The 106,927-nt window shown below is 41.7% G+C and overlaps 5 protein-coding genes across 9 annotated transcripts in view; 1 reads left to right on the plus strand and 4 right to left on the minus strand.

The window, feature by feature from the left end:
• Window positions 1-3,638: 3,638 nt before the first annotated feature.
• LOC117282559 lies at window positions 3,639-50,127 on the minus strand. The gene is made up of 2 exons (XM_033752710.1): window positions 49,874-50,127; window positions 3,639-4,734 (listed from the first exon to the last, which is right to left on the minus strand). Exons 1-2 carry the CDS (start codon window positions 49,937-49,939, stop codon window positions 3,994-3,996), a joined length of 807 nt encoding a protein of 268 aa, XP_033608601.1. The 5' UTR covers window positions 49,940-50,127; the 3' UTR covers window positions 3,639-3,993.
• On the minus strand, window positions 19,271-24,759 carry LOC111867506. Its single transcript, XM_023857450.1, has 2 exons — window positions 24,652-24,759; window positions 19,271-20,672 (listed from the first exon to the last, which is right to left on the minus strand). The coding sequence occupies exons 1-2, from the start codon at window positions 24,715-24,717 to the stop codon at window positions 19,914-19,916; spliced, it is 825 nt and encodes a 274-aa protein (XP_023713218.1). The 5' UTR covers window positions 24,718-24,759; the 3' UTR covers window positions 19,271-19,913.
• On the plus strand, window positions 33,027-43,622 carry LOC111867505. Its single transcript, XM_023857448.2, has 5 exons — window positions 33,027-33,133; window positions 36,854-36,888; window positions 37,697-37,856; window positions 40,671-41,013; window positions 42,658-43,622. Exons 1-5 carry the CDS (start codon window positions 33,098-33,100, stop codon window positions 43,428-43,430), a joined length of 1,347 nt encoding a protein of 448 aa, XP_023713216.1. The 5' UTR covers window positions 33,027-33,097; the 3' UTR covers window positions 43,431-43,622.
• A 3,146-nt stretch (window positions 50,128-53,273) lies between the features above and the next one.
• Window positions 53,274-77,523, minus strand: LOC111867501 (T-cell immunomodulatory protein). Of its 4 annotated transcripts, none has more exons than XM_023857440.2 (14): window positions 76,358-77,523; window positions 75,444-75,577; window positions 66,410-66,503; window positions 65,824-65,983; window positions 65,507-65,697; window positions 64,313-64,525; window positions 63,174-63,449; window positions 61,144-61,336; window positions 59,409-59,558; window positions 58,701-58,842; window positions 55,770-55,917; window positions 54,651-54,758; window positions 53,838-53,981; window positions 53,274-53,517 (listed from the first exon to the last, which is right to left on the minus strand). In XM_023857440.2, the coding sequence occupies exons 1-14, from the start codon at window positions 76,368-76,370 to the stop codon at window positions 53,369-53,371; spliced, it is 2,115 nt and encodes a 704-aa protein (XP_023713208.1). In that variant the 5' UTR covers window positions 76,371-77,523; the 3' UTR covers window positions 53,274-53,368. The 4 variants fall into 4 exon arrangements, with proteins under 4 accessions (XP_023713208.1, XP_023713210.1, XP_023713211.1 ...); XM_023857442.2 differs by lacking the exon at window positions 76,358-77,523 and adding an exon at window positions 76,215-76,351; XM_023857443.2 differs by lacking the exon at window positions 76,358-77,523 and adding an exon at window positions 76,082-76,208.
• Window positions 77,524-80,489: 2,966 nt separating this feature from the next.
• LOC111867508 (microsomal triglyceride transfer protein large subunit) overlaps window positions 80,490-106,927 on the minus strand; it is a 46,289-nt gene continuing 19,851 nt past the window's right edge. For both annotated transcript variants that reach the window (XM_023857453.2, XM_023857452.2), the window contains 14 exons: window positions 106,277-106,473; window positions 103,875-104,078; window positions 103,131-103,280; window positions 101,886-102,051; window positions 98,795-98,940; window positions 96,556-96,716; window positions 94,733-94,893; window positions 93,112-93,227; window positions 91,036-91,410; window positions 88,545-88,826; window positions 85,866-86,075; window positions 85,015-85,169; window positions 84,653-84,820; window positions 80,490-80,784 (listed from right to left, as the gene is read on the minus strand). In XM_023857453.2, the coding sequence (XP_023713221.2) occupies window positions 80,640-80,784; window positions 84,653-84,820; window positions 85,015-85,169; window positions 85,866-86,075; window positions 88,545-88,826; window positions 91,036-91,410; window positions 93,112-93,227; window positions 94,733-94,893; window positions 96,556-96,716; window positions 98,795-98,940; window positions 101,886-102,051; window positions 103,131-103,280; window positions 103,875-104,078; window positions 106,277-106,473 (2,636 nt within the window). In that variant the 3' untranslated portion in view covers window positions 80,490-80,639. The remainder of the gene's footprint in view (window positions 80,785-84,652; window positions 84,821-85,014; window positions 85,170-85,865; window positions 86,076-88,544; window positions 88,827-91,035; window positions 91,411-93,111; window positions 93,228-94,732; window positions 94,894-96,555; window positions 96,717-98,794; window positions 98,941-101,885; window positions 102,052-103,130; window positions 103,281-103,874; window positions 104,079-106,276; window positions 106,474-106,927) is intronic.

The raw sequence follows: 106,927 nt of genomic DNA on the forward strand, positions 1-106,927 counted from the left end.
TATAGAAGATTTTAAGAGAGGCCCATAGTGTAGCAATTAATGAATCTGAAAATATTATAAAAATAGTAATGTTAAATTCTGTTATAATTAAATGATTTAACATTGACGATATAGTATAGAGTATATGTTATTACTTACTGTGTAATGCTGCCTCGTCATTAAGAAGAATTGTCCATATTGCATGGAAAGCAAACAACGAATGATTTGGTGAAGTAAGGCTTAAGTTCAATGTAAGGGCGGAAGGGGGGGGAGATGGAAATAAGGTGTAGGCGGAAATGATGGTAAGGGCGGAGGGGAGAGGGTGTAACTGTATATTACGTTTTGTGTGTAACAATTATAATATGACTTTTATTGTTCCTTGCATCCTGTTGTGTACTAACAAACAACTAACTTTAACAATTATAATATGATGTATAGGATTAAACATTTCAGTGAAAATATCATTCGGTTATGGGTTTTGTTTACTGATTTCGTATATATGAAACTTTTCATAAGTATCTAAGGTTCGGCAGTTAAATCGTAGATTTTTGTTGATATGTATTTGCCTGATGATGACCGATAGTGGCCGAAACATCTAGCAAAGCCACAGCTGAACGCTGACTTTGATGTTCTGTGTTGTGACGGTTCATTAAAGAGCTGTATATTGTGGCACAGCAAGATGCATGAAATTAAGACAATACGATTATTATTCATGGATTTTATTAACAACTAATATTTATCATTATAAGTGAATACATCTTTATATGTTTATAAATAACGGCATTTTATACTGCTAAAAAACAGTATTCCAATATCAATATACTGGCCACTGTTATAATACTATCAGGATAACTGAGGTTAATGTAAAAATTCAAATATGTGATCGTGGCTTAATGAACGGAAAAATTGTTATAAGGAATGATGAATGTGCGGTATATCCATACTACCTTTTGTGGTGACGGAACAAAATAAACAAAGCTCATATTTTATATGACAGACGGACTATAACGTAACCCGCGACAATGCTTGTTCTTTGAGAACATCCAGATGTTCTAGCCTTGAAAGATTCAAGAGAGAATTATTTTACGACTGGCACTTTACCTCCAATCAGTCCGTCTTGGCAACAAGTCTCCTGAGAATCACAACCTGCATGTTCTTTACAACTGAAAACTTGCGGTCATAGGCCTTATGTAACATTCTCACTGACGAGAGGCTGGGTTTGTCGTTTACAATTGCTGCTGGCACTCGCAAGCGCAGTCATTCTAAGGTCCGCGCCCCGCGGGACTCACGACCACATTTTACCGGCCCACATTCCACACTCCCCCCACTTTGAGGACCAGGTCACCGTGTTTATATCCCCCCAGGAACAGGCTGGCCCCCAGGCACTGGATTCCCTATTCCTCGCCTCTTACGACTCGCAGGTGTTGAGCCCATTTCATTAGTTATTAAGTATAATTTTTGTAAGATTGAATGTTTATGTTAAAACGCCAGACGGCTGGCCGGAAGGCAAGGAGACAGCCGCGGCTGACTCTTCGCATTCCTTGGCAGTCGATCGAATTGTCTTTAGAAAAGACTGTTTAAGCATCAGTGGAAAGACCCGGTCAGGTTTCGCTTAGCGCGACAAGGCATGTCCGGCAAGATGCGGACCTCAGCGATTTCGGACGCGCAGCTTTCGCAACTTGGGAAAAAGTTGAATCTTGGAATTGGAAAAACAGGCCATTTCAGGCACTCTGTTTCTAGCAGTTGCCAGAAACGAACGAGAAAAGCAAAGTGTGCCTGTGGAAAATCTTGGGATGGCGCCAGTGTTTTTCATGTGCATCATGTTTAGCGCGTGTGAGTACTTGCCCGTGGTCGGGTCACTGATGGCTTATTAGAACTTCTGGTTTAAATGATTTTGGTGGGTTAATGTGTTTTTAGAATTTAGAGGTGTATAAGTGTTTTAATTTGATTATATATTCCATTTTTGTTGTTGTTTGGAGAACTCGTGTTTTTGTGACCCTCCTAGTGAAGCATGTTTTCCACAACGTAGGTTAAGTGATATCCACGGACGTCCGATAGGGGGTGAGTACAGTCACTGCCCCCTATCCGGGCACAACACAGGGCTACACAAACTAATCATTGAGCGTTCAAGGGTTAATTCATTTAACAGAAGTGACTGTTCCTGCTGCACTATTCATATGATAAATTCAAATGAATCACCTGATTCGACGAGTCCTTCCTTCCCTAACTTATTAAACGAACCAAGATCTTTCGGCCATTGGGTCATTTTCAGTGGCGTCCAAACAACTCTAAAATAGATCTTTACAATCTGAACATTTATTTAATAGTAACTATTTAAAATGAAGTCAGAGAAGCCATTTCTTAAAATAATGTCAGCACTAATATCAAAATAGAACAAGGATCAGTCAGTTTTCGTGTAGTATTCACATCTCCCGTACGTGGTTTTCTGGTGACTTTAACCGTGTCCTGCGGCACTGTCCTTTAGTGCGAGGCCTTCCTTCCACGTTTATTAAACTTTCTTTCAATAATCATTTTCACGCTCCTCAAGATGACGTAAGGAACGCAAAATGTTGGTCAGTAAAATCATTTGTTGACTACAATACTCACTGAATTAGATGGTGCTTCTGAGTTCAACACTGGGTTCAATATGAGTTCTATAATTTAAGAGAGTTCGGTGGCCTTCACAAGGGTTCTCTGAATATGTTCAACGAGTTCTTCTTTTGTGCCCTCCTGGCTAGATTTCTAATTATTATCGCCTATCTCTGTTAGAAACCCCCGGCCTTCTTTGGTACCGCTGCAGTGGACGTGCACTCCAAATCCCCACTGTTAATCATTTCAACATGGCGGCCATCCTGCAAGTGGGGAATCGATGCAAGATGTTTAAAAATTATATCAAATATCGGCAGTAAGGCTTATTGTCATGTTAGGAATTCGGTTCAGTACGGATAGAGCGTGAAATCTCTTAGCCACAACAGACACCACCCTCCTATATGATCACGTTAACAATTTAAAGGTTATATTACCGTGACACAAGTGAGAAGCAACGAAATCAACAGAGCGACCCAGTCTCGTGTGACTACATCGGTGACACTGTCTCTCCAGCATTATATCCAACCATATATACCGCAGAATGCAGCGCTCCCATTCAACACGACTGCATTTCATAGCCTATCGCGAACCACTTTGTTATCTGTCATGTTTCTTATCAACTTGAGCATCAGAAGAACTGTACAGGTGTTGCTGGATTTATGTTACCACCTCCAGGAATTTCTTATCCTGTCCGTAATGAAGGAGCAAACTGCATAATTAGGACCTTCATAACTTGTACTATTCTCCAAGTATAATTAGAATGATCAAGTCAAGGAGGATGAGGAGGGCAGGGCATATAGCACGAATGGGGGAGACGAGGAACGCATATACGATATTAGTGGGAAAACCAGAAGGAAAGAGACCACTGGGAAGACCAAGACGTGTTTGGGTGGACATTATTAAAATGTATCTTAGAGAAATAGGATGGGATGGTATGAATGGAATTGATCTGGCTCAGGATAGGGACCAGAAGAAGGCTCTCGTGAAACGGAAATAAACCTACGGGAAAATTCTTGAGTAGCTGCAGAATTGGCCGTTCCTCAAGAAGGTCTCAGCTCCATGAGGCGGATAGGGAGATGTCTCCTAAAACGTCACACACGGAACCACTGCGGACTGACAACTGTATCACGTCAACATATATTTCATACGGAAGGAAAAATGTTATAAATTGAAATCAACGTCGTATCTAAGCAAATGAAAATATAGGGACGTTTCGGAAACAAAACTGTACGCATTAGTGTACACAGGTCATGACATTCTAAGACAATACAGAGGAGAATTTGCAGCTCTAAATGATCAAAGTAAGAGAACGTACCTCAAAATTGTTTATTGCAAATTGTGTGGAGAAAAACAGAAATTATGCTAGTGCGTCTACAGAACTATGAACTACTGTTGCTAAGTGGGGATCCTTCTCCTTAATAGCCGTTAACAACTTCCAACTGCACAGACCTTTAAAGTGGCATTGAAAAGCTTGTCCACAGGGCATTCCCTTTCCACAACATTATACTTATTTGAACCGACGCGAACACACTCGTAGAATTTCCTGCAACCGTCGGCTGCAAATACGCCTTCTTCCTTACACGCTCTCTTACACTTCGATGTTTTGGTATCGAACTTTTGTCCCCCACTGCATTTGACAACTGCCGTTGGCTGGTCGCGTACACAGATGCCATAGATGGAAGGATCCTTGGGATAGACGACATACTCGATTGGACGCGCGTATGAACACTTGATGGTCGCACAGTCGGCCGAGACCTTCTTGCGAACGCAGGTGTGGTTCGCGTGCAGGTACACATAGCTGGCGGGACAAGTGTAGGTAGTGGCTTTCAGGCTGGCGTCACACGAGTGGAACGTACTGCAGTCGTCAGGATCGGGAAAGTACCCCTCTCCGGTGCACTGGAATTCCTGTGGGCATTCTTTGCCCTTCGTGGAGTTACATACACCACTGTTACAGTAAGGCTGTGCTGGATTTTGTGCGGCGCAGTTGTAGGACCCTAATGAAAGGTATTTTCCTTCGGAGAGATAGAAGCAAATCGGTGCTCTGTTGCAACTGTAGCAGACGGGCCCAGTTGCAGTGCAATGCTCATCAGTTCGGGCAGAATCGGCGAGAGCAGAAACCAAGGGCACAAGAGCACTGGGGAAATCTTCTGCGACCTCAGCGTGCACCTGAATCCACAATAAGAATAAATCCTTTCAATGTGCAATGCACGTCTCACTACAAACAGGAAGAGAGGGTGTGCATTTATAAACGCCTCGCAACAATCAAAACATCTTCCTTCGTTTTATTCATTTGAGGAAGTATCTGCCGAAACGTCTTTCAAATAAACATATACATATAGATTAAAGATAAATGATATATATGCTGTGATACAGTGTATTCTAGAAGGCGGTTACAGACGTTTCGGAGTAACATATTAATATCATCTTCGGGGTTCAAGGATAAGAGAAGTAACCAGTAAACAGAGCGAGCTGGGCAAAAAGGAAACTTGAGATCTGTGAAAGAAAGCTACTGTTGCGAAATATACTGCTCAGAAATGAAGTGACACTGTTCTTAAAAGTTACCATTGTACAATACTGTTCATGGAGGAAATGCCGTAGAAAATTTTGTATCTAGCAAATGATCGACTTAGCACACAAATTTCTTCAGATATCGCGTGAATAGTAACACTGATCAGACACAGCTGCATCTGTAACATCTCGATTTTACTGACACAACAGTGTTACATTTCATAAGTACTCTTCTATTTCTGTAGCATATTTTGCAACGCTATCAGCACCTAGCGACCACCTCTGTGGTCCAGTGGTCAGAGTTCCTTCTTACAGACCCAGAGGTCTGGGTTCGATTCCCTTCGCTGCCAGATTTTCTGAGAAGTAGTGGATTTGGAACGGGGTCCACTGAGCCTCGTGAGGATAACTGAGAAGCTATTTCAAAGAAACAGCGGTTCCGGTCTAGAAAACGGAGATTAACAGCCTTGGGGATCCGTTGCGCTCACCACGCGACACCCTCTACCCGCGAAAGTTGGCACTAACTTCGTACCGATAAGCGGCCGTCACTCGGTCCGTATACAGGGTGGGCCAGACTCAATTAGGCAGTTTTGATCATTAATAACTAACCAATCCAACAATACACGGGATAATGGGAAAGTACCTTTTGTTGTCGATAGATGGCAGCATCATACGGTATGCTGTGAATGAGGTCAATACTTTGCCTACTTAGTGCACATCGAGGAATCTTCATGGCCGGTAGACGGTTGTCTATCGAGCAGCGTGTAAAATGTGTGCGCCTTTTCTCAGTTACTAACAATGTATCAGAAGTCCAGCGCAGGATGTTGGAAGAGTCTGGACCGCCAGCAGTCCACAGGGACACAATCGTCCGAATAAACAAGCAGTTTGATGAAACTGCCAGTGCTTTGAATCCCAAGCATCCTGGTCAGCCGAGAACTGTCCGAACTGCTGACACACAAGCTCGAGTTGCTGCAGAACTGGCATCATCTCCTCAGAAATCGAAGTCTACCCGCCGTTTGTCGGTCCTACTGGACATTTCGAGGACAAGTTTGCGGAGAGTTTTGAGTGACATGAAGCTGACGCGATACCATCCACGTCTTATTCATGTTCATGTTCTTAACGAGGACGACTTCGACAGGCGACTTGAGTTCGCCGAGTTGATGCTGACCAAGTTTCAGGAGAACCCTGACCTTATCCGGAATATTTTCTGAACTGATGAGGCCAAATTTCACACATCAGGATCGGTCAACAGACACAACTGCGTGTTTTGGCGCCCAGAGAACCCCAGTGCCACAATTGAATACGATTTCTAGACCCGGGAGTGATGGTGTGGGGCGGCGTGACGTTCGAAGGACTGATTGGTCCGTTCTTCCTTGAAGGTTGCGTCACGGGGGAAACCTACCTAAAGTTGCTGAAGGAAAGTGTCATCCCAGAACTCCAGAGGAGACAGAACTTTGATGAACTGTGGTGGCAGCAAGATGGGGCCCCACCACACTTCACAAATATTGTTCGGGCGTTCTTGCATCAAGTGTTTCCTCAACGCTGGATTGGCCGTCGAGGGCCTGTGGAGTGGCCAGCCCGAGCACCCGACATCACCCCACCAGACTTTTTCCTTTGGGGTTACCTCAAAGACAAGGTGTACGCTAATCCCATTGACAGTGTGAAATATCTGCGTGAGGTGATTGTTCAGGAGTTCAATAAAGTTCGGTGAATATGTGTAGAAAGGCGTGTGAAAATGTTGCTTTGCGTCTGCAAGCCTGTGTTGACTTAGGTGGTGCCCAGGTTGACCAGCATCTTGAAAATCGATGACTTGTGTGTGTGCGATTCCATTTTTGTAACCATTGCAATTGTTAACATTTATCAATAAAAATAACATCTAATCAAAAACTGCCTAATTGAGTCTGGCCCACCATGTAGTTCTTTGCGGACCAGAGGCTACGGAGTTTATCAGCACCTAGAGAAGTATATTGTCGAGAGACGGCATAACTGATATGTGATTAATTGGAAAGGAATAGAAACAAAGGCGTCGTGGCCAATTCCAGGTATTATCCCAGGGTTTTCATGAAAGAACAGTGGAAAACCCCTAAAAAAACACTGAAGGTAGATTGCGTTTCGACCGAGACAAGAACACAGCACCCCATCATTACACCTTCAAAATATTAACGTTAAACCAACCTGCCGTACGGTATCTAAAATGAATTCAGAGGCTGTGTCAACATCACGTAATGATCTACATCTTATGTAATCATCAGCAAGTTGCGATATTTATGTCTTCAAAATATAACGGGGAAACATACACACGGCACTGGAGATCTCCTTGAACACACAGTTCGTTTGTTCAGGAACGTCGCCAACTCAAAGGGTAAAGCTATCCGTGCAAAAGGCCGTGGAGGCCCATAGCGTTGTGAGACTCTGAGGCTCCCACATTTTCGAGACAATCGGCTCACGCATGGCGGTGAGGTTGTCAGCCTTACGAGTCGTCTGACCTTTATCCCCGAGGATTATTTCTGGTACTCATTTCTATTAGAGGCTGAGTAGACCCCATGGCCATAGTGCAGCTGGAAGGATTAGGTCAACTGAAAAATCAAAAAACCTCACCGGGAGTCGAACCCGTCAACTTCCGGCTTGTACCACAGTGCCTCAACGAACAACTTACAGTATACCCTTACTCAAAGCGTAGAGATATTTTAAACAGCACAAGAACATTGTTCATGAGCGTTGCTAATCAAGTAAAAACATGTCCTAGTTACTATACGCTGCGCATTCTGCCCATTTGCACACAAATATATATGACTAACATTCATCGTATCTGTAACTAACATTTCAGTCAGACTACGTGAAACAGTCTCTTCCTGCCAAACAAATCGGTGTGCTGAAATGAACCAGTTTCTCCCGGAAACCCGTCAGAAAGCTGACACAATGTAACAGGCTACCTGACTGGACTGCCACTGATATGAAGAGTGGCTGGGTCAGTGGAACTGACTGACTGAGTGGACAGCCAATGGTATCAAGAAGGGATGGCTCAGTGGAACAGATTTACTCGATGACTGGATTGCCACTGACATGATCAGCGGCTGGCTCACTGGCAGACACTGACTAACTGGACTGCCACTGATATGAAGAGTGGCTGACTCAGGGGGAGACACTGACTGAATGGACTGCCGCTGATATGAAGAGTGACTGGCACAGTGGAACAGACTGCTTGATATGAACAGCGGCTGTCTCAGAGGAAGAGACTAGCTGGACTGCCACTGATATGAAGAGTGGCTGGGTCACTGGAACAGGCTGCCTGATTGGACTGTCACTGATATGAAGAGTGGCTGGGTCAATGTAACAGACTGCTGACTGAACTGCAATGGTATGAAGAATGGCTGTGTCAGTGGAACAGGCTGCCTGATTGGACTTCCACAAATATATGACTAATATTCATCGTATCTGTAACTAACATTTCAGTCAGACTGCATGAAACAGTCTCTTTCTGCCAAAAAAAACGGTGTGCTGAAATGAACCAGTTTCTCCAGGAAACCCGTCAGAAACTGACATAATGTAACAGGCTGCCTGACTGGACTGCCACTGATATGAAGAGTGGTTGGATCAGTGGAAGAGACTGACTGATTGACTGATTGACTGACTGACTGACTGACTGACTGACTGACTGACTGACTGACTGGACTGCCATTGATATGAAGAGTGGCTGGGTCAATGTAACAGACTGCTGACTGAATTGCACTGGTATGAAGAGTGCCTGGGTCAGTGGAACAGGCTGCCTAAGTGGACTACAACTGGTATGAGGAATGGCTGGCTCAGTGGAACAGACTGATTGGACTGTCACTGGTATGAAGGGTGGCTGGGTCAGGCCGAGCTCTCCTATCGGATGATATTAATAAAGAGTTAAATATTGTATTACCGCCACAGAAGCGATGAGCAGTGACACCACCAGGAAGATGAAGCCTCGTTCCTTGTGTGCCTCCATTGCTGCTACTGAACCTCCAGCACTCCGGCCAGCCTTATATACTGTTCAGAGTGCAGCTTGAAATCCCGTCGTGACCCAGTCTCTTATCTGTTGGGTTTCTTATAAATCTGAAGGACGATTTACTGCTTCCCTCCGAGTAGTTCAAATATACCATTACACCACCACTCAACCACGTTGCTATGGTAACATCAGGAAATAATTTCCTTAATTAATTCTGTCATAAAAATCCCTAATTTGGAGACAAGTTTTAAATCGTGGAATACATTTTCATACTGAATTTCCATTCAAATCGTCACGATCCTCGCTTCATTATTTTCTTTTTTGTGTACTGTATTGTGAAAAGCCGGTCAAGGTAGCCGAGCGATCTAAGACATGTACTGTCTTCGCTCGCTAGGAAGCGGGGATCGTGGGATCGAATCCCATAAAAGGCTTGAATGCTTGACCTGTGCTTAGGCAGAGACCTTGCGACGAGCTGATCACCCTTCAAAGGAGTCCTACCGTCTGTAAAAACGATCAACGAAACTGAGAAATCAGCCCTGTGCTCCAAAGTTGGAGCGAAGAGGAAGAAAAAAAAATTTTTAAAAGAAACCAATTTTCATTTGAGATTCAGAGCTTGTTCTCATTTAAATAACGCCATTATTCGATATGTTTATAAATTTGCATGTCTTGCATACAGACCAGGCTCCATGTGTTCCTTGTCACAACGGCTCAGCGCGTCCTCAGGTTGCGGATGGGGAAGACGTCCTCCATGTATGGAGGGACGTTTCGAATATATTGAATAAGAAGTCGCGACAAGGGGGATCCTCCACCTTGGGGTTTAGGTGTGGTGCTAACACCCCTCACCATTAGAAATAAGGTTGTTACGAAAATTTGCAAGCAGCCTCGGATCTGGACGGATCCTCTCGATAAACGACCAAAGCTAAAGAAAATGGACACGAGAATCGGAACTTGGACTGTTAGAGAAGTATGTATAGGGCAGGATCGCTCAGGGCAGTGGCGGAAGAAATCTTAAAATATACGCTAGATTTGGCGGAAGTACAGGTTAGATGGGACGGAGGTGGCATTGAACCAGCAGGCAAATATACATTCTTCGTGTAAGAGAATCATATCAGCAGTTAAGAGGGTAGAGTTCTTTAGTGATAGGATATCATATATACGTGGTAATACTAAAAGGTTGCAGGTGTGATATCATCATTATGAATGTTCGGCCGCAACAGAAGATAAAATTGATGACATGAAGGTAGGTTCTATGAAGAACTGGAACGTTTGTTAGATCAATTCCCGAAGTACCCTATGAAAATTTTGTTAGGAGATTTCAATGCCAAAGTAGGAAGGGAAGACAGTTTCAAACCAACGATTTGGAATGAGAGTTTGCATGAAATTAGTAATGCTAATGGAGTTAGAGTAGTAAACTTTGCCACATCAAAAAAAAAATCTTACTGTCAAAAGTACAATGTTCCCACATCGTAACATCCATAAATTTACTTGGACATCTCCTGATGGAAAGATACACAATCAAATCGACCATATTTTGATGGATAGGAGACGGCATTCAAGTACACTTGAAGTTCGATCATTCAGGGTAGCAGATTGTGATACTGACCACTACCTGGTGGTGGCAAGGTTAGGGAAAGACTGGCAGTGAGCAAACAAACAACGCACAGAGTTCATATGGAGAGGTTCAATCTCAAGAAATTAAATGAGGTAGAGGGTAAAGAGCAGTATCATACTGAAATCTCAAATAGGTTTACGGCTTTGGAAAACTTGGGACACTGAGGTGGATGTTAACAACGCTCGGGAAACTATAAGAGAGAATACCAAAATTTCTGCCAAGGAGTCTAGGTTATTATGAATTCAAGAAGCATAAGCCATGGTTCGATAAAAGATGCTCAGTATTATTAGAGCAAGGAAAACAAGACAAATTGCAATGGTTACGGGATCCAAGTGAAATAAATGGGGGTAAGCTGAACAATATAAAACGTGAATCCAGAAAATAGTTCAGGAAAGAAAGAGGGAATATCTTAAAGACAAAGCTGATGAGCTTGCAATGAACAGTAAGAACAAGGGCGTTAGAGACCTGAATAGGGGTATAAATAAATTACTTTTTAAGAGGGGTTACCAACCTAGAAATAACTTTGTGAAAGACGAGAATGGTGATCTGCTTGCAGATTCCCACAACATTTTAAATAGGTAGAAGATCTACTTCTCTCAGTTATTGAATGTACATAGGGTCAGTGATGTTAAGCAGATAGAAATATCTACAGTTGAGCCATTAGTACCTGAACCTAGTCCTTTCGAGTTTGGAATTGCTATTGAAAAATTGAAAAGTTATAACTCACCAAGCAGTGATCAAATTACGGCAGAACTTATTCAAGCAGGAGGCGAAATATTACGTTCTAAGATCCATAAGCTAATTACTTCTATTTGGCATATGGAAAAACTGCCTGATCAGTGGAAGGAGTCTATTGTTGTACCGGTTCATAAGAAGGGTGAAAAAACTGAATATAGTAACTATCGGGGGATGCCACTGCTATCAACTTCATACAAAATTTTATCCAATATTCTTCTCTCAAGGTTAAGTCTATACATAAATACAATTATGGGGGATCATGAGCGTGGGTTTAGACGTAACTGATCAGACCTTTTGCATTCGTCAGATACTGGAGATAAAATGGGAGTACCATGAGAGAGTACATCAGCTATTCGTAGATATCAAGAAAGCGTATGATTCAGTTAAAAGGGAAGTATTGTACAATGTTCTGATAGAGTTTATACAGTGACCCCATGAGGAAACCAACCCGCAATCTTCCAGCTTGTACCATAGTGCCTCGACCAACTAAACTACCGGCTGCTCCAAACTTCATACCGATAAGAGTTTTGAATCCACACAGACGTTCCAAATGGCTGTATTTACAGTTACTGTGTGACTTTATTAAAAAAGAAACAACCTGACCTGCAGAAATACTTCTGCCGCACTACGTCCACTGGATATAAGAAGATTAAGTAAATTATTTATTTAACAATTCTTCTTGAACTGCGGAGCTCTGAAGTGACGAATGACCAGTGGTAAGGGGGCATTCGTGCCCTAGTTTAGAGAACTGTCCAAGCATTTACCTAAGGATATTAGCATCAGCTTCGCTACTAATATTAAAATCTGCTAGCCTGTGTGGCCCGCGGGCTGAACTAGATTTCCTCCGGGTTATAGCTAACAATTTGGGGAAAGCTGACCAGGTTTTCATTCAATCTCTTCTCAGAATGTTTTGTTACAGTTCGTCTATATGTTACAGTTCTCTTTAATACTTGAATAAATAGCGCAGGCTCTACACTAACACATATGCGTTTATTGGCACATCTTGAGCGCAAGACGCAGAGAATTTATCGGAGCGAAAATTGTTTCTAATAAAATTTGTAGATAAAATTGAAAATATCTTTTATGCCCGATGTTTTTTTTTCCCCATTTAGGTCTCACGGATTTGGAGACAATTTCGGGAAAAAAACGTTGAACACTCCAGAATTAATACTGTCATGTGTTTCGTGTATAACGCGACAAATAACTTCACGCATTATTGTGTATAGCGAATTCAATTTCACATTCGCTCTTACAATCACACAATTCACAGATTCACAATTACTGCTATCTGCAGTATTACAATTACTACACTGCAAATGCTGGTTGGCTGAATCTTTGACTCGTAACTTGTAACTGTACCTCGTAACTTGAGAACTAACTTCGGCGGCTGATACGCTTTAGACTCACTGCGGCGGCTGTGTATTTCCCTTATATAGTCGCAGCGCTTGCCTGTTACGTATTCGGTACCGCTGTTGCCTCACGCCGTGTTACGTCAGTGCGCGCTGCGTGCCTCGTCACAGTAGGAAGCGGTGCCACGTAACCCATCGGGTGCTACGTCACCGTGGCCAGAGCTGCCACGTCACTGCTGAAGAGGGAGGGGTTGTCCTCCATTGCGCAACATGTCACAATACGCTATGCGTACATGTCCTAACTTGTTTGTTGTTCCATACGGTGTCTCTACTCGTGCCACAGAGTTCAGACGTACACTACGCGCCCACTGGTTGTCATGCTTTTTCTCGTTCCGCTGCGTATGGAGGACGGCAGTGCGAACAGCGCTCTCTGAAAACTAACAACTGTAACCGTTCCACTGCCGTACTGACTATTTAAATATAATTTATTTTATTAATTTGAAATTTAATTGTTGAATGTAAGGACATGAACAAGTGCAGTGAGACTTACGTCAATTCTTGTATTTAAGAGCTAGCGTCTTCCCACGCTTACAGCAAAAGCAGAGAGATACCCGTTGTGGATTTATTAGGGGAAAGTTACGTAAAGAATGGCTAAAGAAGTCTTTGTGAGTTCCTTAGTTGACAATTTTCTACAAGCTATATATTTTAGCAGGGTGATGGGTTTACAACCCAAGCCACGCTACACATTCGTCACTTTTTTGACAGGAGTTCGTTAAGACAGAATTTCTTCACCCCTTTGTAAGAGTTAAAGTGATTGGAGGAATGTCTAATTAGAATACCTCTAAATTTTAAACTGACCAATCACGGAAATTTGAGTGTGTGACAGAACAAGGACGCTGGTGAAAGCCAGGAATTGAATGTCCGAGGAAGCGTCAGTCGGAAATCAGGACTCGAAAGGAGCAGACGTGAAGTCACATACCGGGCTATCTAGATCAGAAGTAACTTTGTAGTAACAAGCTGTAATGATAAAGTGTAATAATCTGCTGTGAAGTGTGAAACCACGGTTAGAAGTATAATAATAATATTAAAACAGGACGATCTCAATTTAGAAGGTAGCAAACCGTCCGACAGTAACAAGTGTTTGATAAATTGTAAAATGAAAGTGTCGCAATTGATCAAGAGTAATAATAATAACTCTGAAATTCAAGTGTGGTGGTGTTNCCTGAGAAACTTAATCCTATCAACCCTGAGAAGTTTAATCCTAACCCTGAGAAAATAAATTAAGAAGAAATAAAAAGGTAGGTGGCGTCATCAACAAGAAGGAGAGGGTGAGGAGGAGCCGTTGAAGAAGAGGCGCTTCCGACGAAGACGTCGCAACGAGTCCAAAGAGTGCGGTTACACAAAGTTGCTTTAAAAAGCAGGGAAAATGAAAAGCATATTAGCGGGCATCGAATTCAACATCTATGGAATAGACTATGTTACACACGGAAAATTCCAGTTACAGCCTTAAGAAAAGATTCACGCGGTAGCGTAGTTGGTTGAGGCACTATGCTACAGTCCAGAAGGTCACGGGTTTGAATCCCGATCAGGTGAACTTTCTCAATTTACGTAATCCTTCCAGCCGCATTATGCTTCGGGGTCGACTCAGCCTCTAACAGAAATGAGTACCAGGAATCTTCCTCGGGGGTAAAGGGCGGCCGGTGCGCAAGACTGAAAACCTCACCGCCATCTATCAGCCGATTGTCTAGAAAAAATGTGGGAGACTCGACGTCTAACAATTTTATGGACCTTCACGGCCTGTTAACAACGATAGCTTTACCTTTTTTTACCTTACGAAAACTAAGCTTAGGTGTTGTTATTTGTCAACATACTTGTGACATGGCCCTTGAGCGCCGCATCACGACAGAATCTCTGAAACGGCCATGGACTACTTGTACATTACATAAACCACGCTTTGTTATTCATCGATATCCATAAAAATCTAAAATTACTGGACAGAAATTAGTGAAAGTCGTCCAAATTTTTAATGGTTTGTCCAACCGCTCGGACACGGACACTGCCTAATAAAGCATATAGAGACAGAATGGTCAATTACAGGGTTCCAAACTGTCTCTTGCTTTTATGGAAGCAAATACTGTCCCTCAGCGTCCATGATAACGTGTGGCGGAGCAGAGGTACGTCTGTATGTATTCTTAATCCCGGCACTAGACCGAGATGAGTGGTCAAATTCACGCCCCGGCCGCTATATTCACGGGGAGAAACATCTGTAGACACCGTCCAACAAGCTGAATGGACGCCAGAGACGGCACAGAAGCTGTGGAGTAGAGAAAAATCTTCTGCCCCTGCCAGGAATCAAATCCTGGTCGCCCACACCGCATCCTAGTCCCTTTGTCTCAGTACGACGCACGTAACTGGAGAGTTGTAGCGCGTGAGCCCGTTCAAAGTCAAGGGACGTGTTCCTCTGAAACGTAGGCTGACTTTCGATGGGCTACATAGTGTTATATAGCAAGAGAGAACGCTTCATGACCAGCGCTGTGAGAACCTCAAATCCTACATAAGAAAGTATCTCTTTGAGCTCTTAGAAACGAGTATCCATTCGTAAAACCGTGCCGCCGTACGAGCAACAGCTGGATCCATGGCCTCGTGCGAGTGTCGCTGAATATCCTACTTCAGATTTATAAGAAACCAAACAGATAAGAGACTGTGTCATGACGGGATTTCAAATGCAATCTCTTGCAAGTGCAACGCTGCACTCTGAGCAGTAATATAAGGCTAGACGGAATGCTGGAGGTTCAGTAGCAGCAATGGAGGCACACAAGGAACGGAACGAGGTTTCATCTCCCTGGTGGTGTCACTGCTCATCGCTTCTGTGGCGGTAATACAATATTTAACTCTTTAATATTATCAGATAGGAGACCTCGGCCTGACCCAGCCACTCTTCATACCAGTGGCAGTCCAATCAGTCTGTTCCACTGGGCCAGTCATTCTTCATACCAGCTGCAGTCCACTCAGGCAGCCTGTTCCACTGAGCCAACCACTCTTCATAACAGTTGCAGTCCAGTCAGCCTGTTCCACTGAGCCAGCCACTCTTCATACCAGTTGCAGTCCAGTCAGGCAGCCTGTTACATTGATCCAACCACTCTTTATAACAGTTGCAGTCCATTCAGGCAGCCTGTTATACTGACCCAGCCACTCTTCATACAAGTTGCAGTCCAGTCGGGCAGCCTGTTACACTGACCCAACCACACTTCATAACAGTTGCAGTCCAGTCATCCTGCTCCACTGAGCCAGCCACTCCTCATACCAGTTGCAGTCCATTCAGGCAGCCTGTTATACTGACCCAGCCACTTTTCACACCAGTGGCAGTCCAGTCAGGTAGCCTGTTACGCCGACTCAGCACCCTCGTGAGCTCTTTTTTTTTTTATTTCTAGTGGGGTGGGACTAAGTCCCTTGTACTGCGGCCACTTCTGGCCTATTGTACCAGCCCCAGATGATAGGTGAGGGTGATTGTGGAGCAATTGGTGCAATAAAGATTGGCAGGGGAAACCGAAATACTCGGAGAAAACCTGCCCCAGCGCCACTTTGTCCACCACAAATCCCACTTGACCAGAGCCGGGATCGAACCCGGGCCGCCGCGGTGGGAAGCCAGCAACTAACCGCTTAAGCTATGGCGTGGCCAATCGTGAGCTTAATAAATGCTTACTGACATTACTTCGTGATGCTATTCTCGCAATCAAACAGATGTCGATTTTTCCCTTTTGATTTCCTCAGACAATGATGTAAATATTTATGACTCCCAGTAATCACTATCCTTACCACTCCAACCTTACTCCTTTCTATCATCTTCCCTGCACCGACATTGCTTTTTATTGTGAGACTGATCATTTTGTGTACTAAAATTTGACGAGATGTGAGCTGAGCCCCACATAAATTCACTGTTAAACATGTCCATTAAAGCTGAACAGATGTTTCGGAGGAATATGTCGCCCCCATTTTCAGAGTAGAAAAACACGCCAAGCAAGACACTAGCCCGTAGCAGGTAACAAGTATCCCTGTAAATGTCAATGTATGTGGTGGGCATGACTCCTCTAACCACATAAATACGGTATTTCTCTAAGCCAGTTGTTTGCCTTCCTCTGTTGTCTTTTCCATGATCACAATTTCGGTTGTAGTGACATATGCATACATATTAAGGAAACGGTGTGAAGTTACAGACTGGATAAGCGGCCTCCGTAGTCTAGAGGTAACGTTCCCACCTCATGACTCGTAGTACGCGGGTTCAAACCCGGCGGAGGTCGTCGAATTTTTAAGGGCGGAAAAATTCAGGGAACAAGTCCTCCGGGAGGGACTTTAAGCCGTGGATCCCGTGTCGTAGCTTTACGGCACGTAAAAGAACCTCATATCTCCAAAGGAGGTCACTAACCCAAATTAACGGACGTTTCCCGCCCAACAGCAGTCTCTAATACCTCTGGTAGATGGGGGAAGCATTATAGATACCTCTCAGCTAGTAGAGCCGGTCTCGCTGGCTGGGCGGGACTGATGGTAAGCACCAGTACCGGTAGGATATAGAGACTGGTAGAAATCATAGAGGGAAGCACAATGGACCAATATAGGTCTAAGTGCATGGGGAAACCCACCCTCTCCAATAACTAACTAACTAACTAACTAACTATAGACTGGATATGTTTGGGTAAGCACAGGGCGTGTGTGGCTCCTGTGAAAACTGTAATAAATGGCAGTGTCTAATTTATGCAGGTGGAATCAGGGTGACATAGCGGCCTAACAGCTACATCTGCTGGAGTGAAAGGCATACCACTCTTTAGCTGCAGAGTGGTACTGCCATTGTGTCTGCGTGGATAATATTGCAATACCAGAAATTAGTTCACAGAATTACTGGGTTTTTGGACTTTTTCCGTCGTCCGGAATTCTGAGAAATAGAAAACACGACGTTTCGGAAACTGGATCTGTTTCCGTTTTCAGGTGATGAAGAAAGAAACCTATTTAGTTGGGCCCCTTAGAAAGAGCTAATCTCAATCAATCTCAAGCCAGTGACTGAGATTAGCTCTTCCTAAGGGGCCCAACTGTGTAGGTGTCTTCCTTCCTCACCTGAAGATGGAAACAGATCAATTTTCCGAAAAGTCGTATTTTCTATTTCCTAGAATTCTGGACGATGGAAAAAGGCCAAAAACCCAGTTATCATCATGTGTCTTATCCACCATCGTCAGAGCTCTTTAGAATCTACGGAAATTAGTTGTTTACATTTCTGTGTTTAGGAGACTCAGGCTGTGTTCTTCTGTCCCAGATGTAACTCGTCTATTGTGAATCATAATTTTTTCTTCTTAATGTATTATTCAACATGTTTCCGTTGGAAGTATAACGGGATATTATAGACCTACCGGTAGTTAACACGCGCAAACACACGCTAGTCTTGTACTCCCAGCGGCAACTGTGAAGGTTGCTACTTTTCATGCAAATGCACGCTCTGATGTCCCTTATCATTAGAAGTGATGGTGATACGAGGCCGGTAAACACAGGCAAACAGGTAAAGTTGTTGCGATTCACAGAGTGACTATATCACGTTTGGCCACTGTCTATAAAAGTGAACGTATCAAATTTCGTGACATCTTCATTCATTCATCAACGGCTGAAGAGCCTTTTGTTGGGACCCGGTAGCTTTTTCAGTTTCTTAATCCAATTAACACTTTGTAGGACTCCTTCAACAGGGATAAGCCCGTCACAAGGCCGCTACCTACACACGGAACAACACATATACAGAATAAACGCAGAGAGACATTTTTGTCTGGACTGTGATTCGAAACCATGACCCCAATGTTCGAGCGGGCGAAGACAGTTCATGCGTCAGACGGCGCGGCCACCGTGATTTGCTTCTTGGCATATAGTCCGCCTGAAACATCTCTGAAAGTAGGCCATACTTTCGGTATGAACGTTAAGGAAAGTCCTCTGTGTTCCAGATGATCTCCAGTAGGTCCACTCTGGTTCCTGCCGTTATGGTGTAAGAGAACGCCTGATCATGCAGCACCTTCACAGATGTTACGAACACTCCCTCATTTCCCTCATTTAGTGGCGATTTTGAAGTATAATAATGTTCATTAATATATTTATGGCTTCTTTAAAGATTTGTCAGTAGCTCCAAGTGTTTTGCGTGGGATAGTAGGATGATTAGTGAATAATTAATTAGAAATAGTGTGTAAAGAAGCGATCGTGGCCTATTTCGAAATCCTGCGCCACCATTAGCCTGGTGAAACTGAAGAAGACAGCGAAATCGTCAGCATAGTTGATGTTCCTGTCGGGAGTCAAACCGAGCACATCATGAATACAATTCTGGCCGGTTACCTCTTAAAAAAATTTCCTCGATCACGAAACTGGGTAAGTATACCAAGCTTACGGGGGGAAAGACAGGACACAGGTCGCCATGCATTGTTGTTTGCATTCGTGGGTTATCTTATGACGCTGTCAGTAGCCAGACTACACAGTGTCAAAAAAATATGCACTCAACAGCATCCAAACATTTCAACAAGTTTTATTAACATCAGCCAGTCACTTCATAACCCATACATATATGTCGTGTGTAATAACTCAGAATACCTTCCCCAAATTTCAAGATCCCCTCATTGATACATATGCAATACACATCATTACATTTCTATATGAGACCACATGATTTTATATTATGCCTATACGTTCATGAAGCACGCAAAATTACAAGCGCCTCTCAAACAGTTCAATTTTTACTGCCTAAGTATCAAAATCAGGAAATTTTAGGTTACGGAGATCGTGTATTTCATTAGTTTCCATTCTTGGCCACCGAAACATGGCGACCGTGCGAATATTCTGTAAGTAAAGGTAACCGGCCCGGGGATCGGTTGGAAGTCAGTACTTCTGGGATCTGTGATGGAAAATGGTTAAAAGAATATTATCCTCTGTTGGAACTTTACGAGTCTATCGTCTTTTTGTGATCGCATGCTGAGTGTTACATATCTTTGCTCTTTATATTCCTTGACTTTTCATCTTATAGTACATGTAGGGGAACAACAGATGGCAGGAGTTTCACATCTGCTTAAACAGTTCTATTGTTTTCAGGGTAGTTCTCCAATTTTTATTTGGACAGGTAAGGTTGGAAGTGAAACTGTGGAAATATTAGGCCTTATTACGTTTCTGAAACAATTACACAGCGTTCTTTGTCAGAATCGAACTTACTGCCAACAGGACACTCCCTATCGACAAGTTGATATTTGTTGGAACTGATGGAAATACATTCGCGGTATTTCCTACTGTCGCCTTTAACTGGAAACAGGCCTTCCTTCTTGCAGATAAACGTACACTTGGACGTTTTGATGTCGAACTCCTCTCCTTCGGCGCATTTAAGTACTATGGTTGGACTGTCACGAACGCAGAGGCCATAAACGTTAGGATCCTTGGGATAAATAACGTACTGAAATTGGGTCTTGTATGTGCATTTGATGACAGCGCAATCAGAGCTGGCCCTTCGGCGGATACAAGACACCTTCTCATGGCTGTAGACGAAGTTTTCAGAGCAAGTGAAAGTTGTGCTTGTCGACCCAATACAGAAGTGGAACTTCTGGCAATCGTTCGGGTCAGGAAAATATCCGTCATCAGTACACAGGAATTCGGATTCGGGAGCATCGGGTGAGCATTCCGAGCTAGCGGAGGCGCTGCATGCTCCGTCTGTACAGTACGGCTTGCTGGGATCCGCGTCGGCGCAATTGTAAGGGCCAGCATTCAGGAAATCTCCGTCGGCAAGAGGGACGCAAAACGGCGCGCTGCTGCAGTTGTAGCAGGTGTTTCCCGTCTCAGAGCATGTTCCGGGCTCCACGGCGGCAGGAACGGTCACAGTGATTTCTGTGGAAGCCGGTGTTACAGCATCGTCCAAAACTGTTTCACACAGCTACAAAAAAATAGCAGTAGAAAAATTATAACTGTAAATCATGTAAAAGATTGGAGAGTCTATGTGTTTATAACGTCTCGTCGTACTTTCTGCACTTTTTCGTTCAGTTACGGAAACAACGTCTGACACGTGATGAAATTCGACAAGTACGTAAGTTATTCACGGTAAGGCAAAGGTATCCCTGTAACGGGCCGTGAAGGCCCATAGGATTGTGAGATGTTGGGGCTCCCACATTTTCTAGACACTCCGTTAACAGATGGAGGTGAGGTTGTCAGCCTTACTCACCGGCCGCCCTTTATCCCCAAGAGGATTCCTGGTACTCATTTCTGTTAGAGACTGAGTCGACCCCAGGGTCATAGTGCAGCTGAGAGGATTATGGTAAAAAAAAAGGTAAAAAAGTAAAGCTATCCCACTACCGGGCCATGAAGGCCCATAGGGTTGTGAGACGTTAAGGGTCCCACACTATCCAGACAATCGGCTCAAAGATGGCCTTACGCGCCGGCCGCGCTTTACTCCCCAGGAAAATTATTTAATTAATTCCTAGTACTCATTTCTGTTAGAGGCTGAGTGAACCCCAGGGCCTAAGGCGTGCACTCTCTTCGCCCGCTCGGAAGCCGGGATCGTGGGCTCGAATCCCACTCAGGGCATGGATGTTTGTGTGCGTTTTTCTGTGTTTGTCTACAGGTAGAGGCCCTGCGATGAGCTGATCACTCGCCCAAGGAGTCCTACCGTATGTGTAAGATCTAGTAAACCGAAGTGGTAGGCCTAGGCCCAAATTGGGGCTGTAGCGCCACAGAAAAAAAAAACCCAGGGCCTAGTGCGACTGGAAGGGTTAGGTATGAGTACCAGAAATTAATTAAATAATTTTCCTGGGGAATAAAGCGCGGCCGGCGCGTAAGGCTGACAAACTAACCGCCGTCTTTGAGCCGAGTGTCTAGATAATGTGGGACCCTCAACGTCTTACAATCCTATGGGCCTTCACGGCCTGGTACAGGGATAGCTTTACTGGGAGGATTAGGTAAATTAAAATAATCCACCTCATCGGGATTCGATCTCGCGACCTTCCTACTTTTAGCAAAGTGTCTCAACCAACTACGCTACCCCATGCACCCAGTTCTTCACAGTGCTCTAACTAATTAAGTAAGTAACTAACTCCACAGAGCTGGGTCCTTGAGAAGCCGCTACTCTCTCAACTATTTTAGAACTTCCCCAATATTTTATGGAACCCAAAGGTTTATCACTGTGTTCACAAGAGCCCTCAATTGGTCCCAGTCATTCACAGTACCCTAAAAAATAATCTGAAAATGTCAACACTCTGGAGCCCAAAGTTAATTTAAACATTTACAAAATTAAGTTCATACCGCATAGCAGTCAGTTAATGCTCTTTAGGGAAATAATCCTCGTTTGTTCTGACAATCACACGAAATGTATAGATACAGTGTGGAGTGTGATTTGAGATTCTTCCGGCGACTTCTGAGATGTGACGCCGCGTAGTCTGGTAGAGGAATATTCTGCCTGCGTCTAGCGTTTCTGGATGCCAAGACAGAACTGAAGCATAATTATTGTAAGTGTGCCACTGAGGAGACAGAAATGTAATGTGAGGGTAATCAAATGGATCTTAAAGAAAATGTTGTAAACTGTATGGCACTATGTCAGGACACAGTCCATTGTAGGAAACTTAGAACTCTGTCAATCAGTGAACTTTCCACATCAGGAGGACACTCAGTCAGGCTGCAAGCTACGTTGCCTTCCCATCCGTGTATCATATTCGAATCACATGTTTTCACTAATATTACATGTAATAACGTTGATAATTAAATTTTAATTTTAAAATCTGTCTACAGTTATATAGGGATAATCTAAACAAATTTTTGCAGTGAATGCATCCACTAGGCTACTCAGAAATATAAATAAATATCTGCTTAAGACTTAACTTGCCCTGTTATGTTGGCCGCGTCACAGCTCAAGCGATTAGCCTCTGGCTTCCCAACGCGGCGGCCCGGGTTCGATACTGGATCTGGTCAAGTGGGATTTGTGGTGGACAAAGTGGCACGGGAGCAGGTTTTCTCCTAGTACTTCGGTTTCCCCTGCCAATCTTCATTCCACCAATTGCTCCACAATCACCCTCACCTATCATCTTGGGCTGGTACAATAGGCCAGAAGTGGCCGCAGTACAAGGGACTTAGTCCCACCCCACTAGCGATAAAAAAAACCCTGTTATATTACGCATGTCCTAAGTCCTTTAACACACCGATAAAATCCTGTCAATGTAACTTAGTCTGATCCATTTGAACAGTGTCTCACAATGAAGACGATGTGTCTGTTGGGTGTGCCGTGAGTTTATACAGGCTTTCAGAATGGACAGATTTTCATTAAGTTTTGCACCGCCAATACCAACCACATTGATTAAATATACTTTTAGAAAATGCACCCTGAGTTTACAACACGAACTAACCGAGGTTTCATACACTCGCTGCTGGTACTACGAGGGGGAGACATTCCTTCTGAGCTTTCAAGCAGCTATACAGTCAACAGAATTAATTTATATTTAATTTAGAGGCTATACTTTCAAACCCGCATACTGCAGCATATACCTGCTTACATATATACACACAGTAGTAAAGGAAAGCTGATACGTGGAACACAGTTACGTGCACAAATAACACACAGATGGAGGCAGAACTTTCCTCCCAAATATTAATATTTACCAGACTGCGCGGTGTTACATCGCATCCATATTCACCGTCACGAAAACATCAAATCTCATGCATGGTACTACAACAACAATGACAATACAATAACAAGTTAGGAAATATAGGAATAGCATAAAATTTTCGCTTATTTTCTCATGTGTTGCCTCCGGATACTCAATTCGTGAATTCTTCGTTTTGATGTAAGACTTGAGGTTTTCGTGGCGGTGACTAGAAAGAATATTGTCTGCTGGGATGTGACGCCGTGTAGATCTTGTGTAAACCGACGTTTCGGAGAAAGGTCGTTTTACACAAGGTCCACACGGCGTCACATCCAAGAAGACGGCATTCTTCTACCTTTTAATGTTCTCGTGATTTTTTTTCTGTGGCGCTACAGCCCCAATTTGGGCCTAGGCCTACCTCCATGAAACACTCCGTTTCACTTCGGTTTACTAGATCTTACACATTCGGTAGGACTCCTTGGGCGGGTGATCAGCTCGTCGCAAGGCCTCTACCTGTAGACAAACACAGAAAAACGCACACAAATATCCATGCCCTGAGTGGGATTCGAACCCACGATCCCGGCTTCCGAGCGAGCGAAGACAGTGCATGCCTTAGACCGCTCGGCTACCGTGACCGGCTAATGTTCTCCTGATAGGAGCAGAAAATGGAGGACAGCCAGTATGCAGTTTGGTCAAAATCAAGAAACAGGTTCTAGAGCTAAGAGAAAACACAGCATAGAATTTTTTTCTTTCGGTGACCTCGAAATTCGAAACACTTATAGAAGAAGAGTATGAGCCATAAATATGTTGTCATCCTAGCGTACAGCTACGATAAACATTAGCGAGTTGCGTCCGAGATGCAAGCAGAAACGCGCGTAGGTTTACAACTGAAATGTCCAATACTAAACAACGTCACCCTCTGGGATGTGAATGCGTAGCAGTTTCCAGGAGTTTCGAAAGAACTTATCGCCTCCATCTTAAGCGCTGAAGAGGCCAAGACAGCAAGCAGCGAGCATAGTACTCACAGCGACAGCCACTCTGCTTACTTGCAAGGCTTTCTCTTCGACGCTGAAGATGGTTCCTCCGTAACATCGGTTATATTATATCAGACAACAACCGTCAATGCCCGTAAATATTTTTAAGATCTTGACCAAAAATTGAAAAGTGTGAACAAATTTCAACAAAACTCCACAACATCAAGAGACAATGAAAATCCACTTAGTGGTTCTCAAGTTGTTTACGGACGGACAGACAGACAATCATGGTAGAGTCAAACAAATTTCTTACCGCCTGAGAAGCGAAGATAAGTAAAATCGCCTGGGCAACAAAACATCCAGTCCTGCGCGCCTCCATTTCTACAGTCCCTGTTCAAACCCACTACTCAGCTTTATATCGTCTTCAGCACGACACCAATTGCGCAATTATATTAGTGGTTTCAGTGTGACACTTTCTGTTGTCTTATGTATTTGTATCCTATCATGTTTGAAAAAGGATTTTTGGCTGCAGTGGCATGGCGCCATGGTTAGAATTCTTATTTACGAGTATGCTGGATTGAATATCAACATATTCTCGTTCCCAAGACCGTGGCCCCATAATTGCTCGACTTGTTTACATGACAGGCGTTGGATTCGAGGTGAAATACTGCAGATAAGTCGCATAACACCCGTTGACAATTCAAAGGTAAGTTTCGTTATTTACTAATCTTCCTTACTGTTAATTAACCTCGGTACTCGAATATTCCTTTCCAGTCCTGCATGTAACTGAACGACGCGGCGAGGCAGGCGTTTAAAGCCACCTCCCACGAATAATAAGTACAAATAGTCAATCTTAAACCGTCTCCTTTATATAGCAAACATATTCACATTAAAACATCAATATTCACAGGATAGACATGATACACAGAAACAAAACACTACTTCCTCGATCGTAACGTACTAAACAACTTACGTGCAATTCACTATGTTAACTCAAATTCATAGCGTTCACCTCGCCAGTGCATTATATACAAACTAAAAAAATATTCCGTGGCCTGTAGTCCGCAAGGGAACTGAGCGGCCGCCGCCTGTGGGCGAAGTTAGTGCCAACTTTAGCGGATAGAGGATGTGACGTGGTCAGCGTAACTGATCCCCACGGCCATTAACCTTGATTTTCTAGACCGCAGCCGCTATTTCCTTGAAACAGCTACTTAATTATCCTCAAGAGGCTGAGTGGACCCAGTTCCTGACCCACTCCTCACAAAATCTGGTAGAGCCGGGAATCGAACCCGGGACCTCTGGATCTGTAGCCAGGAACTCTGACCACTAGACCTTAGAGGCGGTCACAATGACAGGCAAACTCGTTTGAATTGTCCTTATGCTGTGTGTGATTTTCCTGTAATCTCATTACCAATATGAGCCTTGGGCTACTTCACAAATCCTCATCCATACACCTGATTGCTAGGCTGACGCTAAGTTATCGGTTCGCGCATTCATCTTTCCACTGTTCGGAACGCAGAATCCTCTGTTTTAGGGACATGCCATGGGGGGTTGTATACAGCGTTCAGTTCCAACAGTGGAATATCCGACAGACATCAACCGTAGGGTGGCTCTCATATGAACAGCACCAGAGTTCATTTCACTTCCTCGTGCTATAAGACCCTTCGTCCACAGCCGCAATACAAGTGCAACTCGGCTATAACTCAACCAAAATGAAATTAAACTAAATTCGAAAGCAATCTCGGCTTCGTCCACCAATGCAGCTCTTTTCCAACAGTTTAACTTCCAATGTCGAGTGGTCCAGGTGAAAGTGTTGTGCTGGCATATAGGTATATAAAAATGTTCACATAAAGAAACGCATATGCTGGACTCATCCTTACATAACTAAGAAGGCCGCGCCATAGCTCAAGCGGTTAATCGCTGGCTTCCCACCGCGGCGGCCCGAGTTCGTTCCCGGGTATGGTCAAGTGGGATTTGTGGTGGACAAAGTGGCGCTGGGGCGGGTTTTCTCCGAGTATTTCGGTTTCCCCTGTGAATCTTCATTCCACCAATTGCTTCACAATCACCATCACCTATCATCTGGGGCTGGTACAATAGGCCAGAAGTGGCGGCAGTACCAGGGACTTAGTCCCACCCCACCAGCAATAAAAAATAATATATATATATACAAACTCGCTCGAGCCTTTCTTTGCTGTCCGTGTCACGTCCATTGTCTCTTCAGTTGTGTCATATGCATGGCCCGTGCCTAGTACGTGTTGAGCATATTCTGACGTGTGTGGTATATTCGTTCTTATTCGATCCTTGCCCAACGTATCTTAAAGGACAGTCGTTACATTTTACCTGGTACATCTCGCATTTCTTGTATATGCCCGTTGTTTGTATCTTTGGTTTTAAATGGCTCCTTATGGTGTTTATTTTAAATGCTATCCCAAAATTAGTGTTCCTAAATGATTTTGTAACCATTCGTGTTTCGGGTCCATAATGTGTAAAGGTGGTACAAATTTTTTCTTGTTATGCTTCGTGGGTTTTGGGGGCTGGTATGTTGATTTAGTAGTGATACGTCCTCTGGCGGCCCATACCCGAAATGTTGATTTCCCCTAAACGGCTTGACTGATTCTGATTAAGCCGTAATCACCTAAAAATGGACTCAAATAACAGTCTGCAGACCGAAACACCTAAACATATGGACCACTTCAGGCCAGCAGGAGAGACTGATTCGTCTAGCACGTAGGAGAAATTATGTGCACTGGTAAGAAGTAAAGCTATCCCTGTAACAGGCCGTGGAGGCACATAGTGTTCTGAAACGTCGAGGTACCCACATGTTCTAGACAATCGGCTCACAGATGGCGGCAAATTTGTCAGCCTTAACCCCCCGACCGCCATTTACCCCCAGGAAGATTCCTAACACTCATTTATGTTAAATGCTGAGTCGACCCTGGGATGGCAGTTCGGCTGGAAGTATTAGATCAATTGAAAAATCCAGTGACTTCATCGGGAATCGAGCCCGCGACCTTCCGGCTTGTAGCATAGCGACTCAACCAACTACGCTACCGCGTGCCTCACCCCATTATGTGCATTAATCTTTTTGAAATACTGAACCCTAGTACATTTAGAAGTGAGTTCTGCTGCAAGATTCAGTGATACAGGAAATCACTTTACTCGCAGAGGTTTCGGCACTTCCCCGGGATGTGGCAGCTATCCTTATCAACATCCAAATACATATACATATACATATGTACGTCAGTAGCCTGTCCCCACCAACCGGTTCTTCTTGTCTACCGCACTTCCTAGTGCTATTGACCTCAAGTTTCCTGGATTCACTGGCCGTCCCCCCCCTCCCTTAGCACACAACACCATATATGGCCTTAATCGCTCTCCACTGCTCCTATTGGTCCGCTCTCCCTAACCCCCCCCTGCCTAATTCGTATATAAGCAGCGCCTTTCACTTCCTATCACTACAGCTACTGTTCTCTGCATTCCAAGCCATTCAACTGCTCTGAAGATGAAGGCGATACGTTCCTCCGAAACGTCGGCCAAAACGAAGAATACACGGCGCCAAAACCCAGAAGACCGCTTTTTTCATCCAAATACATAGTTGCTAATATTTCAAAGAAGCGACAGCACTCAAATTATGAAATTCTGGGTTTTCTCGTGTAATTAAGAAAACAACGAATGATATTTGAATCGTATTCAGAAACTCTCCCTCAATGTTTGCTTTAACAGCCGTACATACTGACAAGTTGATGTACAGTTGTCCCTGTGCTTTCTTTACTTCGGCACTGGATGGAGCTAAGTGGTCACCTTCACGCTCAAGCCATGTGACCCCCGGGGAAATCGACCCTTACACCCATTGGATAGGAGGTTGGGTGGATCTCAGAGCCGATATGGACTGTATGGAGAGGAAAGAGATCTTACCCATAGCGGGAGTCGAACTCCGCCCGTCCTTCCCGTAGCTCTTCGCTTTACCGACTGAGCTACCCAGACTTCTCGGATACTGACAAGATTTTAGAATAAGTTTTGTTATGTTTTGTGTGTTTTCTATTAGGCCCACGATTGGAAACGAGAAACAGACAAGAAAATGTAATCTCTACCACCAACGCAACGCCTTCGGTTCGAGTCATTTGAGGTTTGTAACGGACAAAGTGGCACTAATGCAGGTTTTCTCCGAGTACGTCGGTTTCCCCTGCACAATTTTCATTCCGTCATCTGCTCGACATTCATTAACCAAGTTACTGTCCGACGCTACGCAGTCACGTTACTGACAGAATCGTCAGATAACCAACTTACAACTAAATGGAACACTACATGAGATTGTAGTTGCACAGTCAGCGCTCACGTTTCGCATGCTGGCGTGTCCTGGCCCGGACACAGACTGTCCGCTGTGTGGCGTCCGTACTTGCACTTTCCGTCAGTCCATTCATGCAAATCCGTTTTTGGCGCTTTAAATTAAGCCATGACCGCGTTCTTCCACGTCTTTCTCAATCGTCCAAACTTTCGGCGCCATATGGTCAGAGCAACCGACAGCGTCGCTAAATAAGAATGATACTTCAAAAACATTTAGTCTCCAATTTCTAATATTTTCTGATCCGTTTCTTTTTTATTATTATTATTATAGCCATGCCTTGTTTTATTGTGCTTCGCAGATTTTGTGTTCTTTACAAATTGCAGGTTTGTGGCAACCCTGCGTCGAGCAAGTCCATCGAGTGTCATTTCCCCAAAAGCATGTGCTCACTTCGTGTCTGTGTCACATTTTTGTAATTCTCACAATTTCAAACTTTTTCATTATTCTGCAAGCCTGAAGGTCGCGGGTTCAAGTCCCGATGAGGTAATTGCATTATTTTCAGTTTAACTAATCCTTCCAGCCACACTATGGTCCTGGGGTCGACTCAGCCTCTAACAGAAATGAGTACCAGAAATATTCTGGGGAGTAAAGCGCGGCCGGCGCGTAAAGCTGACAACCTTACCGCCATCTTGGAGCCGACTGTCTACAAAATGTGGGACCCTCAACGTATCACAACCCTATGGGCCTTCACGGCCTGTTACAGGGATAACTTTACTTTACTTACTATTGTATTTGTTATGGTGATCTGCGATCAGTGATCTTTGATATTACTATTGTAACTGTTTTATGGCGCCACGAACAGCGCCCATATAAGACGAAGAACTTAATCGATAAATATTGTGGGCGTTCTGACTGCTCCACCGACCGGCCGTTGCCCCCTCTGTCTCGGTCCTGCTTCTTTGGCCTCCCTATTCCCTGAGATGCAATAATATTAAAAATTAGGCCAATTAATAGCCCTACAATGGCCACCACCCTAATCAGTCAGCAGCCATCAACATCGAGGCAAGACACTCCATCAGCAAAAAGATTACGACTCTGTGAAAGCTCAGATGATGGTTAACATTTTTTAGCAATAAATTATTCTTAATTAAGGTATGCACATTATTTTTAGACATAATGCTATTGCACACTTAATAGACTACAGTATGGTGTAAAAATAACTTTCATATGCACTGGGGAACCAAAAAATTCGTGTGATCTGGAACCGAACCTGCAATATCTTCGAAGTATTTAATTACACAATTGACCGTGACGCATTTAAAAGTAGCCCTGCTGTCCCAAAATTTGCGTGAAATAAAACCAACAATTTACAGCACTATACATATGTGTGTGTATGTGTGTGTGTGTGTGTGTGTGTGTGTGTGTGTGTGTTCGGTATGGTTCTCACAATAAATAGAGACTCTTTCCCCAAACAACATTTACCGGTTGGGCTTTGTAGCGGAGACGTACGTGTTTCCTGTGAGGTACGAACTGAATTTTTAAGCCTTATTTAAATTCAACTGAGCGACTGGTGGCTTCTCAAGGACTCGGCCCCATAGTTAGAGTCGTTTAACTAATCAAAAAGAAACCCGAAATGTAGAACTTGATACCGAACCGTCTGCGAATCTGAAACACACCCTTATTTACAAAACTAACTCAAAACGAGTCAATAATATTGTGGCGCGCCGCGAGAAAGCCGGAATGTGTTATGAGATCAGGGTTGATTTCCTAGGCAACGACCAGCGTTCCCGCTACAAAGCCTAGGAATCGGAACGCATCCATTGCTATACAACGGCTAGCAATATCCAAGCAACGAGTTGCCTGAAGCAGCTTTTGCATAGCAGAGGGCGAAGTTAATCCTTCAACAAGGTATTCCCTACTGAGTCCGAGTGCACGTTATAAGAGTCAAACGTCGGCCAGAGACAAGTTCAGTTTGTATTTGACCCTAGAAGAGTAAAGCTGTTATTTGGGAAGAGAACAGAAGAGTTCTCATCCGACTAGAGAAGAAGAGTTCTCATCCGACTAGAGAAGAAGAGTTCTTATCCGACTAGAGCAGGAGAGTTCTCATCCGACTAGAGCAGGAGAGTTCTCATCCGACTAGAGCAGAAGAGTTCTTATCCGACTAGAGCAGAAGAGTTCTTATCCGACTAGAACAGAAGAGTTCTCATCCGACTAAAGCAGAAGAGTTGTCATCCGACTAGAACAGAAGACACTTCACCGAGAATAGCGGTGCGAGAGAGCTGTAACATTGAAAAGGAAAAGTCTGACGATATTATAAGTTGAGAATAACTGTAAGTGTGAGTGTAGAAACGACTGTCCAATAAAGTTATTCGTTCAAATCCTTAAACCCACACAATTTCTTGTCGCGTTGCCTAGCAAACATGCAACAATATTATATAAATTTTTAATTTTAAAACTGGGAGCTCTAAAGAACCAGAGTTTGCAAAACAGTGTTATGAAATGAGGAAAACTTACAGAGGGAAAGAGAAGTGTTCCCATTGTGTTCCCGCAGATGTTCTGAATGTGAGGAGAACAAATAGAGACTATACATTTGCAACTGTTTGAACAAGTGTTATGAGAATGCAAGTCAAGTGCAGTGCATGATATCAGACTTACCAGTTCGTGTGTGTCAGTGGGGAATTAGACTGTAACATTATTACACATTCTGCCTACCCAATTCTTACGCAAGAAATTAGAAGTACATTTCCAGTGCACGGCAATTTCCAGAAGAAAAAGATATGAGTTTAAAATAAGGAGGTATGCACAGAACCTTACTAATTTTATGCGCTCATTTCTATCCGATTTTAAACAAATATTTCCAAGTATCCATTTGACCACTTTAAGCTTGTACAGTTCATGGTTTTCGTGTAAGCTAAATCTGTGTGCCAATATGGCAACACAGTGGCCCGCTGTACCACAGTACTCGGTTTTTGCAGGTAGAACAGTAAACTCTCGCTAATCCCTTTACAGTTAATTCAGATGTCGGAAGTCTGGATCGAAATATGAAAAAAGAAAAATTCTCAGCACAGTTGAGTAAAAAAAAAAGTAAAAAAAAAAAGTAAAGCTATCCCTGTAACAGGCCGTGAAGGCCCATAGGGTTTTGAGACGTTGAGGGTCCAACATTGTCTAGATAATCGGATCAAAGATGGCGGTAATGTTGTCGGCCTTACGCGCCGGCCGCGCTTTACTTCCCACGAAAATTATTTAATTAATTCCTGGTACTCATTTCTGTTAGAGACTGAGTCGACCCTAGGGCCATAGTGCCTCAACCAACTACGCTATCGCGTGCCCAGTGCACAGTTGAGTACATACTATAAAAGAAATAGGGATTTAGGAGCAAGAGGACTTTCAGACTCTGTTCAGGGCAGCCGGAAAGACTGAAAACACGCAAGAAAATATCCAAAACTGGCTTGAGCTCCGTGAAGGTCACTATGGATTTCAGCTTTGACAGAGGAAGGAATTACTGCACTGATTTTGTTTATTCTCTTCAGCACTACTATCTACATGATTAAATTGTCCGTTTAAGTGATATTTGTTTCAAGTTCTTTCTTGCCTTTCAGAGTTATCTTTTGCTTCGTCTATCAGTACCGTCGCTTAATCAAGACGATCCCCCCCACCCCAGTAATACTGAGTAGGAAGATTTTTTTTTTCTTGGCACTACAGCCCCAGTGGGCCTAGGCCTACCTCCATGAACTTCTCCGTTCACATCGGTTTTTCTAGATCTTACACATTCAGTAGGACTCCTTGGGCGGGTGATCAGCTCGTCACAAGGCCTCTACCTGTACACAAACACAGAAAAACGCACACACAAACATCCATGCCCTGAGTAGGATTCGAACCCACGATCCCGGCTTCCGAGCGAGCGAAGACAGAGCATGCCTCAGACCGCTCGGCTACCGTGACCGACTAGGAATGATTTACTGTAACTAATTCCACCAACAGCGATCTCCTATCGTCAGGTATAATTTTCATGAAAAACGATTGTATAGAAAACTTCTTGAAACTTGTTGTTTAGGCATTGAATCTTACGACTGGTTTACAGGGACTCGACAGGGAGTCCCCACTGCTACGTGCGAACCATTCCCTCCACTTTTCGCTTCAGGTTACGAAGCTAAAGATATGATAAAGAGACTCGTTCCTGCTCAGTGACAAACAACATTCACGTGAGTGTGGCACACACGTCAGTACCTCTCGTTCTAGAAATCGTTATCAGGTCACAGACTTCTGTTGCTTCACCTGAAAGGAGCTAAAGCCATAACCCAGCATATCTTTGTTCTATTTTTCCTATTTGCGTTGCTGTGTTTGATCAATTGGTAGGAAGAAAATAATGCTTATAAGAGAGTGCAAACACGAAAGTATTATAAATGATTAGCAGACGTAAACACCCTGTCACAGTGACATACAACTCCAGCACTTCGCGCCGAAGAGTCCTTCAGAAATGTTACTTCAGTCAGTACTCACTCTTTCCGTGCTGGTAAGATCCTTCTTTGTTTTCGCATTACGAAAATCACGAATCCGTACAAAACGTAGATTATAAAACCTAAGGGCAGATGTGAATGTAACATTAAAATGGATCTAAAAGAAACAGGATGGATGTGTGCAGACTGAGTTGGTCTGGCTTGTGACGGAGCCTAACCGCGGACACTTTTGAAGCCGGTGGTTAACTTTCGTACGATCACAGTGGCCGCGAGGTCTAAGGCATGAATTGTCTTCGATCACTCGAAATCTGGGATCGTGGGATCGAATCTCACTCGAGGTATTGATGTCCGTCTGCATTTATTCTGTGTTTATTTGTCCTGTGTGCAGGTAGAGATCTTGTGACTGGCTGATCACCCGTCAGAGGAGTCCTACCGGCTGTGATGAGAATTAAGAAACTGAAAAGTTGCCAAGGCCCAACAAAGGGCTGTAGGGCCATAGATAAATAGATAGTCAACATTCGAGATATTTCTTCAGCACGTCACGTGCTATTAGCTCTGCTCCGTAAAATTAGTAGGAGTCGGAGGTCAGTCGGTATAGAGGCAGGCTGAGGGCTCGAGGGCCCAGGTTCGATTCCAGGCAGTGCAAGATCTCTTCTCGTGTGTCTAGACTGACTCTGGGGTTCTACCAGCCTCCTAGCCAATGGGAACCGCAGACTCTTTCCCCGGGAGTAAAGCTGTAAGAACGTGAATGTGACACACAACTCCATCTAGTGCCGTGGTCAAGAAAGGCGGAGATACTTATACCTCCACTCCCACATATGTCTTCATGGCATAGTGATTAACTATTTAAGCACAGGGACCGTAGAATTAGTTAAGCAAGGTGGAGACTGCAGCAGTCAGTCACCTTGTCACGGTGAGTCAGGCGTGGGCTGACAGCCATGGAGGCCTGAGCCTCTTATCAGCTGACACAATACTCTGCAGGCTGTAGAGAGAGAAAGAGAAGAGAAAGAAAGTGAAAAGGTAGTGAGAGTGGGGGGACAAGAAACTGTATCTCCAGTTCTGAAGGTTCCCAGGCAGTGCTCGCTCGTCCTTCTGGTAGAGGGACTATACATGATCAGGATTATTTTTATATGACGTTGGAAGGAATGTATTATAGTGAAATTCTGATGTTACCATTGGGAGGGCTGCATTTGAAATATGGAGCGCAAAGTGGAATTTGGGTACGAACTCAGAATTTGCACTAGGACCGAGAAAATGCACGGAAAATCTTGATCGATTTGGCCGGCCGCAGAACCTTCCGGATGCAAACTGAATTCTAGCCAGCAATCCGACATTAAATGAGGGACACGCTGTAGCGTAGTTGGTTGAGGGGCTATGCTACAAGTCGGAAGGTCGCGGGTTCAAGTCCCGATGAGGTAATTGGATTTTTCTCAATTGACCTAATCCTTCCAGCCGCACTATGGCCCTTGGGTTCACTCAGTCTCTAACAGAAACGAGTACTTACTTACTTACTTATGGAGCTGAGCCCTTCTGAAGGAGCTGCAAATTCTGCAGCTACTCAAGAATTTCCCAGCATTTTATGGAACCCGAAGGTTCATTACCGTGTTCACAAGAGCCCTTAACTGGTCCCTATCCTGAGCCAGATCAATCCAATCAATACCATCCCATCAACTAAAATTATTAGTACCAGGAATTAATTATATAATTTCCTTGCGGAGTAAAGCGCGGCCGGTGCGTAAGGCTGACAACCTTACCGCCATCTTTGAGCCGATTGTCTAGACAATGTGGGACCCTCAACGTCTCACAATCCTATGGGCCTTCACGGCCTGGTACAGGGATAGCTTTACTTTATTTTTACTTATTTAGTTCGACATTAAATATGCGAAACCAAACATTAGTCCCTATTTGGCTGTTGCTTTATTTGGAGTCTGTAGCCTTTTTCATGATACATATAAAACTTCAGTTCCTACCTCACTGGGACTTAGTGTGTCTCCAACGCAAAGATCAGTACTTACGTATTAGTGGATGACCCAAGAAACTTCAAAATTTATCCATGCGTTATTTAACGAACAGTGCCTATAATGCATGGCTATAGTTGCTGGGCCTCTTGTGTGTGTAATTTTTTTACTGTCTTTAATGTTCGTCTTAACTCTCACAGATGGTTTATGCTGTGTTTGGTGTATATCCTGTCTTACGTTTGTGCTGGTGTCCGAAGATAGGGACTAGCTCTATCGGTACGACCAAACTGAGCAAGTTACACCCGAAAACTGAGATATAATGTAGTTTCCGAAACGTTGTGTGTTTTGAATAAAAAACACGACGATGGATAATGCCCAACAACACAATAATTGCGGTAACATACCATCGTCATAAACTTTTAGATCGTACCCAAAATCTAATTTGCCTGCAATAACAATGGCACCAAATTAAAATTTTAGTTTTGTTTTTAAAAAATAGATTATAAAAATCCTTCTATAGAATTTGCATTTTGTCCTTACAAATAAACTTCTGCGGTTGGCAGCGCTGATGTGGCTTGTATCATCCGTCTATATATATATATATACGTATATATATACGTACAAATATTTTCTTTGCATATTGCCTATACCATAAAGCTGCCAGATCTAACTTCACAGATACTCATCATCACCATGTTTGCAGCTCCCAAGAGACGAAAACAAATTCTGTATACCTACTCTGTAGGCATGTTTATGGTGTAAAAAAAGGTGTATGCCTTCCTCTTATGGTCCATTAGTTACCACCATCAAAAGTGGCCTCCGTATTCTAGAGGTAACGTTCCCACCTCGTGACTCGTGGTATGCGGGTTCAAATACCCGGGCGGAGGTCGTCGAAATTTTAAGGGCGGAAAAATTCAGGGAACAAGTCCTCCGGGAGGGACTTTAAGCTGTGTGTCCCGTGTCGTAACTTTACGGCACGTAAAATAACCTCATATCCCCAAAGGGGATCACTGAGCCAAATTCCAGGACGTTTCCCGCCCAACAGCAGTCTCTAAGGCGTCTGATAGATGGGGGAAGCATTACAGACACCGCTAAGCAAGTGGCCGAACTCGCTTGCTCGGCGGAACTGATGGTACGCACCATTTATCGGTAGGGTAAAGAGACTGGTAGAATATCATAGAGGGAAGCACAATAGATCAAACTGGTCGCGGTGCATGGGGAAACCCACCCTCTCTAAATAACTAACTAACTACCACCATCAAATTGGGTGCTAAAGATTCATGTCCTTTATCACAGAAATTCCTTTAAGACAAAATGAAGAAATTATCGGAGCATCGGAAGGGTCCCAGTCATTACAGGACAAAGTAAAACAGTGGGCCACAAGCGAGACCCTTCTTCCTCTGGCACGAGCACTACTCTGCATGCTAATCGAAACAACATGTAGACCAGGCATCCCCGAGACATTTATAACTAACAATATCTTTGAGAGATTCATGATTTAATCCAACGTAATGCTCTGTGCCCAGTAAACAATTCCTACCCTACGCTACTCTACGAGATCAGGAACTGACGGATAATGGATTTGGAATAAAGAGTTCGTTACTTAATTTAAAGGTACTATACCGGCAAATGCCTGGAGAGATTAACGAAAACCGCGAAAAGTTTCAGTCAGGATCGAGATTCGAATCGAGTATCTCTCAAGCAGAAGTAAAAAGCATTACTGCTTCAGCCATATTGGCCACACTCAAAGTAAATAATTTGCTTAAAAATTCGTTAAGCCTGCTCATTGTTGATAGTGGATTCTTATTTCATTTTCAGGTGCAACTATCAAGTTTGGGATCAGTTCTTGAAAGGTAATTTTTAACATATTTAATTAATTTTATTATTCATACACTACTGTATATACTACGTACAGTATTGTATTGTATTGTATTGTATTGTATTTATACAATGGGCCAAAACATGTAATAGAACCCCAAATATTCACTTAATTCACTCATTTCTTTCTATTTTAACATGAGGCATAAACAGATCATATATCTACTCAAGATTAATTTCAGGTGTGGAGGCGGGGTCGAATACCTCCACCGTGACCCTGCAAGTCGTAGAAGGCGACGAAAAGGGAAGTCTCAAATCTGAGACAGTAAAATACGATCGCGAGTCCCAAGGGACTCGGACCCGAGAAAGACTGCGCTGGCAAGGGCCAGCAGCAATTGTAAACGACAGATCCGTCCTCTCGTCAGAGAAAGGGGCCCAAATCAACAAGCCCGCAACTGTCTGACAGTAATAAAAATCTGGTCGTAAGCCCCAGATAAGCTCTTCATTTCAAGACAGACTGGCCGACGGATCGTCAGTCGTTAAGATAAGACTCGACTGGACTCGACAAAATCTAACTGTAAAAAAAATATATTCATTCTAACTTGACATTTTAATAATGATGTACCTCATATATTCAGGAATCTCTGTTATGACAATTTTAATAGTATCGTCTTATTCACTCACAAGTGCCCAAATGTTATCTTCCCCTGGGACTTTCCGACTAGTACGTTATATGCATTGCCTTCCTCTCCTTGCGTTAATAATCTCTGAAGAGATATGTTTTGCGTAATGACTGATTTCGCAAGCACAAATACAGTCAATCTGAACATGGGGTGTCCACAGTGGCTGCAGGGGCCCCGGCGTGTTTCCGCATCCGGAAGACTGCACGCAGTTCCTAATCTGCGCAGAGAGTCATGGGGACGTTTTTGTAGCAGAAACAGTTCCTTGCCCAACACACTACGGCTTCTCGGCGTCTGAGGGAACATGCGTCCCCAGCAAACAGGTAACGTATCAACTTGCTCTGCAAGCGGCCTCCATAGTCTAGGGGTAACGTTCCCACCTCATGACTCAAGGTACGCGGGTTCAAACCCGGCGGAGGTCGTGGAATTTTTAAGGGCGGAAAAATTCAGGGAACAAGTCCTCCGGGTCCCGTGTCGTAAATTTACGGCACGTAAAAGATCCTCATGTCTCTAGGAGACCTCTGAGCGAAATTAGGCAACAATTTCCAGCCCAAGTAGTTTCCAACGCCTCTGGTAGACGGGGGAAAATATCAGGTACCGACGGCCGACCTCGTTGGCTGAACGGTGCTGATAGCACGCACCAGTACCGGTAGGGTATGGGGACAGTAGAAATAAAAGGGGGACGCAGAATGGACCAATAACTGGTCTAAGTGCATGGGGAAACCCACCCCCTCTAATAATAATAATAACTTGCTCTCCATCTTCAGCAAAATACGCTTAACGCGCCCAGCGTCCTTCGTCAGAAAACTCTTAGCAAACTACACCCGTCCTTCTCGTCTGTTCCTAAATTACGTTACACTGTCTAGTTATTGAGTGTCATTAAATAACTTAAAAAACATTTATGATTCAGATACAGATATTCATGTTACAGTCACTAACTGCTGTCAGTGGGGGCACGCGGTAGCGTAGTTCGTTGAGGCACTATGCTACAAAGCTGGAACATCGCCGGTTCGATTCCCGATGAAGTCATTGTGTTTTTCAGTTGACCTAATCTTTCCAGCAACGCTATTGCCCTGGGGTCGACTCAGCCTCAAATAGAAATGAGTACCAGGAATCTTTCTGGGTGTAAAGACCGCCATCTGTGGGCCGACTCTCTAGAAAATGTGGGAGCCTCGACGTCTCACAACCCTATGGGCCTCCACGGCCTGTTACAGGGATAGCTTTACCTTTAACTGCAGTTAGTAGCTCACACCACGTACCATCCAATGGCCTAATTTGAGGTGGCCTGAAAGTGAGACGACTTCTACTAGCCCCAAGGACTCAGTCCATTACTCGGTCCCATTGTGCGCCCGTTTTCATTAGGATACTTTAGCACAGCCTTCTCCTCTGTGCCTGAACCTGAACCTGTTTGATACTGGCCCTTTATATATCTAGGGGCACCAGCCATACACAGCCGAAGATCTTCATTCTATGCCCAGCCAAAACTGGGCACTGACGGAATTCCTCCTCCTCCTGTCCAAAACTCTTGCATGCAGCGTTATCCGAGACGCGCAGAGCATGTAGGAGCCGTCTCAACGTACCAGGGAGATTCAGTAAAGATGTCACAAGTGGATATAAAACGTAAAATGATAAATTTGATTTGATTTGATGATATTCAAACCTGAGAAAAGCATTTATTTCTCGACATACCCTCCACCAACATTGATACATTTGCCCATCGCGTTACCAGTGCGTCGAAACCCGCAGGACAGTAGTCTCTTGACTGTTGTCTCAGCCAATCCCGCACCTCCTTTTCAACATTTTCGTCATCAGAGAAACACTTGCCAGCCAGTCGTGAACCGCTCTACACGACAAACACTTCGCACCGTAAACAGGAAACATTCTGTTATTAGTATCCCTCGCATTGAGTCCCTTTGACCACATGAAACGCACAACAGAACGTTGCCCTTCGGTAGTACACTCCTCAAACATGTCATCATTTTGACTGCTAAAACCAGCCTCTGAACATACGCATGAGCGTCTCCTACATATACCGTCATGAAGCTGGACTGTGCTGCTACCTAGTGACAACGTACAACACCTAATACGTCCATTAGAGCTGTTTTACTTCCATTTTTTGATCAATTTACTGACTCTCACTAGTACACTGGCCAGCTAATAACCCTGTTGCGTGCCTCCGCTGTTATCCGACCAATGCCAGTAGTTTTCCAGACAAATTTTCCGAAGGCCCTTTAGTGACGAGCTTCAGCTCTTTCATACCTGGTGTGGCAGCTCAGTATTCTGAGGGTTTCCTGTTCAGCTACTTTTTAACCTGAGCCTCCCAGCGCATGGTGGGACAGGATTTCCTGGTTCGGTACCGAGAAACAGATTTCTCGATTCCTTCTAAGACGAGTTGTCTGCATCCTTCCTACCGTGAATCCCACTGTGGACAGGGACACAGGAGAGGGTTACCTTACTGTCCCGCTGAAGGGAGCGAGAAAACTTCCAAGTTAGGATATATCCCTTCTCCAGGCAGAGATGGAACTCGGGGCCTCTTGAATACGATAGTACAGTCAATAAGCTATATACAAATTTAAGTTCGGTCCAACAAAGTCTAGTTCTTCGGAACCCTAAAATATACGAGTTTAATGTTGAGTATCCTCAACAGCTCCAGATAAGTCAGTTACTTTGGAAGTACTGAACGCCATCTCAGACAGACTGCACACACACTACATTCACGATTACTATAGAGTGGATATAAACAGGATTAAAGTACGGCATACAATAGGGAAGCCCAGTTCACCCTTAGTGGACACATGTAACACACCATTTAACGCAAATAACCACTGTCAGAACGACACTAAAACACTAAAACTGTATTGCTGTACACCGTAGAGCTCGATGCGAGGGACAGTACAGCAACACAAGGCGCTTCAAACTGGCGAAAGTCGCAACACTGCTTTCAGTATGAATGATACTGGATTGTAACGGCGTGAAGATGGAGGCGTTCCGAAACATCGATGAACATCCACCAAACGACGCGGCATCATGTCCCAGAAGGCAGACGTATGCAATACTGTTCTGCAGTACTCCGAAGACATCCAAGAGAAATGCGGACGGACAAGCACGACCTCCCTAACACCTGTGTATGTGCACAGTGCAGGACATCACGCCCGGCAGCCGGGAGCAGGGAGATCCGCGCCGCTGGACAGGGCGCCTGCACAAAGTCGGGCCCATACTGTGACGGCTGCGACCGGCTGGTAGTATGCGCCAACTTGGGGGAACGTGGTCTGACGACCCTCACCAACATCAGCTGCTCGGACATAGACCCCGACATGAGCTGCAGCAAAGCCTCCTGCACCACGCAGCCAACGACGGACCAGCCCTGCGCAGGCGCAGACAAGGCAGGCGCGTTCCACTGCCTACAGCCCGGGTACTTCCCAGATCCTACGGACTGCAAGCAGTTCCACATTTGCAACAGTGACCTCAGTCACTACAAGGGTAAGTAGCCCCTACATTCAGTAGGGTGACTATAGTCTTCTTAAAACGTTTAAGTTAGTTGGTTATTGGAGAGGGTGGGTTTCCCCATGCACTTAGACCAGTATTGGTCCATTGTGCTTCCCTTTATGATATTCTACCAGTCTCTATATCCTACCGATAATGGTGCGTACCATTAGTCCCGACCGAGCCAGCGAGTTCTCAACTGGCTTGGCGGTATCTATAATGCTTCCCCCATCTATCAGAGGCCTTAGAGACTGCTGTTGGGCGGGAAACGTCCTTGAATTTGGCTCAGTGACCTCCTTTGGAGATATGAGGTTCTTTTACGTGCCGTAAAGCTACGACACGGGACCCACGGCTTAAAGTCCCTCCCGGAGGACTTGTTCCCTGAATTTTTCCGCCCTTAAAAATTCGACGACCTCCGCCGGGTATTTGAACCCGCGTACCACGAGTCATGAGGTGGGAACGTTACCTCTAGACTACGGAGGCCGCTTAAAACGTTTAACGATACTCTCTCAACTACATGAGTTATATATAAAGAGGAAATGAGGGTCTCGTGGCGGTGACTCCGGGATGTGACGTCATGTTTGGTTATTTAATGACGCTCTCAGTATCCAGGCTATATAGCGTCGCATGGTAAGATGACCGACGGAAGGGATTTGAAATGATACGGCCGTGGCCCTATCGACGTATTATCTCGGCATTTGCCTGGAGGGACTGGGGAAGACCACAAAAGATCTCAATCAAAATAGCCGGTGTCTCGGCAGATAATAGAATCGAGTACCTCCTGCCTACAAGCCTAGAGCATCACCTGCAAGCAGTCTGTTCGGTGACGCCGTGCAAACTTGCCGGTCACTACTGTAAAATTGCTAAGAATGGATTGAGCAGGCTGCAGAACGAAACGGACATTGAGAGATGAAGGTTTGGTTGGGAAGGCTGGGGCTTGCGATTGGAATGGATCAAACAAGCGTGGCTAAAGTAATCCAGAAGGCATAAGAGATGTGGGGAGGTCCAGACTGAGTTGGAGAGAAAATATAGAGAATGATTTCTAGGGGCTGAAATTGAAGAGGTGGAGGCAAAATGTATTATTTTTTTATTGCTAGTGGGTTGGGACTAAGTCCCTCGTACTGCGGCCACTTCTGGCCTATTGTACCAGCCCCAGATGATAGGTGAGGGTGATTGTGGAGCAATTGGTGGAATGAAGATTGGCAGGGGAAACCGAAGTACTAGGAGAAAACCTGCCCTAGCGCCACTTTGTCCACCACAAATCCCACTTCACCAGACCAGGGATCTAACCCGGGCCGCTGCGGTGGGAAGCCAGCGACTAACCGCTTGAGCTATGGCGCTGAGGTAAAAGTTAAATAATGAATAATGGGTATTTGTTGCGAAGCAGGCCAAAGTTCTTACAGAAGCTAATGCCAAGGTATGAGTAATATGGGCAATGATGTATTTCACGCGGGTAGTCGCGCTGTGGTTTCCTCTGCCATTTCTCATCCCACCGACTGCTCCACACTCATCCAACACCACGGCCGAATTAAGTAATCCTGAAAGCAAAACTAGCATGGAGGGAGCTGAATTGAGATCACTATTTATCAAGCCACACCCCTCTCCTTTAAGTTCTTATTAATTTAATTCCGAAATTTTCAGGGGACTGTGATGAAAAATTCGACGCCACTCTAGGAACATGCACGACCTTCGATCCAGACGACAAAACCGCCCAGACGGTCACCAATACAGCTTCAGGAAGTGAGACTGCACCCAACACACCCTCCACGCAATCCTGCGAGACCCTCAAAAACCCATGCACGGGAACGAATACGATGCCTGTGAAATTACCGAGCAACCCTTCATATTACGTGATCTGCATCCCAGTGGCCACAAAGAACCGGAAGGAACCCTACATCTACCAGATATCTGTCGCAAAGTGCCCAGAAGGCCTAGTTTTTAACGACGAGACGGTTTCTTGCGAACTGTCGTGTTCCAGAAAGCGCGGCAGATTCCAGGACCCCGATAATTGCCACTCCTACATCGAGTGTTCAGCCAGTGGTGCAAAAAAGACGTCCTGCTTGGATAATTTGGCGTTCGACCCGATCAGGAAGTCCTGTGTACCAGAGTCGTTGGTGCCGGGATGCCAGAGGACAAGGGCCATAGAGGAAAGTACCACGACACTCCAGGCTACCACGACACCCCAAGCCACCTTAACGTCTACATCCACCACTGCGAAGCCCATTCCAAGCGAGGAATTCCGGTGCCAAGCCACTGGCGCCTTTCCTGATGAATCAGACTGCAGGAGGTTCATCACCTGTTCGCTTGTATCTCGCAGCGACGGAGTTTATTTCCGCATGCGCAGAAAGCAATGTCCCTTCTTCACTTACTTCAATCCGAGAGGGTTCTGTCAGTTAGGGTTCTGCTGGAACTAGCCGCAACAGGTAAAAAGCAGGCTCCAGACAAAATTTAACTACAGAGAACTGCCAAGACTAACTGTGGAACGCACACAATTCTGTGGCGAACTTAGATTTACCTTATTTTAATTTCACCTAAACTCCTAGTTTTACATTTATTTTATATATGTAATATATAAGAAAAAATAAAGATTAAAACATGTAAAACTATGTTGCCTATTGCTGTTTAGGGCAAAGAGACTTCATTTCCAACATTAAGGGAAGAATATAAACTGAGGGCGTTTAAGGGAAGGCAGGAACTGACATGGGACTGGAGAACATTGTTACTTAATGAGAAGTCTTTAAATGTGTTCTCCTTGCCAGATGAACACATCAAGGAATATGAGGTGTACGAAATGCAAGCTACATACAGCATGAACTGGATAGATGAGAAATGCATACAAAGTTATGGTAAAAGAACCTGAAGGAAAGAGTGTGCTTGGAAGACTTGGATGTACCTGTATATGGGAGGATAATAATACAACGCAACTTACAGAAATGGAATGGGAAGGTAAGGTAAAGCTGTCCCTGTAACAGGCCGTGGAGACCCATACGGTTTGTCAGACTTACGCTCGGGCTGCCATTAACCCCAGGAAGATTCGGGGTACTCATTTCTGTTAGAAGCTGAGTAGCCCCCAGGGCCACAGTTGCGGTTGGAAGGATTAGGTCAATTGAAAAATCTAATGACCTTATCGGGAATCGAACCGGCGATCTTCTGGCTTGTAGCATAGTGCCTCAATCAACTACGCTACAGCGCAGGAAGGTACGAACTGGATGGACTGACTTACGCAGGGACAAATAGTGGGTTGTTGTGATCATGGTAATGAAACTTCGTGTTATCCAAAATGCTGGGAAATTCCGCAGTCCTGATAATTTCACTGCACGCTGACGGAGCACTTGATACAAGGTAGAGGGCCAAAGTATGTTAAGGAGAACTGAATGAATCAAGACATTAAACAAGAACTTCTGAGCTGTGACTATGTACAGTGAGGCAGAGAGTTACAAACCCTTCGGAAGAACGTGACGCCTCCAAATTTGGGTTGTAATAAAGAGAAATTGAGGCAGCAGTTTCTATACCGAACTGCATGGTTGCGTCATATCCGAGACGCAAACCACCTTTACGCTCCACGCCGCTAGAGGTTATCGCAGCGGTAACTCAACTTGTATTCGGTAGGTACTGAGCTCAAATCCCGGCCGGGACACCTGCTGCCGTGAGTTAGGTTTCCCTTTTTTTCCCCTCAGTCCCTCCAGGCGAGTGCTGGGATAGTACTTCAATTACGCCACGACCGTTTTCTTCCAAATCCTTTTCACCAGTCATTCCATCCGATGTTATATAGTCTAGATACTGAAAAAAGTCGTTAAATAACCTATGGAAAAAAATTAAATTGTCACAGACTGTCAATTTGTCACACCCAAACGTCAATTTGCAATCGAACAAATAACAACACAAACATAAGCGATAATATTGTAGCGTGAATGGCGGGGCTTTGTTAGGTAACGGAACGGTAAACACATGCGATACACCCTCGCAACAATGGAACAACGAGGTTACGCAAACCGTTTCTAGGCAACGGCTCAGTAAACAGATTTCCGCGCAGGCTCAATGATGTCACACTGCAATAGTACTATCACGTGACTGTTTTCTGTGTTGTCCGTGCGGCGCTTATATAATGAACATCTGTTTAAGGCCAAGGCGACGGCGGTCAGGCATACGACCGTTCAAGTGACTGGACTACCGTGGTTGCGAATACTACTAGAAATAGGGCATAATCTGCTGTACTGAGCCTGGATTTACAGAGGCCTTGTATATATTGTACGTAGAAATATCAATTAAGATTAAATTTGTAAATATATGTAAATACTGACAATGGACTTACTAATACGGACTATGACTGACAAATGACAGACTCGATCTCTCGTCAGAGAGGGCACCCCAAATGGACAGGACAGTAACTTTCATGTAAGGAAAAAAACAAAAAGAAAAAATCTGGTCATGAGCCCCAGCCGGGGCTCGACACCAAGACAGACAGACTGACTGACCGTCAGTCGCAATGTGACTTGGACTTGGCTAAGACGAATTGATTGGCAGTAAACCGCCAGTCGTAAAGTAACTTTGACTTTTGTTAAGTCAGTTCACCCGTGTGGAGGCGGGGTCGAATACCTCCACCATGACCCTGCGAGTCGTAGGAGGCGAAGAAAAGGGAAGTCTCAAATCTGAGACAGTAAAATGTGGTCGCGAGTCCCAAGGGACTCGGACCCGAGAAAGACTGAGCTGACAAGGACCAGCAACATATACAAAATACAGACCTGTCCTCTCTTCAGAGAGGGGGCCCCAGATAAACAAGACCGTAACTGTCAAACAGTAATAAAAATCTAGTCATGAGCCCCACATGAGGCTCGACACCAAGGCTTACTGACTGTCTGACCGTCAGTCACAATGTGACTTTGACTTTGACTTTGGTTAAGTCAAGTTGTGTGAAAAGTTCAGGAGAGCTCAAGACAACTGAGAGACTACTGTAGAATGCTTACAAGAGAAGTGAATAGAAAAACTGACGTGTGTGCTACAATTAGAGCAATCTTGAGAGTGTAAGAACTAATTGTAGTTACAACTAGTGAATATCCTATAAACCGATTCACCAATCCAAACCCGAGTCTTAGTCACTAATACATGTGACAATACTGACGATGTATTCAATGTATTTGAATCATACTTCTGCAAACAAATCTCTGTGCAACACGTACTCAATCTGTCTGCAACGTCTATTTGTGTAAACTAATAACGGGCTAGATTTCCAATTAATTCTCTGTTTGCGTACGCAAATACATTCTGTATAAACATATCTTATGCAGTGATTTGTTCAGAACCGATAATTATGTCACGAATTTAGCAGCAATAATAAATCTCCGCGTAAATAAAATATTGACAGAAGCTTAAGATCTATCCGAGGCGTATTGCACGGCCTAACATAAACAGGAATGAAAACAGTTCATGAGGTAGCGTAGTTGGTTGAGGGGCTATGCTACAAGCCGGAAGGTGGCAGGTTCAAATCCCGATAAAGTCATTGAATTTTTTTTTTTTCAATTGACCTAATCCTTCCAGCCGCATTACGGCCCTGGGGTCGACTCAGCCTCTAACAGAAATGAGTACCAGGAATAAATTAAATAATTTTCTTGGGGAGTAAAGGGCAGCCGGTGCGTAAGGCTGAGAACCTTACCGCCATCTTTGAGCCGATTGTCTAGATAATGTGGGACCCTCAACGTCACACAGCCCAATGGGCCTTCATGGCCTGTTACAGGGATAGCTTTTTTTTTGCTGAGTCAGATTCATTTGCATTAGTTATTGTATAAAAACATGTTACAATACACTTGTTCTTCCATGGCAACAAAGTGTGGAACCGGAATTTATTTAATACTGCGGTAATTTTTTTTCCTGTAGCGAAAATAAAGTGTAATAACTTCCATAAGCATCTCATTAAGCCAATTATATGACTCATTTTGCGTTCGGTTCTCAATCCTACAAATACAGAAAACATACATACATGTTCCTTAGGCGTCCCTTACTCTTGTCATGTCCTACATGGAAATTTACAGTGGATACAATTAAGTGTCACGGAACTATCAACATAACAAATACGTATATAGTACCAAGCAATGAGAAACATTTCTTCTTATACGGGGTATTTCTTTTTCAACTCGTCAAAAAAATCAGGAATTTATTGGCCTTAATGAGTTCTATACAATATTTTATCATGTACTAATGCTTGTAAAATAAGCCACCTATGAAAAATTATAAGAAAATGTAAAGCTATCCCTGTAACAGGCCATGGAGGCCCATAGGATTGTGAGACATCGAGCCTCCCACATTTTCTAGACAATCAGCTCACAGATGGCGGTGAGATTGCCAGCCTTACGCGCAGGTCTCCCTTTACCCCCAAGAAGATTCCTGGTACGCATTTCTGTTAGAGGCTGAGTCAACCCCAGGGCCATGGTGCGGCTGGGAGGATTAGGTCAATTGAAAAAATCCACTTCATTGGGACTCGAACCCGCGACCTTCCGGCTTGTAGCATTGTGACTCAACAAACAATAAAAAATAAAAAATAAATCCTTATCATATACCGGTAATGAAGCGATGGCCGGTACGCATTACCTTACATCAGACTTGCGGAAAAGTGTTTTGAGCATAAAATACTTCATTATTCTATACCACTCTTTTTTTGTCGAAATATTTTTAGCACCATATTCAGCGAATTACGCTCAAGGCTCACGCAGAAGCGCATGTAGGTGCCCATGTGAAGCAGTCATTTATGTATGACTTTAAACCGAAACAGGAATATGCACACAAATTTTGGAGGAAGTTCCCAATATCGCGTTTCATTGAAATCCGCTCAGCGGTTAATAGGCGCCTTTTTTTTTTGGCAAATTTTCGTTGCAAAGGCACCAAAAAAAATCCTCACCATCAACGACGCAGACCCACTCGTTTGGCACACCCACGCTCTTGCGTTTTAATGGTAATAAGGGTTGTAAAATGGGCCAAATGTCTCCGTTTACAATTCTAACAGTCAGCTGTAACTACGCCCAATGTGAAAACAAAGGTAAAAAAACAAAGCAGCACATGAAGAAAGCAGNCACATCACTTCGAAAACAAGTGCATGAATATCTACGACATTAAAAGAAAATGGCTACCATTTAAAACAATGTTTCATTCACGCTATTCACAAATATAATTATCAAGTTCAACTAATGTACATATTTCTAAACAAGGCGCGTGGAATGCGTTAATACGCTGTCACAGCTGTAAAACTGAAAGTAAAATTGTCCCTGTGCTTAACTAATTAAACACTACGCCGTGAAGACGTATGGGGGAGTGGATGTATAGGTCCACTATTCTTGACCTCGGTACTACATGGAGGTGAGTAGTCAGCTTCACGCCCAGGCCGTTTTACCCCTAAGGAAAGAGCCCGTGGTACCCAATGGAGAGGAGGCTCGCGGGGCCAAGAACCAATCTAGACGATGTGGAGGAGAAAAATCTTGCCACTATAGAGACTCGAACTCCGACCCCTCTACCGTCCAGCCCGTTGCCAGTCGCCATACCGCCTGTGTCATCCCGACTCTCCGTAGCTATAAAACGTAAATAAAACACTAGCTCGGTCTTATTCCAGCATTAACTGGTTTCATGTCAACGCCACTTCACACCGACAACAATCACATGCCGAAAAAAAATCGGTATGGGAACTACCATCGTCTCCTCAGTCGTCTAACATTTCTTCATCTATTTAGTTGAAAGTCCGTAACTTTTTTCCTTACCAACGTTGGCTAGTAAATAATTCTGTTTTTGCTTGAAATGCTCTCTTCTCGTTCAGATATCGGCGACAGAGAGCAGCATCGACGTGCAAGGCGTGTGCTACCATCTCATGGCAGTATTTCAAATTATCGGCGTCCAATATTAATTGAAACAAACATGGAATACAAAATAAACAAACATAATTCAACCCGGCACACATAAAATTCATCAAAACAAATTCTATAAAAGCGTGTAAAACTACCAAATTTGAATACATTAAATGGTCATTATGTTGACTACAGTATTAATAATCGTATATACGACAGCTTTATTTCATATATCCCTTACGAATGTAAGAGATATATAAATTATCGTATTAATTCCTGTCAAGCACAACAATTCACCAAATAACTCACTCACACTTTATTGTGTACAACTGCGTTTTACTGGTCTACAATTGTTGTGTTTGACAGGAATTAATACGATAATTTTTATACAACATGTAACACACATCAGGACGCATTCCTTTAAAGAACGTAAGATATGTTCGGGTAAAATCTTATTCGGATATGCCTTCGTTAATAAAGTTAGTACATGTAAGGCCTACAAACGGGTTTACTAATGAAAAAAGAAGTTTGTGAATCGGTCAAATGCATGTGTTTTCACTTATAATCTTGGGTTGTAACAGTCAACCCATGGGACATATTTTAGAAAAACGCACAACTGGTAGTTGTGCATATTAACTAGCTATACATTACATGCTTCGCAACATTCCAGAGAAGAAAACCATAACCTCTTTCTTTACAACCACAACTATTTAACTATTCAAATATGGGTACCGGTAGAGAGTAACCCGAACATCTCCCACCCCTTCCCCCTCGGCTTCTTGGAAAAATCAAAATTGGGGAGGGGGGGGGAAGTACTAGTATATAACAATTATTAATGTCAAAAATTAAACTGCGATGTTCTTAAACACTGTTTTTGATGTCATCTATGTTTCAAAGTTTAACGTTTGTTTGCATATCTCCTGGGTTCCCTCACCCAGCATCCCCTTGGGGGAAAATACCCTGGCGGCATCGATAATTCTGAGGTAAATATCCCTTCAACGAGAAACAAGGAAAACACTGAAATGGTGTCCTACCTTCATACTGTGCAAAAATGATGCAGTGGCTGGATCGCACTGGACAATACCGGGAAGCGGCGTCATGCTGACATAATGTTGCACTGATAATCACTTGAAAAACGATCTTTTCGTTGATATATCAAGTCACATTCCAAGTATGAGTAATTAGGCACACTATCCCACACCTTACTCACTTATGAAATTAGAAATATCCGGCATTAAGTGAAGTTTCCCCTAAACTTTTCACAACTCCATATTTCATTCCATTTACTCGAGCGCACTATACGTAATTACGTCACGATCGGTCACGATGGTCATGATACTCATGCGGACAAATGAGAGAGAGCAGCATCAAACAATAGGCATCTACTGCCATCTTGTGGTGAGCACAAAATAACTTCACTCATCTTTAACGCGGGGACAATCGGAACATCGGAAGCTGTAGTAATACACAAAAGGCCGCGCCACAACTCAAGCGGTTAGTCGCTGACTTCCCACCGCGGCGACCTGGGTTCGATCCCGGGTCTGGTCAAGTGAGATTTTTGGTGGACAAACTGGCGCTAGGGCGGGTTTTCTCCGAGTACTTCGGTTTCCTCCTGCCAATCTTCATTCCACCAAATTCTCAATCATCATAATCACCCAGTGGCAGGTACAATAGGCCAATCAGTGGCTGCCATACCAAGTGGACCCAGTGGACAAGATATCAAAGAAATATCATGCTTTACATATTGGCAATGGAAACTTTTTTCCCATCTTTTTATGAATAAATATTGTCATATATTTTGTTTCCCAAATGTCAAATTACAAATAGTGCAACAGGGTCCAACGATTTGGAACAGATATCAGTATTCAGAAATACTATAAGAATATTACATACCAAATTCAAGCTGTGTTCTTTTTCAGCATCTCCAGTCTTTCTTCTGTTCTGTGTTTGGAGTGCTTGATAAAATCAAAATGTAAATGATCAGTTTGTCTAAACTGTGGTATATTGGTGTCTGGCTAAGTAGAACTAAACACATTTTTATATGTTTTTGAATAGATATTCTGTAATTAACGAAATGTATAAATCCTTCCAGCCGCACTGGTTTACTCAGCCACTAACAGAAATGAGTACCAGGAATTAATTAAATAATTTTCTTGGGGAGTAAAGCGCGGCCAGCGTGTAAGGCTGACAACCTTACCGCCATCTTTGAGCCGATTGTCTAGATGATGTGGGACCCTCAATGTCTCACAACCCTATGGGCCTTCATGGCCTGGTACAGGGATAGCTTTACTTTTTACTTTTTTTTTTACATGAAAATCTTGAGATGGTACGCCATAATTATTCCTGTAAGAACTTGTGATAACATTTCCATGCCAGAGGAACTCTTGACTGATCACAGCATATAACTGGTCCAGTGGCATTACATATCTATTCTTGTTTTCATCATTATTACAGTTGCTGTAAAAGAAAACGCCTATTTGTGATCTACAAAATTATAATTCTTGATGCAAGATCTGTAATCTCACACTCAAGAGGACTGCCATCAAGATACAATATTTCACGTTCATGAGACTTCATGAAACATCTAGAAACCTCCAAAAACCTCAAGAATTAATCCTCTTTACTGCTACACTCAGTATTACAGATTTTCAAGAACTGTCATGCTGATTTTCTAAATAAATAGAACTTAGAAAAGTGATCTCTGTGTCTAAGACCCAATGCTGAAAGTGATGACAGTTGAATACTCTGCACAATATCGCTGTCTGTTCACAGATGTGCAGTATGTTCAGCAAGAAACAGCCATTAAACATCAGTCGGACTGTATCATGGTAGGCTTGGCATTGCCTGCCTCACCAACTGAAGTTTCACTGCAAGAAAGAAGTAAATACTAAATAATACAGAGAGTATGATTTTTTTGGGTTTCACAAGTAGTTACCAATATTCTGAAGGAACCCACTGCCTCCATCTTCACAGTAGAAGTGAACATGCTGAGGAACTGGCCCAGTTATATGGACAGGTTACAAGGAAGGTGGCCACTCAGATCCAAAGGACATAAGGGAGTGGAACCAAATCCTAACAGCAGTTAGGAAAACAGCACTTTTAAGGGCACATTTTTTCTATCAAAGATAGGAAATGGAATTGTGGGAAAAGATGACTCTTTCTGAGGCTTCTTATGGTCTTTCATAACAAGCTTGTTTTTACAGCGATGAGTTGTTAGCCCCACTCCAAACACCCAAGTTGGAGGACCACCTCTTGTCACCTATCTGTGGCTGCTTATTCAATATATTCACAGCTACCCTCCATACCTGGAGGGCGTCTCCTCCACCCGCAACCTGAGAATGCCCCATGTCATGGTGACAAGGGAATTTCTTGAGTAGCTGCACAATTGGCAGCTTCTCAAGAAGGGCTCAGCTCCACAAGTGAGTAAGCATAAAGAAAAACACACAAACTTTAATTGATGCTAGTAAGGTCAGTCTAGAAGTAAATACAAAGAAAACTAAATATATGTTGCTGTCTCATCAACAAAATGCTGGGCAAAATCATGACATTAAAGATAGGTAACATATCTTTTGACAATGTGGCACAGTTCAGATATTTGGGAATGACTATTACAAATCAAAACCTGATTCAAGAGGAAATTAAGAGGAGATTGAACTGAGGTAATGCTTGCTATCATTCAATCCAGAACCTTTTGTCTTCTTGTCTGCCATCTAAAAACATAAAAATTAGAATATACAAAACTATAATTTTGCCAGTGGTTCTGTATGGGTGTGAAACTTGGTATCTGACTTTAAGGGATGAAGATAGACTGAGGGAGTTTGAGAACAAGGTGCTGAGGAGAATATTTCAACTGAAGAGAGATGAAGTGACAGGAAGTTGGAGAAAACTGTATAATGAGGAACTTCATAACTTGTACTCTTCTCCAAGTATAAGTAGAATGATCAAGTCAAGAAGGATGAGATGGGCAGAGCATCTAGCATGAATGGGGGAGAGGGGGAATACATATATTATATTGGTGGGAAAGCCACAAGGAAGGAGACTACTGGGAAGATCAGATGTAAGTGGGTGGACAATATTAAAATGGATCTTAGAGAAATGGAATGGGATAGTATCAATTGGATTGATCTGGTTCAGGATAGGGACCAGTGGAGGGCTCTTGTGAACATGGTAATGAACCTTGGGGTTCCATAAAATGCTGTGAAATTCTTGAGTGGCTGCACAATTGGTAGCTTCTCAAGAAGGGCTCAGCTCCGTGACTGTTGACCCTTTCCAGAGGCAGAAATTGTTTACAGTATGACAAGTGAAACGGTGAGAAAAAACAGCCTTTTAGAAAGCCCCCACTTGTTTTCCTCACAGTATGGAAACTGAACACTGAGAACTGGGAAAAGGCAGTCTTTTTAGGATTCCAATGGATGGAAATGTGACATGAGAAACTGATCCTTTCTTTGGAGGCCTGGCTACAAGAGTTCAGATTTTATTCTGAATGCTGAGGCAATTCGTTTTCTTCATTTAGTGTGACATTTCAGCGGCTAACTACTAGGACTGCGTACTGATGTGGAATCAATTTCCTGGCTCTGTTCAGCTGCTTCTTCTTCCTCCTCTGTTCCTGGCAGCACAAGTCTGTCATCTAGGTAGAGCACACTGTCACAGTACACACAAACTGGAGCTTCAACCAAACCTGTGAACAAGTATGATCTCAGTCAACAGAAAGGGATGCTGCCTTCCATTCCCACTACATGTCCCCTCATCCAGAAAGTTAGGACCCTAAGCCTAAGCTGCACTCCTGATTCTAGGTTATGCATATCATCCTCCGTTTTCACAAATAAATTCACCTTTACATCTTTACATGAAGCACAAAATGCTTTCTTTTAGTTATCCCTTAAATCTCATAAGAATCATATCAAACCTGTATCAGAGGCCATAAAAAGAGTGAAAAGAGTTACACAGGAATTTCACAATCTTGATAATACTCAGACAAATGTATAGTCCAGAATTTACCTGAGTTTGTGTGGGCAACAGAATGGCACAAACGACATATCCAGTATGGGATATGTGAACACTGGAGAAGTGACAGGCAGCACCGGGGTAATGAGTGACCAGCTGGACACTGCAATTCGATGGGGTTATCTATCCTGTCACACTGTGGAACAGCAAGTCAAGGAAACACACAGCACACTCCTTTATTATTAACTAAAAACAATTGGTACAGCCTAGTTTATAAACACATTATCCCTGGCACTATGGGACTCATGCCCAGATTTTAATTGGCTTCTCACCACAGAGCCCCAGGTTTGATCCAAAGAATCTTCAAGCAAAACTTGTCATGAAATGGCACTGGATCAGATTTCTCTCTTCTTTTTGGCCTTCCTCTGCTGATCATCAGTCCACCATTGCTCCATACCCATCTATCACCAGTCCTCAAGGTATGCAATAGCTCTGACCAGGCATCACATTATCATATCTTTTAGTTTTGTTCTTCATCTCTAACCCAATACTTGCCTAGTTAGACAGCCAAAACAGTAGTTAACTGTTAGTCTTAAGATGGAGTGCACGGCAAGCTAAACCACAGGCATGCACACTACAGAAACATGCAGCCAGTAAAGGCTACCACAACACTACCACAAGCACAGATCATATGGCAGTATTTCAGAGTAAAATCATGAAGTGGGTCAACATAATGAATAAATGGCATAGTCAAATTTAATGATGAGCTTGAACAGAAATGTAGCAATGAGAATTAGAAAAGAAATCATATACATGCAAGAAATAAAATATGCTGGCTGCAGAAATCAGATATAAAAAAAAGGATATCTTTATCACAGATTGAGCAGTGCTCAGAGCCCAGCTGGTGCTGAAATTTCCTGGCACGATGGACAATGTCCCTCACTGCAGCCTGTGTTGGGCCATCAGCATTCATTTCTGTTAAACACAAAAAAAAACTGTATTTCAGACATCTGCTTCATGCCATAAATCCTACAATAGGATTTCACACCCCTCTAGAATTTTAAGTTTTTATGGACAAAATTTCTTATGTCTTCTTAGAATTGAAATTATTCAAATGCAGCCACGCCATACACATATGACGCCCTTGCTAATGTGGTGGCCAGACCCATTCCTTTGTGGAGACAGATCTATTATTTTTCTAGAAAGTTGTCTTAACACAGACATATACAAGAGAGAAAGAATATTTTTAAGTTGCTATACAGATCATCAGTCCTTAAATGTGGCTGGATGTTTACTAGTACCTCTAGATATGATCTGTTGAGCCTTTCTGGCCTCTGCTTATCTAGGCTAGGGCATAGAGTCCATTTTTGAGATAAGAAAAAAGTAAATCTATGCCCGTAACAGACCGTGGAGGCCCATAGGGTTGTGAAAAGTCAGGGCTCCCACATTTTCTAGACAATCGGCTAACAGACAGAGGTGAGGTCATCAGCCTCACATGCCAGCCAGCTGCCCTTTACCCCAAGGAAAATTCCTGGTACACATTTCTGTTAGAAACTGTGTCAACTCCAGGGTCATAGTGTGGCTGTAAGGATTAAGTAAATTGAAAAATCAAATGACCTCATTGGGAATTGAACCCATGATCCCCTGCTTTGTAGCATAGTGCCTCAACTAACTACGCTACTGCGTGCCCCTTGAGGTGGTAACACCCAAAGTGTGCTCATAAGATTGAATGTCAGCAGACGAGACCTGCAGCTGAGTGCTCTGTGTACATCTACACACACATATTTTTCATTAAAAATTTTTGCACCTGACCACTGACCAGACATAACTGGGTGCAAAATGAAATACAGGAACATGAACATAGAGAAAGAATGGACTCATAAAGATCAAGCATTACCTCCACTCCCTCTCGTCAGTATTCCTTCATGTCATGGGGCTTAAGTAACAATTTTATAATTACTTTTAGGTTTAAGTAATGTTACCCACCGGCATCAATTTTCTGCAACCAGGACAGCAGCAAATATAGGCTCTGTTGTTCCTCAGCTGTGAGAGACTCGTGCTTCATCAGTTCAGACGCCCGTGCATACACATGGCGGTTCAGAATGAGACGCTCCATTTGCTTTAGCTCCTCCTTCTGGCACAGCAATAAACCATTTGGTTAAGAAAGGAATACAGGAGGAGCTTCATAATGGGCAGAGCATGTAGCATGCATAGGAGAGAGAGAGAGAGAGAGAGAGAAAGAATTATAATCATACATACAGTTTAGGTAGAACCCGGATGTAAGTGACCACCTGGAAGGCCTAGGCATAGCTAGAAGGTTACTATTGAAGTGGATTTTAAAGAAACAGCATGTGAGGGTGTGGACTGGATTCATCTGGCACAGGATAGGGGCCAGTAACAGGCTCTTGTGAACATGGTAACAACGTTCAGGTTTCATAGAATGGTTGGAATTTGTTGAGCAGCTCAGCAAATATTGGCTTCTCAATGACTAAACTCCACAAAGTTAGTTTGTTACTTTGTCAGTTAGATAGGCACAGACATCAGAGAAACGCCCATTTGAGCCAACATTACAATGCTTCAACTAATAACAGCATCTAAAAGTGTAACTGTTCTGAATACTGTCCATAGTCTTGAGTTTTTTTTTAAACGAGACAAAAATAATGAAAAACAAAGAAAGAAGCAAGTGTTAAAAATGATTGGGAATGTATTAATCATCACATAGTCCTCATTTCATAAGCTGGATCTGTCCCCATCATCAGAAATAATGGGGACAGTCAAGACCAGCTCTTTCTAATGGACCAAACTGAGTAGCAACTTCTCCTCCCTTATACCTGATAACAGAAAGAGATTCAGTTTCCGAAACACTGTTTGAAGAAACCCAAGATGGTGGAAAACATCCAAAATCATAGTCATAACTACTGTGAAAAACACCATTAGCAGGACTTGACTTGATTTAACTGTTCTGATGGTTGCTGTCTTCTTCCTGCTGCCTATCAAAGACGTAAGAGAACACCAAAGGATACAAAATTTACTCCATACTCTTTATCAGTGTGTACAGCAGCCACAGCTGCCACAGTTACAGCAGAGTTCTTGGATGCAATATGAATCCTCATTCCAAATCTATTTTAATTACATTAGTAAACTTGAATTAGTTAACCAGACAGTTATTCTTTCTTTACAGTTATAGCTGCTACATACTGTGATAATTACAAAGCAGCAACCATATCTTGAAAAAAGTATAGGCAGCCTGCTTATTAATAATAAATCAAAATATTCAAAATAAAATACATAACAGAGAAGTACTGTGTTGGTATCACTGTATGTGGACACCTAAAAAGCTTGTCAGCTTCATCAAAATTCATATCCCTGATTCACATTGACTTTGGCGAGGTAAAGATACAGTTGTTAGTGTGTTTAATTAAGCACCACATCATGATGATGTACAGGAGGGTTAGCAATATAGATCCCTGCATTTTTAATGTCAACAGCAGATGGAGGTAAATGGTCAACTACATGACACTGCCACTTTGCCCCTGGCTAAAGAGACTCCAGTACTCACTGAATATTAGGCTGAATGGGCCTCAGACACAGTCTTGTACACTGTGGTGAAGAGAAAATCCTCTGCCCCTGCTGGGAATTGAACACAGATTCCCTGGTCATCCAGGCCTAGTCATTATACCAATTGAGATATCCTGGTTCTCAAACGTCTTCACTGTGTGGTATTTGATTAAGCACAGGGAAAACTGCACCTTAGATGATTACAGTTCATCAGGTACAAAACAAATCACTAACTTAGACCCATCCATTCAAACACACACCATCTGAAGGGACATTTCATCTCTTGGGTGAACCAATCCCAGGAATGCAGCTTGAAGCTTCAGCATAATGATAAGGACTGGTTTAGCTTTTATCAAATTTGTAACAGACTAAACAAAATGAAGTACCATCTTCTGGGATGTGAAGCCATGCAGTCTGGTAGAAGTGTGCTGACATTTCATAGCAATGTAATGACTCCATCTTCATGGTTGAAGAGTAAGCCAAGTATGTAACCAACAAGTAGCAGGCAGCAAGCAAAACAAGATGGAGACCAAAATGTTCCTTTAAAATGTTGGTGAACTTACACCAGATTGCATGACGTCACATCCCATAAGCTAGTACTCTTCCTAGTCACTGCTCAAATGCAACACAATGTACTTTTGCTGTTTCAAATTATTGGTATTAAATAACAAAAGACAGACAGAATTACTGGGTTTTTGGACTCCTTGCATCGTCCAGTATTCTAGAGAATAGAAAACACATTTCGGAAACTGGGTTTGTTTCTATCCTCAGGTGAAAGGGGGGGGAGAAGATACCCACTCAGTTGGGCCCCTTAGAAAGAGCTAATCTCAGTCACTGGACAAACCTTCGGAATCTAAAACAAACAAAAGACAGCTTTATCAAGTGCATGTAACATAAAATAACTGTTTGGATGAGTGGGTTTACAAAAACATTGACATCTGTGGTTATGTGCACCTGGGCATAAATGATTATTGAGGAACTGCAGAAGGTGTTGGAGGTGTTGCATGGAGTAAATATGCCACAATATTCATTCATTCATTCATTCATTCATTCATTCACATTCCATAAAATCCTTACATGGTTTAAACAACCAACAGATATAGAAATCGTCAAGTAGTATGAACTCATCTTGCTTATAAATCAAGCAGTTGTCAATATGTTTGCAATATAAAACAAGTTTAAAATATAATATAATAATTATATAATATATATATTATATATATAATAACATAATTATATAATAATATAATATAAAATATAAAACCTCTAAGAGGATAACTGATCTATGGGCCAAGATTCATACTCAGACACTCTTGAATTTAAAGCAAGAATTGTATCCAATAAAAGATGTTCACTCACCAGAGCTGTTTGCTTCTCCAGGTCTTCCTCTGGATCATCCTGAACCAAAGCAAACCTGTGGAGCCAGAGATGGATCTTCAACTGGTATGTAGTCAAGTCATCCAACTGGTCACTCAGTTTCCTGACAGGGCTCCCCTGCAATCTATCCATAATCCTGGTTATTCTCTCTTTCATAGTTACAACACAAGTCTGTATTTGACTATGTCTGTCTTGGCTACTATAGTGCAAGTAGTTAGCTTCACTGTTCTCAGGGGGCAACACTACTCACAATGTGTGCTGTTACATAAGATGTGTACTAAGATACATATGATGCTTTGAACACTTTTATGTCTGAGTTTATACACCTCTACACAGTGAAACAATTTATCTTAATATTAACTTTACAGAGTTACAAGAAGGATCCAACATAGAACACTAATTACACAAAATACAGACTTTCACAAACTCAAACCTTTGGAAATATTTCAAGTTTTCATGTAATTTTATGTATATATCAACCTGACAATGATCAGTCAGTCACTGGCCCATTTTGTGGTAACTAAACAGAGCCCATGCAGCAGTACACCATTATCATTTATGGTTTACATAAGCAGAATTCAACATTATCAAAATGTCATAAAACAATAAATTCAGTAAGAGTTACTTGACATATGAAAAGTAGTAATTGTAAACTGGTATGCTGTTTGAGCATGACCACCTGAAACTAACCTGATCAGTTCCAAACAGTCCCAATACCCTCTGAGACTCTGGGATGGATTTGTGAGCAATACGGTGTAGGGGTCTATCAGACCACAGAGCTTGAAGAATGTTAGCTGAGCTGGATCCCGCTGGATCACGTGATTGACCAGTGTACAGAAACTGCAACATTTGATAAGTTCCTTTGTGTTTCAGAAGAACCAGCAATATAACCAGTGCAATCATGATCTCTCTGAATATCAGACAAACTTGTTATGTTATGGCATTACCAGACAGAACTGTTCCACAGTTCTTAGATAAAGTTAAATTTATCTGTTTATTTAATAAATATACCATGGAGACATATGGAGGAGTGAAGATATAGTCCCATAAATACATAACCTCACACCATATGGATGTGAATCTACTGGCAACAAAGCAGTGAGGTACATTACTCTGATGGAAGTTACATGAAACTGCTGTCTCTACAATGGTTCAAGGACAGAACAAGATATATTAAGATTGTGGTCTTCAGGGTGTGATGACATGCAGTCTGACAGTCACCAAGGCGGCCTCCATAGTCTAGGGGTAACGTTCCCACCTCATGACTCAAGGTATGCGGGTTCAAACCCGGCGGAGGTCGTGGAATTTTTAAGGGCGGAAAAATTCAGGGAACAAGTCCTCCAGGAGGGACTTTAAGCCGTGGGTCCCATGTCGTAGATTTACGGCATGTAAAAGATCCTCGTGTCTCTAGGAGACCTCTGAGCAAAATTAGGCAAAGTTTCCCACCCAAGTACTTTCCAATGCCTCTGGTAGATGGGGAAGTATCGGGAACCACTGCCAACTTCACTGGCTGAACGGGGCTGATATCGAGCACCAGTACCGGCAGGGTATGACGACTGGTAGAATATCAAAGGGGGACGTACAATAGACTATTAGTCGCGGTGCATGGGGAAACCCACCCTCTCCAATAATAATAATAACAATAATAACAGTCACCAACATTTTGGAGGAACGCCTTGCACCACTACTACCCTGAACATGGGGGCAGCAAGTTCCTATCATACTGCACAGTGTCACATCCCAGCAGAGAGTAATTTTAATATTCAACTTTGTGAGAACCTTTGATTTCATATAGTAAAAAAGGTAAAGTTGTCCCTATATTTAATTAGTTAGACACTATGCCATGACGATATATGGCAGACTGGAAGAATAGCTCCAACTTTCTTTAGCTCAGTACTAGACAGAGGTGAGTTGTCAGCTTCATGCCCCTGCTGCTTTACCTATGGGGAAAGAGAACCCAGTACCCATTGTATAGGGGACTGGGTGGGCCTCAGAGTCATTCTGGACGCTGTGAAAAAGAGAAAAAACTTGCACTGCTGGGAATCGAACCCAGGAAGTCCAGCCTGTAGCCCACTGCTATACCAACTGAGCTATCTCACATCCAGAGTATGACATACCTTATAAAAGATAAGAAGGTACACTTGTACCTTAATTAAGCACCATGCCATGAAATCATATGGGACATAAGAGGTATAACTCTGCCAGTCTTAAGCTAGGCACTATACAGTGGTGAATGATCACCTTCACAGCCTGGCTACTTTACCTAAAAGCAAACATCTCTTGGTACCAATTCAGTAAGAGGCTAGCCAGGCTCAAAGTGTGCTCTGGATGTTGTGGAGAAAAGAAAGATCTCTTACTCCTGCCAGGAATCAACCCAAATAACTCAACTGTCCATTAGGAACCAAACTGATCTATCCTGACATACCTTGTAACCAGGCAAAAGATTGCCTTATTGGCAGAGGCTGTGATCCCATAGTAGGCTGACTTTGGAATCTTGATGGGGCTGAGAACCTTTGCCTCCAAGCTGAGATTCACGCCCGTCTTGACCACACGAAGTATGTTGAAGCTGCCACTATGTGTCAGAACTAGAAGGCTGTGCTGATCCAGCAAGACAACCCCTATACCAACAAAAGCATTCATCACTACCGCATAAGGCCACTACTATGACAGTCAATAAAATCACAAAAACTATGTCAGTCTTTGTTGCAGACGATCGCACCTTACAGAAATATATGACGTTAGAAACATTAAGAGACTGACTTGCTGATCTCTTACCTTCACATTTACAGCATTAAACCAACGTGAAAAGGTAAAATATATCTTTTACCCCACTAAAGCATAGCAGTTGCTATATGTACCTACCATCTGCTTCAATATTAAAATACCTGAAATGTGCCCCCAGTGTATTTATGTGTTCCATTCTCACATTACACAGCAATTATTTCTCTGAAGGGCAATAATGGGCTGGTCTTTAGACATAATGTCTTTACTGTCAGGCATGACCTCAACTTTTATATATTATTTAAATAAATTTCAGTCTTTAAAGAGTGAAAGCCTTTAATACTTTAGTGCAAGACCTACTTTCATATGTTACATCTTGTTTTCAGAGACAATGTCCTGGAGCAGGTTCATACTAGTATAAAATTATAACATCTGATGTGGAGGAGTATATCCCACACATATCTTGTGAGATATCGAGATTCTCACAGGAGTGAATATCAAGATTGCTGCCTTCTTGGGTGTGGGGTTGTCTAATTTGATACAAAGTTGCCAACATTTTTGAGGAATTTGCTGCTCCAGTCTTCAGGGCAAAGGAATGAGTCAATTCATACAGTATATAAGGATGAGCCAACAGGAACCTGGGTTATGGACAAATGGACAGTATCCCATATTTTTATTTTGTTTTCTTCTTATGATCTTTTTTCCCCTCTGAAAACACAGCCTTCCTTCATGGCCATTAGTTCTCACTGGTTCCCTTGGAGCACTGGTCTCTGCCCTCCTGCCCCTCTATAACTGACACTCTTCCCTGCTAGGCTCACTGTTTACCCTGAAGATGGAGGCAGAACAGTCATTTGAAACGTTAGTACATACCTAATAAACTGCATGGCAACACATCCCACAAAACTACATTCTTAAACTCACAATTATCACAAATACCTGTATCACAAGAAACCAGTAGCACACAAAGGGACTTACCAAACACTCTTGCTGAGTGCTTCAGTGGTTTTCCCCAGCCACCAGGCAAATACTGTGATGGCTCCTTCCACATCCTTTCCAATTTATTATTCATATCATCCAATCAATCAACACAATAGAATTTGAGGCACTGACAGCATCTATAAATAATCTACAGGTAAACAAGATGGAATATGTACATATTGTCACGTGTTGGGTATTATTTGTCGCATGACATGCCCAACATGTGACAACTGGTGTCAGAAGTGGGATCAATTGGATCAGTTCGGATTAATCGGATCGAATTTAAAGATTGGACTTACACACGCAATTAAGAATTATTGTTACTTCCTATGCAATGGTCTGTTCTAGCGTTTCCATGGAAGTAACTCTTCTGGATTCCAAATATGTGACAATATAATGTAACATCCCAGTTGCATTCAGGTATTCAGTCAGTGAAATGAATGAATCAGATAGCTTCAACTTCACTCACACAGTGACCCCAGTGTGCGCTCACTGACTGAACAGGAGGCAGAGCAAGATGCTGTCAAAAGACAAGTTTAGATCTTTGTGCAAAGTGTCCAGTATTTTTGTGTGACTTTAAACAAAATTGAATTTTGTTGACTGATTCTAGTGAACTCTCCACTATATAAAATGTCACATAAATCCATCCGGTGCGAGATAAACTGTTTCATGTGGTCAGACAGACAGACCAACAGACATGACACAGCTAAGGTGCCTTTCATAATTCTTGCAAATGTACCTAATAAACAGACTTACCAGTAACAGAGAGATTGCCCACCATGTAAGGCCAAGTTGCCACAACTGTCCCATCCATATCAAGAGCAACAGCAACAACAAATCCCCCCTTTATGGCTACAACGGTCACTGGAGAATTCTCTATAACGTTGCAAGGCAGTGTGAGCAGCTTGGTGACTTGTATGCGGTCACTGTGCGGCCACACTTCTGTTGAGGACATACACTGCAGTTTGTCCTGCACCTTGGAGAGTGAGAGCATCTTGACAATTCCCCTCACATCCCCCGCACACAGCCAACCTGGGTATTAATACAAAATTTTCAGTAACACCATAAAGCACAGTCCTTCTTGAAAAGCTCTCCTGCTTCTCTGGATCTCAAAGGTCCATTAGTACATGAGATTTTAGGTCCACACAGCAGTGACTGTTATGATAGCATCTTCTGGGATATGCTGCTGTGCAATTTGTCACAAGGTATCAGCATTTCAAAGGAATCTGCTGCTACATTTTCAGAGTAGAGTAATCCAAGCACCAAAATAAAATGGTATAGACACAGGGAGCGAAAGGATGGGACCAAGGCACTGAGGGAGAAAACACGAGTAAGGAGAGCAGTCTAAAGAATACTGGCCACTGAAGGATCTTTTCCAAGGGTAGAACAAATGGAAGAAACAACAGCTCTAAGTCAAGCAATCTGAATTGTAGAGAAGCCAGAATAAGGAACAATACTATGTACAAGGGTCATCCAGAAAGCAGAGACCATTTGCACATAGCACTCGCACAAGCCAATGAATCGCACCATTTTTTCCCATCATCTGTATATTCAGGACTTGGATCCAAGTGATTTTCACTCGTTCACACACTTGAAGCACTTTTTGGCCTGCATACACATGGGTAATGATGAAAAAGTGATGACTGTTCAACAGACTGGTGGTAGATTTCTACAATGCAGGCATACAGAAACTCATCACATGATAAGATAAGTGTCTGGATCTTCATGTGGATTATATAGAAAAATAATTTAAGTTCTCTAGTAATAACAAAAAATAATTCTTTAATTGTATTCATTTATTTTCTTTTATCGCCAAACAGTCTTCACTTTCAGGATGACCAACATAGTACAAACTACTAACAGTGTCATTAAATAAGAATATAAGCTGGATGTACCTGTCTGATCGTCAATGACTCTCCAGTGAAGGGTTGTAATGTTGTACATTTTGGTTTCAAACTGCAGCAAAATCTTGGGCTGCAGTTCACATTTCCTGCTTCTCACAGTGACTGCATTAATTTGCCATACAACAATGACTCCATTGAGCAGACCAACCATCAGATAACTGTATGTCCTGTCACCATCACTCATAATGTTACCCCATGTGATAGCTGGAGACAAAACCAGGCCAACTCATAACAATATAAAGAGAAACAAAAGCAAAAGGCATGCAATGTACATGAAAATTCCAAAAGCAAAGAAATGACTGAAATAATTAGGCCACATGAACACTAAGAAGGGCACTAGATTTAAAATGTAAAGTAAAGAGACCCCTGAGATGACCCAGAAGCTCATAGTTTAGCCAGGTACTGTATTGACAAGAGAGGAAAGAACTGGTAAAAAATAAAAAATGAAGGATTGTGGAAAGAGGAGAATGCAGACTTCTTATCCATCAACCCATATAAAAGGGAAAAGATGCAAGAAGAGAAGAGACAAAGCACTAAACACTGCTTGGATTCAATTCCCAATAACAAAGGACATTATGAACTTCCCCTTCAGCATAAGTGAAAATTTGGCCACTTCTACCTTCCATACCCTTTCCAATCCATTACTCATCAATCATCGTACCATTCAGCACATTAAAATCTCAGCACCAACAGCATCGTTACATAAAAACATAGGGTAAAGCTGTCCTTATACCTAATCAAACGCCATGCCATGAAGACATATGGGGAGTGAAGGCGGTTGGGTGGGGCACAGAACCAGTCTGGATAACCATGGGGGAAGAACCCCTGGTACACATGTATGGAAGGCTAGGTTCTGGGCCCACAGCCAGTCTGAGAACCAAGGTAAAGAGAAAACTCCCTTGCTCCTGCTAAGAATCAAACATTGGTCTTCCAGCCCATAGCCAGGCCTTGTATTGATAAAATGTGCATAAACGAAGGACCTACAGATATGCAGAAGCCCTTTCTTTTATAATATATTCAAACCCTGCCATGAATATGTGAGGGTTTTCCAAAGAAACCTGTTTGATCAGTTGTATTCACTATTAATGCCATGAATTGGTTTCATTTGAAAAATAATTATATAACTGTTACATAGTTACATGTACTCAGTGTCTTGAAAATGAGACAATATAACATGCAATTCACCTGTAGCTTTTAATTTCTCTGCCCGTGACTGCAGAATGGATATATCTCCATTAATATCACCATCATCCCCCCAATTCTCAGAGCAATGCTTGCTCCAGAGAGATGAGATGTCCACCATGGTCGACCACTGCTTTGACTGAGGCATATGCACCAGCACACAGCCATAGTTTGTTAAGGAAGCCAGCAGGCACCTGCAAACAGATCACAGAAATTTCTGGGGGACAACTACCCACAAATCTGCATGCAAAAGAAATACAGGCTAAGTAGAAAGACAGGTGTTGTTTGGTTATGAATCAGCAGAGATGAAGCCATTATACCTCCCATACTGCAGCATGCCAGCAGGGGACCAGGCTACCTGAGTGATGTATGGTGCAACTGACTTTGTTGTGGTGAGGTTCGGAGCAAGGCATGTGTCGAGAATAAGCCTGTATGCATCCTGCTGGTCCAGTTTCCAGATCAAACTGTTATAATCAATGCCTGAAACACACACGAAAACACACCTAAGATTTCAATCTAACTGATTCTGTTCTCCAGCTGCCAACCTCATGTAAATTAGAACAATTATCAACTTATAATTTTTGGAGATAGAAGTAGTTAAAGCAAACTAACTCCATGGTGAGTCTTTCTCAGAAAACTGATAATTGCTTAACTCACAAACAGATTTCCTTCTTTTAAATAAAGAAACCAAATGTTATCACACGAGCCAATAATTGACCCTGAACCCAGATCTCTGAAGATACATTTAAAATATGGAAAATATTATATGGATATAGGGTGAAAGGGGACCAGAAAGAGCCCTGACAGTACCAACAGGATTAAGGAGAACAATGTATAAAAATAGTGGCCCTTAATTTTATTCCCAGAACTTGAAACATAACCGTGCCCTCACAAGTGGAACCACACCTGTTTCTGATGTTGGAAAATAATCACATGGCTTAACCCAGCTGCGACGTAATTCCAATACTTGCTGAGCACCATCAGGATCTGGCACCAACTCCTGTAACAAAACATATGCCTTTCAGGGGGGGGTTTCCTGGGTGTACTGGGCACAACTTCATGCCTCACACACCTCAGCACTTGATGAAGCTAAGCAGTTAGCTTCATGTTCCCTCCCATTCAGTACCAGACTGTGTATAATTCATCTGTGTCACTGAACAGTAAGTCTTCAATGCACCTAGCTGGATTTGAACTGCAGTCATCCAATATACAACCAGCCACTTTTTTTTCTAGGCTCATGGTGGAGGCTTTGAGCAGCTGATAGTTGTTCACATGGTCATGAAACCCCATGAATGAGATTTCAAGGAAAATTTAGCCCATTATACCACTGGTTCTCATTAGTTCTCGCCTTCCTCTCCTACGTCACTGACTATTTACCTCTATTCAGCTTGCTCTTCTACCCCGAAAGCTGAGACGGCACATTTCTCCCAAATGTTGGTATGTAGTTCCCAAATTACATGGCATCACAATAGCCAGAAGCCTGTAATCTTGAGACATTCACTGTTCTTATCAACCCCACAGATCTATCCTCATGTTCACAACAGACCTACTGGCCTAATCTAGCATCTGCCTGGAGGGTGGAACAAAAACCATGAAAATCCTTACTCAAGTCAGTCATTGTTCCAGCCATGATTCGAACCAGCAACTCCTGAACACAATCCAAAGGTATTTTTTTCTTTACATTCGTTATTTAATGATGCTTTCAGTATCAAGACTACTTAGCGTCAAATGATGGGATGACTGATGAATGAAGAACTGAAGAAAATTTGGCAGAAAGCAGTCACAGACTAATCACAGTATTATCCCAGAATTTGCCTGAAGGGACTGAAGACAGACAACCTGACTTAGGATAGTCAGTGTCCCAGGCAAGATTCAAACCAACCATCTACCAGATAGAAGTCTAGAGGGTTTTTGTTTTTGCTAGTGGGGTAGGACTATGTCCCTCGTACTACGGCCACTTCTGGCCTATTGTACCAGCCCCAGATGATAGGTGAGGGTGACTGTGGAGCAATTGGTGGAATGACGATTGGCAGGGGAAACCGAAGTACTCGGAGAAAACCTGCCCCAGTGCCACTTAGTCCACCACAAATCCCACTTGACCAGACCCAGGATCAAACCTGGGCCACTGCGGTGGAAAGCCAACGACTAACCATTTGAGCTATGGTGTGGCCCTTTCTAGAGGGTTACTGCTATACCGACCTGTTCAGTGTGAAAAGCATTACTGCTTGAGACAACTTGCTCAGTAGTAGAGGTGACAGCAGCTGGAGCCTGACTCACACCTTGAACATGGTGACAGTTTGTCTCTAGAATTTATTTCAGTTTATGTGATTCATGATTTATCTTGGCTCTCACTATCCATGTATCACAGCATATCCCACCTACTACAGGAACAGGCGTCTGCTATCAGCAATTATTGGCATGGGCTCGTGTCATCATTACAAAGTTATTTTATTCAATTTTCAACATACTTCCAGTATTGCCTGTAGCGAATTCAAGCATACATACATGGTCTTTTCGTTCCAGATAGTTACCTATGTAAGGTATGATATACCCCCATTCTGCATAGTTATGACTTACAAATATATCATATTATGACAAGGAATTCCAATTTTATTTTTGTGACGTAATTTTCAATCAAGAATCATTGTCTGTTATTTATTTTCCAGTATATAACTTCAAAGATACATGCCATCACTGTGTTTCTAACTGTTGACTTACAAACAATATTTCATACCTATTTTTACAGATGTATAAGATTTTTGTACCAAACTCCACATTTCTTCAATAGTTTATAAGTTACTCCCACAAAACAAAAGGCTAAAAAAAAGTTTGCCTGACCACTATGTTATTTTATGTTCTACAGAAAATTACCTCAACAAAAATATTTTTTTTATCCGTCACCATTCATAACTTCAGAACCCACTCCCTCCTATTAAGCGGCATTGGTGTTGCTTCTATCCGAAACTTCATGCGCCCACCTTGCTGTTATTATTAATTATAAGAAATTACAAAGGCTAAGGTTCTGAACAAATTTCATAAAAAGTAGTTAACAGATTCAAACACTGCAAGCGAACACACAAGCAAACGTGCAGACACCATGGTGACCTCATGTGCTTCCTTCCTTCCCTTGTGAAGGCCGCGCCATAGCTCAAGCGGTTAGTCACTGGCTTCCCACCGCGGCAGGCCGGGTTCAAACCAGGGTCTGGTCAAGTGGGATTTGTGGTGGACAAAGTGGCACTGGGGTAGGTTTTCTCAGAGTACTTTGGCTTCCCTTGCCAATCTTCATTCCACCAAATTCTACATCATAATCACCTGGGGCAGTTACAATAGGCCAATCAGTGGCCACCGTACCAAGTGGACCCAGCTGGACTCAACCCCCCCCCATGCTTTCTTCTTTTCAGAAAGAAAAGTAAGCAAGAGGAGCCTTATTCTGGGTTCAAAATGAATGTTACAGATCTCCTAACATCCTGACACAGGTTCAAGTATACATTTAATTCAATGAATGGCTGAAAGTAATTCTCTCTTCCCTTCTGACGTAGACATAAGTGTGGCCATTTTCCTTTTCCAATTCCCATTCTTTCAAAAAATTGGGGGGAGGGGACACAGCTGGTTCCACCCACTGTTGAGATCCACAGATATTTACATGTAAAATGACTTCTTCCTTCAAATAATTTAATTTTATTTACACACATATATTTATACATTTTCTTACATTAGATTACAATTTATAAAGTATTTACAAATTACAATTTTGTAGTGTAGATAATACACAAAAGAGCAGATGATACAACTATACATTAAAGCCAATTAAAATGAAGTTGTCCCTATGCTTATTTAAGCACTATGACACGAAGACGGATGCAGAAGTACGGGTAAAACGCCAAACATTTTTAGCCTTGGCACTAGATGCAGGTGAATGGTCAGGCCCCAACTACTTCATCCCCACGGAAAGAGCTCCTGGTACAAACTACATATGAGGCTGGTTCTGGCAGTTCGGATGCTGTGAAGAAAAATCAATTTGCCCCTGTTGGGAAACAAACCATGATTCCTTAGGCATCCGGCCATTAGCCTGGTCATTATATTGCATGAGCCATCCCACCTCTTTCAATCAATTTCAATGCATATATTCATACTGACTAACAAAACTTAGATTAAATGGATACCTGCATTTACTGTGAGGGGGCATGCGGTAGCATAGTGGTTGAGGTGCTACATGGGTTCAAATCCCGATGAGGTCACTGGATTTTTTTCAGTTGACCTAATCCTTCCAGCCGCACTAGGCCCTGGGGTTTACTCATCCTCTAACAGAAATGAGTACCAGGAATTAAATAATAATTTTCCTGGGGAGTAAAGCATGGCCAGCGTGTAAGGCTGACAACCTTAGCGCCATCTTTGAACCAATGTCTAGATAATGTGGGACCCTCAACATCTCACAACCGTATGTGCCTTCACGGCCTGGTACAGGGATAGCTTTACTTCTTACTTTACTTTTACCTGCATTTACTGTTTAAAATAAACAAAGACTGTTTGTAAGGAAACAAGTTAAATTGGAGACAATATGTATCAATAATTACTGTTTCCTGTTCATATAGTTTTTATCTGTACTTATACACAGCTAATTCCAATTCTAAAACTGGCCAATAACATACAGTATCCACTGTGCTTCAGAGGGTTAAAAAAGTATACATGTTTGTAAGGTGGAACTAAAGATGGAGATAAATAATCTTCTGTTTGACAGGAAAAATAACTTCTGCATATGATTACTGGGAGTGATTAACCTGTCAATACTCTCACTAGATAAGTAAGGGGTACATCCAGCACATTTTGCAGCCAGTACACATAACATACACACAGGCAAACAAGTGATGACTACCAGCAAACCCATCAAAAGTCTAAGTCATACATCTACTGGTGCAGTGTACATTTCAATCTTGAGGCTAATACTGAGCATTAAGGTACCAGTAAACAGTTGAAATACTTGAAATCTGATGTTAGATTAGCAATTTGAGGTTTTCCTAGTGGAAAATACTAAGATGACTGTCTTCTGGGATTTGACGCCATATAGCTCAGTGGGCCACTATCAATGTTTTCGCAAAACCTGCTTTCCCCAGATACAGATGAGGCAGCACATTCAACTGAATGTCACCTCCAACTTCAAGGTCAAAGAATAAGACAGGCAAGAAAAAAGCATGAAGCAGCTTGCAAGCAGACCTTTTTTTTTATTGCTAGTGGGGTGGGACTAAGTCCCTTGTACTGTGGCCACTTCTGGCCTATTGTACCAGCCCCAGATGACAGGTGAGAGTGATTGTGGAGCAATTGGTGGAATGAAGATTGGCAGGGGAAACTGAAGTACTTGGAGAAAACCTGCCCCAGCACCACTTTGACCACCACAGATCCCACTTGACCAGACCCGGGAATGAACCCGGGCTGTCGCGTTGGGAAGCCAGCAATTAAGCGCTTGCGCTATGGCGCAGTCCCAAGCAGACCTTTGCTTCAGGCTGGTTTCTTTCCTGACTTATTCTCTGACAACAAGGATGAAGGCTATGTGCTCCTCTGCAACTTCAGTTGACTTTCAACAGATTACATAGCATTATATCCCAGAAGACGGACTCTTGTCTGTTTCAGTGTGGAATGTTAAGGTGTTTTCTCAAATATGGCGTTTTGGAAAATGATTAGATAATCGAATTAATCATTTAATTCTTTATTTACTGATTAATTTGTTTTTACGATATGTAATATTCCTTTATTATAACTTCTAAGAATCAGAACGTGAGAGGCTGAAATGTGCTGTGGTGCATCTGATCATTCATTATGAGACTACAATGGGGCAAGTTAGTTGCAGCTGACAGCAAGGAATAGCCATGAGTCGACACTCATGGCTAGAAGGCCGTGAATTGCAGCCATGAGTTGAGAGTTAGTTGCGAGATGGTAGAAAGCCAGCAATGACTTGAGCAGAAGAAGACACTGTTGGGATCCATTACCAGCCAATAGCTGGTGAAGAGACAGAAGACTTAGAATGTATTCCTCTGAAATGTCACTTGAATTTCAATGGACTACAAGACGTTATATCTCAGAAGAGATCATTCTTCATAACCACTTCTGTGAGAACCTGAAATCCTACATATTATTAATGACATTTCAACGGTATAGAAAACGGATGGTGTCATGTCAGGCTGTAAGATTCACACATGAAACTTAAAACTTAAGAACAAAATCAAGGTTTAAAAATGTGTCCTAATTAGTAAAATTAATATCCACATGATATGAGACTTTCCATGCAGAAAATTTCCCAGAAAATGACATATCAGCTACCTGATGGGACATACGGGACACAACCACAGAAATTGCACATCACATAGCATCAAAATGGAACCGGTGGGCTTCCTGCAATTTCTCAATGCGATCCTCTCGCTTTTCCTTCCAGTAAAGAGCACCGATGATTGCAATAATGAGGCCACATGTTCCAGTAAGGGCTACAGCACTCATCAAAATCATCTTGCTGGGTGTGATAAACAGCTGAGCACGCCACTTGCTTGTCTGGTCTAGAGGAGACGGGATTACTACCATCTGAGAGTTTGGTATTATCTGTGTCCATGGTTTTGACCTCCCGGCTATGCCCACAGTTAGTGTATCAACAAATTTAGGTGTACGTCCAAGGCCAAATATTGTGTAGGGCAGGCCAAGAGAGAAGTGGGCAGACTGTGGTAATTGAGTTGTAAGTGCCAAGCGTGGGTATCCTTCCTGTGTTGTCGTCCTGCAAGAAATACCTGGACCCGGTAAGTTCCCCCCTCGATCTGTACCTGTAAGAACCATGACTTTCAGAAAATTGGCATCATAATCCAAAGTGTTTCTGAATGCCTGAACTGTGTCTGGACCATATAAGATCACATCCAAAACCCCATCCTGATATAAGTCGTAAAATGCAGCCATTGTTGTGTCATTATTCATCGATGCAAGAGAATCCCCATGAATGGTGTATGTTCTACTCAAACTTCCAGACAAACTCTCAACATTCTCCAACAGGAACACTTTGGAATGTGAATTCTTCATCAATGTAGCCAGAATGTCAGGATAGCCATCCATGTTGAAATCTCCCCCTCGGAGAGTAACTGTGTCTGTGTAGGGATGGCCACTGCACCTGTAGAAACCCCACACCTGACCTGTGCCATCCCTCAAGTCTGGGTTAAGATTGTGCCACTTCCCATTCACATAAGCGAACAATGTGCTGTTTCGGCATGGGAGACAGTCCTTGAAGCCATCAAAACAGACTGGAAGAAGATGGTACATCTCTCCAGTCAGCTCTAAGTCCAGAAAAAGAGACTGCCCAATCTGTTCTGTGGTGAGTCCAACAGGCAGTTCTATGGTTCCGTTAAGAGCCAATTCCCCATTCTTGTTAGCTAACCACAGTTCAAAACCAACTTTTGTTGACAGCAAGAGATCTGAAGTAAAATCTCTGTTCAGGTCCAAAAATGCATGTGAATGTGGTACTCTCAGGGGATCCTTTGAACGCTCAGCCGGCATCATGGGGACTAGCTGGGGTGGTATGCTTCTATTTGCATTGAACACCACAAATGTTCTGTTTCCTTCAACATTTTCACCAAATAAGTCCACTACCATGTCATGATTGTAATCAAGTACTAATGGTTGATTTTTCATTTTATACATGGCTGTCACATTACTGCAGTTGATGTGGTTCACCCCTCCCCACGAGATGAAAATGTGTGTGGGGCTGTGTGGGTCTGTTTTGTTCAAGGCTGTCACCAGAAGATCCAGATGTGCATCACCATCAAAGTTCCCAGGAACAACACTCGTTATGTGCATGTCAGAATACATGCAACTTAGGCCATGACCAGCCTGAAACAATGGTTCCTGCTCTCTTGCCAACATAATTTCCATGGTATTTTTCTTTTTTCCACGAATAACAAACAAATCTGTCAGTTCATCAGAATTGAAGTCTCCAAAGGCAGCTGGCCTCACACCTGTGACCAAGCCAAACACACTGCTTGTAATGTTGCCTCCAGCCACCAGAGGAACAGTTTGCAGCAGAAAAATAAGCCACATGCAACAAACTGCTTTCTCAAATGTTCCTTTGAAGAAAGTCAACCTAGTCTTACAATACTCTTGCATTCCTTTCCATCTCTTATCAGCACCAGCCTGTCAATAGAAAGGAAAATCCAATTACTTCCAGTCTTGGTGATATTTCAGGCTAAAAATGTTCCTCCATGCAGTCTAACACCTCAGAACCAGAAGCAGGTGTTTGCTTTGTTCCAAATTCTACCTGCCTTCACTTTATAAAGAAATTGCCTACCAGAAAGGACACAAACCTCATCAAGACACGATTGCTGATGGGATCAGAACCCCTGCCATCCAGCTCACAACCATGACAAGAAACTTTTGAGGCTAATGGGTCACATTCCAAACTATCTTGCAGTTCCAGATGAATGAGATATATGGAACTGAATTGTTGTTACATTAAAAATTGATAAGTGGACAACTTAAGTGAGTCACCTATATCTATATAATCACCTAGGATCAGGGTTTGTCAATAGGACCAATAATAAAACTTACTTATCTCTAATTTCAGAAGTTATTATGTTTGCAGATGACACAAGTATTCTTTGCACAGCTAAAGACTACTATAATTTAAAAATAAAATTGGACGTTGTTTTTAATCACATGTTTACGTGGTTTCAAAATAATCAATTAGTGTTAAATCTGGATAAAACAAAAATGATAATATTCACCCCAACAGCAGCCATGTGCTGCCCTCTACATACACATTGTTTTTTAACAGAAAGCTGAAAGAAGTAGAAATAATAAAATTTCTCAATTTTCAGCTGGACAATCATCTGACTTGTAAGGAACATATCGCTTTTTGCTTCACAGGTTGAGCACAGTTTGTTTTCTAATGCGAAAATTATCCTATATATTAAATATAAACAGTCTTAAAGCTGTATATTATGCATATTATCGTTCATTGGTGAAATATGGAATAATATACTGGGGAAATACATCAGACAGTCATAAAGTCTCTGTTAGGCAAAAGAAAATAACAATAAGAATAAAGATGGGAGTGGGCCCAACTCATACTTGTAGAGATTTATTTAAAAAGCTTGACATACTGCCAATTCCATGTGTATATTTGCTTTCATTGTTGACATTTGTTGTTAATAATCTGGGTAAGTTTCAAACCAATAACTCTGTTTATGTCATTGGTACCAGGAGGAATGACCACCTTTATATACCTTCAACACATTTATCATCCTATCAAAGAGGGGGTGTATTTTTCAGGCGTCAAGCTATTTAACACTCTGCCGTCAAATATCACAGTTTTGAAAAATGATAAAAAGCAATTTAGGTTTGTTTTATGAAATTATTTGCAAAGTCATGTATTTTACTCTACTGATGAATTTGTCGATCATGAATGGGACTCAGAAGTTAATAAAGGGTCTGTGTGTGTGAATTATATATTGTTGAGACTTGCTTGTTGCAAGTGTAGTGTGTATGAAGTCTGTTTTTGTTATGAATTTTAATATTTTATAATTGTAACTGTTTTAATGATACGGCTTGCCAGTGTGTGTGGAATGGCAGGTGTGAATTTGACTGTGGTTTTTCCATGACCCATGTGTGTTGCCCTGACAACTTCAGCTATCTGTGAGAGGCCTGATTATATTTTTTATTGGACAAAGGACGAATGATGTGTAGTCATCATGAATTTGTAATATGTGACATGTTTTATATCCAGCCCTACGGGGAGATGATTGGATCCATGAAGTGAAAATAAATGTAAATGTAAACAGACCAAATTAAATAGGTGCCTCTTCAAGTTTTCTCCCGAGGACAAAAACAGATTCGTTTCTGAAATATTGTGTTGTTTGCTACACCAGATGAAGGACAAGTCCAAAAACCCAGTTATGTTAAAACTGAAGTGACTCCTTACCATAACATGTAACCCCTTCTCAGTGATAACTGATATTTTATCATCATCAGACCACAAAGCTGCAAATGACGCAGCTACAGCAGGCGATAGTGCCAAAGTGTGGATCTCTTCCAACTCCATTACACGACTCTCATCTGGGGAAAATCCATTATTTATTGATAAAAATGCTACATAACAAACTGATAGAATAAGCATGTCATTTTGGCAGTATGCAGATGATAAAAAATTCTGTTACACATATTGTGGTAAAAGATAACACAATATTACTAAAACGAAAGCAACAACGAAAATCATTTTAATATCGTACATGCAGACAACAGTATCAATGCTAACTTGCAGTTACGGCACTTGAAAAATCGTTAAATGAAGGATTACTTATGTGCCACTAAAATTAGGTGTCCTTTTTTGTTACGTAACTTAGGAAAGTTTGCGGCGGCCTGTACCCGTAAATAAGGCGTGAATTCTGAAGAAGGTAAGATGAATCTTGATGATTATAATGGCTTATGTTACGTCTAACAGCTCCAAAAAAATTCAGCGAAAACAGGAAGACATGATACATGCAGTGATAGAAGTTTATTTCCAGATCACCCTCTCCCAAGATCAACGAATTTACATCGCTGCTCCGGAGATGTCATTACCTCTATTAATGATTACTAGCTGAATCCATATTCGTTAACACTTCCCATTCATTTGAAATCATACATAAAGGAACACCAAAATGAAACAGATATCTGACATTCGAAAAAGAACTCTTTCAAGCCCTGTAATTACCTGACTGCACTTATATGAAGTAATTGCAATGATAATGAGTCAGCTAAGATGCAACGTATACATCTTATGCATAAAAAACGCCAAAGTACTGCCACCGAAATAACCGACCTAAGCCTTACGCCTCTATTAAACATCAAACAAACCTGTCCGGTTCATGCGCAGTGCTGACGTGCTGACGGTGCTGACCGTGTTGACCACAATAACGCCAAAGAATTTACCCAAGACACTTTCTTCTCACTCCAAGACCTCTGATCACAGATTCTCCCAAGGCAACTAAAATCAGCTCAAAAATGAGACGAAAGGACAAGATTTTGTAAGAAAATTCAGGGGATTCGATGTGTTCCTCCCCCAGCAAATTTATATTATAGCAAAAATATGCAATGAATGAGATATGACTAGCAACAGCAATTGTTCCAGAGCGTTGTTATTTTGATAAAGTTGTGGCGATTTTTTCTTACGTAACCTTCCAATGTGTTAGGCTGGACCGGCTGGACGGACAACAAGGAAAATGGCAACCGCAACACAACCGCTATTTCCGAGAAATGCCATCAGCCAGCGTTGAACACATGTAAGTGTATGGAACAGCGCAAATTGAGGAAACGGCAACGCAACTGGCGGAAAGACTGAGAAACTCAATTTCCAGGCAACGGAGCATGCCAGTCTTCACACGATTGAGTTACCGCATAGATTCCTAGAAATCAACTGTACTGTAACGCGCTGCAGTGTTACAATTGTTTGTTGTGATGGCAGGAAAAGTGGAAGAAGTTAATTTGTTATTGTGCAGTTAATTGAGCAAGAGCCTGGCATATAAGATAAATGCCAGGCAGGTAAAAGTAGATTTGGCCTGGGGAAAAAATTTTTCCAAGAGATGAAGGAATCTGGTATGTGTATATATGTAATATACATATTTGTATATTACATATATACTGTAACCAGAACTAATAATAGGCTTAAAATACAGAACATGTATGCTAAAACAATGCAAAGAACTACTACAGTATGACCTGTGCTTTGTGATAAAAGTCGGCAGTTTGGTTAGTCCTCATCCTTTACAATCATCAGCAGAATTCAGTTAATATAACTCCACTGAGACGGACTTGTACCTGCTGGTGCTAAGGAGTAATCAGCCAGCTGGTTTCGCAGGCGCTGTGCCCTCAACAGTCTCTGCCTTCCATCATCATCATTTTGATTATAATAAACAATGTAAACAAAAAACGGCTAGCAGTGGTATTGTATTTGTTTAGAGGTCTGCAGAATTTATATATCAATAAAAAGATAAACTTTCCTTTCCACAGAGTAATCAGTAGTTTTTCTTCAACTGACACACTCACTGACTCGTGGAGCTGAGCCCTTCTTGAGAAGCCACAAATTTTGCAGCTACTCAAGAGCTTCCCAGCATTTTATGGAACCCAAAGGTTTATTACTGTGCTCACAAGAGCTCTCCACTGATTCCTATCCTGAGCCAGATCAATCCAATCCATACTGTCACATCATATCTCTCTAAGATCCATTTTAATATTGTCCACCCACCTAAATATTTGTCTGATAATTTCCCTATCCAGAATGAACTAAAACAAGGAGATGCTGTATCACCACTCGTTTTCAACTTTGCTTTAGTATATTATCCTCAGCACCCTGTTCTTGAATACCCTCAGTCTATGTTCCTCTCTTAATATGAGAGACCAAGTTTCACACTCACACAAAACCACAGCAAAATTATAGTTTTGTATATTCTGTTACATGTTTTGGCAGTAGATGAGATGACAATGTTCTGGACTTAATGGCAGCAACCATTACCTGAATTCAGTCTCATCTTAAATTCCTCCTGCTTCAAATTTTGATTTGTAGGATCTGTGGTTCTCAGTGTTGGTTATGAAGAGCACTGTGTTCCATGATATAACACTGTAGTCCATTCAAAGTCACCCAACCTTTTGGAGGAACATATCACCTCCATCTTCAGTGTTGAAAAAGCCCAGCAAAGTACAAAGTACCAGCATGAATCACGTGACAAGCAGAGTGCTTTCAGTGGACTACATAGCATTATGTCCCAGAAGGACAAATTTTGATTTCTGTCATTCCCAAATATTTGAACTGTGCCACATTCGCAAAGGATCTGTTAGTTATCTTCATGTTATGATTTTCCCCGCATTCTAGTGACACTACAACTATATGTTCTTAGGTTTCTCTACATTTACTTCTAGACCAACCTCTTTAGTAGTGTCAATTAAAGAGTTTCTGTGTTCTTCTTTATGGTATCTATGTTACTTCCCAACACATTCACACCACCAGCTAGACCAGAAGCTGATGTGTCCCATTTAATTTCAGTCCAACCTGGTTTTCCTGGACCTTCCTAATAGCATATTCTAAAGCAAAGTTGAAAAACAATGGCAATAACTCATGTCCTTATTTTAGACCATTTTGGATAGGAAAATTACCAGACAGATGTTTACCTACACGGACTTTACCATACATTTCATTTAAACACGTTTTAATCAACATAATTAGTTTCATGGGTACCCCAAACTCTTAAGAGACTATTGCACAGTACTCTCCTCATAACTGAATCATAAGCTTTCTTGAATTCTATGAATAGCTGATGTACTGTCTCTCTGTACTCCTATTTTTTCCCCAGTATCTGATGAATGCAAAAAGTCTGACTGGTAACTGATCTGTTAGGTCTAAATCCTCACTGATGATCCCAAATAATTTCATCTATCTGTGGACTTTGAAGGAAGAAAATTGCATAAAATGTATAAATTTGGCGACTGCAATATTTCTCGATGGAGCCATATACATCTGTAGCTTTAACCCGTGGTCCCTATACTCACCAGAAAGATGCTATTTTCTTCTGTTGTTTTGATGAGTTAATAAATGTGGTTCCTCTTGAAAAAAAAATCTTTCATTATGAACTCATGAGGGGAAGCCTAGTATGCTAGTCCCAGTCTGTGTTGATAAACATGGTAGAGTGGTTGACTGATAATAGATTTTGATGGTGTGAGGTTTACTTTTCTTTTTTTCTTTTATTTTTCCTTTTTTTTTTTAATTTGTGTTAGGTTAGTTTTTTCAATTATCTATATTTTAGTCGTAATGCAATTAATATTTATTTTCTTTTAGTTGGTATTTTTTGTCTCCTGTATCGTGCTGCTTAAATTACTTGGAGTGGCTGCAGTAGCTCACCAATTGTCTCCTAGTTACCCCATTCTTCAATTGTGCCAAATTGCCATTATTAAGTCTATCTAAAAGACTGTTTTCGTCTCACCTGTAAACTGTGATTTCTAAACAAATATGCTGCTTTTTCTGCAAAGTAGAACTGAACTGATTCCTTAAATGAGCTTCAGCCTTCAAAGGATGGAGTGAAACATATCAAGACTGTAGTTCTGAATCACTGGCGCTCTCAGGATTGTTTCCCATGGTTGTGGGGCAGCCAGAAAATTTGCTCATAAACTTATGTTTAAACCATTTAAGACGTTTTGCTAAACACTCTAGAATATTCACAATAGAGGAAGTAATTAAAGAAAATAATATTTTCCATTTTTGGTATCAATATTTGACATATATCCATATATTTCAACATAGGGTTTTACCAAAATGTCAGCAAGGAAAGAGGGTAGATGCCTAGAATGCTCTTGTCCCCCCCGCTGGCACCGATGTTTTGAACGTTGTTGCTGATCAATATATGGTTTATGCAACAATTTCAATAGGTGTGATTGTATAGCAAAAAGAAATGAACCTTTGGGTTCCATAAGATGCTTGGAAATTCTTGAGTAGCTGCAGAATTGGCGGCTCCTCAAGAAGGGCTCAGCTCCATGAGAAAGTAAGAGTAAGTGATTGCATAGCATGAATGATGGAAAGATGATTGGATAATGAATTGGAGAGGCTGTGGAAGGAAGCAGTGTGGCTGAATTTGAGGTACTAACCCAACATCTGCTTGGAGACACTGGAAAGTCATGAAACCTCTGTCATAAAACGAGTAGTCTGTCTAGAGACCAAGATCCAAATATGGCACTTACTGAATCTGAAGGAGTCAACCAAAACGTTCAATTTCATTCTTTTTGCAATGGAGAGAACATAATTTAAATGAATTACAGTGACAGGTTCCAAAAGAATTCCCAACAGAACTGAACATGCATAAATATTTTGTGAAGTCACTTTTTTAAAATGATATTTCAATAGACTCCACATTGCATTTGAGCATATACAGTTATATTCAGGGCAAAAGGGGAGTCACCATCAAGGTTTCATGGACAGATTGTTAAATTTGTAATAATAATAATATCTGTAAATAAGGAATGTATTATGTACAAAAGATACATGTAGATAAATTACTGCAGGACACGCATCATATTAATTAATATTCACAAATGTTGACTGCTGCTTTTCCCCATTTATGACGAGTCACATTCAGTGTTAGTGGTTCACATCACATTATTCCTTGAATATGACATTGCACATTTCATTACTCTTCCTGTTGAGAGCATAGGTCTTGCCAGGGACCTTCATCACTTTGTACTTTGCCTTGCGTAACCTATGTTTGCTGCCAGGGATCCGCTCAACCTTGTACACATTATGTCTGAAACATTATCATACAGTCATTTTTTACACTATCACCATGATACATGGTATTGCTTATTCAGCTGATTAAGGAAGTTCTTTTATAAAATCCTAAGGAATATCCATATTTCTGTTGGAAGCCTTCCAATGCCCAGTTCACAAATTTGCCACCATATTATTGCATATTGAGTGTCATATCTTTGATTTTTACATTCACTGACACCTTGAAACAGGCATCTGCAAGTCAGAGACAGTTTTCTCAATGATAAAGCTACATAATTAATGATGTGCATTTTCCACACAGCGAAAGGGTAATATGAACACAAATCCACTTTCACAATGAAGGCTGGCAACTAAACCATAATGGCATACCATAGTCATTATGTCTGTAGTAAAGCAAATACCATTATGAACATTTAATTAAAAGTTTTAATTTGCTAAATTTAATTACTGAGTCATTAACCTTTAAATTACAGACTTTTAAATTGTCGAGAGCCTGCTGCGGCCAGAATTTAATTAGCCCTAAGTCTTTAAAGTTGCAGCCTTTCAGAAAAACTACATATTTTCCGTTTTTTTGCAATGTAGAAATACGAACTAAAAATAGCCTGAAAAACAATAATTTCTTTTACATATACACAAAAGAGCATTTTTTACAATTGAAAATATACTGTGATTATTTTGTCATGAACTGCAAAATATCTTTATTATATACAGGATGTCCCAGGAGGAATGTGCCAGACTTTGGGAGGGTGTTCCTTATGTTAAAGTATGTCAATATAACCCAAAACACCTATGTCCAAAGTTGAACGGTTACGGAGATAATGGCCAGAGAAGTGTGAAACTTTGATAGGTGTTACACACTTGTTGATTACCAAATACATATTAAAACTGGCAGGAATATGTGGTTTCTGTAATGTTAATAATGTACGTAACATCACACTAACTTGTGAATGACATGAAGCCACTAAATTGAACTATAAAAAAATTCGCACACCATGTCATAGTTGTCCTTAGGGTTCCAAGCACTATACAGGACACATGAATGGCAAGCACTGACGTAACATGGCTGACTGCACATTCTGGTATAAGCCGACTACATAACTGTACTAAAATACAGTACCTGCTTTATAGTAACTGTTCAAAGTGTCCTCCGCCAGCTGCAATGCAGTTTTCGGCACACATCATGAGGGATTGGGTAGCAGAAGCATTGTTGCCTGGATGGTGATGTATGTGTTCTGCCGCTGCAAAAATACGATCCCGCAGTGCTTCTCGTGAATCGACCTTAGTTTCATAGACTAACGTCTTCATGTGGCCCCAGAGGTAATAATCTAGAGGCATAAGATCTGGCGACCTCGGTGGCCATGCAACGGGCCCACCATGACCTAACCAATGGTTAGGGAAGGATTCATCCAAGTAGTGTCTCATGTGCTGAGTGTAATTTTGGGGGAGCCCCGTCATGTTGGAAGTACATTTGGCTCCTTTTCATTAACAGGATGTCTTCCAACAAACATGGTAACTCATTCCTCAGGAAGGCTTCATACGTGGTTTCAGTTAAATTGTTGTGAAACACAAAAGGTCCGATCAACCTGTTCCCATGCACACCACACCATACATTCACAGAAAATCTCTTTTGAAATTTTGTTTCCATTATCTCATGTGGATTATTATGGGACCACGTATGCACATTTCGTAAATTATTTACACCGTCCCGAGTAAAAGACAGCTCATCACTGAATAAAATGACGCTTAACAATTCGGGATGAGCTTTTATCCAGTGGCACAAATCCATACGCTGAGCATGGTCGCCTGGTTCCAGATGTTGTACCCTTTGATCATGGTAAGGATACTGCTCTTCATCATGTAAAGTTCACCACACCTGCATACATGATACGCCAATGTGAGAGGCCATTCTACGAGTGGACAGACGTGAACTTCTCTGAACCATCTCAAGAATATTCTCTCGTGTGTTTATCATTCGTACATCCTCCCTTTCAGAGCGTACAGAAACACTCATAATAGAACCAGTATCACACAGTGTCTGGTGAATTCGCGTAAATACACTTCAAAATGGAATCCTTCAATTGGGAAAACGCCTGTGGTATTCTTCAACAGCAGCACGTGCATTGCCACCACAAAATCCATACACGAAATGCATATCACAATATTCCATGTGTGAAAACACAAAAGGCATTTCAGCAACTCTGCACAACTAACCTACCAACCATTCACAACGCGGCCGCAATGTACCTTGAAGGAAACACATAAGCTTACAGCTAGTGTGGGCCGTCATCACCACACTCAAGGACAAACATCGATAAGACTTCTCAGCTGACAGGTACAGTCCGTGGACCCACCAGAAGACCACACTTTTCTTGGGTCATTATCTCCATAACCGTTCAACTTTGGACATAGGTGTTTTGGGTTATATCAGCACACTTTAACATAAGGAACACCCTCCCGAAGTCTGGCACATTCCTCCTGGGACACCCTGTATATTATGAAATTCCAAAGGACTTACCCGTAGTTTTTCTCGAAACTTCAAACATTTTGATTTTGTAAAAAATAATCACACTATATACAATAATGGCCGCGCCATAGCTCAAGCGGTTAGCCGTTGGCTTCCCGCTGTGGCGGCCCTGGTTCGATTCCGGGTCTGGTCAAGTGGGATTTGTGGTGGACAAAGTGGCGCTGGGGCAGGTTTTCTCAGAGTACTTCAGTTTCCCCTGCCAATCTTCATTCCACCAACTGCTCCACAATCACCCTCACCTATCATCTGGGGCTGGTACAATAGGCCAGAAGTGGCCGCAGTACAAGGGACTTTGTCCCACTTCACTAGCAATAAAAAAATATATATACAGTAAGCCTTTGTTCAGACTGTAAGCAAGTATAAACTGCGTCACTTCACAGTTTATGATAACTCCATTCAGTGATCACACTCTGACATTCGTGCACCACTGGTCAAAGCAGTCCTCGACACACAGACCCAACATCACACTTTTTACAATAGAAGAGGGTGCTCCTGGTTTTCTTATTTAGCAAACACAAACGTTTTTGTTTCCCTTTGGATGGCCAGTGTTGTGAATGTTTCACCTCTAGTCGACTCAGATGGGACCCAGATGAACTTGGCCTCCCCCAAGAAATGCCACTGGCCGTGATATTCACCTCATGCGACTGTACAATCAAATCTTGCACTAGGATTTCATGGAATTTTTTGTGTGTCATTTTTCGACAGTAAATAGGCATTGAGAATAGTCATGTCCAGAAGGTGGATAAACAATTTCTTTGTCGATTTCCATATCCTCCAGGCAATTCCATAACTATTTATCATCCTATCAGCACAAAGCCCATATGTGCATTGTTGTCTTCAATGGCTTTATACCTCTACCAAGACACAAAATAAGAATGTATTATAAATAAATAATTGACAGTCAGACATTGACTTTCTGACTGATAATTCGCTACTGAAAACAAATCCTTGAAAACGACCCACTTCCTTGCAAGCTCAAGTAGCACTAATCAGCATGCTCAAATGAATATTTACTTCTCAGTTCTGAAAACAAATCTGTGCTCTATTTGGCTGACCTGGTCATAAACAGTCATATCTAAATGTAAATAATATTGAAACCAGTACCGTGATAAACAGTTTCATTGTTCAGAGCTAAGGAATGAACCACTGACTTGACCTCGCATGGGTTTGTTGTTGTTTCAACCCCAGGATGAAACTGCCAGCACTCCCAAAGGGTGCAGGTGTACTGTGTAATGCATTAGATGAATCTCGTTGTGTTAATTGTTAGATATATCTAACATTCATAAGTTAAAGGTTAATAACCATTAAAGGCCAGTCAGCCTTAAACCAATAAGCAGTCATGTGTTAATGCTATACTCACTTAATGACTGAGTCTGGAGATCTTAACTGAAGGCAGAGGGCAACACTGTTGTAGAAATCAATGTCTGACACAAGATTCAGTTTCGCCTCTGTTGCAAGGGTGAACTCCACTTGGCTCCTCACGAATGATGAGTCAACCTTCATGACACCCTGTATCATGATGCCAGCACTAGCAACAAACATAAGCACCATATTACTTTATAATGTGCATTTCTCTACACAACTTTCATCTTGCTTCAATGTTTTCCTATCACTGACACATGTGGGTTAGTCCTCATGTTGCAATGGTCCACCCAAGCAATTGTAATGAGTAAAGATTGTAATTTCAGCAAATTCACAGCTTCCAGAAACAAATAAACGTACTTTTTCTCAACAAGTGAATGTGCATTTCTGTTCCACAAGCTGAGCTGAATTTGTCCAGACAAATCAAATGACACAACACCCATCAAGTTCAGTTCAGCAACGAATCCAGACTGGAGGGGAAGGTACTGTAGATGGTCCTGCAGCAATGCCAGCGTCTGAAACACAAGCATCCAGTTTAACCCTGCAAACTCTGAAGTTTCTAAATAATATGAGGAGTGGTCAGAAAGTAAGTTTAAAAGGCCTATATTCTCCCAGCCAAAGGACCTACTCTTACTGAGCCTATATCAGAAGTATTTGTTTATTCCTGGCAAAACTGAATGTCAATTTCCCTATCATTTACCACTTTTTGGATGTATGAATTAGTTAAGCATGCCTACTTGACTGATACTGAACTGAATGAAAATGACATGCCTTCTACCAAAAGAAAATAGAAAAAAAAACTCATCCCACCATATGGTGTCTCAATTTTTGCAGAGAGTATGTTGAAAATTAGTGGGATGTCAGTAGAATTATCCTGAAATTGTTATGTCTTGGATTGTAACTAAAAAACTGTCAATTACATGCTCTTTAAATTAGTTTCTGACCAACGATCATATATGTAAATTCGGTTCCTACCTCAAAGGAAACACACTCCCCATCCAATACAAAGATGAGGCAGTTAATTGTGTTAAGGAAAATAATTGCTCCTTATCGTGAGACTCGCACAAAACACATAAATCCAATCTGTGGGCAAAATAGAGACTTCTATCATTTTAAAGTGGGTTATACATCTACCAACCACTGTGCTTTAAGGGGTTTACCTGTGGGTTTTATCTACTGTGATACAATTACTATATTGATCCTTTATTTACCTGGAAGGCTGGTGTTTTCTCTGATCCAGTTCCTGACCAGACATGTCCCATGAGTTCACCCTGTCCACTGAAGAATACAAATGGCCGCATTTGAACTCCCAGCGCTGTTATCTCCATGCCAGCAGTGGCAGATTCTTCTGGTTCTTCTGAATCAACTGGCTCCTCATCAGATGAGACGAATGAACTCAGACCTCCAGCAAAGAGACCCAGCTGGAATTAGCAGATGTTAATTCACTGACTATCTGAATACCATGGAGGAATGGCATAACACAAAATTAATGAGCTTGCAACGAAGAGTAAGAACAAGAACATTAGAGACTTGTATAGAGGAATATAAGACTTCAAGAGGGATCACCAACCTAGAAGTAACTTAGTGAAGGACGAGAATAGTGATCTCTTTGCAGATTCCTACATTCTGAATAGGAGGAAGAACTACTTTTCTAAGTTATTGAATGTACATAGGGTCATTGATGTTAGGCGGACAGAAATGACAGCTGAACCATTAGTATCTGATCCTAGCCCTTTTGAGTTTGAAACTGCTATTGCAAAATTGAAAATATATAAATTGCCAGGTAGTGATCAAATTCTGGCAGAGCTTATTCAAGCAGGAGGTGAAGTATTATGTTCTCAGATCCATAAGCTAATTAACTGTGTTTCGAATAAGGAAAAAAATTCCTGATCAGTGGAAGGAGTCTATTATTGTATCAATCCACAAGAAGGGTGTTAAACTGACTGTCATTATTATCGGGGGATATCACTGTCATCCACTTCATACAAAATTTTATCCAATATTCTTCTCTCAAGGTTAAGTCCATACATAGATGAAACTATTGGGGATCATCAGTGTGGGTTTCGACGTAACAGATCAACTACAGACAGATCCCTGGCATTCGTCAGATACTGAGGGTACAATGAGACAGTACATCAGCTATTCCTAGACTTCAAGAAAGTCTATGATTCAGTTGAGAGGCAGTATTGTACAATATTCTGGCAGAATTTGGGATACCCATGAAACTAGTTAGGCTGATTAAAATGCGTTTAAACAAAATGTATGGTAAAGTCCGTATAGGTAAACATTTGTCTGGTATGAAGAAAGCAGTCTTCTGGGATTTGGCACCGTGTATATGTGGTGTTAACCGACGTTTCGGAGGAACGTATCATCTTCAGGGTAGAAGAAAAAATATATAAGAAATCTGCAAGCAAAGAGACCGTGAGAACCGGTAAAAGCAGTCTGCTTCTGAAGATGGAGGCGATACGTTCCTCCGAAACGTCGGTTAACACCACATATACACAGTGCCAAATCCCAGAAGACTGCTTTCTTCATAGTCACCGCCGTGAAAGCCTTAAATCTTACATTTGTCTGGTAATTTTCCTATCCAAGATGGTCTAAAAGAAGGAGATGCTCTATCACCACTGCTTTTCAACTTTGCTTTAGAATATGCCATTAGGAAAGTTCAGAAAAAACCAAGTGTGACTGAAATTAAATGGGACACATCAGCTGTTGGTCTATGCTGATGTGAATCTACTATGTGATAATATCGATACCATAAAGATAAACATAAACTTTAATTGATGCTAGTAAGGAGGTTGGTCTAGAAGTAAACACAGAGAAAACTAAGTATATGTTGCTGTCTCATCACCAAAATGTAGGGAAAAATCATGATATAAAGATAGGTAACAGATGTTTTGAAAATATTTGGGAATGACTATAACAAATCAAAACCTGATTCAGGAGGAAATTAAGATAAGACTGAACTTGGGTAATTCTTGCTACCATTCAGCCCAGAGCCTTTCGTCTTCCCATCTGTTGTCTAAAAACATAAAAATTAGAATATGCAAAACTATAATTTTGCCTGTAGTTCTGTATGGGTGTGCAACTTAGAGAGGAACATAGATTGGGGGTGTTTGAGAACAAGAACAATATTTGGACCAAAGAGAGATGAAGTGACAGGAGGTTGGAGAAAACTACATAATGAAGTGCTTCATAACTTGTACTCTTCTCCAAGTATAATTAAAATGATCAAGTCAAGGAGTATGAGGTGGGCAGGGCATGTAGCACGAATGGGAGAGATGAGGAATGCATATAGGATGTTGATGGGAAAGCCAGATGGAAAGAGAGCACTGGGAAGACCAAGATGTAGGTGGGTGGACAATATTAAATTGGATCTTAGAGAGATAGGATGGGATGATATGGACTGGATTGATCTGGCTCCAGGATAGGGACCAGTGGTGGGCTCTTGTGAACACGGTAATGAACCTTCAGGTTCCATAAAGTGTTGGGAATTTCGTGAGTGGCTGCACAAGTGGCAGCTTCTCAAGCATGGCTCAGCTCCATGAGTGAGCATGGGATTCCACTGCACTTTCACTCACTAACGAATACTATGGAACACAGCCCTTATTAAGAAGCTGACAGTCACCATCTTATCATGAAATTTACCAATTTTTTCCCTCTCATTTATCCAGTCCTTCCAAGGAGTCTCTTCCTCTCAGGTTTTCCGACCAAAACTTTCATATTTGTCATGCATGCTACCTCTCCTGCCCATCTCATCTTCTTGACTTTGTCATCCTAATAATAACTGCGCAAAACCATTTAAGTGCCAATTAAATGAAAAATAAGCATATCACCCCTTTCCCTCTTTCCTCTTCTATCTCACATACAAGTTCACAGATGGAACTCACTGTGAAGATTTCCTGTGATGTTCCCTGGGTTTCCAAGACAACATCAACAAGACCTCTCTTGAGGATCCCACCAGCTATCTCCTGAATTGCAACCAGGCTGCCATTCCCACTTGGACTGGAGAGGAATGACCTCATGAAAGCAGTCGAGAGCCCTCGCTGACCCATCACATGGTAATTGTTGAGCTTCTTGTGTTCTTCTCGTATTATAGACACTACTTGTGCACCAAAGTTTGGATCTCTGTCACTAATCTGGTTAATCCTCTGCAGCACGTACTGTTGCACCTGTGAAGCAGTGTTACCAATTTCAGTGAGCCATCAGCTCTGTTAATAAAGAAACCAAAAGTTCAACAGTGCTAGTTGAGACTTTATCCTTAATTAGTTCAATCTAGTTCCAATTCTATTAACTGTTTATCTCAAATGAATATTAATGTTATACTCTGATGAGTTGTGGTGGACTTACATTAGACACTGGAATCTCACTCATGACTTCTGAGTTTGAACTCTGGTCAGATGTGTGTGTGTGTGTGTGTATGCACGTGTCTGTGTATTTTTCTATTCATGGGTTTAAATCTTCTTCTTCTATGAAAAATAAAACTTCAGCAACATTAAGAAAACCAGGCCCTCACTCTATGGTTCAAAGCCCTTATTAAGCTGCAGGTTCTCTACAGACAATCATTCTCATGTATGCCCTACCCCTGACAATACCAAAACCCATACTATGGATCTACCATCTCTACCCTTGCCTAAGTTGTCAAAAGCCAGAAAAGTCTACACCAGTGGTTCCCAAGATTTCTGCCATGGACCCTCGTTCTCACCCCCTACCCCATCCAAATAATTTTTACTGAAATAAATATAACCATTTGCATTTGTCACTGTAATTAGTAAACTAAAAAAGTGAAGCTACCCTGTAACAGGCCATGGAGGCCCATAGTGTTGTGACGTTGAGGGTCCCACATTATCTAGACAATCGGCTCAAAGATGGCGATAAGTTTGTCAGCCTAACGTGCCGGCCGCGCTTTACTCCCCAGGAAAATTATTTAATTAATTCCTGGTACTCATTTCTGTTAGAGGCTGAGTCGACCCCAGGGCCATAGTGTGGCTGGAAGGATTAGGTAAATTGAAAAAAATCCAATGACCTCATCAGGACTTGAACCCGTGACCTTCCGGCTTGTAGCATAGTGTCTCAACCAACTACTAGTACAGTACAAAAACTATAAGCAAACAACTCAAATTTTTAAGATGACTGTGCTGCACACTGCTCCTTGCTGGCAATGAATAAAGCCAACAAATATAAAAACCTGATCATTCTTTTTTTTACATTAATTTCAAAGAAAAAGTAGGGTACAGCCTTCATTATAGGTGCCGAGGGGGTAGCTGGTCATCTGCACCCCTCCCACAATTAAGAAAGCATAAAAAAATAAACCCAAATAATCTAGGAAACTCATTTAAAATAATCTAATGGCATAAATGTAAGTTTCAATGCAAATTTCCTGCTCCCACCCCCACCAAAGAAGAAAATTCTGGCAGTATCAATGGACTTATATTTGCAAATTAAGAAGACAAACACAATTTAACAATTTATGGACTAACAGACATTTGGCAACTATATGAAAGTATTGTAGAGACTACACCTCACCACTACATCTCACTGCCAATACTGACACACTTCCATGTAACTGTATCTTTGTCTTTATTTATGGAACCATGACTCTGCAAGTGAGGCACATTTCACATAATGCAAGGTCTGTCCAACATGAATGAACATCTCCAGTATCTTTCTTAGTGTCAGACTAAACAGAATGCCTTATAAAGTGGAAACATGAGTAGATTTTTTCACACTACTGAGAAGGCAGATGTTAGAAATATCAAATAAAAAAAAATGATTTGTAATGTTATATTTTAGCATTATGTTGCACTGATTTATGTCCATGATTTATTCAGACCGTCTTACAGTGCATACATTTATTCACCTTACTCTTCTCTCTTGCACTACATGTTTCAGCACTAAAGTGCCATCTTCAGGTGCTTTTCGATGTACGTCGAACTACTTCATTGCATGCCCTGTTGTCTTTATACTAAAATAATTAAAATATATATTCGTCATATATATTGATAAATTTTAAATATTAAAAATATTAAAACTGTTCAGGATTTGTCATCCTTATGTCGTATCTCAATACGCGAGTCACACTTATCTTCTTCTATCAGAGTATTCTTCCTACTTTCATGTGTTTATTGTGCTTTGTGTTGTGTCTTGCTCCTGTGACTGCGTGTGTTATACTGCTGGTATTTGTACACCAACATACAGCAGAGCCCCCTAAATAATATTCCCCAATTTAACATTTCCCTAGTTTAATATTCAATTTCATTAGTTCCTAAGTCAGTAATCTCAGCACTGAGTTTCCGCCATTTAAAGTTTCCCTTAGTTTAGTGTTTAAGGGCCAGTTCTTACCAAGAAACTATACAGGGGTTTTCACTGTATTTGACTTACTTCATAAGTTGGATCTGCTCTCGAGGCCAGAGATAGGAGGAGTTCTCGAAGAACTTCACGGCTTGGTTTAGACTCCAGCAGAATGTCTGCAGCCAGAGTTCTAGAACTGGTGTCAAACCTTTTACCCAGCTGATAATATATCCGTGTCGCTGCTGTCTTAACATCGTCATCCCAAGCAGCAGGTGGCAATGATCGCAGGGCTTTCATTGCAGTGACACTTGTCTTCTTGGTTCCAGACAAAGCATGTTGCAGTAACAGCGGCACAGTGTCTCTAATCCCCAGGTTCTTCAAGCCACGTAAATATTTCTGCTTGCATTCTTCATTAGCACATTTGGACAGACCATCTACCAGTGACATCTTTACCTCCCCAATTACCTGCATATAAATAAGATAATTTGAATTGTTTTGTATCAATGCATGAAATTTGGCTGGGAAAGACAAACGTACACAGTTTTATGAGGAAATAGTTTTAAAAAGTGACGATTTAGAAGAAACAGAATGAGATGGAAGGATAATATTAACCCTTTCTGGTCATCGCGTTCAGAAAAATTTCCACAGCCAGGTTGTCAGGGGTTTTTAAATGCCTGCCGAGCTACTAAGTGAACTGTTTTCCCCAAAAAATGGTGTAACAAGATCATAAAGTTAAAAGCCAAATGTGTACTTACATTTTTGTTTGTTCAATTCTTGGGCCAACTCAATACTGCTATAATATTTGTCAGTGAAATGGCGGTAGTCTTCAGTACTAGACACACTGAGTCATAGTCTGTCCAACAAGGAAAGAACTGTTCTTGAAATGAACGGTTTTTCAGAGTATGGTAAGTTACACACATCACCTGTAAGTTTTCCATAATTTGGAATTATACTGTGAATGTAACCAGTGTCACTTTCAACTACTGCAAATAATATGATGCCCCACTTCTTTATGGGAGGGGGATTACAAGTTTCAAAAATTATTGTGCTTGAACCCAACTATTGATTCATCCATTACAATGTTTTTACCCGGCAAAAAATGTTTCTTAAATTGTTTCTCTATGTGTTTTATCACCCCATGTACACTCTTGTCTTTTTGATGGCCTGATTGCATTATTTGGTGGCATAATTTCCCCACATGCATCATCGCAAATTGTAATGTCTTCCAACCCACCAACACAAAACAAAACTTGTTTTGCTCTCACTCTCACTTTCCGACATTTCATTGCTCGAGTTTTCACTCGCAGTTTCTCCTTCAATTTCCAATTAATCTCATCATAGTCAATATCGAGTTCTTCACCACATCACACAAGGTATTATATCTAGTTTCTTCAATCCAGAGGACCGTGGTTCATCTGAATATAAAATCATGCTACTAAAGGCACAATAGATCACTGTCATCGCGGTGCAAGGGCCAAGAAGGCCCACCCCTTATACATTCAACATGTGACACACCATGATATATAAATACCATTCGTTCCTCAAGAAGTTCAAATTATGACTTCCAGATGGCAGGGGGAGGCAGACAAAACATTCATGCATGAGTTGGTATAGTCTACAGTGCCAACTAGTGATGTATGATCGAAATATGACTGCAGAAACACAAAACAAACTTTGTCGATAGTATATCGACACTTGTCCTTGGAAGTGCAGTCACCTTACTGATTATATATTTATGTTTGACTGGAAAGGGTTAAGGGATCTCAGGGAGTTAATCTGTGAAGCTGGAATGCAGATGGAACTAGGTCAGCCTTGTGTGCAATTGCATGTTTTGGTATTGCCTTCCTGAACATCTGTCACCAGTTTGTTAACACTGTAGTATAACTGTCACACACTGAGCGATGGCTCAAATATTTAATTCACAGTTTCTCACCACACAGACATGAGTTAAGTCCCAGGGTAGTCTGTGTGGGATTATTGGTAGACAAAATGGCATTGGGACAATATTTTCTGAGCATTTCAGTTTCCTCCTGCCACTTATCACTACACCAATGCTCCACACCAACCTATCACTAAGGGCTGATAAAATAGGTCCACAATTCCCCTACAGTGAAAAACAAAAAATAACTGAATCTTATGACTTTGAAGCAATGCAGGCTATCTAACCTTGTGCTGACTGTTCCCTGGCAGCTTCATGAACCGGTTAGTTAAAGCTGCAACTGTCAATACCAGAGTCTCTGACAGCTTCTCTGGGAAGTCTTTGTATGTTAACGTCAGTACATCTGTGGGCATAGAAAAATGATCTTGAGTGTATTGAGAGCACAATATAGAAGGGTGCAGAACTTGTCTGACCAGACATGTTCAGCAACTCTATAACCTTAAAGTCATAGTAATGCCACATAAAGAAGTCCCATGGATAGTGGGGATATCAACAGTCCAGCCTTCCCACTTTCTACCTGTTGTTCTATTCCTCTCTATCTGCCTGAGGCCTATGTAAACCAGGCCAAAACCCTTTTTGCTAGGTGAAGTTGTCACTACCAACATCTGTGTGAACAGTGCAGTTAGATGAACGGAGGTGATTACAGGGAAGTATACGGGAAGGGAACTGTTAAGAACTCAAGGGGGTTGATCCATGGGAACTTCTTTTCATGGCTTCAGCGTAGTGAGCAGGTTGGTGTAGCAGTAGAACTTTATAAAGCTTGTATTTGACAGTATCCAGTTGAAATATTGGTCAGACTGGCCTTCTCATTCTCTTCAGGTATTCAGTATTCAGTATTGAGGGGGTGGGCTTCCCCATGCACTTAGACCAGTTATTGGTCCATTGTGCATCCCCCTTTTAATTTCTACTGTCTCCATACCCTACCGGTATTGGTGCTTACTATCAGCCCCTTTCTGCCAGCGAGGTTCCAACCTTCTACTGGCAGTGGTATCTAATAGTTAGTCCCTTTCTGTCAGAGAGGTCCCCCCTCCTCTGGCAGTGGTACCTAATACTTCCCCCATCTACCACAGGCATTGGAAACTACTTTGGGCGAGAAACTTTTTGGCCAAATTTAGCTCAGAGGTCTCCTAGAGACATGAGGTTCTTTTACGTGCCGTAAATCTAAGACACGGGAGGGACTTGCTCCCTGAATTTTTCCGCCCTTAAAAATTCCACAACCTCCGCCGGGTTTGAACCCGCATACATTGAGTCATGAGGTGGGAACGTTACCCCTAGACTAGGGAGGCCGCTTTCTCTTCAGGTAAGTGCCAAGATGAAAATTATGTTTCCCATTATGTGATACAGTGTAAACTGGCAGAAACTGTTTCAGAGGACCAGCTTCCTACTAACCTGAAGATTACAGCAGCAGAGGCCTCCTGAATATTTTTAATATCTGCCACAATACATTACATCACATCCGACGCAAAAGATATCTTCACAGTCACCATTATAAGAGCCATAAATCTCACACAATAACACTTTATAGGGAGGAAAAAAACAATTTAGCAGATTACATGATGTCACGTCCCAGTACAGAATATACTGCTCATTCAGTCATGCTTTGGATAGTTTTTCTCATTTCCACCAAGCAAATGGTACCTCAATTACACCACAATTACTTCCAACCAGATCCTTCACAGTTCATCCATCATCATACTATTTAATCCTATATAGTCCAGACGCTGAAGGTGTTGTAAAATATGATAGTAATCTTCATATATTGTTGAGGTATCAATTATTTTTTTACTGGTTAAATAAGATCCACCTCATTTACTTGTACCATAACAAATTAAGTACAAGGAGCCTCACCCTTGATGACCTGCTGCTGTGGATGTGAGCCGAGTGAGAGAGCCCAAAAGTAACGTTCATTCATGTCCAGGTCTGACTCCAAGTCCAGATGGAGGAACTTCCTTGCAGCCTCATGTGCCGCTACTGTCTGTGTAGCTCCAACCAAGTCACACAACTGCAACCTCAAAAACACACAACTCATACTTATTTCCTTACTGCAATGTCTTGGATGAGATTCAATTGCAATTAAACAAATTATGGGAGGGAGTAATGATCCAAACATTTCTGTTTACATGGACAGGTCACTGGAAATAATATCCCAACACAGTTTTCTGTTTCTACACAAAATGCCCACTAACACAAATTCCCTCTGCATGACAGCTGTCTATGACCAATCATACTATCATTTGGGTTGACACTATGTAGCCTTATTGTCCAAAAACAATGGAACCTACTTATCAGACTATGTGGTATCATAACCCAGAAACCAATAATATTGTGACATGTTGACCCCTACCTCCCCAGCGGTACGTGGCGGTAATGTAACGCTCGCATTCTTACGGTAATGGGCGAGTTCCCGCCCCGCCACTCCCCTCCGCGGTGACGTCACCGAGGGATATCGCAGTCGCTAGGCAACGCGAGTCAACAGCGGCGACGTTACGATAGTAACAGCGGTTACCTCCGCTAGCGTTACATAGCAACACTGCGCCAGGCAAAGAGGGTGCCTATTACGCGGCCGTTTTCCGTATGGTCCGATCGAGGCTACATGAGGCGCAGCGAAGGCTATTCACGGTCAGTTCTAATGTGGCTACCAGCAGTTATAAAGTAACAGTCGCCGAGTCGAGACGTAAAGTCAGCCAGTCAGTTGTATTGTGGCATTTGGAGTGTGCTAATTGTGATACTGCAGATAGCAGTAATCGTAAATCTGTAATTTGGGTGATTGTAAGTGCGAATGTGAAATAAAATTCGCTACATCAAATACATCATGAAGTTATTTGTCGCGATATACGCCCGATACGCGACAATATATATCAGGCAGCGTTTATTCAGTCCTGAACAAACTTATATGATTCTGAGATTGCAAACAAGCATAGCCACACACAGTTTTCAGCTGGGTACAAGTAAGACAATGGAATATGAGCACATAGCATATAATAAATTCAAATTTATGCTACTGCATCTAACACAATATAATTGTGATTTATATGGCTGAAGTTTTACTTGCTTTGATAATGTGTGTATATAGAGTGTGATCTAATGACACATAAAAAGGTTAATAAAAATGTGAGTAACTCATTTCAAATGCCATGTAAGTTTACTGGAGCATCACTACCCACTACACTGATGTAGGGGCTTGTCTCCAGCTCAGAATTTTCACATCCAGTGGTAGCAGGTGGGAGAAATCTGTGTGAGATTTGAGGTTCCCACAGTGGTGAATATCAAGACAACTGCTCTCTGCGATGTGACACCATGTAGTCTGTTAGAAATGTATCAATGTTTCAGAGGGGCCTGCTGACTGAAGGCACCAGGTTCCTCTGAAAGTTTTACCAGACTACATGGTTTCACATCCCAGAAGACAGTAATCTTCAGAGAGATTTTGTTATAAATATAAAGTTCTGGGCTTTTGAGAAACTATCCCTTGGCTCAGAAGTCATTAGACAGAGCATAATTTGAAAGAGAGAAACTGAAGGTACATACTGTTCTAACGGCATCTTCTACCGATTATATCTTCTTTTCAAGAACATAAGATCACAATAAGAATAGGACAGGTACAGTTCATTTCTTTGATTAACACACACAAGGATTTCCTTTGTACGTTAATTTAGATGCTAAATGGTACGTACAGTATATCCTTGTTTTTTGAACTCTTCAAAACTTTGTAAATATCTTCCATCTTCGATTCCCTTGCAACATTCAAGAGTTTGATGAATATAGTGGCTGAGCGTGTTGTTCCAATGTTCTCATCTTTCAGATGGTCATGATTCTCCTTCACAAGTTTATGTAGCTAGAAGATAAAGATAAACTAACATGGGAACTCCTAAGTCCATACTGTGTTTAGCAGATTCGTATTTATTCCTGCATTTATTAGACTTAATAAGTTTTCAGAGTTGTATTTGGGTTTACTATTTGATTATTAACAGTTATGAAAATTATATGCTTACATGTATCCTAAGAATTTCGTTTTACATTAAATCTTCCACTACCAAAGCACTTTCTGTCCTGTACATTACTTGAGGGAGTAGAACAAGAACCAAAAGGGCCATACATTGTCACCCTTACATATGATCTTACATCACATTGATGAAATAGCATTTCAGTATCAAAGCCAAATCAATGAGTGCAAGAGTAAACCAGTTATGAGCTATAGTAACCATAACTGAGATCAGAAGGGTAAAGTCTATGATTCATTATTAAACTTCAACTCCTGAAAAAAATAATTATTCACAGGGATTTTTTTATCCACACTTTATACCCACTGAAGGGACAATAAATAATTCAATATACAAACTGTGTGTAGGTTATGTTAGTTTTGATCCAGGTTTATATTAAACAGAAGGAACAATCAATGTTGTATCAGATATACGGTTTTATAGTTCTGATTCAAACTTTATGTCCATTACAAGAAACAATTAATAATGCAATATGAATTCTGTATAGGTTATGCAGGTTTAAATCTAGGGGCCCCCATACACACACAGTTTGGCCTCCTGTTCAGCCTGCACTGTTGAAGACTGAAAGACAAAACTCAAGTGTGTGGTGCGGCCAGCCAATCATTTGGACTGTAGGAAACCGTCAGTTCTACCTGCAGGACATATCACATGATAGATGGAACGCACATGTGTGACGATACCGGCAGGCCAATCACTCAGTTGCTGCTGCTGTCTTATATTCTTCAGTACTGTTTCGCATTGTATGTCATTTCTCAAGAACATGATATTTTGAAACTTGCACCATGATTTTGTAGTTTGTGCTATGGCGACATGGTCAAAGGACTTTTTACTTGAATTTATTGGAGAATTTCATGGCCATCCTTCTATTTGGAATGTCAAGAGCAAAGAATACCACAACCGTGAGATAAAAGAGAGTGCTTATTCAGCACTAATGAAAAAAGTTAAAACAATTAATCCTCAAGCTAACAAGGAAACTGTGTTGAAGAAGATCAACAATCTATGTATCAGTTTCAGAAAGGAACGGAAGAAAGTATTGGTGGCTAAGAAATCTGGAATGAGTAGCGAAGACCTCTATGCAGCCTGCTGGTTCATCTGCGCGTGTATGGGGAAGGAAAAGGAGAGAGCAAACTGTAAAAGTTTTGCCTGTAAGGTCGATCAGAAGACCAAGCTGTGTGTGTATGGGGGTCCTAATTTTATACTCAACAGAGGGAATAATTGCAAAATATTGCATTACTTAGACATTTTAATACTTTTGAACCATATGTTATGTCTATTAGAAGGAGCAACTAATAATGCAGTTTGAATTGCATAAATGTTACATTATATTTCATCTAGGCATATACTTGGCAGATGGAAAGCTTAACGTTGCACTATATTTCAGTTTTCTTAGATTTGATTCAGGTTTTACACTCTCTTGAAAGAGCAACAATAGGAACAATTAATATTGAATTACATATAGGCTTTGTTTATTTTGTTCTATATTCTGTGATCATTAAGGAACCCTAGTAATAAATTATTTTATGCCTTGTTTGTTTTCAGTATGTGACAGATTTAAATTTATTCTTTGGGTTTCAAAAATGTTTATTTTTAAAATATAGCACATAAGTTTTATGAGAAATCTTTAACCCACATGGCACTGTGGGGTTAATTGTTCTGTTACAAACATAAAAGAGGAAAAAAGGAAGCATGTGGTAATTTAGATACAATCTTTGATATAATCATGGCTGATTCCTGTTCTACCCAAAATTCAAAAACTCAGATGTAACAAACAGAATGAAGTGGAGTATACAGTCAAATTGTCCCTGGCACAAATTTAAATTTGCATTTCACCTCCTTGATCCTACAAGTGTCCAATTTGCAGTCTTCCCCCCTTATTCTTCTTTAGAGTTTAACAGATTTTTGGTCTACTTACTGTAGGACAATCTTCTTGGCAGGCTGGTGGCTCCCTTTCTGTTACCAGAATTTGTTTTGTAAATGTTGTCTTTAAATTTTTCTCTATTTCTTGAACAGCTTCTTCAACTGATGAGGTTTTGATTGGCAGCACTTTGCCATCAGTGTCTGAAAGAAGAGGGTAACAGGGCTGGATAGAGCAGTTTCAGCACACAACTTACCTTAATTTGGCAGAAGTAACTATGACCTACTAGAGGTTGTGAGATACAGGTAGTAATGATGACATCCTCAGTGAGGTTGGCTGAACTATGGCTGTGTCTCTGGTGGGGGTACATCATGGACCGGGGGTGCATCGGGACACAGCTTTGGGACACCTCATGGTCCCGCTGGGCAAAGTCAGTCTTGGGGTCTGGATTAGTATGACAAGACAGGATTGGTGGCTAAGCTCCCATAAAGGACAATGGCATTTTATGACCGGAGCCTCCCATGCGGTTTGCCTGGGATGAATGCAAGAAAGCACTCATATGGGGGTAGCTCCAGCTACTTGAGTTGCTTCCCTAGAGTACCAATAAGGTAGTCAACACTCTTAAAACAGTTTAGCCAACCTATGTGAAGAAGTGGGAATTAGGGGTGGTTTGCCACCCCCAGGGGTGATCCTTTCATGCAATTCTCCCTGGTTGCAACCACATGGTTAGCTAGTGTCACACTCCTAATGGTCCTATGGGACACCTCTTCTCATCCAGAACATGCACTTTAGATCCTGGAGGTTCGTGATGGTCTTATTCTCAACAGGACCAGACCACCTAAGCCAAGGCGTGTGGCATTGTGCTGAGGTCTGCATGGCACTGGGGTAGAAATTAGCTGGCAACATAACAACAAATCAGGTTATCTTCTGGAATCCCAGGAGAACCAATTGGGAGTGGTACAAGGACAACCTAAAGGTGAATCTGGAGATTACGTCACGAAGTATACACATTATAAGGGACATAGGTCGGTCTGTTGACCAGCTGCAAAAGGCACCTATTATTCACCTATTCTATTATTCACCTATTATGAAAATTGTCCAGCCAAAGCCAGTCGCTCGCCAAGGATGGCACCTTGGTCATCTCAGTAGGAGAATATTGCAGTAAATGAAACCACAGATCAGCTGGCAAGAACACGATCTGAACAGTCATTCATAGGACCTGAACCAGCTTGCGGCAACTCAGTAGGAGAGTATTGCAGGGAATGAAACCGCAGATCAGATGGCAAGAACAGGATCTGAACAGCCGTTCATAGGACCTGAACCAGCTTGCGGCATCTCAGTAGGAGAGGATTGCAGGGAATGAAACCGCAGATCAGATGGCAAGAACAGGATCTGAACAGCCGTTCATAGGACCTGAACCAGCTTGCGGCATCTCAGTAGGAGAGGATTGCAGGGAATGAAACCGCAGATCAGATGGCAAGAACAGGATCTGAACAGCCGTTCATAGGACCTGAACCAGCTTGCGGCATCTCAGTAGGAGAGGATTGCAGGGAATGAAACCGCAGATCAGATGGCAAGAACAGGATCTGAACAGCCGTTCATAGGACCTGAACCAGCTTGCGGCATCTCAGTAGGAGAGTACTGCTGGGAATGAAACCACAGATCAGCTGGCAAGAACAGGATCTGAACAGCCATTCATAGGACCTGAACCAGCTTGTGGCATCCCAATTGGAGTTGCTAAGAAAGCAGTCAGGGACTAGGCGAACAGAAATCACAAAAAACATTGGGAGTCCGTAACTGGACCTAGGCAGGCAAAGGGACTTATACTAGGGTCATCTGCCAGAAGAACAAAGGATCTGTTGAAATTAAAAAGAGACCAATTAAGATGGGTGGCAGGACTATTTACAGGACATTGTCACCTAAAATGACACCTTTTCATACTGGGACTGACAGATGACCCAACTTGTGAAAGGTGCCTAGAAGATGAATCAGCCACACACACATCCTGTGTGAGTGTGAGGCCATCATAGCTTATCAAAGATCTTGTCACTTGTGCCAGTTCTTTATGTAACCAAGTGACTACTATGATGGCCCCATAAGCAAAGTCCTACACTTCATTCAAAGTGGAGGATTAATAAAGGATTAATCAAAAAGGGAAGCACAATAGATTTATAAGGTCGCAGTGCAAGGGCCGGATTATGATGCCCCACCATCTCTCTGTCCATCCATCCATCCATCCATCCATCCATCCATCCACAAATCATACCTCTAATTCAACCAAACATTCTCACTGTGAATTTAACCTGCCAACTGGTAACAGGTGAAGCCTCAACCAAGGACCAGAGTCATGTTAACATAACAGGTGGCTTGACTTACAATGGTAGATATGGACAGGGAAGGAAATATCTCTTCAGTACTACATACTTCAGTACATTCCTTTATACAGTTTCTGAATATGTGGAGCATAACATAAACAATTAGTTTTAATTATTTCGTTATCTGTGTGTTTGTTTAAATTTTTGTATGATGACCTTCATGTCCATTTGTTTGGAGTTCTGTAATGATATGTATGTATGTATGTATGTATGTAGACATTCCAGAGGGGCAGAAGAACCCAGGAAAAGATAAACACTTGTTACAAGGGAAATTATTACAATGGAACTGCAGAATTCATTCCTACATGTATTGTTGTTGATAACAATTGGTATAATGTTTTAATACTCTGTAAACAGCTTCATTAAAGAAAGAAGTCTGTACTAAGTAAACAGCATCTGATTGATCCCCACTTCCAGCCTTGGATATAGATATGGAACAGCAGGAGGGAAAATCGGCCTCATTAATATTTTTGTCACCATAAATCTCATGTGGACCACACTGAAATTGAACCTGAACCCCTAATATGAGAGGCTGATATCTAATCACCTTAGCTATAGCATGACCACAGATTTACTGCACTAGTGGCTAAAATAATTTCATTTATTCTCTAACAGAAAATGTTACAAACATTAACAACAAATATAGGTAACTTGCTTAACTTTCATCCTCCCATCTGAAGTTCTTAACACAGAAGGGGAAACTACGGTGTTACATATAAGGGAAATGTGTCATCCCCCCTGGCTTAAACAGTAATTCAATCTCGGTGATGTACCTGTCAAAAAAAGGTGTTGCCTTGCGCTGACAGAGCCCCCAGCATCCTTCCACATCTCCACCACCATGTTGTGTGTCTCACTTGCCATGATGGACTTCACAACAGACATATCATTTGACAATACATACTTCGCCTCCCTCTTCGAGGTAACCGATGTTCCCATAACCTGGAATAACAAAACATCATATGGTAAACTTCAATTCTGTAAACTGAAAAGAAAGAAATTGTGGTTAAGAATACTTCTGTAGCAGAACTCAAGGACTTCAGGTACTGTGTAAATATATTCTAATGCATTAGGATCCAGGATTTTCTATATAACACCAAGGTCTTTGCTACATGGGTAAGTTAAAGAAGCAAGGGACACTTATCAAAGAAATAAAGGGCATTATGAAACAGAAAGAAGCTATTATGTTGCATAATAAACTTGAACATGAAATAGAAAAACCATTTTTTTATGAGACAGAATCTGAAACACAATTCTAGCATGCTGTATCATGAAACAAGAAATACCTCAAAATTACCTAAAATCTGCAGATCTCTTCAGCCCTTCTTGTTAAAATTAAATTTAGTCTTAATGAATTGTACTTTTGAAAATGCAGAAACTGAGCAAGACAGCTCAAGCAATAATGCTTGTGACTTATATTGAGAAGAACCCAGTTGAAATCTTGTCTAGGGCACCAACTATACTGAGATATTTTGTTTCCCTCAGTCCCTTTAGATAAATGCCTGCATAGTGCCTCAAACTATGCCATGACCTTTTCAACCTATATCCTTTCCATTTCATTACCTTAATGTTCTATGCTATACAGTCTGAGTTACAAGCAATACCATTTAAAAAACATGGTAAAAAAGAAAGTAAAGCTATCCCTGTAAGAAGCCATGAAGGGCCATAAGCTTGTGAGACATTGAGGGTCTCACATTATCTAGACAATCGGCTCAAAGATGGCGGTAAGGTTGTCAGCCTTATGCACTGGCCGAGCTTTACTCCCCAAGAAAATTATTTAATAAAAAACATAAATACTGTAAATAAATAAAAATACTAAACCACAGCAGTAAATGCTAGTTGTACCTGTTAACTTCCTTATAGTATCTCATATTTTTATTTCTTGCTTGTTTGCTTGTTTAATGGAATTTAGGGTGCATGTGACTTAATGTAAAATTTGTATCCACTGAACTTCGTATCACGTATGATCCAGTACCTTGGACCCTGGCAAAAATTCTTCATTCTGATCATAATGCACTTACTTTGTCAGGATGTAGGATGAAAGGCACTGTTTTCCCTGAGATGCAATCAGTCTTGGTCTTGAGGAACGTATGTGGATCTAGTGACTTGTATGATACCTGACACTTGCCAGATGCATCCTTTTCTGTTTGAGTCACATCTAAAATCTGGAACTGCACACAATATATGTTAAACTGAGGTCATTTATATTTTACTTTAGGGATATGCAAAATTAACCTCTTCTATACACTGTACATTCTTGCTTCTAATCTTTATTAATTGAAGTGAAATTCTGAAAACCATATAAAACCGAGAATCATGTGATTATTTTTAATGACTAACAAGTTACTCCTTTACCATTTCTCTATTCACAAACAGACCCAAGGTAACATTTCACCAAAAAATGGTATTCAATGTCAAAATACTTGACAAAGGCAACATTTGCATATGAATTTCTGGGGAGACAAATCTGGTGAAAAAGTCTTGATTTCAATTTTATAATAAATTACATACTAAAATATCCAGAGGGTCCACATCTTTAAGGGGGCACCAAAATCATTCCATCTGCAAGTTATCTGTTATTCAGTCAGTAATTAAGACCTATTTTAATGTGAATGGCATTACAAATTAATATGAAGCTGTCCAATAATTTCCATATGGGTTCAATATTAAGAATTAAAGGAGCTTCACTTCAGCATCTTCATGGTTCTTCATGGCATGATAATGATATATAAATCTACACTGATCAAAATCAAGAGCTTACTTACCTGGAAAAGACTAGCAATCCCTTTTTTGAGGTTCACCATGGACAGGTCTTCACCCTCTGCAAGAAAAACATGCTCAATCTTGCCTGTATTCCAGTGCACCAAGTATGGCAAGTTCTTCAAGTCCTCCAATTTGGATGTGTGTACCACAAACCCCTCTGGTTCTGGTGCTTTTCTAGACTTGATATGCAGTTGTGGTGAAGACAGCTACTGGCAAAGACATATACTATTAATGTCGTGCAGTTTCCTCAGACACCTTTTTATAGCTTATTGGTTGAACGATAAATACAGGCAATTTAACTTGGGCCCTTACAGCTGTGTCACACTGTGATAATGTAAGGTCAGTATGCAACACAATTCAACAAAACATTCAACAGGTTTTATTATATGTATACAGTGACTCAGTGAGGGCATGTGGAGGTCTGTAGCTGCATCACAGTAAAGATAATTTCCCCCTGGCTCTTAGAGTCATGACATAAAATATATATAACAAGCATTTATTCCAGACATCAGTATCACTGGGGTTGTCATTCATTGTTATTTTTACTACTACTACTACTACTACTACTACTACTACTAACACTACTGCTGCTGCTGCTTTCAACACAAAATATTTGACATAGAGTAGTAGTAGTAGTAGTAGTAGTAGTAGTAGCAGCAGCAGAAGCAGGAGTAATTTAAAGGATGATATTTGAACATATAAAAGTATGGTGAAATGGAGAACTTCATAATTTTACTCTTAATCCAGTACTTCTAAGGTGACTAATCCAGGCTGATCTGCTTTGTAAGGCGGGTAGCGCACAAATAAAAATGACATGTACATACAAAATTTTGATCAAATTCAAGGGAAGAGACCATTTTTGAGACTTGAATGTTGGAGGATATTATTAAAATATATCTTAAGATATGCTGGATATGAAAATTAATTTAACTGGCTCAGTACGGAGTTCAATGGCGGGATCTTTTTTTAACACACTACTGAGCCTTCGGGTTCTATGACAGCAGAGAATTTCTTGGCTCTGTGAATCAGTAACTTTACATATTTAAACTGCATCATGGAGCATATATGCATATTCGGAATGACAGGAATAAATACGGCCCTTGCAGGTGTTATGTATTCCATTGCAATTTTACCTCTCTTTACTTTCTTACAAATATATATTGGTTTCTTTCATGTGTACGAAAAGCCTAATTCAATGCATTTAAAACTAAGCTGGCAGCAAAACCATATCTACTCCATTCCGTTGTATGAAAATTAATATCTATACTTAAAATTTAAAAATCAACATAAACATATTCTAAAGTGAATAAAATAAGATTTTGTAAAATCACCTAGTAAGTTGCGCTTTGCGGTAAATATAAACACCACGTTGGCAACATTTCGATACCTCGAAAGCGATGCATTGTCGCTCGAGGTTTATTGAACATCGAATGAAAACTCAAATATACTGATAATGGAGGGAACATTGTCAAAACCATTGTTCTCAGAAAGTTACGTGGTTATCCAATAGTAGCGGTGTACTTATAACAATTTTCGAGTAGCGCTGCAACAGTACTGATATTTCGTGATTATTACAGAACGTGTGTATATTTATAGAAAATCTTTCATTTCACTGTGCAAATCAGAATTACGAACGTAAGAAGAAATGTGCGTCAAGACATGTTCACTTTACAAATTGTGGAGAGGGAAGTAACATACTCGTAAAATCGCTTAGTGCGACAACAGAACTTGACGGAAGGGCATTGTATGTGGTTTCATAATGCAGACGAACAGCTCATCGTGGTTGGTGAGTGTATTCTTAATTCTAGAATTGTTTAACGTATTTCTAATTATTACGTGTAGAATTAATGACATCAATGGTTGACGACTGATAGTAACAAAAACCTGGGTTAAAGAGTAACAGTAGATTTCTGTGCATTATAATACTTCATAGATAATCGGCTAACACTGATGTCTAAGGAGCGTTTGGTCGAGCAGCTAGTACTTTTGCTTCGTGTTCTGCAGGTCCCAGGTTCGTATCTCGACTCGTAAACCGGTTATCATGACTGAGGAAAATACATGAATCGCATGCGAAATTAGAACACATCCTTATGAAGTCATTATTCACTCGTCACCACAATATTCGACACTGTAGTCTAAGCTACTGAATCTGCGGTGAATAAACCTATACGCGTATGTGAACCATAAGACTGGTGCTAGTCATGTTTAGTGGTGCTCAAATGTCTCACAGTCTGTGGTGTGAATAAAATTGGGCCTCCCAGCGTTAAAAAAAAAATTAACTTAAAATGTGAGCACGATTATGAACTTTCTGGTTCCATAAAGAAATTACATGAGGGCCTTGAATAGCTGAGCAACTATCAGCTTCTCACGAAGGACCGAGCTCCATAGTGTTAGTTATACTGACCTCTAGTTGGAGCAGCTTGTCGTTGGGGTCGAAGGGGCTCTGCCACAGCACCCCGACGTTAAGGGTAGCAGTAACCTGATACCCGACATCCTTGCCGACCCGGGGCCCCGACTCGTTGAACAGCACGGTGCTCTCCAGGCGGTACACGTGTGCTGTGCCGAGCTGGAAGTGCCTGGACACAGCAGCGGAGCCAGCGGCTGGGAATGAGAGAAGCACGAAGCCGTAACATATCAGCGGCCATAGCAACAGCAGCGTCGCCACCGTCTTCAACATGGCTACTGGCACGGCGTATGGTAACGTGTCGGCATCATTCAGGAGTGTCTTTGCGGATGTTTGTATATCGCTACCGAAACATAAGGCGAAAGGTCGGCGTGTGACCTCGGAATTTGCAGGCACGTCCTCGAAACACCGCACATCCGATGGCCGTAAAATTTATTACATATTTGTTTTTTTCCAAAAAAAAAATCGGATTTCTGTATGCACAGCTCTTGTTATTTCATTACATTAAACACAAAATTTGAATAGGAAATCTTCCAGTCTGTGGTTTCATAGTTAACAAGTACGTCTCACATGTCTGTCCCTTTAAAGTACAGCAGTAAATGTATGTACAAACTGCTTTAGTAAGATTTGAGGCTTTCACGGCGGTGACTA

The sequence above is a fragment of the Cryptotermes secundus genome, unplaced genomic scaffold (assembly GCF_002891405.2).
Source record: "Cryptotermes secundus unplaced genomic scaffold, Csec_1.0 scaffold1089, whole genome shotgun sequence".
Classification (NCBI taxonomy): domain Eukaryota; kingdom Metazoa; phylum Arthropoda; class Insecta; order Blattodea; family Kalotermitidae; genus Cryptotermes; species Cryptotermes secundus.

Coding starts and splice junctions, on each gene's coding strand:
- LOC111867505 (XM_023857448.2), top strand. CDS start 33,098: ATGTTACTTCAGTCAGTACTCACTCTTTCCGTGCTG. Junction 33,134..36,853: donor TACTCACTCTTTCCGTGCTG/GTAAGATCCTTC, acceptor TTTCATTTTCAG/GTGCAACTATCAAGTTTGGG. Junction 41,014..42,657: donor TGACCTCAGTCACTACAAGG/GTAAGTAGCCCC, acceptor CGAAATTTTCAG/GGGACTGTGATGAAAAATTC.
- LOC111867501 (XM_023857440.2), bottom strand. Junction 59,559..61,143: donor ATCTTTTGCCTGGTTACAAG/GTATGTCAGGAT, acceptor CAAATGTTGCAG/TTTCTGTACACTGGTCAATC. Junction 55,918..58,700: donor TGGAGAAGCAAACAGCTCTG/GTGAGTGAACAT, acceptor TTGCTGTGCCAG/AAGGAGGAGCTAAAGCAAAT.
- LOC111867506 (XM_023857450.1), bottom strand. CDS start 24,717: ATGGAGGCGCGCAGGACTGGATGTTTTGTTGCCCAGGCGATTTTACTT. Junction 20,673..24,651: donor TTATCTTCGCTTCTCAGGCG/GTAAGAAATTTG, acceptor ATTTTTTTGTAG/CTGTGTGAAACAGTTTTGGA.
- LOC117282559 (XM_033752710.1), bottom strand. CDS start 49,939: ATGACGCCGCTTCCCGGTATTGTCCAGTGCGATCCAGCCACTGCATCA. Junction 4,735..49,873: donor CATTTTTGCACAGTATGAAG/GTAGGACACCAT, acceptor TTGTGGATTCAG/GTGCACGCTGAGGTCGCAGA.